The 144179-nt window shown below is 38.1% G+C and overlaps 2 protein-coding genes, 1 long non-coding RNA gene, 1 other non-coding gene and 1 pseudogene across 15 annotated transcripts; 4 read left to right on the top strand and 1 right to left on the bottom strand.

Annotated features, from left to right (window-relative positions):
- Positions 1-8041: 8041 nt before the first annotated feature.
- Positions 8042-8148, top strand: LOC140859571 (small nucleolar RNA R71). Its single transcript, XR_012143108.1, has one exon. It is a non-coding gene; the product is annotated as a small nucleolar RNA R71 (small nucleolar RNA).
- A 20619-nt stretch (positions 8149-28767) lies between these two features.
- Positions 28768-29181, top strand: LOC140859362 (uncharacterized). The gene has a single exon (XM_073261013.1). It carries the CDS (start codon positions 28768-28770, stop codon positions 29179-29181), a length of 414 nt encoding a protein of 137 aa, XP_073117114.1.
- Positions 29182-36913: 7732 nt separating this feature from the next.
- Positions 36914-107476, top strand: LOC105048533 (MADS-box transcription factor 23). Of its 8 annotated transcripts, none has more exons than XM_029265550.2 (10): positions 36915-37065; positions 37181-37419; positions 58838-58916; positions 64513-64644; positions 87174-87235; positions 106085-106184; positions 106267-106308; positions 106393-106476; positions 106967-107130; positions 107217-107476. In XM_029265550.2, exons 2-10 carry the CDS (start codon positions 37238-37240, stop codon positions 107230-107232), a joined length of 861 nt encoding a protein of 286 aa, XP_029121383.1. In that variant the 5' UTR covers positions 36915-37065; positions 37181-37237; the 3' UTR covers positions 107233-107476. The 8 variants fall into 8 exon arrangements, with proteins under 8 accessions (XP_029121385.1, XP_029121384.1, XP_029121383.1 ...); XM_029265549.2 differs by having other exon boundaries at positions 107214-107476; XM_019852001.3 differs by having other exon boundaries at positions 107205-107476.
- On the bottom strand, positions 59023-141195 carry LOC105048534 (uncharacterized). Of its 5 annotated transcripts, XR_012142455.1 has the most exons (9): positions 140398-140455; positions 109895-114356; positions 108403-108477; positions 99232-99762; positions 64823-64869; positions 64260-64661; positions 63800-63884; positions 61483-61788; positions 59023-59208 (listed from the first exon to the last, which is right to left on the bottom strand). It is a non-coding gene; the product is annotated as an uncharacterized lncRNA (long non-coding RNA). The 5 variants fall into 5 exon arrangements; XR_012142452.1 differs by lacking the exons at positions 109895-114356; positions 140398-140455 and adding an exon at positions 141058-141195; XR_012142453.1 differs by lacking the exons at positions 99232-99762; positions 109895-114356; positions 140398-140455 and adding an exon at positions 141058-141195 and having other exon boundaries at positions 64823-64896.
- On the top strand, positions 117858-118983 carry LOC140859136 (uncharacterized; annotated as a pseudogene).
- Positions 141196-144179: the final 2984 nt, after the last annotated feature.

Here is a 144179-nt window from a genome sequence, read left to right as displayed (position 1 = left end):
ACGGAAAGGTGGAAACCTATAAAGCCTGTCTGGTTGCCAAGGGATATCGTCAATGTTTATGGTATAGACTATGACGAGACATTTTCTCCTGTGACAATGCTCAAATCCATTCGGATTATGCTTGCGATAGCTGCCCATCTGGACTATGAAATCTGACAGATGGATGTGAAGACAGCTTTCCTAAACGGAGAGCTGGATGAAGAGGTGTATATGATACAACCTGAAGGATTCACATCCACAGATGAGTCTAGAGGTGTGCAGGCTACAGAGGTCCATTTATAGACTTAAGTAGGCATCCCAGAGTTGGAACATATATTTTGATAGGACGATCAAGATGTATGGCTTCTTGATGTGCAAATATTAAAATTTATAAATAAAATCGCAAGCGCACAGTGTGCAGAGTAGCACGACCAGCGAGTACGGGTCGATCCTACAGAGACTTGGTTTAAAAACGATTTTCAAATCTATGCTCAAGCGAGCTTTAACGACAATCGAAAATCGAAAGTTATTTGCTAAAGACAATAAGACTAAGGATCTAGAGTTTTGAATCCACTAGATCTAGATTAGGGAATTCTACCTAGAATTTTTCTTATTGATCCTAACGACTACTCCTCTTGTATTTTCCAAGCATAGATTATGAAGGGACTAAGGCCCAACGATAACCCATCAAGATTCTTTACAGGGAAGTAGTAACTAGGATCCCTTAGGGTTTTCTCCTCCTATGCACTGAATCAAGCATGAACTATGAAGGGACTCTGACCCAACTGTAGTTCATCAAAAATTCTTGGCAAAAGAGGAAGAAAAAGAAACCTAAGAAAAAGAAAGAACCCTATGTAAAATCCCTCCTCATGATCTAGCTTCATCGCAAACCCTAGAAGGGATGCTTAGCTAGACATGATCTAAATCTACTTGCAAAATTTAAATGCAGAAAAATAAACTACCCTAATTTCATAAATTAAACTATCCTAATTGCTTAAATTTAAACTGCATAATTTAAACTAACCTAATTGCATAAAATTAAATTGCATAAATTAAACTATCCTAATTGCAAGAAAAATAAATTGCATAATGTAAAGAGATAAAATTATATAAAAATAAGATTTTATATAAAAAAAATTTATTACAAAAATTTCAAAGCTCGAGGCTTGAGAAGAAAGCTAAAAATCCCATTATCTAGGGTTACAAGCTGATCGGAAGGCCCCCCCATCCTTAAAACAAGGGCCTTTGGGGCTTTTTATAGGCATTTGGGGTTATAAGGTTTTCAAAACTTTAGATGTGGGACTAAGAGATTTTAGAGGACTGTTAGGGGGTTTAGGAGCTCAAATCTCGCTCAAAAAGTACTTAAATCCATCAAGAAACCTTAGAAATTGTTTCAGCCATCCGATCTTCATCTAAAGGACCCAATTCATCTAATAAATCAAGCCGGAAGCGATTTTGGGCCGTCGGATCACGATCTGGTGAAGCGCCGCCGTTGGATCGCGCTGCAGAGATGGGATCAGGTCGGATGCGTCGCGAACCGTTCGATCAAGCGCTGGAAGATTTCGTCCATTGGATCGCGCTGCAGAAGGATCCTGTGTTGTCCTAGTGTTTATTGATTCTTGCAATTGCCTTGAGTACGGTTGGATCTTGACCGGTGCGATGGTGGCCGTCCGATGGCGCAAAAATTGGAGCGTTGGATCTTGATCAGAGAAGATCGGACCATCGAGTGATGTGAAGTTACCAGATTGCCCTTCGGACCTTCTTCTCTCTCCTCATGAGCCCTAGACCGTGCGCGTGGATCGGGCTCGTGATGCGTTGCGGTGAGCCGAGACTCACTGATTGGCTGGTTTATGGTGCGCCGATGGGTCCATGGTCCAGGCGCCTGTTGCTGTGGACCAGGCGGCTAACCAGATCATCAAATCAGTTGATTTTTGATCAATTTGACCTGATTTGACTCGGGTTTGACCCAATTGAGTCTTCTTTCTTCATTCTTCAATTCCTAGATCAATTTAACTCCATTTGCGTAAAATTTATGCCGTTGGAATCCTCTTTCCTTGTTCTTTCTAGTAATGACCTCTTCTTCTGTAAAATATAATAACAAGTATCAATTTCTTAATAAAGTTAGATAATTTAGATATTAATTGATACTTTTTATGTCAATTTGTGACATAAATCACACCCCCCAACTTAATCATTGCTAGTCCCTTAGCAATGTACCAAAATAAGATCATATTCCAAAAAGATCCTTCCTTTGCAAATTAATTTAAGATCGAAATTTAAGAAGTTTTCTAGTATTACTAAGTAATGAGCTTCGAATTAGAATTGGTAGTCAGTCTACTTAGGAGCTTTCTTAGAGTACACTTAAAGTTTTATAGCACTTGTGTGAGTGATAACTAACTTAGTATTTCAGTATTAACTTATACAGGCCAATGTATCATTTTTCATAACTTAGTTCGATTAATTTTCTATACACCCCAGATTAAACAAAGAACTAAGGTAGCTTTCACACTATTATTTTTTTTTTTTTTGCTGAGCATCCTGGCCTTCCCACCACCGTTTGACGGAATCTCAACACTTGACTTAGGTGAAGAGATCCGGTTACTAGGCTTAGGGCAATCCATATTTACTCTGTGTTTTGCATTTTATTTCAGGCAGGTAGCTCTTTCCTTAAATTCAAATTTCTTCAATTGGGGTGTAGAAAAAATTATCTAATTTAAATAATACTCAAATTCTTAATTGACCTTACAATTAACATCTACTTTACCTTGTTAGTGTGCATGTGTAATTGGAAGTGCTAATAGTCTTTAAATGACCTATGCCACCAAGAGTCTAACCAGCTAATCTTCTCCGTGACTCACTACATTTATTAGCAAATACTTTCTAACTTACTCTTATTTCTTTTCTAAATTAATTTATTTCAATTTTTTTTTTAATATATTAAATGTAAGAAATAACTCATAGTGGAAGGAAAAGGAAAATGATAACACCTGATTTTGTTCAAGCTCTAATTTGCGCCGTTGGAATCCTCTTTCCTTGTTCTTTCTATTGATGACCTCTTCTTCTGCAAAATATAATAACAAGTATCAATTTTCTAATAAAGTTAGATAATTTAGATATTAATTGATACTTTTTATGTCAATTTGTGACATAAATCACACCCCCCAACTTAACCGACATTGTCCCCAATGGAGTTTATCTAATTTATTTGTCTGAAAACAAAAAAAATATTAGAAATAAAATAAGCTGGGTTGCCTCCCAGAAGCGCTAAGTTTTATGTCTTCAGCCAGACCAAACCTCGAAGCAATTTAATCAGAATAAGTTGGTTCATAAAGAACCATGGCATCTTCAACAGTCTCGACCGGTAATTCCAAGAATGGTTTTAATCGTTGACCATTAACTTTAAAGATAACACCATTACTTGGTTTTCTATCTCAATAGCTCCGTGTGAAAAGACTTTCTTTACTAAAAATGGTCCTGTCCATCTAGACCTAAGCTTTCCTGGAAACAGATGTAATCTAGAGTTATATAAGAGCACCTTTTGTCCGATATTGAAAGTTTTTCTCATAATTGATTGATCATGAAATGTTTTGGTTCGTTCCTTGTATATCCTTGTATTTTTATAGGCTTCATTCTAAGTTCTTCTAATTCATTCAACTGAAGCTTCCTATGGTTTTCAGCGTCGTTCAAATTTGTATTTAGTTGTTTGATGGCCCACATGGCTTTGTGTTCTATCTCAATAGGCAAGTGACATGGTTTACCAAACACAATCCTATAAGGAGACATTCCTAGATTGGTCTTGAAAGCGGTTCGGTATGCCCAAAGTGCATCAATTAATTTCAAAGACCAATTCTTTCTATTGGCACTAACAGTTTTTTCCAGGATCTGTTTGATTTGTCGGTTTGACACTTCAACTTGCCCACTAGTTTGAGGATGATATGGTGTGGCCAATTTGTGGGTGACATTATACTTTTTCATCAATGTTGCAAAAGGTCGGTTACAAAAATGGGTTCTCCGATCACTAATGATTGCCCTAGGAATACCGAAACGGGAGAGAATATTTTCTTTAAGAAACTTAATGATCATTTTGCTATCGGGTGTTCTACATGCAATTGCTTCTACCCATTTTGAAACATAATCAACTGCTACTAGAATATATTCATTTCCAAAGAAATTTGAAAATGGTCCCATGAAATCGATCCCCCAAACATCAAAAACTTCAACTACCAAGATTGGGTTGAGTGGCATCATGTGTCGCTTGGTGATTCGACCCATTTTCTGACATTGAGCACAACTTTTACAATATTCATGAGCATCCTTAAACAAATTGAGCCAATAAAAACCACATTGGAGAACCTTAGCAGCAGTTTTCTTAGACGCGAAGTGACCCCCACATGCTTGATCATGACAAAAAGATAAAATATTCATGACTTCGTTATCTGGGATACACCTTCTAATAATTTGATCAGGACATTGTTTAAAAAGATAAGGATCATCCCAAATGAAATACTTCACTTGGGCAAAGAATTTATATTTATCGTGCTTAGTCCAATGAGAAGGTATCTTACCTATGGCTAAATAATTTACAATATCAGCAAACCAAGGTTCAGTAGACACAGACATGAGTTGCTCATCTGAGAAAGATTCATTGATGGGTGGTTCACTAGATGGTGCGACTGAAATTCGGGACAAATGATCTGCTACAACGTTCTCAGTGCCTTTCTTGTCCCTAATTTCTAGGTCAAATTCTTGAAGGAGCAAAATTCATCTGATTAAGCATGCCTTGGCATCCTTCTTTGCTAGGAGATGTCTAATGGCTGAGTGATCGGTGTAAACAATGGTGTGGGTCCCAACCAAATAAGATCTAAATTTCTCTAAAGCAAAGACAACGGCAAGGAACTCCTTCTCAGTTGTGGTGTAGCTAAGCTGCGCATCATTTAAGGTTTTACTTGCATAATATATCACTCTAGGCAGCTTATTTATCCGTTGACCTAAGATTGCATCCACAACATGATCGGACGTATCACACATTAATTCAAATGGTTCAGACTAGACAGGAGGATGAATGATTGGAGCTGATACAAGTGCTTTTTTTAGAAATTCAAAAGATTCTAAGCACTCATGAGTAAATTCAAATTTGGTATCCTTTGCCAAAAGATTAGTCAGTGGATGTGCTACTTTGCTAAAGTAGGCAATAAACCTTCTATAGAATCCAGCATGACCTAAAAATGAACGTATTTCTTTCACAGATTTAGGTGGTGGAAGACTTGCAATTAGATCTATTTTGGCCTTGTCTACTTCAATCCTCTTTTTAGAAATGACATGGCCAAGAACTATTCCCTGTTTGACCATAAACTGACATTTTTCCCAGTTGAGAACTAAGTGCTTCTCCTTACATCGTTCTAGAACTAATTGCAGGTGATTCAGACACTCGGAGAAGGTTAGGCCAAAAATAGAAAAATCATCCATAAAAATTTTTAGAAATCGTTCTATCATATCTGAAAATATGCTGATCATGCATCTCTGGAAGGTTGCCGGTGCATTACATAGTCCAAAGGGCATTCGTTTATAGGCAAAAGTATCAAATGGATAGGTGAATGTAGTCTTTTCTTGATCTTCAGTGGCTATGGGGATCTGGTTGTAACCGGAGTATCCATCAAGAAAACAGTAAAACTCTTGTCCGGCTAGTCTTTCCAATATTTGATCAATAAATGATAAAGGAAAGTGATCTTTCCTTGTCGTAGCATTCAACTTTCTATAGTCTATACAGACCCTCCATCCCGTTTGGGTCCTAGTTGGGATAAGTTCGTTTGCATCATTTTGGACCACTGTTATCCCAGATTTCTTGGGTACTACTTGAACTGGGCTTACCCAAGAGCTATCAGAAATAAGATAAATTATTCCACTATCTAGGAGTTTCAGAATCTCCTTTTTAACTACATCCTTCATAGCTGGATTAAGCCTTCTTTGGGCTTCTCTTATTGGTTTAGCCTCTTCCTCTAAGTATATTCTATGTTGAACTATAGAAGGGCTTATTCCTTTGATATCTGCTATGGTCCAACCTATTGCTTCTTGATTTGCTTTTAGAACTGACACTAACTCCTCCTCTTGCTTGGGATCTAGATCTGATGCAATAATTACAGGCAAAGTTTCTTTGGGTCCTAGATATGCATACTTGAGATGTTCTGGGAGGGGTTTTAGTTCTAAAATGGGTGCTTCCTCTATTGATGGTTTAGGTGATGATTTCACCATCTCAATGATTGGTTCAGTAGGAAGTGTCGATTCCTGATTAATTTGATTTTCTTTAAGTATTTCATTGACATCCTCAGACTCATGGATTAACCAAGGGTTAGACTCTAGGTCGACTTCATCATCACTAATGTCAATAGATTCATAAATACCATCTTGGACTACATTGACATCAGCATGAGAAGAGGATTCCTGTTCTAAGTTAAAAACATTAAGCTCAATGGTCATATTCCCAAAGGATAACTTCATTAGACCATTTCGACAATTGATTTCAGCATTGGCCGTAGCTAAGAATGGTCTTCCTAAAATGACAGGTATATGTCCTTTAGGATTTGTAACTGGCTCAGTCTCTAAAACAATAAAATCTACAGGAAAAATAAAATTTTCAACCTTTATCAGAACATCCTCGACCATTCTCTTAGGGATCCTGAGAGATCTATCGGCTAACTGTAATGTGATCCCAGTAGGTTGAAGTTTTTCTAATCCTAGTTGCTCATACACCGAATATGGAAGGATATTCACACTAGCTCCTAGATCTAGCAAGGCCTTTTTTATATTGGTTTCTCCAATAACACAAGAAATTGTTGGAGCTCCAGGGTCCTTATATTTAATTGGCACATGGCTAGATAGGTATGAACTGACACTTGCAGCCAAAAATGCTTTCTTTGGTACATTAGTGGTCCTTTTCCTAGTGCAAAGATCTTTTAAAAATTTGACATAAGTTGGAACCTGATGGATTATATCTAAAAGAGGAATATTAACTTGGACTTGTTTAAATACCTCTAAAATTTTGTCTAAATGTTCAGATTTATTGGATTTCAGTCTGTTTGAAAAAAGAGCTCTAGGACTTTTAAGTACTGGACTAGGTGAATTTTCAGTTTCTGGTGCTTGAGGTTGAAAGGTAGTAGTTTTAGAAGGTGACTCGGCAGATGAGTCCTCTATATCATCAAGTGTAACTACCTTATTGTCTATTTGTTTTCCCGATCTTAAGGTATGAATGACATTTACACCATTAACTTGGTTTCCTTGTTGGGGTCGTGGACCATTTTGGTTCCTAGGATTTAGCTCAGGTTGGCTAGGTAACCTACCATGTTCTCGTTCACTAATGGTCGAAGCCAGCTGACTTACTTGCATTTCCAGACGGACTATAGCTTGGGTGTTATTATTTATGAATTGACCCGTGGTTTGCATAAAGCTGGTATGTGTCTTCATCATAGCTTCTAGGCTTTTCTCTAAAGAGGTAATTTTCTTGTCATTATCATGGAAGCCTGGTGGGTTGTTCATCACTGGGTTGGACCTTAGATTTTGCTGATTGAAATTTGGATTGCCTACATTAGGATTCTGGGACCATGAGAAATTCGGATGATTCCTCCAACCTGGGTTATATGTGGGTGCATAAGGATTGTTCAATGGTCCTTGATAGGTGGCATTCACCTGTACACACTCATTCGAGTAGGAACATTCTTCTAAGACATGGTTTGGTGCATTGCACCCTTTACACATGGGTGCATATATTTGATTTACATTGGCTGGTCTCTGTAATTCTAAGGCTTCCAATCTACGTGTTAAGGTTGCAATCTTGGCCTCTGATGCTAGGGTTGGTTGAATTTGATGCATTCCTCCTCTTGAAGGTGTAGCTTTATCAGGTTCCCTAGTTGTTTCCCACTATAAATTTTTCTCGGCTAGGTCTTCTAAGAATTGCCAAGCTTCAGTAGTTTCTTTGTCCATAAATTGGCCTTGGCACATGGACTCTAGCATGGTTCTTGAGTTTGAATCTAACCCCTCATAGATGATCTGGCATAGTCTCCAAGTTTCTATTCCATGGTGTGGGCATTGGGTCAAAAGATTCTTGAAACGATCAAAGTACTTCCAAAATGATTCACCAGCTAGTTGGTAAATTTGATTTATTTCATTCCTAATCCTAGTTGTTTTATGATGGGGGAAATATTTTTTTAAAAATATTCTCACAAAGCCCTCCCAGGTAGTGACAGAATGGTTTGGCAGACTATAAAGCCACTTCTTAGCATTATCCTTAAGGGCAAAGTTGATTAATCTAAGTTTGACCTCATCCTCTATTAATTGCAGTTTCATGGTTGCACATACCTCCTCAAATTCTCTAATAAATATATAAGCATCCTCTAATCCTGTGAATTTTGGAAGCATATTTATGATTTGAGGTTTGATTTCAAAATTGTTAGCTGTGGGTTGTGGCAACATGATACAAGATGGTTGGATGGAGCCAACTGGATAACACAAATCCTTAAGGGTCATGGGTTGGATTGGTTCAGCCATTGGAACAACAGGAATTGACTCAATTCTAACTAGACGACCCGACACTCTTCTCCACACACGAGGTGTACGGTTCTCGATGTTTATACAATTTTTTTTTATAAAAATTTTTATGTATAAGAAAAAGAAAGAAAAGAGAAAAAGTTCTAAAGAAAAGATCCTAAGGAGTCCTAAATCTAAAGAAAAGTAACCAAATTAATTTAATTTTTTTAATTTTTTTTTTATTTTTCAAACAAGTGAAACAATAAATTAAACTCAATCTATCCTAGGATTAACCTAAATCTAGACAGCTCCTAACTGTTCCAAGATGACCCTTCAAGCCTTCCAAGTGGAGATTGATCAACTAGTTAGCCAGGTAAGTATAAGAGGTGGGAGGTTCACTCATCATTGCCTTTCTAGATACCAAATGAGTTGGTCAGGCCAGCAACTGAATCAATTTAACAAACCACCCTCAGGGACTTGCCTAGACACCAACTAATCAAACAACTCAAACTTGGTAGAACTCTTAGGGTTCCTTGTCCTATTGAGCTCGAATTCCTTAAGGTTGACGTCTAATTGATTTTAAGATTAAAGGTCTAGGTAATACAATATGATAGAGATGGTTTTTGGGCTAAGGAAGGGTAATGAAATCCCCACCTTATCTTGTTAATGGGTTGATGCCCTTAGATTAATTATGAAAATGTAAATGCAAATAAACAAGATGATCAAGAATGTAAAAGATTTTAATTTAGATTTTTTTTTTTATTTTGATATTTTACTTCACGATTATGAAATGTCTTTTGTTTTGTTTTTTTTTTTTGTGATTAAGTAAATTCAAATGATTAGGTCTAAAAGGAAAAATAATTAACTAAAAATAATAAAAGAGAAATTAAAAGTGTACCTGAGTTTTTCAGCAATCACCAACTAAATCTAGAAACCTAAAGGAAAAAAAAAGAGAGTTATAAAGCATGAAGAACAAATATTTGAAAATAATTTAAAACGTCAAATCCCCGACAACGGCGCCAAAAACTTGATGTGCAAATCTTAAAATTTATAAATAAAATCGCAAGAGCACAGTGTGCAGAGTAGCACGACCAGCGAGTACGGGTCGATCCCACAGAGACTTGGTTTAAAAATGATTTTCAAATCTATGCTCAAGCGAGCTTTAACGATAATCGAAAATCGAAAGTTGTTTGCTAAAGACAATAAGACTAAGGATCTAGAGTTTTTGAATCCACTAGATCTAGATTAGGAAATTCTACCTAGAATTTTTTTTATTGATCCTAACGACTACTCCTCTTGTCTTTCCCAAGCATAGATTATGAAGGGACTAAGGCCCAACGATAACCCATCAAGATTCTTTACAGGGGAGTAGTAACTAGGATCCCTTAGGGTTTTCTCCTCCTATGCACTGAATCAAGCATGAACTATGAAGGGACTCTGACCCAACTGTAGTTCATCAAAAATTCTTGGCAAAAGAGGAAGAAAAAGAAACCCTAAGAAAAAGAAAGAACCCTATGTAAAACCCCTCCTCATGATCTAGCTTCATCGCAAACCCTAGAAGGGATGCTTAGCTAGACATGATCTAAATCTACTTGCAAAATTTAAATACAGAAAAATAAACTACCCTAATTTTATAAATTAAACTATCCTAATTGCATAAATTTAAACTGCATAATTTAAACTAACCTAATTGCATAAAATTAAATTGCATAAATTAAACTATCCTAATTGCAAGAAAAATAAATTACATAATGTAAAGAGATAAAATTACATAAAAATAAGATTTTATATAAAAAAAAAATTATTACAAAAATCTCAAAGCTCGAGGCTTGAGAAGAAAGCTAAAAACCCCATTATCTAGGGTTACAAGCTTGATCGGAAGGCCCCCATCCTTAAAACAAGAGCCTTTGGGGGCTTTTTATAGGCATTTGGGGGTTATAAGATTTTCAAAACTTTAGATGTGGGACTAAGAGGTTTTAGAGGGCTGTTAGGGGGGTTTAGGGACTCAAATCTCGCTCAAAAAGTACTTAAATCCATCAAGAAATCCTAGAAATTGTTTCAGCCGTCCGATCTTCATCTAAAAGACCCAATTCATCTAATAAATCAAGCCAGAAGCGATTCTGGGCCGTCGGATCACGATCTGGGTGAAGTGCTGCCGTTGGATCGCGCTGCAGAGATGGGATCAGGTCGGATGCGTCGCGGACCGTCCGATCAAGGCGCTGGAAGATTTCGTCCGTTGGATCGCGCTGCAGAAGGATCCCGTGTTGTCCTAGTGTTTATTGATTCTTGCAATTGCCTTGATTACGGTTGGATCTTGACCGGCTGCGATGGTGGCCGTCCGATGGCGTAAAAATATGGAGCGTTGGATCTTGATCAGAGAAGATCGGACCATCGAGTGATGTGAAGTTACCAGATTGCCCTTCGGACCTTCTTCTCTCTCCTCATGAGCCCTGGACTGCGTGCGTGGATCGGGCTCGTGATGCGTTGCGGTGAGCCGAGACTCGCTGATTGGCTGGTTTATGGTGCGCCGATGGGTCCATGGTCCAGGCGCCTGTTGCTGTGGACCAGGCGGCTAACCAGATCACCAAATCAGTTGATTTTTGATCAATTTTGACCTGATTTGACTCGGGTTTGACCCAATTGAGTCTTTTTTCTTCATTCTTCAATTTCTAGGTCAATTTAACTTCATTTTGCGTAAAATTTACGCCGTTGGAATCCTCTTTCCTTGTTCTTTCTATTGATGACCTCTTCTTCTGCAAAATATAATAACAAGTACAATTTCCTAATAAAGTTAGATAATTTAGATATTAATTGATACTTTTTATGTCAATTTGTGACATAAATCACACCCTCCAACTTAACCGACATTGTCCCCAATGGAGTTTATCTAATTTATTTGTCTAAAAATAAAAAAAGCATTAGAAATAAAATAAACTGGGTTGCCTCCCAGAAGCGCTAATTGATACTTTTTATGTCAATTTGTGACATAAATCAGTTACTGTAGAAATCTCATCGTCGGAGAGGCTCGAATATTGACGAAGTCCGAAAAAAGTTCGGAGTAGGATCATCCGCGGTCGGAAGAAGTCTGGAAGGGATTCAAAAAATAGTTGATCACTATAAAAGGTCGGCTGATAGTGAAGCCCAAAGAGCTTTTGGAGCGGCCCGGTAGATGAATGGAGAAGCTCATTATCGGAGAAGTCCGAATAGAATTCTGAAAGCTCGGACGGTCGAGGGAGTTCAAAAAGACGCCACACAAGGTCGGACATCGGAAAAGCCCTGGAAGGGTCGGTCTTTTGCAAACTTCGGCTGGGGGTATTTTATACCCAACAAAAAGGAAAAGAAGGGAAAGAGAGATAGAGAGAGAAAAAATTTTTTCTCTCTCTTTCCTCTTCCCTCTCTCTTTTTCTCTCTGAAATTATTTCTCTCTCTATAGATTTTCTCTTTCTGAAATTATTTCTCTCTATAAAATTTCTCTCTCTAAGATTGATCGAGTAAAAGATTTTTTTCGATGATTTTAATCAAACTTAGTGAGGGGTTCTGATTTGCAATTGTCAGACAGAATGCCAGTATCCATCTTGATCGAATTTGGATACCATTAAATTTAATCTATTTGATTCAATTGTACCTTAATCTGATCTTGATTACATAAATTATTTAATTGAATTGACTTTTGATCATCGAGCATCATATTGACCTTCATCTTGATTTTTGTCAGGCACTGTTAATTTGATCATCCTCAATCTCTATTGAACAATTTGTATCTTAGTTTGATCATAATCAAATAAAATTACCATGAATAGATCGATTTGGACTATTAGATGCGACTATCCGTCAATCCCGTCTTTCTTAATTATCTGTATTTTTTATGATTATTGGACCTAATAATGTATAAGGGTATAGTTATCTCAACAAGAAGATATCCCGTAATGGAATACTATGATATGATATATGAATTCAAGATTTTGAAAAAAAAATTATGAAATTATATGAATTTATTGAAGTATATGTGAGACAAGTAATGCTGTATTTTTTTAGATTTATTAATAAATAATAAAATATTTTTATATTAGATTATACATGATTTATGAATTTGATGTATTTATTTATAAATTATTGAATATATCTTTTTTCAAAATATTAAATAATTTATTATCAAATATATTGAATTTGATATGAATCATATCGATTGATTTCGATATCACATGACTTTATAAATTATTCGATTTCAAATATGAAATATTTTTTTAAAAAAATATATTGATTTGAGATAAAATTTGACTCACAGTCTAACTATATATCGAATCTCACTAACGAGGATTAAATACTGATACTTTGATACCCCATCAGTGGAGTGATTAAATGCTGGTACTTTGATACATTGCTAGTGGGATGGTTAAACACTAGAACTTAATATCATGCTAGTAGGGATTGTGTACTGATATTTTAATATCTTACTAGTAAGATGGTTAAATACTAATAATTTGATATCCTGCTAGTGGTGGTTATGCGTTGATACTTTGATTTAGTTCATGACTGTCGAGATGAATGTGATGTTTTGAAAGAAATCGATTTATGAATGAAAATAAATTTGCATGGATTTTATTTAATTAATATTATATATTTTGAATTGATGCATCTTACATACTTATTTTTAGTATATTATCATTGTTGAATTTATCTAACTAAAGAGTATATTGCTTACTAGGTTGTCTAACTTATTATTTTATATTTTTATTATTTTTATAGATTCAGAAGACTAGTTTGACTTAGGTCGATTGAGTCAAAAAACTCTATATCTGAATCTGATCTATTTAAATAAATAGATTAGATTTTAAAAGTCGAACGCGATCTATTTAATAAACAGGTTACCTGATCCAACCTATTTACAACCTAATTATAATTCAGTTAAAAAAATAATAAAATCTAACCCATTTACAACCTATTTAAAAAAATAAAAAAAAAATAAAAACTTGCTGGCCTCCGCCCGACCGCCTTCGTTGCATCTCCGCCCGACCGGCCTCACCGCATCTCCATCCGACCGAAGCTCTCTTGGCCGCCTCCGACTTCGGTGCTCTATTCCGAACTCCACCGCGATCCCCTCCACCAAGCTCCTGGCCACCACCACATGGGCATAGTGGATCACAGCTGTGCCATCCAGTGGGTGCTAGTTGTTGGAGCAGGAGCAGGGGAAGCAGACGGCTTGCACGGCAGTGGAATGGGTGGAGAGGGGAAGGCCGTTGTTATCGAGAAGGGAGAGGAGAGAGTGAACTTGGAAGAGAGATTTGACGGTGGCATTAGGGAGCACCTCCAGTCGATGCCCCACCACCTCGTTCGCCTCCGATTCCTTCACCTCTGGCAAGCGACAAGCCCGATCGAAGTGTCAAACTCGACCCCGACAGTCCCTGGCACAATGGCAGTAGAGAAGAAAGAAAGGGAAGGGAAGAATACAGAAAACCCTAGCCACGGAACCTAGGGTATTGGCAAGATACAAGGGATAGCCGGAGGAGGTGGAGGCATGGATGGAAGAGATCGAATGGCGAAGCTGCACCTTACCACAGCGTGTTGGACGGTGTGGTGGGCCGTCGGAGAAGGCAGAGGTGCGTTATCGGAGGGATTTGGAAAGGAGGAGCATAGGGAGAGATTTTGGAGAGACGGGAGCAGGGGCGGCTCAACATATTTGGAGGTCTAAAGCTAAAAACTAAAATATAATTATTTAATTAAAATTTATATAAATTTTTTATTAAAAATTTATTTTTCTAACTTTTTGAGATGTAAAATTTTTAATTAAATTTTTATAATCAAGTTCTCCTAATATTTCTTTTTCAATTGATAATATAGCCAATCCATTTAATCTTTCTTGAGACATTGTTGATCTTAAGTAAGATTTTATTAATTTTAATTTTGAAAAATTTCTTTCTGTCGAAGCAACACTTATTGAAATTGTTAATATTATTCTAAAAGTAATATATATATTTTAAAAAGAGTCGAGTCATCTTATATGATTGAGTATATCCATTGGACTGTTATCTTTCACTTGTATATTTTTTTTTAAAAATTTTTAGCTCTAAACATAAATCTAAACCATCAATATCAGAGTAGTTATTATATTTTAAAGAATACTCAAGATTAAGATAATATTCTTTCAAACTATCATTATCTAATGACTTCAATTTTTTACCACCAAATAGAAAATCAAAAATATTTTCATATATCTTAAATTGTTTAAATCTATTTTGGAGTGAAAATTTTTTTTGATCTACTATATATAAGAAATAATCAATTCTAAATGATTCTTCAAGAGATTTTGTTATTTTATTATCAATATTCTCATCAAATTATTTCTTTCTACGAATGATACACTTATCATGAAATTTAGGTTCTATTTTCATTTCAGATACAATTTCTTTAGAAAAAATTATAGCGGATGCAAATCCATCTTCTCTATATTTTTCAAAAAAAAAAAGAAGACCTTTTAATTATTCTATAGCAACATCAATATGCATATCTGTTGATTGTAAATTTTTGCTAACTGAATTAACAGCAAATAATATATCATACCAAATAGTCATGCCCAATAAAAATTCAAAATTTTCAAGCTCATATGTTGCTAAGCAATTAGCTTCGCTTTTAGTTTTAGGATCTTCACTAACTTTTGCTAATTCCAATAAAGCATCTCTTATTTGTGGAGCTTGAAATCTTATTGCTTTAATACTTTCAATACGACTTTTCCAACATGTTTGTGATAATGATTTAAGAGTTAGACCAAAAATATTATCTTGCAAAATTTTTCATCATTTAGTAGAAGAAGAAAATAGTGAATAGATACGTTGTACCACTCCAAAAAATGATATAGCTTTAGTATAAGAACTAGCCATGTCACAAAGTATTAAATTTAAACTATGACAACCACATGGTGTATAAAAGGATCTAGGATTTATATCTAAAAGTCTTTTTTGCACTCCTTGCTGTTTGCCCTTCATATTAGATCTATTATCATATCCTTATCCTCTTAAATTATTAATATCAAGTTCAATATATTTTATTTCATCCATAATGACATCAAAAAGATCTTTTTCAGTTATATCATCTACTTTTAAGAATTCAAAAAGATATTCCATAATTTTGATTGGACTTGATGAAATATCTACACATCGCAATATAAAAGATATTTTCTCTTGATGACTTGTATCTGGAGTGCAATCAAGTATTATTGAAAAATATTTTGCTTCTAAAATTTTTTTAATAATTTTATTTTTAATTTCATTTGCTAACAAATTTATCAATTCATTTTGTACATTATGTCCAAGATAATGGGTATGAATTTTATCATCTTTAATACGTCGAATATGTTCTTGCATTATCGAATCGAATTCTGCAATCATTTCAATTAGACTTAAAAAATTTTTATTATTTGTTTGATAGATCTTTTCATTTTTTTCATGAAAAGCTAAATTATTTTTATCAAGAGTTTTTACTACAGCAAAAATTCTTAATAAGATTTTTTTTCAATGTTCTTCATCTTTATTTATTTATTCTTGAATACTTTTATCAATTATTTTATTTTTCAATAGTCTCATTTCTAAATCAATCCATGAACACATATTAATAACATGCTCATTACTCATCTCATGACTCTTAAGTTTAGCACTAAGATTTCTCCAATCTCTACTACCAACATTAGCTAGTTTACTTATACTAGAAGCAGAATTAAATAATTTACAACAAAAATAAAATACTCTGTCTAAGTCTTTTGAATAAACTAGCCATCTTCTTTCATGCTTCTCTCCGTTTGTCAATTTTTGAATATAGTATGTAGTAGAAAAATATCTTGAAAATTCATCTTTAGAAAAATCTATATCATCAATTCTAATTTGATCTTTTTCTACTAATAAATCTCTCAAATTTGTATCAATATTTGTCCATTGACTTGGATCATAAATATTTTTAAGAATACAATCATTTAAATTAATCGATTGATTTTCTTCACTATGACTTTGAAGATTATCTTGAATCTCTTTGTTGACTTTTTCTTGTTCTAATATTTCATTATCATTTAATTCTAAAAAATTATTAACTTGTTCATTTAAAGAATATTCATCAATATTTTTTAATTTATTATTTTTATTACTTGTAAAGAATTTATCGAGAGCTTCTTTTTGAAATTATATTAAACTTTTAATTTTTTTTTTTGAAGCTTTGAATAATCAGATTCATATTTTCGAGTTGACATATTTAAATTCTTATTATGAATTATCAAAAAGATATAACTATTATAATTATTTTATATTTCTTAAATAGCCAATACAAGATCAACAATCAAATTTTTTAATTCAATGAATCAAATATTAAATAAAATAAAGATAATATATAATAATATAATATAAATTTTAAATTAAATAAAAAATAGATAAAGATTAGAATAATAGTACCCGATTGTTCAAAGCTGATTGCAAATGAGAATAATAGCACCCGATTGTTGAATGCTGTGTAAAATATGGAGCATCCACTGCAACACTATTCCACAATATTTTTATCAATTATCTAAATATAACAATATATAAAAAAAAGAAGCAATTCAGGTTAATTCTATTAAAAAAAAATGATCGTTGAAAAAAATTTACCGTTGAAGTGGTTGAACCAGATTAATTACCGCTGTTAATCTGCAAGCCGCCTGCCGCCCTTTTTTTTTTTATTTTCTCCCATGCTCTCCCACCATCCCACGCTACCTGCCCATCACAATCTGCCACGTGTTTTGATTTTTGAAAAAAAAAAATCAATGCCACAGCGGCACAGCCCTTTCGTCTTCCACTGCTCTATGGCTATGATCGATCACCGGCTGATCGGTCGTCGGCGAGCCGCAACAGGTGACTTCTCACTCTCGGACCGAGCGGGAAGGGGGGACTTGGGGGCTGCGCAGGCCGCAGGATCCGACAGGGGCCGGGGAGGGGCCTTCTTCCGGGCTCCAGCTTTCAAGAAATGAAAAGAAATCGTTTCCGACGGACCGCCGGCCCACCGGCCCGGCGCACCAAGCGGGGCAGAGGGGGAGTGCCGAAAAATAAAAAAAAAATGAAGAAACTTATCGGTGGAGGCTGGGGGGGTGGACCGCTCTGCTCAGCGATGAAAGTGTGGTCCGTGTGGACTGTGGAGTGGAGCCAACGAGCCATGCTGCCGTGGTGGTCCTGGACGGCTGGACCTCCTCACCTCCTGGCTTCTGGTGGTCTTGCCTTACCGCCTTGCCGGCCGGGGAGGCCTTGCCGGGTCGGAGAGACCGGGACTGGTGGAGCCATGGAGCGTGGACTTGGAGGCGGGGCGGGACTGGGACGCCGGAGGCGGAGACATGGAGGCGGAGGCGGGATCGGGATGCTAGGATGCGTCAATCGGCGGTCACTGATGGAGCGTGGAGGCGGGACCGGGATGGCGGGACGTCGGACGGCCGGAGGTGGAGGCGTGGAGGCGGAGGCTGGACCGCGACTGGACTTGGAGGCGGGACCGGGACGCCGGAGGCGGTATCGAGATGTCGGGATGCGGTCAGCCGGTCAGCGGTCACTGATGGAGCGTGGAGGGCCTGGAGGTGGGACCGGAATGCTGGAGGCGGAGGCTGGACTGCGATGCCGGATGCGAGCGAGCAGGGGGCCTCCTGGGGGCGGGGGCCTAAGGCAAGGGCTTCGGTGGCCTTGCCCTTCAGCCGTCCCTGGATGGGAGGCAGCTTTTGGGACTCTTGGTGGCCGTGCTTAAAATTTGTGGAGCACCGTGGATCTGAATTCAAATGGATGGCTTAAATTTTATCACAGACCCATATCTTAAATATTTTAAATAAACATTATAAATAGGTTAAACAGGTTGGGTAGGTTAAAAAATTTAAATCCAAATTCGATCCGTTTAATAAATGGGTTAAATAGATCGCTTCGTTTACGACTTGAACCCGTTTAATTCAAACCCAAACCTGCTTATGGCGGGTTGAACGTAAGTCAGATTGGCAGGTCGGATCATATTTTGCCATCCTAGTTTGACTTAAGGATTCTATTTAGAAAAGTAAAATTAGAGACAGAATTTGATATCTTTATTTTAGATTAGGATTTATTGAAGTTGATGAAAAACTATAAAATTTTATTTTGTAAAATATTTGATTTAGTTATTTAAATTAAAATTAAATATTAATTATTTAAATTTTGATATCATGATGAAATATCTTGCATACTCGTAGTGAGAGTTTTCCATATACATATGGTGGTTGCCATGATTCCTAACTTGTAATCTCAAATCGGGAATAAGCTGTAACTAAATAGATGACAGATATTCAAAAACAGGTCCCATAGATAATGCTTGTCCAATAGCAAGGTGGTATGACCGTTGGCCTAAATCCTTACATAGATTCATGCTTGCTGAAACTGAGAAAATGATGTTCCCAGGACAGAATTGCCACAAAGCCCTCAGTTGGGTACGCACGAAAACTCCATGAACCTGAATTCTGAAACAGCTGCAAAACTTTATAAACAGGAGGGAAGAAGCATAGTCTCCAACATCTGGGAGCATCCATCAACCTAAGGCTCAAAAATTGACCAGCGAACTCTTAATAATGCAGATCAAGCTTGGCCAACAACTCTGAAGTTGAGACCTATGGAATAAAAAGTCGTGGACCTGTCAAATTTTGGACCACATACACGTCTAATCTTGAGACCCAGAGTTGGTCATCTTGGATCCCTATCAACCCGTAATCTAAACCTTAGCTAACCCTCTGGACACAGGTGACTAAGACCAAAAGTTGCGCCTTAACGTTCATCCAGGAGGTAGAGGAGGCCAATTGAACGTAAGCTAATAATTGAATGGTGAATGGTATTGTTGGGATAAATCGACCGACTCTCAATTTTGATCACTACGACTCCGACAATGCATCGATCGAATATATAGTATCGATTCTTCATTGACTGACCGAGCTAATTGCACCGACCTACTGTCGGCTAATCAACTAAAATCGGTTGACCGATTAATATTCGATTACTACCGATCAACAGTGGATGATTTAGACCGTCGGCATACGCCGACATGATAGAGCTAATAGCAGATGGTCACTCATAGATTCTGCCGATATAAAGTCGGTTATACCGACGTATGGTCGGCAATCTGCTCAACATACCATAACCGTCACGAACGGTTATCGACTATGTTGCGGTTATTAAGGGAAAGTAATGCCCCACTAATTCTATATTTATGGTCCAACAATTTAGCGCTATAAAAAGCGGGACCACATGCTCGATGGTTACACCAGAATCACCTATAAAAAGGGTAGGTAAGTAAATAGTACGGGTAAGCCAACGTTGGGCCAAAGCTCTGCTACTTCATACAATCAAAGTTACTGTTCATCAACTTCTTCTGACTTAAGCATCGGAGAGTCCCCACCGGACACCAATCCGGTCTATGTGGACGCTGTCTTGCAGGTGCTCGATATCAGCGACAGACGATGGAGAGTTGGCCACAATAGATTGGCGTGTCAGGAAGAGGTCAAAGATCATATACACCATGACGAAGATCAGAGCCCAACGCTTGACTGCAACCAGATCAGCGAGGCACTCTTCCCATTGGGAAGAGGTTCTCCCCCTCCTCCAGTTGCAGAGCCTAGTTCCTCATGTCCTATGGTCACCACGGACGTCCAGATCGCTACACTTGTGCAGCAGATGAATGTCTTGACGGAGGCAGTCAAGAGTCTCCAGCAGTAACAAACCTAGCAATAGCAGCAACCACCGGCGGAGTAGCCGGTGGCACAATCGGTGCCATCTAGGCACAGCCACTCCGTCGGTGGCACAGTCAGTGCCGTCCAGGCACAGCCGCCGCCACCCACGGTGATCACCTTCTCCCTCCTCGGAGCGACCATCTCGGCTCTCCCGTCGAGACGAGCAACGACATTCTCGATACTCTCAACGTGTCACTCATCGCTCGCGGCATTCCCCCTCTCCTTCTCATCACGACAGTATTAAAAAGGGGAAGCGGCCGCGAACACCTTCTGCTTCACCTTCAAATTCATCGAGAGGATCCACCCTCGGAGTTTCCCAACAACGGTGATTCGACGACTACGAATGCAAGTTTCAGAAAATCAATCGCCGACTTGCTCAGCTTCAAGTGAAAGGTCAGAAGTCTTTCAATGACTACGACTTTCATACCGCACAACCTCTTTCCCAACACATCTTGGACGAGCCGATTCCATCTCAGTTCAAGATGCCACAAGTGGAGCCATACGACGGCTCCACCGATCCGATCGACCACCTTGAGAGCTACAAGGCTCTCATGACGATTCAGGGGACAACCGACGTCCTCCTGTGCATCGACTTTCCGACGATTCTTCGGAAAGCTGCTCGAGCCTGATATTTCGAACTTCAATCGGAAAGCATCTATTCTTTCAGACAGCTCAAACATTCCTTCGTGGCTCACTCAATACCAATCGAAGGATGCCATGAACTTCCGACAGTCTCTTCTCGATCAAGTAGGGAGAGACTGAGTCGTTAAGAGATTTTGTGGCCCGCTTTAATGCAGCCACACTTGAGGTCAAAGACCTCAATGAAGACATGGCTATATCGGCCATGAAGAAAGATCTGAGAGAATCTCGATTTATATATTCTTTAGACAAGACTCTCCCCCAGATTTATATTGAACTTTTGGAACATGCATACAAGTATATGTGCGCAGACGAAGGAGCTTTTGACCGACGCCAAATAGAAGTTAAGGGTCAGAAGAAGAAGAAGAAACAGAAAAAAGAAGCCCCGACCAAATCAAGTTAGCCATCTTCTAATAAGCAAGCCTTGCCTCGAAGGAGTCCAAGGTCAAATTACGGCAGATATGACTCTTATACTTTTCTCTCTGCTCCTCGTGCGCAGATCTTCATGGAGATCGAAGGAGCGAAATACCTACGACACCCTCCACCAATGAAAGCACCACCAAAGAGCTGCGATTGAAAGAAGTACTGTCGGTTCCATCATGATCATGGTCATGATACCGAACAGTGCCTTCAACTCAGGGATAAGATAGAGGCCCTGATTCGATGAGGATACCTCAAAAAATTTTAGAGAGATCCGTCGGCTCAACCTCCTGTCGATCGACGACCTCAGTCGTAAACTGAGGAAGCTATAAATAGTCAACCGACTGCAGGGGTGATCAACATGATCTTCGAACGATTGAACTGAGGGAAACTCCCGAAGAAGAGTCAGCGAAGCGATAACAACTTAATGTAATAACTTTCTCGGAAGAGGATGTTCGGAGAATTCAAACTCCTCATGACGATGCTGTTATTGTTCCGACAATTAGCTAATAAAAGCACGATGGATGTTTTATTCTACTCGACTTTCTTTCGAATGCAACTACTCGGTGAATTCTATATATTGCATCGCCCATTAAGTTCAGCAGACTATTAAATGATGGACAATCAATTTCTATTGACATACAGATCATATTTCGGCTTTCACTGTAAAAGCCAGAAGATAGACTATCTCGACATCGAATATATTTTGACTTTTACTGTAAAAGCCAAAAAATCGACTATCTCGGTACATAATATATTTTGACTTTCACTATAAAAGCTAAAAAATCGACTCTCGGTGCAGAATATATTTCGACTTTCACTATAAAAGCCAAAAAATTGACTCTCGATACAGAATATATTTCAACTTTCACTGTAAAAGCTAAAAAAAAAAATTGACTTCATCTCGGTGCAGAATATATTTTGGCTTTTATTGTAAAAGCCAGAGAATCGACTCTATCTAAGCTTTCCACTATAAAAGCCAACTCTGGTCGAACGACTATTATGCCGACTTAGTTTTAACTAAGCGGAATGCTATGCCAATACGATCAAGATTGGATTGGAATTACACTGACTCAACTATAGTCGGTCGAAGGATATTGGGCTTGCCACCGATTATCAAATAACCTGACATACTAACTCAACTAAAAGTCGAACATGGGGTATTCGGCTTATTACCGTTTATCCTAATTCTTACAAGTACGTCAAATGAGTATACGGCGAACAAATAATTCTACAAGTACTATCGAATGTCTGGTTTATCAATCGATATTTGGTTATACGACTACAATTCTATGACAATGAAAACATACAGTCTACACTTAGCTAAAATTTTCTTTCATTCATCGAAAAGAAGCATTGATGATTTGAACAACTTCTGGTGCTATCAGTGCTGTCTACAGTCAGTGCGACTTCTTCTTCAATAGCTTTATAGAATAATATGCCGACTCGACTATGATCGATCGGAACAACATATTGATTCGACTATGATCGGACGAAACAGTATGCTGACTCGACTACAGTCGGATAGAAGAATATGCCAACTCAACTCGGATCCATCAGAAAATATTCAATAAATATTTATGACGAATAATGATCATATTCAAAAAGACAACACAAAAATTTCTTTCATTATGAATTGAAAGCTACAAAATCAGATTATGGTCCGATAACAAAAGAAAAATTTCTTTCATTATCAACTGAAATGACCATAGAATCGAGACTCGAAGTCATGGCAAAAGATACGCTGACTCCCGTCGTCCAATGCGTCAAGCCGTCTTGGACTTGAAAGTGGGGGGGGCAACTGTTGGGATAATCAGAGTTGCTCTCTCAGATTCTATGTCAGCTCCCGTATTCGAGGTCATCTTTTATTCCATACCTATATAAGAAGAGCTAAGAGATCCCAAAAGGAGAAGCTCTGGAGGAAAGAAACTTTCAGAACTCAGCTCTCACGAGAGTCATCTAACTGAAGCAGAGTTATTATGGCTAAACTAGAGTCATCTGACCAAAGCAGAGTCATCATGTCTGACTCACTATCTTCATGACCAACCGACCATCTTCATAGCCGACTCACCATCTCCTTGGCCGACCGACCGTCTTCATGGCCGAACGACCATCTTCATGGCCGACTCACCGTGGCCGACTTACCGTCTTCATGGCCGACTCACCATGGCCGGCCGACTGTCTTCATAGCTGACTCACCATAGCCAACTTACAGTCTTCATGGCCGACTCACCATCTTCATGGCCGATCGACCGTCTTCATGGCCGACTTACCATCTTCATGGCCGACTGTCAAACAGCCGACTGATACCAGAATGATACCTGACACTGACAACTGATACCGAATCGATCGGTCAGTGTGATAAATGACCGTACCTACCAACACAACAAAGTAGCCGATCACCCATATCTCGAAGAAACTGGCATCAAAATCGGAACTTGATGTGATAGAACTCTCTTCGTCCAACGTGATAAATCATGTGGTAATTCACACGTCGGCTCACCTTGGACTTGAGAGTGGGGGCAACTATTGGGGTAAATCAACCGACCCTCGACTTTGGTCACTATGACTCCAACAATGCATCGATCGAATAGATAGTATCGATTCTTCATTGACTGACCGAGCTAATTGCGCTGACCTACTGTCGATTAATCAATTAAGATCGATTGACCGATTAGTATTCGACTACCTCCGATCGACAGTGGACGACTTAGACTGTCGGCATGCGTCGGCATGACAGAGCTAATAGCCGACGGTCATTTATAGATTTTGCCGACATAAAGTCAGTTATATCGACATATGGTCGATAATCTGCTCAACACACCATAACCGTCACGAACGGTTATCGACTATATCACGGTTATTAAGGGAAAGTAATGCTCCACTAATTCTATATTTATGGTCCGATAATTTAGCGTCATAAAAAGTGGGATCACGTGCTCGACGATTACATTAGAATCACCTATAAAAATGAGAGATAAGTGAACAGTACGGGTAAGCCAACTTTAGGCAAAAGTCCTGCTACTTCATGCAATCAAAGTTACTGTTCACCAATTTCCTCTGACTTAAATATCGGAGAGTCTCCGTCGGACACCAATCCGATCTGTGTAGATGCTGTTTTGTAGATGCTCGATACCGACGACAGGCGATAGAGAGTTGGCCACAATAGATATCAATATGATAACTTTTTGATTTTTAGACTTAGACGTGACGATAGAGGATGAAGTTTCACTGTGACCCCCTCTCTAATCCCCGTCCTCGCACATGAAGACGACTTTGTTTCCATCGAATGCATGCAATCCAACGTGCCCGCAAGTGGAATGGTTATGCTTGGAGGATTCATCACGACACGAAGTCATGATCTCCTCTCGAAGCCCTGCTGTCCTCATGTTGAATGTATGCCCCGCTAGACTTCGAACCCAGTGATTACAAAGAGAAACTATGTGGATCCATTAATAGATACAGGTTAGAGGACCAAAAGATTTACCACTCATCGAAGGAATCCTACCATCTGCTATGCCTCTTGGCATAATGGAGAAACTCTACTTGATATTCCCAGTGGGAATAGCCATTCAATCATATCATACTTGCATCATCACCGACCAAACTGGGCCTAGAGATTCTAAACTCTTGCAATGAATTACGATTCACCAGTTTCGCTTAATACGGATAGAGATTCTATTGGACAATATCTCGCTAATTTTCAACCTAATTTATAATAAAAATATTTAAGTTTGATCATTGTTTTTTCAGTTATTTAACAATAAATTTTTAAACTTTTGTACCAAAAAAAAACGTCATAAATGTTTGTGTTTAATGGTCATTTTCAATTCATCACTAATTGTACCAGCTCCTTGGGACCAACAAAAATTCATTAGAAAATAAGATTTTTAGTAATGGTATTAAACTTTTATTAAAGTTCAATTTTGACCATTAATTTTTTATCAAATAATTATTTTTGAATATTTTAGTGATACTTTTTTTATTTTTAGCATAAATAAAATTATTCTTAATTTTTTTCTTTAATGATAATTTGTGTTTCATTCGTATATATAATAATTTTTTCTTACGACTAATATTTTAATAATTAAAAATTTCAATCATGGAGCCTTTCATGACATATAGCAATGAAATATTTTTTGTCACTAAAGCATCAATGGGTAATGAAAATAAAAAAAAGTTATGATCAAATTTTTTGTCACTAAAATTCTGAGTTTTTATAGTGCACATAGAAAGCTTAGTTGCCCTCTAACATAGTGAAACCATAGATAGAAATCCCTCATTCAATATGGTTATAGTAGATTACTTGGTAGTAGGTTGGCACTGGGTCATGAATAACCGAAACATGAAACCTTCCTTTCGACAGACTTCTCTCCTTCCCTTGTGCACAGGAGATGCTCATTCCCTATATTATTCTACTGTGGCATGTTCACGGCGGTGGTGACAGTATCAAGTTTATATTGGTCACATATATTGCGAGGTAATTCTCTATATGAATAATTGCGATTTCTATCCCTTGTTTTGCAAGTAGTACATGTATGTTTAAATGAAGTTTGTGTCAACCAAGGGGAATAGAATACATGTAGGTTTAAACGTACATGTTTCCTCAATTAAAAAAAATAAAAAAAAGGCATATACAGTGCACAGATTAGCCATCTATTGTTTAAATTTTGGGATGCTTGGAATGAAGGTACCATACATCCTTTATCTGATACAAATGCTGAAATAGTTGACTGAAAAAGATATTTGAAGATGAACAATGGGCTTTCGTTAGGCCTTAGATGGGTCTAAATTGGCCGAAAAAGGAGGCAAATGATCAGGCCTAAGAAACTCTCTTACTGCATATTCCACAGCTTTATATTTTACCCATTTATTGGACTTAATTTTCACTCTTCCAACTTACCAAAATTCCCCAAACCACAGTATAAGACTCCTCGCCAATCCGAGAACTTGCCCCATCAGCCTCTAACTGCATGCCAAGATCAGCAAATGAATATAAGCTCTGTCTAATATAAGCATATAAAAACTAGGGAAATTTTTGAAATGGCCGATGTTGTTTGATCGTGTCAAGTGGGCCGGACCACAGAGGTCAACCTAGAGGTCAACCTATTAACAGGTCAGTTCAGGAACAAGTCAAGCTGATGCTAGCTAGTGCAGGTTGCTGACCTGATCCAAACACAACCCCATATGGCCCTAGTCACAAACAATGTTATCAAGCTTCGCAAATAATTAATGCAACAAATGTGGTGCTATAGGAATCATTTCCCAGTGATTTGCTCTATTTTACAAGTGCGAGAAGGTGCAACCATTATCTATTGTAAGAACATAACACTATCATATGGTTATATCATAGCAAATGAAACAACTATAGCTTAATTACGGTACCTCGACCAAAATGCTCTGATCTGTAGGGAAAGAACAAGAAATGTATGGGTCTCACTAGAATCAAACTTTGGACAGACTCATATATACCTGGATGTGCGGCACAGGAATGTTCTCTCTCTTGAGAATGTATGGATGTTCCCTTTGGTCGTTGTATCCTGAAGCAATTGGCCAGAACTAGTGCATGCATGACCATCTGAAAAATAGTTTTAAAATGCTAATGACACGTTAAGACGTGAGTAGATCCCATTTTTTGGCCATAAAAACTAGAGTCATGAAAATGCTAGGGAGTCATCCATCATCAAACCATTTTGGTCTCATATATGAGAACACATGTAGGCATATATCCAATCGCACTTCAGCTATGCATCAGATAGATTTTAGATGCTTAAATAAGGCCAAGGATAGCAAGTTTTTTTGGGTAATGTTTCAAGTTGTTACAAATAGTATCAAAATAAATTCAGTCTATAAACTATATCGATCAAAGAATTCTGTAGAGCCTATTAAGTTGTCTATAGGTTGATCGTAGAGTTTGTAATTGAATTTGCAATGTTATAATTGGATTCAATGGATTTAGATTCTTAGTCAAGTGATGACTTATGCAACACCTATTAATTTGTAATTAGTTTCATATCGACTATGCAGCTAGATTGATTTTAAATACTCATCTATGAATAATAGCAAGGCACAAATAGGAAGGTAGGTATCCTAATAATGAGGGGAGTAGCAAAAGAATAAAATGAGATACAGGATCCCCTTGCAATAAGAATCATACTTGAGATTAGCAATGCAATCAAGCTAAGCCAAGCAGCTAGAGGCTTGAGCTCGGTTTAATTCGAAAATATTCACATTTAAAATTTGACTCGGGACCAATCAAGTTTTAATATCTAAGTTCAAATTTGACTCAATTAAAAGTAAAAAAAATTACGGATTGACTGGATTCAAATTATCAACCAAATCATATTTGAGGTTGAATTCGAGCTTTGACTGTAATTAAAAAAATTATTAAAAGTTAGATTAATAAATTAAAAAAATATAAATTTAAATATTAAATTAATAATTTATATTATAAAATATAATATATATTATTAAAAATTTGTATATTCAAATAAGCTTGCAAATCTTTGAACCGAGTATTTTGCCATCGGGCTTGACGCAAAAAATTTTTTTGTTTGAGTTATTTGAGCAAGAACTCAATGATAGCCGAGTCAGAGGTTGGATTTGAACCAAGCTGCTGTGGCTTATTTGCAGTCCTACTGAGATTCCCGCGGCCCTACTGCTACTGGTAGATCACTCCTACGGCAGCCCGACATGAGAAGATACAGTACTTTCAAAAAAAAAATTCGGAGAAATCCAAACGACGTCCGGCGGCCCTCTGTGTCTGGGTGACGCCATCCCCGCTTGCTCCACCGCCCATAGCAACGGAGGAGGAGGGAACGGAGGAGGTGGAGGACAACCTAGGCGAAGGCGGGCTCCACCAGATCCGCGGAGATCCGCGCCGCTCCGCCCATTCCCCGACCAGATCCGTGGCGACAGGCTACTACAACCTTCGCGGGACTCTGGCGTACGTCGTGCTGGAGATCCTCCCAAGAAGGCTACGACGGTACCACCTTCGCGGGACTCTGGCGTACGTCGCGCTGGAGATCCTCCCAAGAAGGCTACGACGGTACCAAGATCGATGTTTGCGGAAAGAAATCAAAGAGAAATCCAAACAGATCCGCAGCGACCCGCGCCGCTCCGCCCACTTCCCGACTAGGTCGATGGCGACGGGCTCCGGACTCGAGTACGTCCTTTTTTTTTTTTTTTTTGATGAAAATGGGAAGCAGAATTGCCACCCAGCTTTTATTAAAGATTGGAGATATTTACTGCATGGAAGAGGAAGTGGTTAAGCGATGCACTTCTCATTCCTCCAGGAAATCCAGAAAAGATTGCAGGCCTTATAGATCAAAAGGCTGCTGCCGACCCTGAAGGTACAAAATTAGGATTAGAAGAGGGGAACGGACTCAAGTACGTCGCGCTGGAGATTCTCGCCAAGAAGGGCTGCGACGGAGCCAAGATCAGAGGGAACGGAGGTTGGCGGCGAGGAGGTGAGACTTGTGCAAATGGTCGCCGGGGCTGCTGCTCTGCCGGGCGGACACGGCGTACCTTTGCAGCACGTGGAGCCGCCCGTGCATGGGGCCAACAAGCTGGTGTCGCGGCACGAGCGGGTGGGGATGTACGAGCCCTGTGAGCAGGCGCCGGCCATGGTCATGTGCGAGGTGGACGCTGCCGCGCTCTGCGTCACCTGCGACGCCGACGTGCACTCCGCCAACCCCCTCGTCTGCCGCCACGAGCGCGTCCCCGTCGTCCCCTTCCTCGAACCCGCCACCTCCGCCCTCAAGTCCGCCAGCGGTGGCGGCTGCGGCTTCCTGTTCAGAAGCGTCGACGACTGCGACGAGGTGGAGAACAAGGGGAATGAAGCGGAGGCCGCGTCGTGGCTCCTCAGCAGTCCTACTCCCCCGAACCCTAACCCATAGGGGAGATGCACTTAGAGGCGCCGGAACTGAAGACGGCCGACTACTTCTTCTTGGATGTGGATCCAGCGAATGTGTAGAGCAAGTAGACTTAAGAGATATGTAAATAAAAGCTTATAAATTGACCCGAAGTCATTCAAATAAAAGCTTTTCAATAGGCTGGTGACCCGAGGAGTGTTTGGAAAGTCCAGGCTTTCTCAATTGATCAATTATGGAGATGATGAAAGATTAAGGAGCCTATCATATTTAATTTTACACATATATGTGCAATAAATTAATGATTTTAAGGTGGAAAGAATCTTATGATTGTCAAAAAAAAAAAAAGAAAAAAGAAAATGTTGTCAAGCTGTGTGGATTCAACCAGAAAAATCAACAAGCAAGAAGATTCTTCATTATGGTTTCTCATAGGAGAGAAATCTCCGCTGCTAGCTCCACCATATGGCTGTTCCACTCGGTAATTATTGATCATCAAATGAGTCTTAATTAGAAATGGACAGATTTATTCAAACAAATGAGCCATGCATTAAAAATGTCTACTAGAAGATGGTCTATGTTACCGCATGCTGACAACGGTGGTAAGATAGCAGGCTGCTTGGCAATAACGTAAAAGCTACACCCTACGCCACCTCAACCCGTAGCGTGATTACTTTCTACCCCAACGAAGAGAAGTAGTGTCCCCAAATAAAAAATGTGGCTGCTTTGAGTTTAAGTTTGAGAAGAATATGGGACTCTAACCTCTCAAAGGAGTCCGCAGTTCTCGAGAGAGACAGATGTCAGATGATGAAACCACTTAGTTTGGGTCCTCAGCAATGGGTCCTTATCTTACCCGGATGGTTTCTTATTGGAAGATATCATCTAGTTAAGGCGTTATGCCTGGGCGTTTCTTTTGATCCTAGATAACCATGTAATTGGAACGTGAGTCATTATGCGATGTTATTAAATGCTATGAGATTTTTTTTAAAAAATAGATCATTGTAACAACGTTCTTCATCGGGCCTAGCCTTTGTCCAATAGAATGAAACTGTAGCAGAAATGAGAGATTTTGATGGGGCTTTAGGTGATCATTTGTCCTTGTTCTTGGAGTTTTTTAAAAAAAAAGGCCGTATATTTTGGTCCAAGGCCAGACTGCATAGAATAAGCAAACTAAATCTTTAGGAGGTCTTCAAGAAAGATCTTGTACAAAATTCTGTATACAGATATGCAGCAGAAGCTGCCTTCGAAAAACAACCCAAAGAAAAGTAGATTCCATAGTTAAGCACCAACTTCAAAACGCGCAGTAGCTTGTAACTAGATTGCTTGGACTCTCTGCCCTTGCTGTATGAAGCTTTTTGCCCGAGTTGATGGAATTGTGCAAGGCATCTTGGATTATCTACCTTCTCTCTTGGAAAAAAATAATAATAATAACAAACGGAAAATCTTGGGTTATCTATGGGTGAGGTTGGCATGGTTCTTTTAGTGATTAGATTTGGATCCACATTTGTTTTTTTTTTTTCGGAAGAAAAGGAATTTGGATCCGCATCTGACCCGAAGAGTTGGGGCTGCCTTGGCTGATCTCTAATATATAATATCTAAAAAAAGCGAGTTGATATTTTGAACTGTGACACTGACAAAAATGTCCATATTGAATGAGTACAATCTTATATTGATTATATCAAGGATGCAATCGGAATAACCTTAATGAAGAAAAATCCAGTGTCAGAATAAACAATTACCTCATTTCAGTTCAAAGAAATCAAATCTCTCTCGCTCTTTCTCTCTCTGAGTACAACTCTTACCGTCTCAACCTCTTTCTCGACACATGGATCTCTCCAAACCCATATGAAAATCTTCTCCAAGTGTGGCTTCTCATGTTTTCTCGATGAGATATAGTTGTCTTTCTCTCCCAAATTTTTCTTCCTCTTGAGATCTAAGATGTAAGATGGGAGTAGATATCTCTCTCCAAATAAGTGCATTGCATGCACCGTGCCTCAATCCAAAAATAAGCCGCCCGAACCGCCTGCGATTGGAGTGGTGACAAGAAATGAGACTTTATGTTCTTCCCTGAACCATAACTACTATATACACGAAACTAAAAAATAAAAAACGAGAAGGGGCGATGTGAATGGTCAAACTAAGGTCAGATGCATGGTGGGTGTGATGCTTAGGACCAAAATATCCCAGTTGTACTTGCAAAATATGTGTGTATATAGCTTCATTATTAATAATTCTTAGTTCATAAAATTTGTTTAGTCTTTTTTTTTTCTTGTGCCCTAGATGGGTTTTTTTTAACTATTTTGATAAATATTTAGTGCATCTATGCTGACCTTAAGCTTGTTTTTCAATGACAGATTCAAGATATTTTTTGACCTTTCTAGTAGTGTTACTAGATTAGCACTGAAGATCAATGCTGAAGTCCAATGTTCTTATTTATGTGTCCATAATATTTTTTTAGTTTTTATTAAAATATTTACATGTGCCTACACTTTTGCTAAGTTTGTGAGTCCATATTTTTACGTGTTCACATGTTTCTAAAACTGTATTCTAAATAATTATTAAAACACAACTCTTTTTTTTTTTTTTTTTTTGCATACTTTATGATTATATGTCACTCGATATTAGTTGTACAACATTGCTCAAAATATTCGATTTGTGTATGAGCTAGCATCTTGTTTTCATGGCTATGTCCACTTAAAGCATATATGAATATAATTAATATTCTTGTCTGGTTCGAGCAAATATGATAATAACTAACCTCTATTTCCTTATGTATTCATCTAGAGATGATATAAACATAAATTTTTGGTTTCTATCTGATGTTTTATATCACTATTTATATCCACTAAATCAAAACAGTTATGTTAATAATTGACCCATCTATCATCTTTTTTCAACCCTTCCCAGATGCTCCTCCTTCCGGTCATAGTTCAGCCGATGCTTACAAAGGAAGCCGCATCTCTCTATTTTGTTTTGGGTGTTTTAGGAATCGGAACTTGATATTACTTCCACTCGAATCTATAAAGAGCTAATGGAGTATCTAAAAATATTTTACTTTATTGGAAAGGAAGAAAAATCAACCCACTTAGTACCCTAAAATATGGAAAATATTTTAGAGCGGCACTTCTTACTCCATCTGGTAAGGCATCCATAGCACTTTGTGAATGGTCCAATCTCTTGAATAGATTAGAAAATGTTGGAGTGGCATAGAAATGCCACATAATAAAGTTAAATGGATGTCATGTAACTCTTACATCTTGTCAAGTTTTGATTATGTTGGTAGGAATATCTTCTACTATGGAGGGTACGTATGGCGTGGGCTTTCCCTTAGCAGATATCTGCATGTGCATTGGAATTTCAGCTGCATTAGATATAATCAAAAGAAAGATAACAAAAAGAGATAGTAGTGTGAGTTGTGGTGCTTTAGCTTTCAAAAAGAGATAATTGTGTGGCCTGATGCCTTAGCTTTCACTGTTGTCATATCATCTGATCGGAAGAGGATGAGGTAGGGCGTAATAAAGGCTACAAGTCTATACTATATATTGCTAAGGATAAGTTAGAGATCAACTAGATATTTTAATTTATTATTATTATTTTTAAAGGAGAATCCTAAGTTACCATTGTAGTATTTCTTATGGATCCAATTTACTCATGTAACTTTCGTCAATATCGTTTTGCCACGTATCAGCACCACTCATGTGCCACATCCTAAGTGGGGAAGGGAATGGCGCACGAAATCAATATACAGTACCAATTTACAGTACCGATTAAAGGGGCAAATAAAATACACCAAACCAGAGTGCAAGTCCTTGAGTGACTGGAAGCAGTTTTGTTTTAAAAAAAGAAAAAATCATTATAGAAATTAAACGTGAGTCACTTCCTCCTTGATCGCCCCGTCCGTGACCACGTGGTGGATGCCAATCCAAGATTCGCCGATCCTTTCATTTCGATGTCACCTCCTCCCTTTTTGTGGCTGGCCAGGGAAAAGCGAGGAGCCCATGATTATTCCCCTCCTTCCTTTGCTGCACCAATTTTCTAAAGAGAAGAAGTGGCCAATGACGACAGGCTTGTTCTCCTAGGAGAGTGGGTAGTGGCCTGCCCTTCGCAACCACGAAAAACCACCTTTCCACCAAGCGGAGATCAGCACATACCACCTTTCTTCTCGGAAGAGGAGTTGAATGATATGGCGATGATTGACACTTGGCCTACAACATAATTTTATTGGTAAACCCATTTAGAATAGTGATTCTCGCTCTTGGCTTTGCTTAAAGGGCCCGAGGATGGGGTCATTCAGCCAGCTAGCCAGCTTGCTAGTGACAGAGGGCATCGTGCCCACGTGAGATCGGACCAATCGAGAGAGATCCTTCAGCTCCTCACGGAGCCCGATATGTTATCCTGGATATAATATCTCTCTTTGTCTGAGGGATTTGGACAGCTCTCAAGCATTTCAAGTTCCGAGGGAACTTGATAGAATTGTTAGTACATCCGAATTAGCTTTCCTCCCAGTTCTTTATGTGCGATAATCTTTTGCTTATCTCTAGTGGTAGCCATTAGGCTCAGGGGACCATGTCATCCTCTGCTGCGTTCGATGTAGGCGTGCGAGGACTGCGATGGAATGCCGGCTGGAGGGGATATCCTTTCATGTCTTTCACGTGCATGTCGGTCTCTGGGTTTTCTGCACGTATGGTTTAGGGCTGAGACCAGAGAGGAAGGGCAAAATTTCGAATTTGCGTCTCCGGAGGTGGGGAAAATACCTGAATCTTTTTGGAGACAATAAAGATAATATATATATATATATATATATATATATATATGGTTCTATCGAAAAAGTAATATATATATATATATATATATATATATATATATATATATATATATATATATATATATATAAAAACTGTTTTCAGTTCCATTTGTGTTAAATATTTGGCCATGTAGGCGAAGTTTAGTACGAGAGAGGGGAAAAAAAAAATGAAAGACTTATCTCTCCTGCAGCTTCCTTGTATTCTAGGGTGTTTTGACTGCGGTGACTTGCAAGAACGAATCGAGCCAACATAGCTTTTTAGCTGTTGATGGGCAAATAGATCCCTTACCTTGGCTCTTCAATCTTTGTACTAAACAAGGAGTATCCGGTAGCGCCTGAACATGAATACAATGGAAGTCAGGAAAAATGCACTTTGCTAGAATTACATAAATGCGATCAAGTCATGTATATATCTTTGCAATTACCACTGTTTTTTTAATATATATTTCTTGAATGCAACAATCGGACCTTTTAAATTTGTTTGACAATTTCCATCGATTTTCTTGGGGGAAGGAAAAGGAGGAGAGAACTCCATCATTACGTGTGCTCGAATAAAGTTCCCGAGGCATCAACTTGGGCTAGGTACAATAAGGGATAAGGCTAATATCCCATCTAATCAACCTTTCCCATGAATGAAGCTCCACAACTGGCTAGAATGAAAGGTATTTATATTGAATAATTGTTGTTCAAAGATATGGTGGGGATGCTACCATCTGGGTCCAAACCTAGAATAAGGTGCAATTTGATCAAGTCCCATTGGCTACTTTTATTTTTAGCTGAAAGGATGGCTCTCTATTTTTCTTTTTGATACAGGATGCCTTTCTCTATTTAGAATAAGGTCCATACCGCTAGAACTAGGACGACTATCCTCTCTTAGATCTATAAAATTATCTGGATCTATCTTCTTGTATTTCCTTCAAATAATAGATTTATAATTTTTCTGAATTATTTTTGTATATAGCCAAGTAAAATTTTGAGATAATGTGGTGTCATACTGAGTTAAAGAAACTCCCCAAAAAAGTTTACATATTCTATTCTTTCATGTACATCTCTTTTCAATGATGCTGTGTGCAAATTTGAGGCATATATAATTGGAATATGTTCACGAAGTAAATTAATTGTACATGAATTCTTGAATACAAGATCCAAAGACCTAAAGTTTTGGGACTTGACCTTTGACATGACATCAAGGCAAAGTACACTAGAACTAATGAGTTATGATACGTGAATGGTTGAATAGTTTTTCAAGCAAAGTTTAGCCTCTCATGTGCATTTGTGGTCCATTCACCTTTGACAAAGGTTGTTATACCAAACAGTGTCCAGAAACACATGAAAACTACTATATGTGGAGGCACAAAAGGAGGAATCTAATGAAAAAGTTGTCATTGATCACAAAAATGAGAGGGATGAAGCTTTTCCGATATTGATTCTTGGTCTCTCAGAATCTCGATACCACTGCCGGTAATAAATAAGCCAACAAATTAAAGGTGAATAGATTGATGATAACTTTTTTGATTGAGAAAAAAAAAGTTATCTTCAATCCATTCACCTTTGATTTTGAATAGATTGAAGATAACCTACCAAAAGAGACAACTTGCCTAACGGAAAAACGAGAGACCTAGAGAGAGAAGGAAGCTTCCTTTCTATAGTTTTCTAGGAGCCAAATCCGACACGTCGTGGCATTAGGGCTACCATACTAAGCAACAATTAAAACATCATATGCACTAGAATACTAAAAATTGACGTGAAGAAAAGTTTATATCCAAAGTCAAAATCATTTAGAGACAGACTATAGCCCATACAAGGGTTTTTATGCCATAGCAATTGGCATACGTACAATGCTAGATCTCACCCAAAACGCCAACTATATTAGTCAATATCAAGTATGCAACTTGGCTTCATATTGAGATGGAACCAATGCCATAACTTGCTTCTCACGCTATTTCTGATCCTTATTCCCTCAAAAGTTAAAAACAAGTCCGGATGTTTTATTATTTAAATTAAAAAAAAAAAAAGGATATTAGCTCATAGATCATAGTCTCCTTCAACGCGTGCCGGATAAGAAAAGCATAACTTACTAGAGGCCATCACATTCCCATGGTTCACATCCGTGTCATAATGCATGCTGTCCATCCATTACAAGGTCAAGAGGATAGATTGTGTCCATCTGGTCAATCCCAAGTTTAAATTAAGCAGGACGACTATTCTTCTTTCCTCTTTATGGGTGTATTAGAAGAAAAGATATATTCAACCAACTTTAAGAAGAGCATGAGATCAGTTGTTGATGCCCATATTTTGGCGTATTTGGCTTAAGAGAACAAAAAAATCTTTCTTCGTCGGCAAGCATCCTTTTTTTGAGTTCTACAAAGGACCCTTCACTCTTTTTGTCCGAAACATCCAGATAAAATCATCAAATTTTGACTCATATATCCTTTTTAGTTTTAGATTTTTTTTATAAATTTTATTTTTTAAAAATTAATTAATTGTGTGGGAGGAGTACCTTGCTTCCTCCACATTCCATCAAAAAAGTATATATTTATCTTTTTTTTTCAAAAAAAAATGTTGGGACGACGGAAAGGAGGGCAAAATGGTGAACTTGGTAGGGGCTGAATCGGCATACCCCGCCTGACGGAAGCCGGATGGAGACCGTTGGACGTACGGAATCTCTCCGTCCAACCACGTGTTGGCGATCCATACGGCAGACGGCGCTATCAGCCAGTCTCGGAAGGGATTTTTGATTTGAGTAAACTAACGCCGTGTGGTTTATTTGACCTTGCCCCAATCCTCGTACGCCACAGACGCCAACAAATTGCTTCCAGAACCGGTAACATGTTGACCCAATGTTACACCCGCTCACCATTACGCTTTATCCGGATGACGTAGATCTGCGTGCACTGAAAGGCTGCAACGTTGGGTGTTTCTGAGGAGTGCATCAGAGAACTTTGCAGAAAATGGAAGGCCTCCAGCAACTCCAAACGGGAAGTCTCCTGCCCTAAAGTGGCTGACCTTGTCCTCTCTTATTGATGCATCCTCAAACAAAATGACTGTCCTTAAATAGGGGGGGAGAGAGGAAAAGGCAGCAGCAGCAGTCTATTTCCTTCCATTTTTTGGTAGGTAATCCACTCTTATCCCTTCCTTCCTCCCCAGATCTCTATCACCTCGGCTTCCTTGTTCTCCATCTGATGTTATTTCCCTTCACAAGTATTCTTTGCATTCTGTTATCAGATCTAAAGAGGATCGATCAAGTTATCGGCGGCTGCGAGCTAAGGGAGGAAGGGAGAGATGGGCAGAGGGAAGATCGTGATCCGAAGGATTGAGAACTCGACCAGCCGGCAGGTGACCTTCTCTAAGCGGCGCAAGGGTCTGTTGAAGAAGGCCAAGGAGCTCGCCATCCTTTGCGATGCCGAGGTCGGCTTTGTCATCTTCTCCAGCACTGGCAGGCTCTACGATTTTGCCAGCTCCAGGTCAGTCCTCTCTCTCTCTCTCCCCCCTCCCCCACCTTACTCTCTATATCCACATAAGTGGCTTTTTTTTTTTTTTGTCATAACCCATGCAAAGTTTTCTATTATTGCATGGTACATGTGGCATTTATGTGCAATCTTAGAGGCAAGTTTGGTAGTTTTAATGGTAGTCCTAGGTTTGGTATTTAAGATAGGGTTCGAAGAAGAATGAGACCGAAGAAGCTGTAATGGTAGTTCTAGGTTTGGTATTTAAGATAGGGGTCGAAGAAGAATGAGACCGAAAAAGCTGAAGAAGTCCTTAGAGGAGAAGTTCATTCTAAAGAACGAAATGAGATATTTTCATCCCCTTCTGGCTCAATCACCTTCTTTCTCCTCTCTCACTTAATTGGTCTCTTGGATTTTTCCTCCATCAAGTGCGGTGCTAAGTGATACAACTTCCCCTCACCAGGCACAGAAGTAGTTCTTTAATTGAGAAGAATTTTGAAACGATGACGAAATTAAAGGTTTGGAAGAGGTCCCCTTTTTTAGTTTGTTTTGTTTGGAATAGAAGAAATGGAGGGTTCTTCATAAAGATGTGGCGGTAAGTGATGTTGAGGGTCTTGTATTGTAGATTTTGATTTTAACTTGTGGTCTATTCATCGATATCATCCCCGCGAGGATAGAAAAACTAATGACGTGATTGATTTGTACTTTTCCAATAGTAAAAATCTTCAGTAGGTCTTTAGTGGGCTTGCAGATTTTTCTGAGCCTAGTGGTGGCTGAGCACTAGATGCTTTTGAGCCTAAAGATGATAGCAGATTCTGAGAACACAGTACGAGGGATGCGGTGAAGCTTATCTTGTCCATTAGAATCAAATCATGATGAGGAGCTATGACACTTAATTCAGCAGTCACCGTGATGAGAGCTCTGGTAATGCTGACAAGGCTTGGTTGACTCGTATAAAGCCTACGGGAACTTAAAAACGGTTTGTCTTCCATGAATTTGGACCAGCCGATGGGAATGTCATGATGTAGGGATGGTGATTTTGACAATAAACCAAACAAAAGAACCGAAGTTTCTAGAAGGATAACAAGAACTAGTGTCAATCAAATTCATGAATCAGAAAGAAAGTGATGCGAGGATACGCATGCCAGAAAACATAAAAGGCACGTAGTTAGTACTGCCTGGAGACGACATTGGTTAAAATCCATACGAGCATCACTGGAGCCAACATTGTTCAATAATTGATCCGGTTTGGCATTTCAAATGCTTCTGCACAGAACTACCGAATGGATGTTTTGATAAGGAGAAGTGGTATCATCATAATTTAACTGATATGAAATTCATTTTACAAGACGTAGGGGCATCTCGCACAGTACCATGGGAAGACACATACTACCATTATAAATAGCTGTGACATCCAGAAGTTTACTGAGAATAGTATCTCGTGCAACAAGATCTTTTCTCAACTCTGCAGTGAATTAATTAGTTTCTTTTGCTGAATTATTGATGCCTTGACCGAGTTACTTATCTACACTACATATATGGAGTTGAACAAGCAGTGGCCCTTCTCAGTGTACGTTGCAGGAATTTCCTACGGTTTAGAGTACATGATAACTTTTTAGTTGGTTGAAGTAAAGGCAATTGGCCGTAGTTAACTTCTTAAACCACCTATCTGTCACAAACCTTCACATACCTAAGATTCTACAACTAAGATGTGGAGGATCCAAACTAGGACAACGAGTTTGAGTTGATTATGCATATAATGGTAAAATTGCTTATAGTCTTTTCTTTTTTTGTTCCGTAATCACCTCTAAATTTGGATGTGATTAGCCAACTACAGGAAATCAAACTAAATTTTGAGTTTTGAATGATAGCATGCGAACTGCATTTTATGCATTAATGGAATTTATACGCTACATTGAAGTATAGAGCTTTCCCACCAAAAGAGTGTAAAGCTTATCTTGTTTCAATATAGCTGTGATTATTTCAATGTTTCTTAAGAGGAAAAATCGAGGAAGTTCAATTATCTCATATCTTCATCAACATTGGTGTAAGAAAACAATCACAGAAGATGCGTTGCATAGAGTCAAATGTTCCTATGTGGCATATATATGACTTCTCTTTCCTATTGGTGCATTTGACTCTTTAGTCTTTAAGTTCTCTTGCTCGTTTTTTACAACACAACCAGATTTATTATTTTAGATTCACGTTTCTTTTTTCATGTGATAATCCTTACTTATAGTTCTTGCATGCCCAGTATGCTGTAGTTAATTTCCAACCTTTTATGTGATTCATTTGATTTTTGTTCTCCAAGCCTTAAAAAGAATAGTATCTAAAGCATGCAAGAAGGAAAATGAATGATGGACAAGAACAACCGTGCAATTAATATTAGGTGGGAAAAGGATACTTTTAAGTAATCAAATTATCATGGAATAGTCTTATGATGGAGTTTATACCCTCAAAGAACTTCAGACTCCTGATTTGTAGAATATCTCCATCTTTGCAGTCGAAACTTTAATTTGAATAGGCTGACATATGAAAAATTTGCCGTCTAAAGACAAGATAAAAAGTTATGAAGAGGTAGCATAGATTGAGGTATTGAAGGAGTAAGATGGAATCAGCAATTTATAATCCCTAGCTACTGATTTCTTCAAGGTAATGAAGCACAAGATAAAAGTGAACAATTTGAGAATGAATCTTTCCTATGGATAATAAGCATAGTTATACGAAGGCTGGTGTGCTTAAAGGGTCGGATGGCTCAGATGATTGGGTTAACTCCGCTCCTGTGTATGTGAGGTATTGTCTGCTCTAGCTCATGATCATCTTTGAGCTTCAGTGGACCTTGGTCATTTGGAGCCTCACGGTTTTATCCTTTAAAAAATACCTCATGAGGAAGAAAATGTTCCAATCTATATGAGCTATACTTTCTTTTGACTAACAACTACTGATGTGGGACTAAAGATGCTCTTTCTATACTACAACATAGCCTCCCAGTCAAAAGAAAGTATGTGTGGATAGGAAATGTTCCCACTGACAGTGCTAATATTGCAGTCAAAGGGTTGGATGGTTTGGATGGTTGGATTAACTCCGCTCCCGCATACGTGAGATATTGTTCCCTTTGGCTCATAACCATTTTTGGACTTCAGTGGGCCTTGGTCATTTAGAGTCTCATATTTTGCCCTTTAAAAGATACCTCACTAGGAAAAGAAGGTTTCAATCTATATAAGCTATACTCCCTCTTGACTCACAACCGATGTAGAACTAAATAGCCCTCCAATTAAGAGGGAGTATGTGTGGGTAATACATTGCAGCAGGACTTCAAAAGAGGAATGATGAGGTTGGTGTTGAACCGATCGAGTTGGAGAGTTGCTAAGGGTCAAATCGATGTAGATTATGAGTGAATCTGTAGAAGAAGTCCTAAAATCGATAAGGTACTCTCTGGTTTAGGACCCTCCGGTCTTTAATTAAGTCAGCTGGGGCCTTAAAAATAGATAGTGAAAATAGAGAAAATAGAAGGCAAAGGGAGAGATTTTGAGTGGAAAGGTGAGTATTTTGAATTTCCTTCAGTCAGAGAACTGAAATGAATTCAGTAGAGTTCAGGCTCCATGAGTTCTGACTTATCTTGCGGAGAGTACTCTGCCTCTCTTTATATAGAGAGGATTTGCTTAGGCCATTAGGAGAGTTTATTAGACCATTAAGAATCTGTCAGGTCGTTAGTTTGTTATAACAAAATAGCTAGCTGTATGAAAATCATGGGTTATTCACCCACTTAGTGATTAGCTGTAGTATGGATGGAAAACAGTTATTGTAGAGCTAGACGACAGCTATAATGAAACTGTAAAGTAACTGTCTTTGTTTTAGGTCAAATTGGCTCTAGATCGATGTCTCATGTAGCAGGTCGAACAAAAGCTGAGCTGATCATAATACTCAATTAAGGATTAAATCGGATCAATTCAGGTCGGTGTATAACTAAACTGTGGGTTGACCAGATCGGCATTCCATTGACCTGACTAAAAAATTGACAATGGGATTTTCAAATGATTCTCTCTGATTTTGCTATATGGCCAGAGGTCGATTATCTGTACCAACAAAGGCAATAATTGGCACTTTAAGATTCTAGCTTTGGGTAATCCTTGATGTTTCATATAAAATCATCTAAAGAAATATTTTTGAACACTTATTTGAGTATGGTTTTCATTATCTACATTAAATTTTCATTATTTTAATGTTTTAAATAAGCAAAATATTATGGCCAAATTCTTATCTTCCAAGAAAATTGTGGATGCTTGATAGAAAGTTTCTTGGAAGTGTTCTACGTAATAATTGGAAGCATATTAAGTACACTTTAAATTAATGATTTTGTAGACAATTGTTGTTAGATATTAATTAGAATAGATGGCTCCTAACTTGTTTGCCATGTATATTAGTTGCTTTAATGTCATACTTGATGGATATTTCATGATTTGGTGTTTAGAGTAGATTATTGTTATATCATGAATTTAGAAGCTAAATTTTAAAAGGAAAGAAATAACCAAATGTTTCTTTCTTCTGGATTATGCAAGTGTTCTACATATTGTATGACCTCATAAAGCATTTCTTGCAAAGTCATATATGCAGTTTTACATATATATTCTTATACAAGGTTTCATTAAACTCATTACAAGTTTCATATGTGTTTCATATATAAAATCCAATATTCAAATCATATGTCATTGATAATTCAATTATGACATTCTTAAATATTAAACCAAACATTATGCAATTGAAATGACACCTATATTTTACATGAACTACAATTGTTGAAATGGTTATAATTACCATTATAAGCAAAGTCATCGTATATCGATCTCTCATGTGTAGTTGTTTTTTAAATTGATTACAATATCTGCTTCTGGAATTCAAGATCAAACACCTACTTGATGTTTGTCAATCCATATTTTATTTTGTATTAATCTCATCATCGTCCTTTCAAATTTGATGACAAATAAGAAACTTATCAGATCATATTTGGCGTTTACTACATATAATTAGAAATCCATTCACCTAAATTTCAAATTAACTCTACATGTCGCTGAATTATATAGTCTATTTCAGACATTTATATATACTTGTATATACTTCAGAACCTCATGACCAAGCTTTTTTTCTTCTTTTTTTTTTTTCTTTTGATGAGGGGTGAAGGGTGGGGAATCCTCTTAACATTGTGTTGACATGATTATGTGCTAAGTTTCAAGCTATGCACAAGGAAACCTGGAGTATCCCTTAACTTGAATACTATTCATAACTATGAGCGAGGCTGAACTTGGGCATCACAAAACCAAAGTCTATATAAGCGCAACGGAATGGTTATTTCTCAAAGCTATCTTTATTTTTTTTTTTTTCTCAGAAAAGGAAAAACTAGGTTCCACTTGCTTCATTGAGAATATAAAGATCAAAAGTACAAAGGTACATAGAGTACCAAGAAAAGTTATTTCTGCGACTATCAAAAAGGTACCACGCGCACATTGATTTGCTTTTTTCACAGTGAATGCCCCAAGCCGATGATCACAATCCATCACAACTAAAAACATTCTCTCCAAAAGAGATCTGAAAGAGGACTTGAATCCGTTCATTTGTTTTGAGGGCCTAACATTAATTGTCATTCTATTTAAGTAACTTTGGGGCCATGCTAACTATTGATTTTATAATGCAGTAACTAGCTTGGACTTACTTCAAGGGTAAGATTCCCAAAGAGAATCATACCTAAACTTTTCTTTTCAAAAATAAGTAAAATTTCTTCCTACATCTGAATAAGTAAAATTTCTTCCTGCATCTGGATAAGTATGTTGTTAGACTGAATGCTTGATCTTAATTTTCTAAATAATCCGTGAATTTCTAGGAATGTCAATATGTATTCTTGAAATAAAATGACTGACTAATTTTCTTTTATGATTCTATCCTTGTGGGATTTTCTTTTCATCTCTAATCCTAATTAATGATCTCTCTTGCTTATGGATTGAAGAACATTGCAATTCTATCATAAGGTTTATTTGAGCATTATATTTTAAATTGAAGGATTATTATATTAGAAGCAGTCATAAACAAGTACTCCGGGCTATTGTTAAAAGCATGAATATAATTGGGTCTACCCACAAAACATGCAAGGCCTAAAAAAAAAAACCCTTAGTGCCAGTGCAAGTAATCTAGGATACTTAAAACTTTTAACTTAATAAACAAATCCAACATTATTTTCAAACTCAATCCATGTTCATTACATAATATTTATTTTTAAAGAAAAAAAAAACTTCTAGGTTCTAATCCTTCCGCTCAAGGCCTATTAATCCAATCTACACTGGATATAGGCATCTGAAAAAGGGTAAGAAAATGAAAGAGAGCTAAAAGCCCAGTAAGTCATCCTTATTATTATTCGATCAAGCATAATATAACAAAACTCAAGATTGTAATACAAGTTTTCTATATTTATAATTTAAGACATGTTGAGCAATATAAAATATAAAATGATCAACACATCTGAATAAAAAAAGTGAAATTTATGATCATTGTATTTAATTGTTCACACTTTTTCTCCTAGCCTTTTGACTATAGCCAGGGCCTGCCCATGGCAAGCCCCAAAAAATTTTTGATTTTAACTATAAGATACACACATCAGCATGCACCAATAATCATCCTACTAGAGATCCAAAAAAAACTAGCTCTGAAATCATACAAAAAAATATACCCATAATAGTATGTACAAGTGATCGTCCTACTGGTGCCGCTCAAAAGAAAACTAGATCCTGATTTCAATATGTCGTTAACCAGCATGTGCTAATGATCACCTAACTGGAGGCCTAAAAAAAGACTAAATCCTAAATCATATGATTGCAGTTAGACTAAAAATGATACATCACAATCAATAAAATCAACAATCAAAGTGGTAGAAAATAATGTAGTTCATACTCATGAAATTTATTTTATGGTTAATCTAGTTGTTCAAGGTCTACTTATACAGAGCATACATAATATAATTTTAAATATATATAAATATTACTCATTGTAAAATTTCAATACTTAAGTTAACTTCTATATGTCAAGTTATGCGAAGTGAACCAATTCATATATATAATCGAATACTAGATAGATGTATCTTTGGCTTGTAAGATATAGAAATATTTCCAAGGTACTGCACATGACCTAAATAAATCAATGATTAACATTACATCTAAGGTAAGCACATATTGTTTTTCAAAACTCAAGCATCTAAAGGGATTCTAGATCAATGAAGCCCACTAGAAGTTTCATCTTTCAAAAAATGTCTACATCAAGGATGGAACTCCAGATCAGCTTGACCAATAGTCCGAATCCCAGTACATATCTCAAACCTAACTTAGTTCTTCTAATATCACATATTCCTAATCTAGGAATCATGAAAGGTGCAGGAGTCATAATCACCTCAGTAGTGGGATCGGTCCCTAGAACCTATGTACGTTTTAGATCTAGTGCTCTGGGCTTATCTTGATCTATAAGATAATAAACCTGATTAGACCGAAAAAGAGAGGTGAAGAGGCAGAGAGAGAAAGCTAGAGGGACGTGGACGAAGATAAAGAGAACAAGAAAATGGTGATTGGCCCTATGCGGATACCCCAAGTGCTAAAGGACCTGAGAGAGAGAAAAATGTAGCCAGAAAGAGGAGAAAGGGAAGGGGCGGAGAGAGAGTGATGCAGAGGAAAGTGATAGAGAGAAAATTGGAAAAGAGTGAAGGTGGTCTGGTGGAGCTTGACAAGCATGGCTAACAACTCGACTATGGATGGAGACAAAGGTGGCTACTGAAGGTGGTCCAAAACGGAGAAGAAGAATGGGGAAACGAATCATCTTAGAGAAGAAACGAGGGTGATGGAGAGGCTCAACAATGTTGTAGCTCACCAGGCGTGCGCGTGTAATGTGATGGTGCTCTTATCCATGATTTGAGGAAGGAGAAGAAGAAAAAGGGAATAAGGTGATGAGGGAGATGCGAAGAAGAGGACAAAGAGCTCGATTTTTAAAGATATCATGGGCATCCATCTCACCCACCCGTGGAGGAAAAAGGGGAGAGGAGGGCGCAATTTTCTTTCTCTCGGTTGGCAACGATAAGCATGGAAGGGAGGCAGTGACCTTGGGTCATCCTTCTTTGTCTGGGCTAGGCCAGGAAAGAAAGAGGAGGCTGACTTTGGGAAGGCAGCCAAGCCTCCCAAGATAGGCACGATCCTTTCTCTTGCTGCCTGCCAAGGATGGCAAGGCAGTGGGGGGACCCTGCATCATAGATTCTAGCTTCAAATCTATAAGTTTCATCCCAAACATTTGGGACCTGGATGGTTACAGGTAAGTCTTCCCTTTCAAAAAAAAAAATGGTTATTGTTAGAAGCAAATATTCTTAATGAATCTAGAAAATGTTGATAATTATAATAATTTCATTATAATTAGTCCACATCTTTATGCTTTGCTTAATGCTTATGGATTGTGTCAACTGCTGAATTAACTTTCCAGGTGTAGATTCCTCTTCTTCAGCCTTTTGTTAATTGATCAAGTTTTTGATTCATCTATGCATCTTCTGTTTTCCTCCCTTATGTTGATCCCTTTTCTGCTGTTAATTTGACTCTAGTTGGACTCCTAAACATATTGGACTCTATCACCTACTCTATTGTCTGACTTCTATCTCTCCTCAAATGTGTGTTGCATGTGCCCAGTTGCTAATGAAGTATAATGTTTGAATATAACTAGTATACCATCTAGGTGGCAAAGGATTGAGTTTGAGTCGGATCAAATATGGGTTGGGTCAAAGAATCTTCAACGACCACTCCATCAATGTACAATTATAAACTTATACCTATTTCCTTTATTTCATATGCACACCTAGTTAACCTCCAAATCAAATTATTACTTATTAGTCATAAATCTTGATAAATAAAAACAAAATGGCTGGAGAAAGATATAACCTGGAGTTGGGCACAATTTTTGATGCACCATCCATATTTGAACCTAAAACCTTAAGTTGTTAAGCAAAGGTCTATAACTACCAGGATAATACACGACCAGATTATTAAAAGCCTTTATACAAACTCATACCTTTTCGGGGCTGTGCACAATTTGTTTTTGACTGGTTTGGGGTCAATTTTCAAACTAAGCTGATTTGAACCAGTTTTCTAAAACTAAAACTAATTGAACTAACCATATAAAATATCAGTTCAAACCAAACTAAAAAAATTGGTTTGGTTTGGTTTGGTTAATCGAATTGTAGGCTATTAGACAAGGTATGGGATGGGCTAAACAGGCTGCTATCCATTTTAATTTTTTTCTAACCATACAAAATGGGCAGCTTATGCAATGAGCTAAATGAATAGCTTATGAGATGGACTAAATGGGCTAAATATAGAAGCAACAAACCGATAGGGCTAAGGCAAAAGAAAAAATCTTTATGCACCGCAGGCGGTGTAGAAAATCCAATATGGAGTGCACTGTTTTATGTGATTAGTCTACGTAGCTATCGCTTTTTCACGCATATTTAATACCTGCAGTTTCACTTTTTTATTTAAAAATTTTGAATGATGAAAATATCCCTGCTCTTTGAAAAAAATTATAGTATTTATGTTTATATTATGACATTCTGTATGCAGCAAGTCATAATTTTGACGCAGGATGTCATAATATACCACAAGATATCATAATTTTTTTCAAAAAGTAAAGATATTTTTATCATTCAAAATTTTTAAATAAAAAAGTGAAACTGCAGCCATTAAATACGTATTGAAAAGTGATTGAATAAAATTATCCCTACTATATTATGATATCCTAAACCATATTATGACATCCTGAGCCATATTATGATATCTTGCATGTAAGAAGTCATAATTTGACATAGGATATTATAATATGCCATAAGATGTCATAATTTTTTGAATCATATTATAACATTATGCATGTAGAAAGTCATAATATATCACAGGATGTGATAATTTTTTCTAAAGAATAGAGATATTTTTATCATGCAAAATTTTTAAACGAAAAAAAAAAACTACGGATATTAAATGTGCATTGAAAAGCAATAGCTACGTAGACCAATCATATAAAACAGTGCGCTATACGTCAGATTTTTTCTACACCACCCATGGTGCACAAAGAATTTCTCTAAGGCAAATATAAGTAAATCGGTGGATGGCAGCCCGTTTAGCCCACAAGTGAAAGAAAAAATCTAATTCAGATCAAATTGCTAGGAAACAATTGAATAGATATATTCTTAAAATTCTCATAACCATTATGACTTACCTTGATGCGCAGCGGAGATTTGATCAAGATTGTTTGAATCAGTTGCTTCACGAGATCTGGATGCGCAAGTTCTCTACTTCACATGCACGTCAGGCATTGCAGGAAAAATGGATGAACACCTTGGGCATCGCTCCTTTAGAAGGGAAGCAAGAGGAGGCCGTCAAGATCTAATCTCATGGCTGGAGGCTAGGGAGGGATTCTTCACGCCAAGAGAGAAGGATGCCAAAAACTCCACACCAATATTAGCGCCCTCCCTTTTTTTTGTCACACAAAATTACTCTTCTTCATGGTGATTTCAAATCTATTCTTCTTTTTACGTGAAGAAACACCCCTCCTTAAATAATTCATGCTCAAAATCAAATCATAGCCCTAAGAAATTAGGTCTTTGATTCAAATCAAATTTGAATTAGATAAGGCTTTATCTTATCCACTAAGAGACCCAAGGGAGAATTGACGCCAACATGTGCATCTTTTATCTTTCACGCACGCAAGGGATGGGATGCAATTTTCAATGCCCCCTCTTCCTTCTTGGTCAGTCAGATAAGATGAGAGAGCCCTAGATAATTAAGACTCTGTGGACCTATTCCAAGTTGGTTCAATTTGAATTCATTTCGAACCTGATTCGAATCAATTTTGAAGAGACTGTTTATCCTAATCTAATTAGAATTTAGATCCAAATCTAACTTAGATAATTAACCCAATTAGCCTTAATCAAGTTCAATTAAATCAGATCTAATCTAAAATAATTAAGATTTGAATCCAATCTCTCAAAATTTCTTAGATCACAGATCATATCAAATTCATCTCTGAAATTAAACCTGCACCTCATGTCCAGTGCTAACTAAACATAGTCAATGTTTAATTTCGTATAACCTATAATTTAATTCTTAATTAAGTAAATCTATTTGTTCAATCAAGTCACATACTTTCAAATTAAACACATAAATGTTAGGTCAATTATTTTCTATGTTGCTTGACTTTGTACGTGACTCTATAGGTTCGAACACTAAGTCGATAGTGTAGAAACTATTTTTTATACTAATCGAAGTGATCATCTAGTACTGATATGATCTGACGTCAGGATGGGTTAAATAATTACAAAATAATATTCAAGAACCTTGATATATTGTTACCACATAATTCATCTCTTTAACCCTCAATGCTCAGGATGACCTTAGAGTAAACTGTCAAATCCTAGATCAGCCATCCATATTGTATTTCAACATTTTAAATCCTGTGACAAATCATATGGATTACCCTGGTCAAAATTTTATTGAATTGAAATACAGTGAAACATTATCTCCTGTAATCCGAAGAGATCAATCCCATCTTGACTCATACACAGACTTCGCAAGTATTTGACTGTGACCAATAGTCTTCTATCACTATATTAAAAATATAGATAATCCAGCATCAAAGTACAGTGAGTTGCTTGCAAGTCACTATAGTGATCTCAGATCGAAGGGATATTTATTCCCATACCCTTCGTGAGCTGCTCTTGATAGTAGAGTGCTTCACAGCTGAGTCACTATTCAGTAATGATCTACTTCTACATCTCACCTGCATGCCATACCAGTATCTCCACACTCTTTGATTACAAGGACAACCAATTCATATGGCATACAATGATCTAAACTCGATAAACATTATTATCTTATTAATAATGTATTATTTGATCACGAACATAATTTAAAAACTATTCGATAAGTTTTCATCATTTTTATCGATTGTTTTATAGTTCTAAGGACTTCATTATATAATTAAGAGTTCTATAAGGAAGATGTTAAAATATGATGAATTGCCAAAATAATTTTTATTTATTCATTTATAATTCATATACAAGAGCATAATTATTTACAATTAGACAATTGACTTTAGGACACAATTTTCAATAATGGATCATTCGGTTTAAATTAGGTTTCTTAAAATCGAAAATGAGATCGAACCAATTTTTTTGATTTTTGAAATTTTCAAACTAAAATCTAAATAGAATCTTAAAAAAATCAATCCAAACCCAATCAAAATTAGTGGTTCAAATTAATTTTATGGTTTAATCAATTTTCTTGCGCACCCGTATTTCTTTTAGAAAGATTTAAAAAGTTGGATGGCCTGTGCTAAAAATTTTTATCTCTAATTATTGAACTACTAACGACACAGGCACATCCAATGCATATTTAGAAAAACATAAACTAGACATATTACAAAAAATAACTATTACATAGTATAAATATTATAATTTTAAAGTGCAAAATTGAAAATTAGGGAGTATTGTTAATGATTTAAATCTGAAGTTAATGGAGGACCAATTATTTTGAAGAGAATAAATAGAGATATAAAAAGTTAAAATATATCATTTTAGTTATTTGATGAAAATGAATTAATTAATGATCCATGCAGGTCTCAAACTTGCAACTTTTGCATTATTATTTAGCAAAAATATTATCAATAATATATTTTTAAAAATATTTTTAAAAATGAAGAATATTTTTTGATAGTGGATTTTATTAATAGAATCTATTTGATATATTTCTCTTTTATTTTGCAATATGGTATAGATAAAGATAAGACCTTTTTCTTAAGGCAACATAGAGGCAAGACTTTCGGCTCAAGTCTCCTCCAATGGATGGAGGATGCTGATAACTTGTGGGGATAAACCTCCCATCATCAACTTTACAATGCTTTTGCACTAGGATAAGTATATACAAAGGTAAAAAAAAAAAAGAAAACTTCTAGCTCTCATTTGCCGTTGTAAAGAAAGAGTCATGGGTACATCGGTGGTAGTTAAGGCTACAAATGGGTCAAATGACCCATGACCCAACCTGACTTGCTTAAACTCGAAATAGATCTGATTTAAGGACCCATGGGATGGGTTGTATTGTGGTGTAGAAGGGAGGGTTTCATTAGTCCTACATTGATTGTAAGTCAAGGAAGAATCTGATATACATTGATTGTAAGTCAAGAAAGAATCCGGTGTATATAAGAAGGGACCATCTTCCCATATGAGATATTTTTTGAAGGGCAAAATCGTAAAGCCTATGAACCAAAATGGGCCATACGTCACAAGTCGAGCCATAAATCCTTGGCCGCAACAGTAGTGCACCAGAAAGAGGACCACCCCTACAATTATAGAGCTCATTCTGTCTATACACCAGTCTACAATAAAAATAAGGAGGGCACCTCTCATTCTACTCAAATTCTCTCTTGACTGGGAGGCTATATTGTAATATAGAAGAGAGGGCTTCATTAGCCCCATATTGGTTGAGTGAAGGAGGACTCTAGTTTATATAGAAAAGGACCATCCTTCCTATATAAGATGTCTTTTGAAGAGCAAAACTATGAAACCCATAGGCTAGAGCAGACAATACCTCAGGTGTCGAGCCATGAGCCATTGGTTGCAACTAGTTGCTTTCCAAATTTGAACTCATTCTATATTTCAGGTCGGGCCTAAGTTTATTGAGTTTTTATCCAACCTCGACCGATTATTGTATGGGTCTAATTTGAGTTTTCTAAGATATTACCTAACTTAACCTAACCCAACCCAAACCCAATATACCTATTAACCCAAGGTGAGTGGGGTGGTATTAAGCCGGTTTACTGTGGACCATCTACTCTTCTAAAGTCCTAATTAGAAATTAATCCTATATAATGATTGCGTCCATCACCAATGAATTTTTGAAATAAATAATATAATTATCCCACCAATCCAAGCTTCTTGATCAGATTTTATTCACATGACATAGGGATGTCGAGAAAAACTACATAGTTGAGTGATATTCTTGGATTAGAAGTTTGACTTCTAGATTATAGATTGCTACTCTAACTGATTTAGCATTATTCATACTCTATTTTAGTCTATTAGATATCTTTAAACATAATAACTCATATTATCTATATGGAATACATAACTTTTAGAGCTCTTTTTAATTATTTTTTGAGTCATATTGGAAAAAATTATCATGCTAAATATATCGTAGTATGCTTCCAAAGAGATATTTATATCTTATGATGAAGCTATGATTTTTTCTTTTGTCTAAATTTAACTCTTTCACTTTAAAAATCCATATGTATGACTAAATTTTTTTAGTTTGAGACCAGCTTATTCATAGATCCAACTTGACCTAAATGATGCGATCCAAATTCGAATTTATCAGGTTGGGAATGAGTTATAAAATGATCTGACTCAACCTAAATGACCCATTAAGTCAAATATTTTAGCCATGGATCCGACCCAACTTGAACTAATTTGGGTTGGATGTAGATCCAATATTAATTAGGATCCGAACAAGGAATTGGGCTAAATCGAGGTTACTCGTGACCTGGTCTAATCAGACCCTTTTGCACCCCTATTGGCAATGACTATCATGGCAACAAAGAAGAGTGCTTGCACAGATGCATCTGTTCCAATGATGTAAATTATCTGAAATTATTGGACGATGCTATAGAAACCACTAGAATTTGGCATAAGAGGATTGCTCCTACAACACCTCTGCTCTTACAACACCTTGGCATAATGGTGAGGTCCACGTGCCCCAAATTAGCTGTGCCATTTCATGAGGTTCAAAGTTGCCAAACCTACTCTTAACATGATTATCAATGCATCATTTCCCATTCGGTTCCTAAAAAAAAATTGGAGTTCCAAATGAAAAAAGAACAAGAGTTTGGATGAGGAAAAATGCCTCAAACAAACATTTCCTAAGATTTGGCATGAAAGCATTGCTCCTAGAACACTATAGCATCATCACAAAATGAAAGAATGTCTCATGCAACATTAAATAATGTTAGATCGATGTATAATGTTACAAAAGTCACCATTATTATCTCTAGGTGGAGCAAGGAATTTTTTTTTTTTTGGACTTAATGATTAATCTCCTTCAATTTGGATAATGGAGTTTTAGTAAAAACTTGAAAGAAAAATATCTCCTAAAAGCACTTAAGTGTGTGCAAATGTAAAGTATATGTCCATGTAGACAAAAATGAGCAATCCAAGCTTCATACGAACCTGAAAAATGAGTCCGCCAATGTTGCCGCATATGAAGTCTTTGGTTATAAGCTATGCATTGTTCCTCTTTTATGTGAAGTCTTTGATCATAACATTTCTTTTTCCATTTCTTTTAGACAATATGATGCTAATATGCTACTTGTTGAGGAATAGCCCCATGTTAGATAGGTTAGGGACTCCGGTCGGTCTTGTATATCCATGGGTCCTTCCACCTATCAGCTTAAGATTTTGAGTTGTCTTTCTTCCTTATTGATGATCATTGGCATCTCCAAATCCATGATAACCTCTGTCTACATCATTTATTGCAGATTGTCAAGGAATTCAATCCACCAACAATAAGAAGAAAATTAACGAGAAAACTTCCATTAACCTGTATGTGGAAAAAATAAGTAGACGACAAAAAAAAAAAAAAAAGGACTAGAAATGAAGTATAAAATTTGGTCCAAATTTATCATTGATAGAACAACATTGCAAAATGATAAATTTTTAATTTTCTGCTTTTTTTTGGTAAAATGGCTATATCTAATTTGCTCAATCTCGGAACCACGTATTCTTGATTTGTTAGATTGCCTGATTAGATATCCAATGACTCTGGTTTTGGCAGTTCAATTCATCATGAAATATGTTGGTGATACATATCTTTTAGCTGTTGCATCCTTGACAAGTCAAACTACTAAATTCGCTAAAGCTTTCAATTAAATCCACAAATTAGAATTCTGACATTTTTTTTTGGTAGAGAGAATTCTAATATTAGAAGGACTAATAATGACTAGTCGCAAATAGGAAACTAGTAACCAAGAAATTCCATGTGAACTAGCGACCGGCAATTGAATGTGTTGTGGGTAGGCTGTGGGAGGACCTCTCTTAATAGTCCCACATCGGACAAACTCTGAAGTGTCATGTGCTTAAAAGGGATACGAGCACACCTTCCCTCGTGAGGCGTCTTTTGCCCATAAGACGAAGGACAAAACTGTGAGGCCGTCTGCATGACGCTGGGCCGGGGAGGTACAACCCCCGGTGGAGCCCGATCAGGGGCTCCAGGGACAACCCCCGGTGGGGACTACGGGGCACACTCCTTGTCTGGACCTAGCCAAAGCGGGCAATACTTCGTGGGGCGGAGCGTGGTTGACTCCGACGACCTGCTTGACACATGGACACATCAGTGGCGCGTCAGGTAAGGGGCACCCGCCCCCTGTCCGCACATGACCCCTACAGAGTGGGGGGCATGTTGTGGGTAGGCTGTGGGGGGACCTCCCTTAATAGTCCCACATCGGGCAAACTCTGAAGTGTCATGTGCTTAAGAGGGATACGAGCACACCTTCCCTCACGAAGCGCCTTTTGCCCATAGAGCGAAGGACAAAACCGTGAGGCCGTCTGCGTGACGCTGGACCGGGGAGGTACAACCCCCGGTGGGACCCGATCAGGGACTCCAGGGACAACCTCCGGTGGGAACCACGAGAGCTGATGTGTCCATGTGTCAAGCAGGTCGTTGGAGTCAACCACGCTCCGCCCCACGAAGTATTGCCCGCTTTGGCTAGGTTCAGACAGGGAGCGTGCCCCGTGGTTCCCACCGGGGGTTGTCCCTGGAGCTCCTGATCGGACCCCACCGGGGGTTGTACCTCTCCGGCCCAGCATTACGCAGACGGCCTCACGGTTTTGTCCTTCGCCCTATGGGCAAAAGGCGCCTCATGAGGGAAGGTGTGCTCGTATCCCTCTTAAGCACATGACACTTCAGAGTTTGTCCGATGTGGGACTATTAAGGGAGGTCCCCCCACAGCCTACCCACAACATGCCCCCCACTCTGGAGGGGTCATGTGCGGACAGGGGGCAGGTGCCCCCTACCTGGCGCGCCACTGATGTGTCCATGTGTCAAGCAGGTCGTCGGAGTCAACCACGCCCCGCCCCACGAAGTATTGTCTGCTTTGGCTAGGTCCAGACAGGGAGCGTGTCTCGTGGTCCCCACCGGGGGTTGTCCCTGAAGCCCCTGATCGGGCCCCACCGGGGATTGTACCTCTCCGGCCCAGCGTCACGCAGACGGCCTCATGATTTTGTCCTTCGCCCTATGGGCAAAAGGCGCCTCGTGAAGGAAGGTGTGCTCGTATCCCTCTTAAGCACATGATACTTCAGAGTTTGTCCGATGTGGAACTATTAAGGGAGGTCCCCCCACAGCCTACCCACAACAGAATGATTCTTGTATTTACCGGTAAAAGCCAATTCTTATCAGGAAGTCCAATTTCCACTCCAGCAGGAGCTTCCCGTAAAAGCAATTTAGGAAACCAGTCTGATTCCTTTTGGAAACTTCCTTGGGAGCCCAAATTTAGAAAGAAAGAGGACTTCTATGGGTTAGGTTATCGAGCTATGAAGAGGACTGGTCGAGGAGGGTGGAGAGGTTTGGAAGTGAAGGAGAAAAATCATCGCCTGATAAATCATTGGTTTTATTTGTTCAAGGAGAGTAAATCTGGTGCAAGAGACATCTTCATCAGTATTTGTGAATTAATTTGTAGCTACTTATGAAATGGATTCCAACCGGAGTAACCGATTGAAATTTATTTGTTTTCCTATAATTTTTGTCTATTTTTACCTACATATTTAATAATATTTTTTCTTTATTTATGATCATTTTTCTTGTCTCCCGCATGGGAGTTTTTTCTTCGCCCACATTTCACGTTTCTTGCATTTGTATTTCAGTATTGGTTTCCCTGATGACAACCGTGCATTGGCAAATATTCATGAGTCATATATGATCTGACAAGTAGTCATTTTTCCATGGGCATGGGACAGCAAAATTTGGCGGAAGCACCTCTATTTAGAAGGTGTTTTGCTCACAATTAGAATCGAAAGAGATAGGAATCAGAATGGTCAAATCTTCTGAAGCATTTGGTTCATGATTGGAATCGAAATCAGAATCGAAATAAAAATTTAAATCTTTAAAAGAAAGTAGAGATTGAGTTTTATGTATATTAAACTAATTTCATTTCATCCCGAAATTAAAATTAGAATGGGATTCCTTTCAACCAAACAGTTGAAATGAAAGTTACCCATTTTTATTTCCATTTGAAACCCCAACTCTCCCCACCCAGATCCCCTTAGTATAGATAACACAGCATCGAGCCATCAACTATATAGGAAATACTCTCCTAGGGAGAATGTTTTGCTTATAAATGGAGTGTACCAAAGAGCTATTAACTAGATTTACCAAAAAAAAAGGGGAGCTATTAATTAGCACAAGCAAGCAATTGGAAAGAAGATTATTTAAAGCCACTCAAAAGGGGATGGAATCCTAGCACATAAAGCATGCTTGGACACTAAAATGCCTGCCTTCCATGATAACTTAGAGGGAATCATTAGGTTTCAAAGTCAACAACAAAGTGATCACTGTTATTTCACTCTTATGGCGGCTTGACCATAAGGCTCCCAATCCCACTACAGAATGTTCAATTCGAAGGATAATTTTAGAAAGAGACCCTCCCCACTATATGGGCAAATCCAATAAGTGAGTACGTCATCCCAGCACCTTCGAGACCTGGCAAACTAGAAACTATTTTTAATACCTGCACCCAGGCCGTCAGGATCAACTCTCTTCCGATCATTCGCATCCTACTATTTAATTGAAGTCCCGATGTCCATCGTGACTCGAATCTGGATCACTTGCATGGAAGCCAAGGCCCGTTTCGCCAGGCCACTCCCTCGATGGCAAAAAGTTTTTCTCTTTATGGTGGACCATGGATATCAAAGATCTACCTCAGACCATTATTATCTGTCAGCAAGTATCATGATGGCATACTTCGTTGATTTATGTCAATAATACATTGTCGGTCAAAATGCTAACAAAATTGAGAATCAAGGTTAACGACTTCTCTATATAAAAGTTTAAAGATAAGAAATCAAATTTAAATATAAAATCTTTCATAGCACAAAGTCTAAGAGGCCTCAATTATCAAATCGATTCCTAAAATTATTTTTTGGATCTTTCTCAATGTTCCGACTTTTTTTTTTTTCTGATAAGGTGGGGTAATCATACAAGTCTATTATGAATATAACCAAAAAAGTCAATAAATAAAACATCACAAAAAGATAAAGGGGTGCTCTCCCCACTTGGGTGCTCCATGACAAAAAAGGTGACCCAGTCAGCCATACTGTTCACTTCCGATAAACATGCCGGATGTCCAGGAAAGAGCACCCCTTATCACTCTCCAGACATCACATAACAATTGGTGCACATGAGCTACCTCGACCCGCCCTTGCAACCAGCCCACAACAATGGATGAGTCCCCTTCAATATCGATATGATCTACCCCTAGGGTCCGCCTCACGCACATGCCAACCCAAGCCGTGCGAAGCTCCGCATAAGGGACAGTGACATCTACTAGATGACTTTCCCCTACAGCAATGAACATTAAGTCCAGGCCTCAAATTACAAACCCAATTTCTCTTCTACTGTTATACATGCTGCCATCAAAATTAACCCTAATAAAGCTCATATGTAGGAGCTCGCAAGTAATGAACACCGAATGAGTCACTACAAGAATAGAAAAAGAGTCCCAGGTGTCCCAGATTATCAAGATCAAGCTAGTAGATAGCTGAAGAATCTCTGCAGTCTAAGCTAGTGCCCTCTCTAACATAAATCTCGCATGCTGCCTTCTTAACTCAAACAATAGACTATTCTTAGCCAACCAAATATGGTACATGATATAAACTGCACTAATGCCAAAAAAGCCTGGAAGTCTCGCTTGAATATTCCTTCCTAATGCCTCAAGAAAGAACTGAACCGATGTCGCTGAGTGGACAAAAGTCGGAAAAAAACTGATCCTCCGACACACCTGCACGGTGCTCGGATATTGAAAAGAGGACATGGCCCACAGTCTCACCGTCCATCTCACAACTGAGGTAGGTGATGGGGGGTCTATGCCTCTGTCTCTCGAAACCATCCTGATGGAGAGAGGGCCTCGAGCCATATTCCAAACAAAAAGGCACACTTGGGAGTGAGTGCCCCGCCTTCGGATCCAATCTCCATCCATAATGTCTTGGCCATTCACAGTAAGTCACAAGCAAACGGACAATCATTTACTTTCCAAAAAATTGAAAATCATTACGAATCCTACAAATTCAACTTGTTCTTTTCCCTCTAACTGATGATTGGAACTTCATCTAGGCATGAATCTTACTGAAAAGTTGACCACAATTGACGCTCTCCCTGCACTAAACCCATGAGCATGATATAGGATTCATAACAACTTTTCCTATAGGACACTTACCTAGACAATACTTAAATCCTACCCAGACTGATGTCGTGACGCTCCTTTAGTGTGCATTTTTTGAATGACAGATCATGATTCAGTTTCTCCAAAATGTATGCTATTACTAGCAAGAGAATTAGCAGTAAAAGTTGTAGAAAAGCAGCAAGCTGTTAACATTCTGAGAAACTGTTGTTTTACCTTTTAATATGTTTACTGCATGGCATTTTATAAACCTATTGCTGGTAGCAGCATTGCAAGCTGAGCTAGAGAGAGGCCTTGACATCCTTCGAGATTTGAATGAGTTACTAGTATCTTTACTATAAGATATGCTCATCCACTGATCATTTTTTGGAATTTTATTTAGACTAATCTAGCTTAAAATATGTCTGAGCAAAGGTAGTATGCTAATTTCTGAACCCCATCATCTTCGGAACAAATAAATGAAACACAAACTGTCAAATTAACTAATTGAAGATGCTACCAATTTGGAACAAAGTGACGAGAGAATTTCAAGAAATTTGCACTAAGAAAGAAAACTAATGGACAAGGAATCACAAAGTAACCCCAAATAGTTGGGAGAAAGATGGTTAATTCTAGTTCATATTCTAGATATACAATGGAAAAAATTCAATAAATTAGATGTTGTAGAAGAGCAATGGATGGACAACTACTACATAACACATGGAGACCATCTGTGTGGCTCGTTTGGTATTTAGGAAAGAAACTCACAGAGGTTAGAAGATACAAGGAACTCAAGCGGTGTAATACTTATTAGAAAAAGCAGCACTCTTATATTTAATTATTTATTCACGTTCATTATCTCATTCGATTATCAATTGCTACTCTGATATGGCATAGAATGTATCAGCATCCAGTCTGATAGCATAATAAAGAAAAACTAACAGAAGATCCCTTATCATTTCAGCATGAAATCAATAATTGACCGCTACAGCAGGACAAAGGAGGAGAATCATCAAGTGCTAAATGCAACTTCAGAAGTGATGGTATGTCCAATTCTTACGCAACATTATCAACAACTGATAAATGAGCTTCTTCTTTGGCAGTGTACAAATGCGCAAATTAGTATGTTTATATTAGTTTTGCCATCTCTTCTTGGATAAAGTTGATCTTTTTACTGCAAGTAATCTGGTATCTATTAAATCACCGAGTATGAAAAATAGCACTCTTCTTTTTGCTATAGAAATTGCCAAGACGCTGCATGATGTAGTCTGGTGTTACGGTTATGTACCATCACATGCATATTATTTGCAACACTTGTTTCGCATCATATATGTCCTGCACCAGAAAAGTAGGGGAAAAATTTAGAAATTACATGTGTACATCAGCCATATACGTTTATCATAGTTCGATTGAAGAAGCTTAATTATGAAAACTTTAAAATGTATAGTTGAAGATAGTTGTTAAAAATGCATTACCACTGCACAATGGAATATAAATACGAGACAAAATGCATAAACTATATAAAACTTATGATTATCCATGTCAGACATCTGCAAAAATATATCATTGAAGTTCTGGAGAAAAGTTAGTCAATAAAATAACGTCCATGGGAATAGGTTCTAAATATGGTTTATGTTGACATTGAAAATGCTTATGCTAAAGTACTAAAAGTCATATAAAACAATGAATAGCAAAGGCACGATAGTTTTTGATAAAGGTATTCATGATGGAGTTGAGAGTGGTAATAAGGGGAAGATGCCATATCGTGGCAGGCCAACAATACGGGTGGTCCTAAAGTCTGTCATCATAAATAGGTGCTACAATTACTGATTATTGCCACTTAGGAGAAGAATCAACCATGTAGTTCATCTGTAAACAAAAACATTATCGTTATGGTGAGATAAAAACAAGGATAAATTCGTATGGAAGAAACTTGGCATTTTGATAAAAATATTTATATAGAGCTGAGAGTGGTGATAAGGGGCAGATGCTATATTGTGGCAGACCAACAATCAGGGTGGTCCTAAAGTCTGTCATCATAAACATGTGCTAGCACTCTAGCAGATACTATGCTTTGGCAGGCCCCCGATAAGGATCATCCTAAAGCCTGTCATCATAAACAGGTGCTAGAAGTACTGATTGTTGCTACTTAGCTGAAGAATCAACTCTCTAGGTCATTTGTAAACAAAAACAATATAATTGTTGTGAGAAGATGAAAACAAGGAGAAATGCTATATGGGAGTTATGAAAGAATCCTCTACAAAGTCATATTTATAAGCTTAGTTACTAGAAACAGGTGTGAAAGCTAATTCAGGTGTGGGTTTGGGGAAAGGGATCTCTTAATTCTTTTTTTTTTTTTTAAATAATAAAGGGGTGCAGAAACAAGTTCCCATTGGATATTGCAAAGCAGGTGTGGCACCCTATGCAGAAGTCTCCTGCTACTCAGGTAGTGAGTGCAAACAGCAGATCTAACGAAAACAGATGACACAATGCAACTGTTGTGGGCTGAATAATGAAAATTTATGCTTTGGCAATTGATGGAAAAAAAGATACTTCCAAAAGATTATTACAGTTCAGTTCTATTATGTTGAACAAACATAAAGAAAGTATTAGACATTTTCATTATATTTCAAGCATGGAGAACTATGTAAAGATGTGTTTCTGATGTGCTGCATCATTGTAATATATTATGGAAGAGACATAATATAAATTCTATCAAAAGAAAAGCCCACACGCTAGGCTGAGAAGTGGTAAAACTGAGATGGTCAGAATTGAGCATAACTACAGGAAGCTAAATACCACTGCAATCAGTAAGATAGCAAGGCCATGTCACAACTAAAGAGGGGCAATACACAATTAGAAGTACTCAGACTTACATTAATGGGTTGAAGAGAGGATGGGAAGGCCTAGAGAAACACAGATCGAAGTTGAAAGAATTAAATTAATATACTCAAGAAGTGGAAGCAGCCATTCATATTTATAAGAATCAATGCTGAGTACTAATTCATAAATCTATTACAAGACAAGACTTGGCAATCATAGTTATGTTGCAAAAATTCATATCCAAGCAGAATACAGGATTCCACAACAGATAATGACCTTTATGTGCTATTTTTCATTTTCCCCGCTCAAGAAAAATGCAATCACAGGGATAGACACTGAAACAGTCAAAAGTTCAAAACAATTTATAAATAGGCCCAGAGGAAGTAGACTGTCCATGAACTGCTCAACTTGGCCAGCTAATAGGCTCTGTTGAGCTTGTTCAACTAAACTAGCTAAGCTTTAACATCAAGTAAACCCCAACTCAATAAAAGAGCTGAGCCTCAACACTTCAGGCCTTGAATCTTAAGCCTGGCTCAATAACAAGCTTGTCAGGTTAACAAATAAGGAATCTAGAACATTAATTGTTTGGGCTCCTGTATTTTTTCATGCAATAAACTGCATCTGAGCAGGTCAGCAATTGGCTTGTTTGTATCCCTATTTATAAAAATTTATGCCAAAGCATGACCATCAGGTTCTGCAGAATAGGTAGTAAACATGTCATGCAGTGTGCTCATTGTGAATAGATTGACTGCAAAAACTGAGGAATTAAGCATCAAATGAGCTCACCACTGAAAAGTCCTGAAAGCTGGCCCCAGCATATGGAAGACAATAAAGCCTTAACTGTTCGTTTGCATGATTCATGTCATGCTTGGTTTGTATTGCTATGAAAATTGGTGTTGATTGATGGCCAGTTCTTTGTTAGACTGCCATTTTACAATCTCTTCCTGTTGACCAGCAATTTTACTCTACCCCTTAACTTCAATGGCCATTTACTGTTTAGTCCCGGTCCTGTCCATGCTTAAGCATAAAGGTGTGCAAAACAGATGTAACTATGTGCAGCACATAGTGATGTCTGCCACAATAGATGAGGACCTAGAGCAAGAAATCAAAAAGAGTAAACAATGAGAAAATATTCAGAAACTTATAATGCTAAAAGTGAGAAAGGTGCAGGATGTTTTTTTTGGTTCTTTCTTTTTATTCATTCTGAGCAATTGTGGGGATCCCAGCACCATTTCATTGAATAGGTGAAGTGATGAAACAGAGGGGAGCATCGACAAAACAGTGACTCAAGCCGCTAAAACATAAAAATGAGAACCAGCAGAAAAATCCACCCAAGTGCATCAGTTACAATGTTTCGTACATGAAATATAGGTCACTGCATAAGCTTCCTCACTTTCAATTATTCATGGTACGCACTCAAAATTGGGACCTTCCCAAAAAAGGTTCAGACCTGGTATGGTAAGAGGTAAAGCATAGGCAGCACAAATAGGATTTAGGTCCTATTTGGCTAAGCTTTTAGAGTGTCAAAAAGTACTTTTTCATCATTCAAAAGTACTTTTGGATGGTACAATGATGTTTGGTAAAAAAATCAAGAAGCTATTTTGGCTTTGCCAGAAAGCTAAAAAGGTTTACTTGGAAAAAGCTCTATTTTGAAGCTTTCTCCAAAAGTATTCTCTGACTAATATCAGAAAGCTGTTTAAAGTAAATAAAATTTTTTTAATGATCAAAATGCCCACTAACAAATCTTATAATTACATTTTATATCATATCATATCATATTATTATATTATGAATATAATATAATATAATAATAAATTAATATTATGATATATTATAAACATATAACATAATCTATTATAGTATTATTGTGTTACAAATATAATTTGATATAACAATATTTAATAATAATATAATATATTATATTATATTACATCATAATTATAATAATATTATATTATAGTATAATATAATATTATATTACATTATATAATAATAATATTATATAATCCAATGATATTTTAATATTTAATAATATATAATATTATATTATATTATTATTCACTATGTAATACATGCTATATCTTTTATTATCATTTTATCATACCGAAAGTACTTTTTTATTTTAGTTACCAAACATATATTAAGATTTCAAAGTATTTTATAAATGTGGTTACCAAACAGTAAATAACTTTTTATAATGACTCTACTTCCAAAAGCTCTATTTCTTAAAAGCTCTATTTCCAAAAGCTCTACTGCTAACAGCAATCCTAAAAAGAGCCTTAGAGCATTTGAGATAGATTCAACTTATAGTCAATATAGATATTTTAAATCCCATGGGATGAGGCTGTCCCGATTTTTTTATAAAATGGGATGCACCACTGTTCCACCCCATCCTGACATTTGGGACAGGGGATATCCCAAAACGTCCCGATCGAGATGCCAGAATGCTAGCAGGATGACCATATCTTGACACATGGGATGGTACCCCATCCCGGTATCCCACGGGATATCCTGCTGGGACCTGAATCATCATAAGGCATTTTACTTTAATGTCTGAGGCTCTGAGCCTTAGTTGTTCTAGCAATTCTAATTATTCAAGCACACCATTTTCATATAACCAAGATGAGCCTACTAATCGGTTCCAGTGGCCGACCAAACCCTATCAAGCATTTGACTTCTCTCTCTACATCCTTGTTAGGAGGATGGTTAACAATGTTTGTTCCCCATAAAAAACACAAGTTTAGGAGGATGGTTAACAATGTTCAGCTCTAGTGGTGTTCCAATATCAACTGTACATTTTAGCAACAAATATTTTAATAAACTACTCAAAAAAGAAAAAGATGGTGCAAATGGCTTCCATTCTGGGTTCTTTCAAAATTTCCAAATCAATATTATTATTCTTTTCCTGGAAAGATCCTCAGGATAATTCATGGACACGAAGAGGCAGTCAGCTGGTCAAATTTCTAGAATCATGCCAGGCCCTTTATGTATAAAAGATTGGAACATACAGAAGTAAAAGTTAGTACTAACTGTCAACAGGTCACTAAAATCCTAGATAATGATGCAAGGTAACATAATGTAACAGCAAGCATATGATTTTTACCTTGATCCTCCCAATTACTTGTTCTGAATCTCTGAGTACACTGTCTGATTTCCACTCAATCTCAGGGTTCTAATGATGTAGGTCCCTGAATTCAGCACAACTAGCAGTGTCAAAAGTGCCTACAAGAATCTGCTACCCAAACAAGCAATAACAGTTAAATTTGACATGAGAATTACACGGTTACAGAGAGGACATGACTGTATATAATGCAGAAGGGTATTGGACAAGATTTGCCATACCAATTGGTACCAATGCATACCAATATACCATAGTGTACCGATACTAAATCAGTATGTGGTATGAAGGGCGTACCAACACTTGGTATGCCAAAGCAAGTACCATAACGGATGAACCAACACTATAATAGGATGGTATCGAGACAGGATTTGATATTGAGATGGTGAACCTTTATTAGAAATGTCAATTGAATTAGGAAGAAAAGTCGACAACTATGATGTACCTGGGAATTATCGTTGCTTTATCATCATTGTTTAGCTCAAATGCTTGAGTGTCATTTACTAAAGAATTTTAGGTCAGGGATCCATGAACTCTGCAGGAATTTTGTTTACATCTAAGTTGGACGTGCAATTGCTAAGACTTGAGCTCAAATGCTCAAGGGTATGTTTTTAGCTGCTTGTCAACTTCCATATCCACCAAGCAAAACAGTTTCTGCAACTTTCATTTACAAAATCACTGTGGACTCTCTTACGCAGGCCTTCTCTACAAGCAGATGTCTACGTCTCACTCGTTTGATTGAAGAGAGCCTTTGTAGTGTCAGAGTGTCCCAACTGCAGCTTCCTGTCTGCCCCTCTCAACTCAACCATCAATCCAGTTCCATCATTTCGGTTGGTGTCCTTTGCCTCTTTATCATCATATAAGCATTTGTTTTTCTCAATCAACTCATTCCAACAATAGCAGACCATCATAGCATGGCATTTTAATAGCAAAAAACAAAATAACAATTAAAGAAATAATATACATAATACGAAAAGTATGGATAAGACAGTGCAAAGATTTCCTTACAGATCATACAACAATCTTCTTTGTTGAGAGTCTTGAGACAGGATCTCCTGCAAGATAATTTTAGTCATCTCAACCTATACAGGGAAGTTGTCAGAACTTGGGAGAAACATGTTCTGCTGGTAATATAAAAGATGAGTTCTAGATTCTTAGATCTTGAATAATCAATAGATCAGGAGTTCATTGATCACAATTTTTTAGAATTTTTCTACAGCCTAGCAATAGGATGCATATGCAATATGCATTTTAGACTTTTTATTTATCTAGAATAGATTCAAATTGCCGGGCTCCAAGTATCAATCAATTTGCAGCTTTTTGTACACATAACAATAGCCACCCTTGATTCAAAAAATTTTCGACAAATGAGATCAAGATAAAAACATATGTGAATGTTGAACTTTATCAACTTTCTGAATGTTTGAAAAGTATGTAGTAGTGAAAAATAAACAAGCAGCCTGTGATGAAAGCAATAAAATAGAACATTTAGCTGCTATATGTCAAGTTAATAAGAGAAGAGAAGATTAAAGAGTCCTACTTGTTCAAACATTAGCATATAGAGATATCACATACAGTCGAGACCTTGCTAGTATTCATATGAATATAGAAATTTGAAAACACATGTTTGAATGGTGCTAATGAATGAAAAATTTCAACAAACTATGATGCTTCTGGTGCCCATAAGCAAGGAGAGAGTTGAGGGGGGATCCTAGGTCAACATAGAAAACTATCTCTACGAAGGAACTAAAGTCTACCAACATACAAGTCACAAAATAATAAAGATGACCTTATTGAAAAAGGATATTTTGCTAAGGAAAACCACCTTGTAAATAGAAGTTCAGTAATAATCCATTTCATGCACATAACTTCCTTACAACTTACTCGCACATAAGGAGTAAAAGCTAGCTATGGCAACATGCACATTTCATGGGCTAGCACATGTTGTGCTATGCTTGGACTTAGGGTTCGACATCTCGGTACCAAGCTCCACACCTGTGCTAACATGTTACTATGTCAGTGCAGAGCCAGTCTAACATACGGAGTGTCAGTACGCCCCCCCATATCGCATGCTAGTACCAAACCAATATGGTACGTCCTGTACCTCTAGTTAGATATAGTACAACAAGCCTTGCTTGGACTGATCTAATAAAAAAGCGGAAACAATTCCTTCAATTAGCTTAACTCGGACCTCTCAAAGAAAATACTAATAAAATAATGGAGTAGCTATACTAAAGACCACAAAAACCATTCCGAACTGAGCGATTCGAGGTATACCAAACCTATCAGCTAGTAATCAGGGATGATTTGGCCGATCAATCTAGTCTCAAAACAAATTGATTCCATTTAACTAAAAAGAGAATCACCTTGCCTAGTGTTTGTCATACCGCCCCATATCACTTGGTATGGGACATAACATACCATATCGATATGGCGTACTATGTTGAACCATGTATTGATATTGTAATAGAATTATGCTGGCATGGGGTCCCATATCGAGACGGCAAACCTTGACATTGCCTCTTTCTTATGTCATGATCTCTCCTAAATTCTCTCCCCTCTCTCTCTCCCTCTCTCCCAATCCATCTCTTCCTCTCCCCTCTCTCTCGATCTTCCTCTCCTTTCTTCCTTCTCTCCTAATCCACCAAACCAGCTATGATCACATCGATGTCGATGTGACGATGACTACGACTAAGGGTTTTGCATTAGTGTAAGAACACCATGGCCATCGCCACCTCCTCTTATTGTGATGAAGATCCTCCTTCGCCACCTCAACCATCTCATCTCCGCTACCTCCGGCCCCATTCCTTGTCTAGATTGGCACCTCCATCAGACTGGGTGAGGGCCCCTCTTTCCTCCCTCTCCCTCCCTCTAGTTTCAATATGTATTGGATCCGTATGGTATGCACCAATACCATACCGAACCATTCTCTGACTAGTACATCCACCAATACCAGTTCAGTAAACCTTAGGCTAGACTCTTTGTGCTTTCATTAATTGAAAAATAAAACTGATTACAATGCATCTTATTTATATCAGTGACATCTGAGTTTCCAAATCTGATTCAAATTTCTTTTCTACTTAAAAGAGGTTAGAAACAAGGTTTTATGTCCCGACGGGACAGGGGCGTCCCATCCTATTCTTATGAGAAAATGGGACCTGGGACTTCGAAACCCATCCTTGCAGTGAGAGAAAAAAAAAGAGGAAAAAAGGAAATGAAGGAAAGATAAAGAAAAGGGAAAAATAAAAGGAAAGAAGAAGAAAAATGAAAAAAAAAAGAAAGGAAGGGAGAAGAAAAAGAAAAAAAGGAAAGAAAAGTAGAGAAAAAGAAAGAAAAGAAAGAAAGGAAAGAAGAAGGAGAGAAAGATGGAGGATATCTACTGAAATACATGATCGGGACTGCTATCAGAATGGAATCGAACGATGGGGCATACCGTTCCATGGAAAAACCGGAATACCTTTGTCCCATGGGATTTAAAATCTTGGTTAGAAATTTTCTAAGGTAGCAAGGAATCCATGCTAAGATGAAATTCGTCCAAGAGCTCTCTCTCAATTCCTGCATCAACTTTATCATCTGTTACATAGCCTAATTCCTCCCAGATTGGAAGATAAGCCATCCATTTCACCCGAAGAGGATGCTTTTGCATTGGTCGGCCCATCTCAAGGCTCAAACATCATAGTTCCCCAACATTAGTAGGGCACAATGAACCCTTGAGCTTGTCACATCCGTGTAAAACTCAAAAAGTTACCCAATATCCAAAAAAAAGGATCATTATAATAGGATGTTTTATGGGTAAGTTATGGTCTCTAAAAGTTGAGCTTCATGATCTAGACTTAGATATGGCGGATCTTGCTCCCAAACCCTATCCAAACTTACCTGAAGTGATCAAATTGGTCCACAATGGGTCCAATGATCCTCTTGGATCATGGACCAATATGCGGTACATCTATATGCCAATGCATGGGTCTCAATGCATGCCAAGCATCAAAATAGCACAATATGTGCCATGTCGGTGCCAAATCAACACTGTACCAACACATGACACTTAAACCAAACATCCATTGCTGCTAGAATGGGGAACTCTTTGATAGAATTTTTGACTCCACACTAGAATCTTCACTTAAATGAAGTCACCTAGCCTCTTATGGAGTGCCTATCAAAACTAAACATAGCCTCTCCCCTATAGCCTCACACCATAAGAAGGTCCAGGAAAAGTCTCTTACACCTAGCTCCTTGTCTAATTCATATAGTACTGAATTACAATAAGGAAAACAAATGAAATAATTAAAAACAACTTTTCTAAGCCAAATAGCTTTTTCTAGCTTGATAAAGACATTCCTGAATAGAGAAAACTATGGAAAATAGAACAAAAGGTTGTTAAAATTCATTTCTAATTCAAAATAGCCAAGGAAAGGCAAAGTCATAACTATGTACAACCATGTCAACAAATTTCAACAAAGTAGCCTTTCACCAAGATGACCATATCTCTCTCATTCAAGCTCTAATTAATATGATTCAAAATTGCATTGGAAAGTTGTTTTGGTGCTAAATAAGATAGAAGTACTTTGATTTTATAATTCTGCTAGCTTTAGTAAGCATTCTTTTGGACTATGGTTTACGAAGTTGATCTTTGAAAGGCAGCTAATCTATGGTATGTTTTTCTCAACTAAAATAACAATACTTTGACATTGGTGAGCTAAGGGTCTAACAAGCAATGCCTCACAACTATGTGATCCAATCGGAGAGAAGGAAGATTTCCTTCAACCCGCTCAACTCATATCTCTCAAAAGAAAAAGGTAGAAGAAGAGGAGAATTTTTGAAAGCAAGAATCAAGTCGCTTTTCTTTCTCTTTTTTTCATTCGCATTGATTAAAAATAAGATACATATCCTCTATTTATAATAACGAGGTCCATCCTTACACAAATTGAGTTGGATTCTTCTTTAGTTCTAATGAGACTCTTTTACCTAAAATAGATATGTTGAGTAGAAATAATCTGAAAAAAGCTAAAACTCTTCAAAAGGTAGATCTCGACTTCTACATCAACTCTACCTTCTATCATCCTATTGGATTCTTCTCGGATTGGAAGCTACGCTCGATCAAAGTCTATCTGAAAAAAAATTCCAAATTAATCAACCCATTTTGGAGCCCACACGAAGGAATTTTGTCCTCATTGTTGGGGGCACCGGCCCCTTTAGAGGATGGCATCACATCATAAATCTCAAAAAACTATCCAATTTCAAAAAAAAAATATCATTGAAATCGGACTCGTATTACCAAGTTTGGTTTTCATAAGTTTAGCTTGCAAATTAGCTTCCTAATGTGGCGAATCTTGCTCTTGGACCCCATCCAGCCCGATCTGTAGTGGCCAAAATAGTCCGCATCGAGTTCATAGATCCTGTTGGATCACTATGGCAACTGATAGATTCAATGTAGTCTCAAACCCATTATGAAACAAAGTATGTTGTTTTGGACCTCTTTTTGGACTCTGGAGCCCTCTTCGGGTCAAGCTTCATGTCTAGCATGGATCAGTAGCATGTAGAGGACCCTTCACTCACATCAAACCCCCTTGGCTTCAAAATTTGTCTTTTGATGAATTATAGTGGAATAGGATATGATGGTTTTTGAGGGCGAGCCTTGGTGATATAATAAGATTGCTCTATTATGACCTAGGTGTCACAAATTCGAAACATGGAAATAGCCGCTCCACATGCAATAGGAAAGTTGGGTAAATCTAACCCTTCGCAAACTCCATTGGCGGGAACCTCATGCATTAGGGCATCCTTTTTGGATATGATGGTCTTCAAACATGCTTGTATCAAACACTTCACTATCATAAACTTTCATGTTCCATCACTATCTTGTCCTTCTCCCATGATACTTTTGGATCTGTGGCTTCTCTATCACAAGCTTTCAACATAATTTTATTAATATATGGATTTTGTTTAGATTCTAGGGTAGTTCTATACACTTTGATAGGATGATTTTGATGTAAATCATTACTCAACTATGGAGTTGTGCTGTCCTCTCTTATGGATTGTTATTCATGTTGCCTCAACCCTAACCTTTTTCTTTAAATTCTAGGATAGTATATACCCTTTGATAGGAATATTTTGATGTAAATCATCACTCAACTATAGAGTTAGCTTCTTGCCATCCTCTCTTATGGATTGTTATTCTTGTTGCCTCCACCCTCACCCTTATTCTTATACATTGATACTATAGTTGTAATACCCAGGCCGAACAACTTGGGCCTTTTCTAGCCATAAAAAAATCAATCCAAAAAGAACTGCACAATTTTTAAAACAGGACCAAAATAAAAAAATTAAAATAAGCCAGTACGTGCGTTGCATGTGTTGGGAGCTGGGAAAATACATGAGAACTCCCGAAGGAGTTCTTCTCCGATTGAAATCCTAAATCCACTTAGAAATTGAGTGGAAATTAAACTCTAGTTCCATCCCTTTGATATCTATTTGAAGGCCTCAACCCTCTTGATTCTCCCTCACCAAAGATTGGTCGTCGTTTGCCACCCTTTTCCCCTCCTTTTCCTTTTGATTGCCAGCGGTTTAGTCTTGATTTGGCTGCCAGAAATTAGATCAATACTAATCAAAAATCAAGTAAGAACTAGCATTATTTAACTTGCCCTCCTCTCCTTTTGCAGTCCCTAAATCCCAGATTCTGGCCGATCTATTGTTGGATTTCTTCTTGAAAGTCGAACCATGCTTTTCCCTATTTTTCCATTACTTTCCTTTGATTTTTCGATGCCTTTAGTCACCACTAATCACCAACAAGAGGACCACCGACTGCACCACCATGGGCCCAACCACGGCTAGTGACAGCCATCGTCAGTCTTGAGCCTATTGTCTCGAGAGGTAAAGGGGAAGTAAATCCCCTATTCGGTTAAAGAAGAAGGAATGAAGAAGATGGAAAAAAAAGGAAAAAGGAAAAAGGAAAAAAGAAAATAGAAAAGAAAAGAAAAAGAGAGAGAGAAAGAGCTTATCTCTCTTCCCTCTTCCATCTCTCTTCCTACTTTCTCTTTCCACCTTCTCTCTACTTTCTGTCTTTAGAAAATTTTACTTTCTCTCTCTATGAATTTCTCTCTCAAGAATTATTTCTCTCTTTATAAAATTTATCTCTCTAAGATTGATCAAGTAAAAGGCTTTCTTTTGATGATTTTGATCGACTTTAGTGAAGGATCCTAATCCGTGGTCATCAGACAGCATGCCGGCACCCATCTTGATTGGATCCGGATACCATCACATTTGATCTATTTGATTTTTATGGAGCCAATTGTATCTTAAATCTCATCTTGATTAAATGAAGTTATTTGATTAAACTGATCTTTGATCATCGAGCACTGTGTTGGCCTCCATCTTGACTTTTGTTGCACACTATTGATTTGATCATCCTTGATCTCTGTTGAACTATCTAGATCTTAGTATGATCCTCATTAGATAAAGTTAGATGACTGACTGACTCAGACTGTTGGATGCGACTATCGTTCATCATATCTCTCATGATTATTTGTATCCTTTCTGATTATTGGATTTAATTATGCATAAGGTTATAGTTGTCTGGATAAAAAGATGTCTAGCAATGGGATACTACGATGTGATCTATGAATTGAAGATTATAAAAAAAAATTATAGAATTATGTGGATTTGTTGGAGTACGTGTGAGATAAGTAATGATTCACTTTTTATAGATTTATCAATAAATTATAAAATATTTTTGTATTGAATTATTTATGATTTATAAGTTCAATGTATAGTAATTTTGGATTGCCAAATATGCCTTCTTTTTATATCTTGAATGATTTATGATCGATTGTATTAAAATTGCTATGGATTATATCGATTGATTTCGATATCGTCTGGTTTATGACTTTTTAAATTTGAATATAAAATAGTATTTTCAATCGAGATGGATTTTGACTCATAGCCTGATCATGTATGGAATCCTACTCGTGGGGATTAAAAATTGGTACTTCGATATCCTGCCAGTAGGGGTTATGCACAGGTATTTTGATACCCTACAGGTGGGAGTTATGCATTGATATTTTGAAACCCTGCCAGTAGAGGTTGTGTGCTGGTATTTCGATATCCTGCTAGTGGAGATTGTGCGCTAGTATTTCAATACCCTGCCAGTGAGGGTGTGCACTAGTATTTCGATACGTCGTCATTGGGGGTTATGTAGTGGCATTTTGATTTAGTGCATGGCTATCGAGGTGAATTGGATGTTTTGAAAGAAATTAATTTATGAATGAAAATAAATTTTGAAAAGACTAAATTTGCATGGTTCTTATTTTAATTATTGTTATATATTTTGAGTTGATGCACTTTGCATGCTTATTTTCAGTACATCATTATTACTAAATTTATCTAGCTAAAGTGTACATTATTTATTGAGCTGTCTAGCTCATTACTATATATTTTACTATTTTTATAGATTCAAAGGACTAGCTTGATTTAGGAATTCTATATAGGAGTGTGAATTAGAAGCAAAATTTGATAATCTTTATTTTAGACTAAGATTTATTGAAGTTGATGGAAAACTATGGAATATTATTTTATAAGACATTTAATTTAGTTATTTGAATAAAGTTGAACATTAATTTCACCGTTGCTTTACGATATCATCATAAGATGCCTTGCATGCTTGTGGGAAAGTTCTCCATAAGAACGTGGCGATTGCCATGACCTATGGCTCATGATCTAGGATCGAAGGCATGACAATAGTGCTCCTCCAATTGTCAAGTATTTTCTTAGTGTTTAAAATTTTATTAAACAAATTAGTCAACCTCTCAAATCTCCATAGAGATTTCATCAGGCCCATCCTCTTTTCCTATTTGCATCTTTTCCGTAGCCTTTTTTACCTTAGATACTCTAGTTCTACATTGATAGTTAATATTTCTAACCTCAATGGACCTCCCAAATTATCTACATGTCTTTCATTGAATAGCATATGAAAATAGTTTCTCCATCTTTCTTTGGTCTCATCTTTCTCAACTAAAACTTCTTGATGTTTATCCTTGATGCATTAACCTAAGTCTCTAGTTTTTTTCCTCCTAATCTTGCAGTCTTTTAGATATTTTTCACCCCATCCTTAGTTTCTCACATGTGATATCTCTCCAGGTGCCTTGAATATAGCCTCTCGTATCACCATCTTAATTCCTTCTTGACCACCTTATAGTTTTCATACACTTCCTCATTCCTATATTTAGGTAGTCTCCTAATAGCACTATGTTTGAGCCTTAACTGCTCATTGAACTTTCTTATTCCACCACCAAGTGTCCTCACTAGATGGTTTTTCTTTGATTCTCCTCAAACCTCTATATTCACATTCTTAATGACAATATTATATGGAGTGTATAAGATGGAACATGCGGTTGCACCCAAAGTATTAAGCCTCAATAAGATGGAGCATATCTCGGCTGTCCCATCCTATTCTCATGAGAAAATAGGATTACAATGGGGTTAAGACTCTGAAACCCATCCATGCAAGGAGATAAGAAAAAAAGGAAAGATCAAGAAAAGGGAAAATGAAAGGAAAGAAGAAGAAGAAAATAAAGGAAGGGATAAGGAAAAGAAAGAAAGAAGGAAAGATGGAAGAAAGAAAAAGAAAGAAGGAAAATAGAAACAATGGAAGGGATAAGAAAAGAAAGAAAAACGAAAGGAAAGAAAGAAAGATAGAAAAAAGAAAGGATGGAAAGAAGAACAAGAAAGAAAGGAAAGGAAAGGAAGAGAAGGGATGAGAAATGGGGGATATCTACCAGATGCATGATTAGGACTATCATCGAGATGGGGTGGGATAGCGGGACATTCAATTCCATAGAGAAATCAGGACAATTCTGTCCCGCAAGATTTAAAACCTTAGTTACACCATCAATATATGAGTTTCTTATAGTATCAACAATATGAATACAACATGACACATTGTTAATGCATGAAAAAGTTGTCCTACCATAATAATCACCATGAATTGTGATCGTATTTGTGCTTTAATGTGCAAATATATCTTTAAGCTTCTAATACTAGCTTGCATGATAAATTGACTGGAAAAATGTAAACCATAAGTATATTCAGCACAAATTTATCGAATGATTATATAAGTATCATGTAGGGCTTTCAAAACCACGTCGAACCACCCAGTACACCCTGTATCGAGCCGGACAGATAGGAAACTGAGATGGTTCCAGCATCCAAATCGGTTCTCGGAGGGACAAAGAAGAAAGAGAGGAAGAGAGAGAGAAAGGGGGAGAGAAGGAGAGGGAGAGGAAGAAAGAGCCTCCGACGGTCGTCGAAGGTCGTCCGACATCTTGCCAAGGTGGGTACACACAGAGGGAGGGAAGGAGAGAGAGTGGGAGGTCCTTACCAGACCTCCGGAGGCCGTCGAGGCCTTTGGACAGATGATGCCTCCGTTGCGAGATCTTCGATGGATAGTGAGCCCATGCTGACGGGCCTGAAGGCGGTCGAGCCGGAGGAGGGCCTCCGTGGCTTCACCCCCTTCTTCATTTTTGAAACAGGGGTTCGCCCCTATTTCAGATTTTTTTTTTGATTTTAACATTTGAAGGTTGCCTACTTCACAATTTTTTTTTAAAAAAAAAATAAGGAGTCGGCATATCATTTGCCAACTTCGTCCGTTTAAAAGAACAAAAATACTGAATAGGGATGAATCCCTATTCCGCATGGGAGGGCGGAGGCCGTCCTCGATGTGCTTGGCATCGACCGCCCTTGACACTCGCTCGCCGGCCTGTCACAGGCTTATCCACAGGCATGTCACAGGGGGTGCCGACGTGGGTGTGGCACGGTGTTGCGAAGGATTTGGCATGGCCAAAATTTGCAATGCTACCTGATCATTTGGAACCCCCTGGGTGAGATTTAGGGGGATGCCTTGCTGGGGTAGTGAGGGAGCAATGGTTCGCCAAGGAGCGGCATAGCCGTGGCATGATATCGGGGGGCTCGGGATGCGTGATATTTGGAATGATGGTGGTCCGCCAAGATATATGTGGATGCTCAAAGATTCCTCTTGGTTTGAGGAGGGGCGCAGAGCTTTAGTCGCGTACCCGACTCCTCCAGACCCGTAAGAGATGGGTCCGTCATGGCACAGTTGTGTGGGCAATGGTGGTGCCACACCCGAATGGTCTCATATGGAGGTATTCGGGGCAATGCTGGTTGGACGAGCTAGCCACACTGTGCAGGGAGGGGATATCTCAAGATTTTATCCTTGAAGGGTTTGTCCAGACTACTCTATGCGTTCTTGATCTCTGTAGTAGAGCGAAGAAATGATAGAGGACTAATCGGGCAAGGGTGCGGCCTACCCAAACAGGCAAGAGTCTAGTGAGCATCACAAGGTGATGTCTTGTGAGGATCCACGGGAATCGATCGGTCGTGGAGAACAAGGCTTATGGTATATCGATCAGATTATGTGCCTTGGAGCTGGGCCAAGGATCATGGATGGCCAAGAGGGTCATGCCAAGGAGAGGACAGCTTGATGCATTTATCAACCAGTCGAAGATATGTACTTGATGAGGCAGACTTGGATGCCGATATAGTGGCAGTGCTCAATATACGAGTAGGCTGTGGACCTAGGATGTTGGGTGGTATGATCATGTATCCCCAAAATCGTGGTAATGCACAGTGATGGGCGAGCAGGCCATGAATATTGTCAAGCGATATGGCCATGGATGGAAAGGCATATCAAGGATGCAAGACCGAGATCGTGGCACAAGAGCTTGTGGGGAAAGCTTGGATAGTAGAACCTCGGAGGACTCGGATGTGTACAATCAACTGTAGCTTTGAGAAGCTATAGGGCATGTCAACTTGGTAGTTTAGCTGGGCGGCACTAGAGGTGGGTTTGCCCAAGCCTCATGCATAGTAATGGCATTGCATGGTCGTGTTGTGTAGATTTGGTATGTGTAGTATTGAAGGGCAGCTTGGTGGGTTGCGGATCAGTGGCCCAGTGGTTATGTCATGGCATGAGGGTATGTCGAGGATCAAGATATTTGGGATGAGCAGTGCTTGGCTTGAGGGGCAAAACCTTAGAGTGGACATAGAGGTGTTGAGCTGCGGAGCACTCTTGGAAAGAGTATGTTATGACATGGAGGTGCGCATGAGCATTGCAGTTGATCCGAGGGGTCGAATTGCTTACGAGCACTTGATGGTGTCATCTGGGTTCAGTACAACAGTGTTGCTAGGCAGAGGCATAGAGGCGCATGCTTGGCTATATGGTTGGACTGCTGCGTGCTTATTGGTATGTCCAAGGAAAGGACTCAAGAGGGCTGGCCTTGATGTGTAGCATGCTGAGGCACCGCACAGGTGTTTGAGTAAGAAAACACTCACCCCGTGACAGACCGTCGGAGAAATCGCATCGATGTCGGCGTCCGATGATTCGATGAGTGTCTCCCTCTCTCTTCCTCTCCTTCTCCCCCCTCTCTCTCTCTCTTTTTTTCTCCCTCTGGGCCCTTCTCTGTCGTGTTGGTTTGCACCATTCCGATCGGTACAGACCCATATCGACTCATACCGTTGGTCGGCCGGCACGAATCCTGGTTTTGGCTCTGGGAACCTTGGTATCATGTTTAGTTGAACACTAATATGTTGAAGTTGGTTTAGTGTAAAAGAATTTTAAAAAATGCTTTAGTATGTTATTTCGGATCTTTCGATGGGTACTATCAAGGGTTCGCTAAATCGAGAAAGCATGCCAAACCATGCCAATAGCCTACAGGTATGGTTCTAATGTAAAATTCGGAACACGGGCAAGAGGGAGAAGGAAAGAGAGGAAAAGAGAGAGAGGGAGGAAAGGAGAGGGAAAGAGACCCTCTAGAGGCTGGCTGAGGCTGCTAGAGAGCCATTATGCCCATTAGAGGGCTGGCGAGGAGGGGGGAGGGAGAAAGAAGAGAAGAAAGAGAGAGAGAGAGATGGGGTAGGAAGGAGAGCGGAGAGGGAGATAAAGCCTTCGAAGGCCCGTCGAGGCTCTGGAGGCCGAAGTTGGCTAATCAAAACAATGTCTTCTAACTTTAGTTAACTTTTTTTATTTTACTAGCTTCACTGTGAGTTGACAAAAAAATTTAAAATCATGATCAAAAAAGGGCAATCGCCCCTATATTCGTCGGTATAAGGCAATGAGGAGGATTCAAGCCTTTGTGTCCCTCCAATGGCCACCACCAGCCTCTGCTCCCTCTCCTCCTTCCATCCCTCTCCCTTCCAGTGATCTCTCTCTCTCCTCCCTTTCCTCTCTCAGTTCAGAGTTCCTTACTCCGTCGATCATCTAAGGGCCGCTACGGCTCTTCAATGGCCACCACTGGTGTCTCCGCAGTCTCCCTCTCCCTCCCTCCCCCGCATCTCTTCCTTTTTTCGGTTTCCCTCTCCCCTGCTTTCTTTGCCATGTTGGTTCAAGCATAGTACGGAATGGTATGGTGGTGTACCGAACCATACCATCGGCCGATCGACACGGCAAACCTTCGATACTACACCTTTTCATGCCGATTTGAGACAAGCGTGGTATCATGATAGCCCCTCGATGACCCAAGCATAATACATGATGCTTTAATATATGAAATCTAATTAAGCAATGCAACATATTAAGAATTAGCATTTGACAACTGATATAATAGATATATGCACCTAATTCAAAAGGAGCGAGTACCTTAAAATGCTTATGTTACGAGATTCATCGGTCATCTATTGCATATGACTAATTCAAAAGGATGTAGTGATGCCTTCCCATATAATGTACAACACCAATTAAGTGGTAGGACTATTTGATGAACCAATCAAGAGGATGTAGTATACCTTCCCATATAATGTACAATAATAATTCAAGTGGTAGGACTATTTGATGAACCAATTGAATCAGTAATTTATGTGAGGTTAAGTTTTGTTTACATAGCTTTATTTAATGCATTAGCTCGTGTTGGAAATTCCCTAAAATATCTCATCTAATTATAGGACATTTATATAGTTCCCTATTTTTCCTCTCTTTTCTTATTCATTGTAATCAGATTTTTTGGGATTTACACAGGATTTGATCTTATCCCTTATTTCATGGGATTTATATGGGATTTGATCTTATCCCTTATTTCATGGGATTTATACCAGATTTGATCTCTTAAGAAGATCATCTTTTTGTATATTTATATGGGATTGATTGCCAACATGAAAAATAAAAGAAATTCACCCTTTTTCTCATGGTATCAGAGCCCTTTCCATAGGGCCTATTTTTTTTGCCATTGCTTCTTTTCTATCTGTCTTCATCACTAAAGTCCACAGCCTTCATCGCTGTTGGTCCCATTACCATCAACCTTTTTTGCTTTTATTGCAGAAGTCGTCATTGTTCATAACTTTTCTCTGTCAACCGAATCTGACTGCACTCCCATTGTCAATCAGTCTTTCTATTGTTGCTGTTATTTGATCCCTTCTCCTAGTCAACATGTTTGAAGCTTCTAAGGCCACAGTGTCCAGCCCTTCCAGACCCGTCTTTAGGATAACTCAATCCATTTTAAATGGTGAACTGCGGGCCATGAACCCTTCCTATCATCTTGATAGGAAGAATTATCTTCAATGGTCACAATAGGTGAAAACATTTCTCAAGAGACGTGGTAAGCTAAATCATTTAATTGCTCTTGGTCTGAGTCCCTCAGATCCAAAATTTTCTGCATGGGACAAAGCTGATTCCGTGATCATGTCATGGCTCCGGAACTCAATGCAACCCGAAGTCAACCGCAATTGCATGTTTCTCTCATCTGCTAAAGAAATATAGGACACTAATTGACAGACGTATTCCAAAGTCCAAGACGTAGCCGTCATTTATGAACTCAAAAACAAAATCTCTGTTGAGAAAAATACCTCGAGATTCGATCTATAATAAGCCTAGAATAAAGTCCGCGATGAAAAATGAAATCCAATGAGCCCAAGATCAGCCCAAATGGAGTCCAGACGGAGAAACTATGCGCGAAAGAAGATTAGGAGGACGAGTATGGCATATAGGATGGCGACAAGCCCACAGGCTGTGCGGGCCCGTAGACGCACGGGCTAGGCCCAGCGAGCATGCGGCCCAGTGCGCGGGTGCGTGCAAGCCAGCTGCGGACGTGCGTTAGCGCACACAGGTCGGCCCAGTGGGTGTGCGAGCACGCAGCCCATGGCGTATCACGGTCTACGGTGGACCGAAGGTCCATGCGAGAATGCATGGAGCCATGGACCAAGAGCCCATTTCCCCTGAGTTTCTTGCAGTCCACGATGGATCGGAGTCATTTTCCAGGGGATTTCTTATGGTTCATGGGATTTTTTGTGGATCGGGCGATGCAGATGCGCAATCAGACAGACGAGAGATGATCCGAGAGGTGATCCGACGGCTCTAGGAGGCCTCAATCTTGATTTGATGGTTGGGAAGCTTGATCATGCGCAATCAAGTGACTGAGAGGGCTTGCAGTGCTGGTCAGATGGTCCAGACGCAGCTGGAGTCTGACCAAGAGTCTTTCTTTGATGCAGGTTGGGTTTTAGGGCCCTTAAACAGGCCTGTGGGTGAACAAAGCCGAAAGGGAGCCGAGAGAGGCTCTGGAAGCAGCTGAGAAAAGTTTAGCAAGCACCGAGCACGAGCAGCTGGCAGAGCAAACCAAAGCAAAGCGTCAGGCAGAGCAGCTCAAAGGCATGATGTAGTGGTTTGTTCCATAGGAAACGTCCAGGGGCGTCGAGGATCCTAATACTAGCAGGCCTGTAAGAGGGTCTCCTTGAGAGATTTTGTGAGAGCTTTTGTGAGGATAGCTTCTAGTTGAGAGAGATCTTTGTACAAGGGTTGAGTGGTGAGTTTCTCTTGTATTTGTTTGATTTTTTTCTCTTTCATAATGAAGCTTGCATGCCCCATGGAAGTAGCACTGGGATTATTCCATGTACTTGATTGTGTGTTTCTGTTTTTATTCCTTTCTGATGCAACGGATGGTACCGGATCCACAACAAGTGGTATCAAAGCAAGTGATATCACAACAATTGGTATCAGAGCTGGGTCGATATCAGAGTGCAGGTGCGGTGGTAGTGATCAAGATTGAAGATGGAGAAGACAGGTGCAATCAAGGTGGAGATCTATCGCGAAGGGATGATCGATGCTCTCTTATACAAGGAGCCGTCTACATCGAGGATGCCAGTGGGAGCCCAGTGCGAGGTGGAGCTCTAGGTGGAGATGGATTAGGCACAAGATGGGAGACTCGGGAGGACGATCAGTGACGTCAACAGGAGGCTATCCCGAGTAGATCTCAGGTCATGCAAGATGGAGATGGGATCGAGCAGTCTGGCTCGACTCCCATGTTTGCCCATCTATGAGTAGTAGGCGTTTGCCCCAGGGCATGGGGGCGAGAAGATCCAAAAGCTCTCAAAGTCAGATGGAGGCCGAATATTGAGTCGAGGTGGAGATTGTTGAAAAAAATATCTCGAGATTCGATCCACAATAAACCTAGAAAAAAGTCTGTGATAAAAAATAAAATCCAACGAGCCCAAGATCAGTCCAAACGGAGTTCAGACGGAGAAACTACATGCAAAAGAAAATCAGAAGGTGGATGGGTACGGCACGCAAGATAGCAGACGAGCCCACAAGCTGTGCGGGCTTGCAGACGCATGGGCAGGCCGACTGCGGGTGCACGACCTATGGCATACTATGGTCCATAGTAGATCGGAGGTCCGTGCGAGAGTGCATGGACCAAGAGCCCGTTTCTCCTGGGTTTCTCACGGTCCAAGGTGGATCGAAGTCATTTCCCAAGGGTTTTTTGGTGGTTTATGGGATTTTTTATGGATCGAGTGGTGCGGATGCATGATCGGATGGATGAGAGATGATCCGAGAGGTGATCCGATGGCTTTAGGAGGCTCCAATCTTGATCTGTTGGCTGGAAAGCTTGATCAGGTGTGATCAAACGGTTGAGAGGGTTTACGGTGCTAATCAGACGGTCCAGATGCATCTGGAGTCCGATCAAGAGTCTTTCTTCGATGCAATTTGGGTTTTAAGGCCTTTAAACAGGCTTATGGGTGAACAGAATCGAGAGGGAGCCGAGAGAGGCTCTGGTAGCAATCAAGAGGAGTTCAGTGAGTGCCGAGTGTGAGTAGCCGACAGAGCAGAGCGTCAGACAGAGCAGCTGCAAAGGCATGATGTAGCGGTTTGCTCCACAGGAAGCTTCTAAGAGCATCGAGGACCTTGGTACTGGCAGACCTATGAGAAGATCTCCTTGGGGGATTTTGTAAGAGCTTATATGAGGATAGCTTTTAGTTGAGAGAGATCTTTATACAAGGGTTGAGTGGTGAGTTCTTCTTGTATTTGTTTGATTTTTTTCTCTTTCATAGTGAAGCTCGCATGCCCCGTAGTAGCACTTGGGCTATTCCACGTACTTGATTGTATGTTGCTATTTTTATTCCTTCTTTCTTCCTACCGCAACAGATGGTACCGGATCTGTAACGAGTGGTATTAGAGCAAGTGATATCACAACATGTTCCACACCAAATAAGGTTCTCTTTCTATCACTGAATATTATAATCTTATGAATGGCTTGTGGCTTAAGTTAGATCACTACCAAGCCATCAAGATGTCTTGCCATGAAGATACTAATATCCTTCTAAGTCTTGTGGAATGAGATCGTCTCTTCGAGTTTCTTGCAGGATTGAATGTCGAATATGATCAAGTTCATGTTTAGATTCTACGAAGGGAGTGACTTCCACAATTAAAGGAGGTCTTCTCTATCATCCGAGCTGAGGAAAGCCTTCGAAGTGTAATGCTCTAACCCCTCTCTTCAAAAGGATCCACCTTGGTATCCATCAAGGATCTGGATGGTGGTCCCAAGCCAAATACTTTTGGAACAAAATCAGATGATCGTGCTTCAGATAATCCTTCCAAGCAATCCAACCGTGATGGTCTTTGGTGTACTTACTGCAAAAAGCCTCGCCACACAAGGGATAATTGTTTTAAAGTTCATGGCAAAGCACAAATCTTGAGTAGAACCAGAGGATTCAAAGGGCAATAGCGGAATCAAGCAAATTTCACCAACAATAAGGGACCTATATCTAAAAAATTTCAAGGGCTGAATCTTGAGAATTCAACAAAGAGGAGGTTCAAAAATTATGAGGTTTTCTAACCTCTCTGTCTACTTTCTCTGGTTCATGTTCATTGACTCAATCTGGTAAGTGCCTTGTTTCTAATTCTCTTAATGCCGATACATTGCCTCGTTCCTCCTCTTGGATGCTTGACTCAGGAGCAACAGATCATATGACCCACAGCTCATCTCGATTTGAGATCTACAAACCATGCCCCAAAAATCAAACAATTACCATGGCTGATGCTTTCCCTATTACCATAGCTGGCAAAGGCCAAATTTCCTTAGCCCCTTCCTTTTATTTAAAAAATATGTTACATGTTCCAAAATTATCCACTAATCTAATCTCCATTCATCAGCTTACCAAAGATTTAAATTGTTATATCACATTTTTTGATACCTATTGCATCTTTCAAGACAAAGTCATGGGGAGGACGATTGGATCTGCTAAGGAACGGAATGGCATTTACTACCTTGATGCTGCCAGTAGTTCTTCCACTCCTGCAAATCAGTTCACTCTCTCGTGCACATCGTCCAATTCTGCTCATCCTTTCTCTTCCAATGAATCTGAAATCTAGATCCAACATCTTCGTCTTGGCCATCCACCCTTCCTTTTGCTGAAAAATGTTTTCTTTATTGTTCGATAATGTTGATGTCCAAAGCTTTCATTGTGATACTTATGAATTTGCTAAACATCATCATGTGTCATTTCCTTTTGAGTATTAATAAATCTTCCAAACCTTTTTTTCTTATACATATAGATATTTGGGGTCCATCTACAATTCCTACTCGTACTGGGGCAAAATGGATTGTGTCATTCATTGATGACTGTACTAGGACCACATGGATATATCTTATGAAGAAAAAATCTGAGGTCAGCCATATAATTCCATCTTTCCACCAAATGATAAAGACACAATTCGAGATATCCATACAAAGGATTCATTCTAATAATGCTCGAGATTATTTTAATTTCACCCTTGCTTCCTTTCATAAAGAAGGAATCATTCATGAATCCTCCTGTGTTGACACACCTTAACAAAATAAGATAGAAAAGAGAAAAAACCGACATCTACTAAATGTCACTCGTGGCCTTCTTTTCCTTTCTAACGCCCCAAAATTTTTTTGGGGAGAGGCTGTCCTTACAGCAACTTTCCTGATTAATAGTCCCTTCACGTGTCCTTGGTAATCAATCTCCCATTCACCTATTGTCTATCTTTCATTTTGAGCTTCATTACCTGAGTAATCTCCCTCTTCGCATCTTTGGGTGTGTCCCCTATGTTCATATTCATAAACAATGCCAAGGAAAGCTTGATCGTAGAGCTCTAAAATGCATTTTCATGGGCTATTCGAATACACAAAAAGGGTATAAGTGTTATCATCCTCCTATCCGAAAAATATTTATCTCCATGAATGTCACCTTTAATAAGAATCAATTTTATTTTTCCAAACCCCATTCTTCTCTTTAGGGGGAAAAGCCCGAAGAAGATTCGAAATGGGTTGTCCTTGATAATCTCTAAAGTCTACAGCCCATGCCTCCTCCATATGAACCATCCTCATATGACCCAAGATGAGACACTGAAAATCAGCAACAAAAGCAGTCTGAATTACTGCAATATTCAAGGAGAAAAAAGATGATTTTCAAATCAATACAGACCCAAGACTCCAATCCAAAAGAACAAAAGTCAAGTAAACCAATTTCTCTCACTAATTCTATTCTTAATGAATCTGTTTCTGAAGAGCCTACTTCTCAAGACCTAGATCTCCCAATTGCCTTAAGAAAGGCCACCAGAAAGTGCACTCAACATCCACTCTATCCAATTTCACAGTTTGTCTCCCTTCATCACCTTTCTTCATAACATAAAAATTTCCTCACTACCCTAAACTCAATTGATATCCCTAAAACCATACAAGAGGCATTAAAAGACAAAAATTTGGTACAAGCCATGGAAGAAGAAATGACTGCACTAGAGAAGAATAAGACTTGGGAGGTTGTGACTAGGCCAAAAAGGAAACAACCATTCGATGCAAATGGGTTTACACTTTAAAATATAAAGCAGATGGGTCTCTTGAGAGATACAAGGCAAGACTAGTTGCAAAGGGGTATACACAAACCTATGGGATAGACTATCAAAAAACTTTTGCACCAGTAGCAAAGATGAATACTGTAAGCATTCTATTATCTCTTGCTACTATGTTTGATTGGGATTTGTAGCAATTTAATGTGAAGAATGCATTTCTATATGGAGATTTGGAAGAAGAGATCTTTGTGGAGCCATCATCCGGATTTGATGAAGATTTTGGAGCTGATAAAATCTACCGTTTAAAAAAAGCTTTATACGGCCTAAAATAATTTCCTGGAGCATGGTTTGGGAGGTTTACAAAGGCAATGCTAAGAATAGGATACAAACAAAGCCAGGGAGACCACACATTATTTATAAAACACTCAAATATAGGTGAAGTTACAGCCTTACTAGTGTATGTGGATGATATTATTATAACAAAAAATGATGTAGGTGAAAGAGAATCTCTTAGACAAAGATTAGCTCAAGAATTTGAGATCAAAGAACTCGAAAAACTGAAGTATTTCCTAGGCATTGAAGTGGCTTACTCAAAAAAGGGTATATTTATCTCTCAACGAACATATGAACTAGACCTTCTTAAAGAAACTAGAAATCTTTGCAGCAAAACAGCAAGTACGCCTATTGATTCTAATCACAGGATAGGAAGAACTAAAGAGAGGATAGCTCGGTTGATATGGGGAGATATCAGAGACTTGTAAGAAAATTAATTTATCTCTCGCATACAAGGCCAGACATAGCCTACTTTGTGAGTGTAGTCAGCTAGTTTATGCATGACCCAAAAGAAGAACACTTGCAAGCAAGCAATTTATAAAATCCTCCACTATCTTAAAGCTACATTAGGTAAGAGAATCTTGTTTCAGAAAAGAGCAGAGCTTACTCTTGAGTCCTATACTGACGCTAATTATGCTGGATCATAAGTTGATAGAAGGTAACATCTAGACACTGCACATTCCTAAAAGGTAATCTGGTGACTTGAAGGAGTAAAAAAATAGAATGTGGTAGCAAGATCTAGTGCTGAGGCTGAGTTTAGAGCCATAGCTCAAGGGATTTGTGAACTACTATGGGTAAAAATAATCTTAGATGACTTAAAGATCAAGAGAAAGGGAATGATGAAGCTATACTGTGACAACAAATCTACCATTAATATTGCGCATAATCCGATTTAGTATGATCAAACCAAGCACATTGAGATAGACACTTTATAAAGGAGAAGTTGGACAGTGGCTTAATTAGTATCCCATATATGCCATCAGAGAATCAATTAGCTGATGTTCTAATAAAGGACCTACCTACAACAAAATTTTAAGAAATTATTAGCAAGCTGGGAATGGAAGATATCCACTCACCACCTTGAGGAGTGTTGGAAATTTTCTAAAATCTCTAATCTAATTGTAGGATATTTATATAGTTCCCTATTTTTTCTCTCTTTCCTAATTCACTGTAACCAGATTTTTTGGGATTTACACAGGATTTGATCTTATCCCTTATTTCATGGGATTTATACGGGATTTGATCTTTTCCCTTATTTCATGGGATTTACATGGGATTTGATCTTATCCCTTATTTCATGGGATTTATACCAGATTTGATCTCTTAAGAAGATTATCCTTTTGTATATTTATATGAGATTGCCCATATGAAAAATAGAAGAAAATCACTCTTTTTCTCAGCTCGAATTTACCACCGTTCACCTCTTAGACAAGTGGTGGTGGTTCAATTCTATGCAGTGGCTATCCTTAGTGACTATCCTTATTTTGGCTCGCATTTAAAAATCCTAGTTCTGCAAGCACAATTTCAATTGCCTAGGAGCCTAAGTTCCAACCTAGGTGGGGTGCCTTGGGTTAGGGATGTAATTAGGAGGGAGTATTTGATGGATGGTGGTTGTTCCATCATCTAATAAATGTTTTAATTTAGACATTCCATGATCACCATCTTTTATTTGTGAATGTTGATAAATATTTTCCACAATTTTTATGTCTCTTGAAAGCATTAGATAAAAAGAGAGATAGAATCAAGAGCTTATTTGCTGAAAATGGGGTAAATTTAAGTGGCATTGTAGTCGTGTGACAACTTCATGAATGTTCTCAAGCTCTTGTGTCAGACAGTACAGCAGTAAAGATTGCTGGCTTTTGTTGCTTTTAAAACTTTGCTCCTTATGCGAATAAAATTAGCAATATCTTATTTATACACAAAGTAGTCACAAGCATCTTTCTTCTTTTCTAATTCATAAACATGCTAAATGGATGAAGTTGCGATAATGTTGCACCTTCTTAACAAACATAGATGGCCGAATTTAAGAAGTGGATGCATGTTTGTGAAGATAGTTCTTAATTGAGATCTGCATTCCTGTCCATAATGAAGCTGATCTTTTTGTGTCAAAAAACAGAAGCTGATCTTTCAGTTATTTCTGAAAAGGATTATAGATGTCTCATTACTTGATTCAACACTTCATGTTTACAGAGTCCAAACTCATGAACAAATGGCTTCATTCATGAGATTAAACCTTTTTTCCTAAATAATCATGTATCAATGGATTATGCAGTCATTGAAATCAAATGATGATTCTTGTAAAATAATTATTGGTGATTTCACATGTGGCTTTGCAATCAACTTTATTGTTCAATGCCCCAGAAAATACATATGATAGCTAAAAATAAACTTAGACAGTAGAAGTAGAATACAGCATCAAACCTAAATTATATTTTTCAAGGTTTTTAGTCTTGGAGATCAGCTTGAGATTTTGCACCCCTGTACCAGCACATGGTACACTACCGGAGGCAAGATAACAGTTGCACCATGTGTAGGGACACTACCATATTGAGGCCCTCTAATGTACCAATATGTTATTGGGTTAGTATGATGCCCAGTACCAGTGGGTGCAATACACTTATTTTTTATCAATAAATAGTTATTTGATGCACATATATATGTAAAGACAAGAGAGACTTTCTATAGGTAAAGAATACGAATGATGCATGGTCATAGACATACTGAATATTCAGAAGAAAATTTGAGAAAGCATATTTCTCATAGAATGTCAATACTCTAATATATTGATATGAGATTTTATTCAACTATTTATGAACTGCTGATACTACACTTTGATGCAGGCTTTAAGGAATATTTCTTGTAGACTTTAACTTTTTCCATTTTTATATTGTTACTAACTTACTTACTAGTACCTAAAGAACTACATGGGGGTTTTGTTTTTTCTAGTTTTGGCAAAGGGAGGCAGCAAGCTTAAGGGAGCAACTGCAGAACTTACAAGAAAATCATCGGTACCATTTCTTAACCTTGTTTACATTCAAAGATTGTTCCTATGCCTGACTAGTCATTGGCAATATTCCTCTAGACATCGTACCATAAGGAAAATATTTAAATAAATAACCATCTATTTTGCTTTTAAAAAAATAGAATTACTCAACATGACTCAGACTTTCAAGCTTGTTTAAGCATAACTAGTTTCCTCAATGAAAAATTTAACAAGTATTCATCAATTACCAGGATCTAGATTCTAGAGTGTCAAGATCATCAGGAAAATAATATATAAACTAGTAAAAACATCAAATTTTGTGAATGAGTAGAGATGAAGTATAGAATCACTAGTTCTCTAGTTGCCCATTCATCCTAAGAGTAAAATGTATTTCTTAAGACTAATCGCATGAAGCAACATTTTCATGCTGATATGTCACCTTGTCTTCTTGTTTACCATATTGCATGCATTGACTAAATCATCAATTACACCATTGGTTATGACAAAACAGCAGGTTACTGAAATTCCAATAGTATGTCAAGATTTAGACAACATAAAACTGATGGTACATCTAAGGACTTCACTTCTCCCTTGAATACCCATAGACAGAATTGGTCCACAGGCCCACAGTTCACAAAAACAGTGACAAACTGACAACTGTCTGCACCATGGCTAATAACCTGTAACTATCAACTTCATATAAAATTATTATTTGCTTCAATTATCAAATTGAACCTCAGCATATTTTATCCAATCATATAGTTTGGACACGAGCAAATGGCCTGTGGCTTGAGTGCTTGAGAAAACAGTAAATGTGCTAAAAACAACCTAGTAATAAAATGCTCTGACATTGAAAATTTTCCAATTATTCTCAATTAAGGTTTTCCCTAAATTTTTACTGACTTAATGAAACCTGCGTTTAATGAATTTATAACGCCTTCTTTGAATAACTTTTTTGCAAATATTTCATAAAACATTTCATTCATTTTTCTAAAGTTCTCCATTTTTTTTATGTTTCTTTTTATTATCATTCAATCTTCATTTTTATTCATTCACTTTTCAATCCTCAACATATTCCAAAGTTCTTCCAAAATGTATAATAGCTTACAATTTTTTTCCTTGATAACACATTCTTGAATAACCATGCTTAAAAAGTATCCAGAAAGCAACATGCTGATAAGGTACATACTAAAACATATTAGAAATCATGATCAAATGAACTTTTCCTCCTGCTAGTATACTATGTAATGTAGACTGAATAATCAACAAGCTACATGTACTATTTGATTTGACTTATGGATCCTTCTTTTCAAAACATCCTCTTTATTTTAGCGTTGGTTGTTATTGATATGTGATAACAGTTACAGTCTTCTGATATACCAGATTTTAAAATCTACGACATTACATATTCATAGAATGGGATTATCACACTGATCTTGTAGCTTTATTACTATTCCTGGAGTTATGTCTCAGCCTCCAGACACCACACTAATATATAAATAAAAAAGAAGGCAGTTCTGACTGGTCTTTTCTGTTATCTAATTTTTACGAGTTGAGAATTAGACTCTATGACATCATGAACTGCTCCAATTTCAATGTCTAAAATTGCAAACCACAGAATGCTCTAGAATAGATGATCATGTGAAACACTGCTTGGATAGAGCAAATTACTGTGAAGATTTCTTAGAGTTCCACCAAGGGTAGACTGCCAAGACTGCAATTAGAAATCAATATTATCTTGCCTATAGGATCTCAATATCTGTTCTGGCGGAAAGTGAAGGCAACAGTCAGAGGACTGCTCCAGTACTTCACTTCCAGTGTCTCAGCCTCACAGCATATATTGCTAATAGCAGCAGCTGTAACAATCTTTTAGATAGGAGCATTGAGATCCTGAATACATTTTTTTTTCATCTCAGGCATTTCAATTTAGGATTTTGTCCCAATTTACTTTGGTGGTAGCTTAGATATTAAAAGAGTACAAGCTTTAATAGATAATTTCTGGTTGTATACTTCATGCAGAGAATAAAGATGATATGTTAGAGAATTCTTCTATCATGAGTTTCCTACAAAGAAGTCTATGTGATGTTTTTGCCATGGAACATAGGGGTGCTGTGGTGTCAATTTTGAATGCCATAGCCCAATTTACTTAAGAATCTAGAAGGATCACCAGTTCTATTGTGGACTAATTTGGCCACCTGTGGTAGGTCTAGACAGGGTCTGAGAGCAAAATCCACCGTATCTAGGACCTGATCATGAAGAGTAACTTCTGAAGGCCATAATTTTCTCATATATTGTCCAGTTTCAACATGCCATGCACCAAAATGAAGCCCTTGACAAGGACTATGAGGATGCAACAAGGTTGTCACACCCGCATGAATATTGGGGTCTCAAAACAAGCTGATCACAGTAAAACATTTCTTTTAGATAATACTTTGACCAAACACATCTTCTAATGAAGGACACAAGGCAAAGTTGATGTTGAAGTTAAGATTTAACTCCTAGACAAGTTTTATCTTTATATAATTATCACAACCTTGAACCTCACCAAAGAAAACTAGCTAAAAGATATTATTTGGGTTCATCAGCCCTGTATAAGCATCCAAGATCTACCCAGCATCCCAGCTAGGTAAATCACCTCCACCCCACCCATGTTTTGGAAAAAAAATCTAATAATAACTTAACGTTAGGTTGAAAAAAAACTTGGGGGTCTATGAGGGGCCTAATAATCTTTGATCACCAGGTTCATGCTCTATGGCATGAATGATCGAAAACAAGAAAAATTGGATTTTTGGCTTGAACCCCAAAACTCAAAGGATAAAAAAAAAGGTTATAGAGGTTTCTCTAATTCTAGATTATTCTATGAACAACATGCAACGTTAAAACTTCAGGATGCATTAAAAACCATGGCTAGAGGACTTAAGTCAACATTGTTACCAATTTACCATACTTTTTGAAAAAGACATAGCATTGAGACAACAAAACATAAGAAAAACACAAAAAAGAATAGTTTCGGAGCATAAATAGGTCATACCATCTGACCATGCAAAGTATATTAGTGGCTTGCTAGCAAGTCAGCTTTCGGCATACATATCAAATAGATCATAGTAATTGAAATGTCCAAAATCAAGAATAATACAATCACTAGTAAGATAGTGCTTGACAATAAACAAACACCGTATGCATCTTCTATAAAAAAAGACTATCTTTTAAAGTTCTACTCTTGTTGCCCTATACCCGTCTATTTATTGTCTAACACCATTTTACTAAGGTCTTGCCTACTGAAGCTAGAGCAATAGTTCCATCAGTTCCTCTAGGGATCTCACTAGGGGGGCAAGGGTGTGCATCTCCTATCTTGGGAGGTGCTTTGTCAGCCGGTTGACGAGGGCAGTCTTGGCATTTAGTCCTTGATGGTGAGGCGAGAGGCCCTTTTGGTGAGGCATGCAACCAGGCTGCTGGTGTGTCTGGAGAGCCCCTGGAGTATGCTGACGGCGGCCAAGTATGGCCCATGCACTTCTAGTGCTGGCATTCAGACGAATAGGGCCAACTCCTTTATGTGGAAGGAGATCTCCTCCCATGCCTATGTGGTGGGGACTCAGATCGGATGGATGCTGGGCGATGGCCACGCAGCGAGCTTTCATCATGACTCTCCGCTAGCTGACCTTCCCCTAAGTAGGTGGCCGACCTTCGTTAGTGTTGAGGTGGGGAAATCTACGAGGATCTGTTACCTATTTCAACTTGGGGGTGGGGGCTGGAGCCCTGGGGCAGTGGCTCAGATTTTTGGGGCTGACTTGGTGGATAAAGTGCTATTGATCGCTGTCCCTTCCATCCTAGTCCAGATTTGCGGGTGTGGAGATCTGCATGTAGACCGAGGGTTGCAATAAGGGATTTATACAAGATGTTTTGAAGGGAGCCTGTCCAACATATAGATAGTGCTTGGATCTAGAGGATAGCTATTCACCTGAGAGTTTGTTTGTTCATCTGGAAGGTGGTCTAGGGCCGTCTCCTATTGAGAGCGGTCTTGAGGGACAGGGGTCTGGCTCCTTCCGCTTGCCCCTATTGTGATGCGGAGGAGGAGAGACGATGGAGCATGTGTTGTTCCAGTGCCCGAGAGCTGTCCAGATCTGGCGACAGATAGGTCCACTTGCAACTACTATTTTGACTGCAACATTGACCCAGTCCTTTGTGGAATTTCTCCAACAAAGTTCAGCTTCAGATTTGGTTATGCTTGATGGGATCCGTGTGGCCTATTTCGCATATCACATTTGGATATCTAGGAATAGTTAGATGTTAGAGTTGAGACGATCATCAGTGGCTGTAGTGGTGGAGAGAGCTTTAGCCCAAGCAATGGAGTTTGTTCACTTGTTGCTGCCTGATTTTGTTTGGAGGATGGTGGACTATTGGGACTCTCGCTAGGCTCGTCGAGCAACCCATCGGGTGTTCACCTCTTAGGAACCCCCACCCCCAACATTCCTCAAGTTCAATTTCGATGGCAGTGTATTTGGCTCGAGAGGAGGTGCAGGATTCGTGGCCCAGACTCGAGACTGCTGGCAGCGGGTGAGAGTTGCCTAGTGGACACTATGGTCCCGAGGGCAGAGCTGTGGGCAGTGTGGGCTGGTATTGCCTATGCGAGGCTGGCTCTTACAGTAGACCGACTCATCATTGAGGGTGACTCAGGCACTATGGTTAAATGGATTCAAATGCGGGATACAGAGGATGCTGCTCACCCACTTCTGAGGGATATCGCGATGCTGCTGAGGGGGGCCACCATCGTATGTGTCCAGCATGTCTACAGGAAGGCCAACACCAAAGCAAACTAGGTTGCCTCCTTTATGGCGAAGCACCCGAGGGATGTGATTTGGACTGACATGTCCACTATGTCATGTGGTTTCTGTGATGTTTTATTTTTAGATATTTTTGGTTGCGTTCGTACCAAAATAGTATGAATATACCGTCACATCAAAAAAAAAGTTCTACTCTGCAGCATGAGAATAATTAATAGTATAATTTAGTTAAAATCAAGTGTTTAAATATGATCGGAATGTTATGGGATCAATACCAATTTGGAACATCGGTTCACATTTGAATTGGTACATACCAACGATACCAATCTGCATCAACAATTCATATATACTGGAAGTTGGTACATATCGGTTCCTTTTTATTTTGATTAATATAAACCATTCGATCCATACCAATCAGAGCGGTATCACATAGCCCAAGTTCAAAACTGGAATAAGCAAAGTTCGCTGTGCCAAAACCAGATCCTGTGCCGGTGGTATGATTTGGCATGCCCCAAACCATTCTGTACCAAGCTCGAACCAACATGGTGAAGAAGCAGAGGAAGGAAGAATCGAAGAAAGATACAGAGAGAGGGAGAGAGAGGAACAAAGAGAGTGGTCAAGGATGCCGATGGTGGCTGCCACCTAGAGGGCAGGTAGTTGGGTCGAAACAAGGGTAACCACCTCTATTTCGATCGCTTAAGTATTTTTTATGCTCATCCTTCTCTCTCTCTGTCTCTCTCCATTCTCCTCTCTATGGTGGAGGGTGGAGCTCCGAGGCCTCGGCACCCCTCTGGTGGCCTCGACGAGCCTCCGATGGCCTCCGACCCTTCCCTCCCCCCTCCCTCTTTTCCTCTCTTTTTTTCTCCCTCATTGGTGTACCATTTTTTAGCTGAAATTATGCCGACTGACTGCTGGTATGGTTCAGCACATGTCGAACCAGTCGGTTTGCGATGGTTCGGCAAGTGCTAGGTATAAGGCTTGGTATTGGTCTTTTAAACCTTGGTTAAAATTCTCTCTTCCCATATCCCTTATATATTTTTATTACCTCTTCCTGAATCCTACAATTAAATATGCATCAAAATCAGATTCTTATGTCCTTGTCCACATAGAATGTACCACTGATGTCATTAACACTTTCCACGATGGATGCTACTCTCAAATATTATCCTTGTTTCAAACTAATTTTTAATACATCATAAGATGCTTCAAGTCTACTACATGATCCAAAAGTTTGTGATAAAAATAGGTCTCAACATTATCCATGTACTATAGACATTAGATATAACAAAAGATATATATAGTCATTATATTTATAAATGATTTGTTGTAGCCATAGTTTGCCATACCGATCTATACTTGTTGCCCAGAAGGTTAGCAACCCAAGAGGAGGGTGAATTAGGTTCTTTAAAAACTTCTATCAAATCTAAATTTAAACAATTATGTGCTTCAAATTAAGCTAATTTGAGTAATTGTGAGGTGTATGCAATGTGCTACAGTGGAATTAGGATATAAGAAACATGCAAGAATTAAAAATAATGCAAAGCAAGTAAGAAAGCAAAGCACAACACAAACACAATAACTTTATAGTAGTTCGGTACAACCCCACATCTACATCCACTCCCCAAGCTTTTCTTAGGAATTCCACTATAATCAGTTTGATTACAATTCGATTGTTTTATCCGAACACACAATCAGTTGATTTTTTGGGATCACTAACTAAAATCTTGACACCGATTATTTTTTGAATTCACAATCAATCTACTTAGTTTTGTGAGATTACCAACCACAATCTTACAAGTCCAATTTCGGGCTTGGATGAGCCTAACCCAAGTTTCTTTCATCCTAAAGAAACTTAAAAAGAAAAATCCAAAATACAAGATAAAGAAATTTCAGCACAAATGAAAATAGAAAAATAGAACTTCTGTATGTGGAGAAGAAGCTGAAGGTTGCTCTTTTGAAGCTTGACTTCTCTTCTTTGATGCTTGAGAGGATGCTATTGATGATGGAGAAGATCACTCTTGAAGACTCACTGAATTCTATGTACAAATTTCCTTCCTTTTTCCCTTTTCCAAAGATATTCAATGATGCTCACACAAAATAATGTGTTCCACTCTTTTAATTCTCTTTCTCTTACTTTTCAAGTGATTCTTTAGCCTTTTGTAAGCTTGACAGTGGCTGGAGAGTGAGTTTTGACCGTTAGAAGGCTTGGACTAGCTGTTGGAGTAGAGAAATGGCCGTTGGAGAAGTACAAAAAAATTAGTTATTACAGCTTCCTCATGTCAAGAGTCGACTCGAGCTGTCCACGAGTTGACTCGAACTCTTCAAGAGTCGACTCGTCCTCAAGATCCAAAAATTCTACATTCTATCATTCCTAAGAGAGTCGGCTCGCCATCTTCATGAGTCGACTTGACCTATCCAGAGACCGACTCGACCATTTCATGGGTCAACTTGAGCAGGGATCCCAAAAATCCAGTCTTTTATCTTCACTAAGAGAGTCGGTTCTTGCTTCTCAGTAGTTGACTCACCGTTCGTGTCAGTGCATTCCAATGTGCCAGAGTCAACTCGCCACTCCCAAGGGTCAACTCCTAACCTTTTTTATCTTTATTTTTCTTTTGTTTTCAACCTGTTTTTGTTTAAGGGTCGGCTCCAATGCTTCTAGGGTCGACTCCACTAAGTCAAAAACTGAGAATTTCATCTTTGAATTATTTTGACTTAGCTTCTTTGAGGGGATTTGTCTCATGGATAAATTCTTCATTTTAAGAACTTAGAAAATCCTATATCCATCCTTGAAGCACATGATTAGTAACATAATTACTCAAAATTTTATGATCATCAAAACCAATCATACGGTCAACAATCTCTTCCTTTTTTATGATGACAAAACTTTGAGTATATGCACAAATAAACATAATGTGTTTCAATTAATTTGCTAATATGAATCATAAAGTAATTAACTAAGCACTTGTAAGCATATACTTCATCAATGTTTCAAGTTATCTTAAATTCAGATTTCAAAAGTCAATGCACATTTCAAGAGTATTCAATATATACTTATTTTATATGATTGTCTCAATGCAAACAAATGAGCATTTCAAGCATCTTAAGTATGTGATCAACTCAAGCAATTCAAGCATACACTCAACATTACTTCTTTCCCTTTTTGACAGTATCAAAAAGTGCAAAAAAAAAAAAAAGATGCCATCAAAATCAACTCAAATCAAATTCCATTTTTATAACTTCTCCCCCTTTTTGAAAGTTTGTAGCAAATTCAAATGGAATTTCTTCCCTTTTGGAATTCAATTTTTGAATAATATAGATTCAATAACTTTTCTCCTCCTTTTTAAATAATATAGATGAAACAAATAAGTTCTTAAATTCAGTTGATTGATCTTTAGAAATCCAGGAGAGATAGATCTTTCCAAAACCAAGGATATTCACAAGATATGTTTAGTTTTTCAAAATTCATTCTTTCTTTTCTTGAAAAGTATCGATCAATTAAGTTCAAAAAAGGTATCATTTTTCTTAGTTTCTCTCAAATGATATCATATTAAAAATGTATCAAAGCAAAATGAACTTGAGACCAAGCATTCTTTTCTTTTTGACAAGAGATAAAGCAATGGAGTATAACACAAAGATAAGCTGTTTGATACATGTGAAAATTTTCTTAAAGATAATCTACTTGATACCATTGTTCTGAAGTTCTAACCAAATAGCAATTTTCTTGAAATTTTTTTTGATACCAAGTAGAGATTTAAAAAGAACATTTATCAAATTCATTTCTCGATAATAATGAATCTAATAAAATATTTTCAAATTCAGTTTAGTACCAATTAATTATCAAAAATGATAACAAGATCAAACAATGCAAAGTATGAATAAACAAATCAAAAACACATGAATGGTCAAACCAAGATAAACAAGAATAAATGTTTATCAATGATCTTTCTTATTAAGTTCCAAATTCATTTCCCCCCCTATTTTTGATAGTTAATGCCAAAAAATTTATTTTTCTTAATTCTCCCCCTTTTTCTTCCAAATTATGCACATTTATTTAATAGTAATTACAAAAGCATATTTTTCTCTCCCTTAATTTTATAAGCAAAGCAAATTTCAATAAATCAAACAAATAATCACATCAAACACACTGAATTTTCATGAAAGATCAAATTTTCATTGACCGCCAAAATGTGATGACAAAAAGTGATGACAAAGATAGTAAATATCAAAACATCCAAAATGTGTAATTTATATCTATCAAAAGGTAGACTGCTAGGGGCACTAATGCTTTAAGTAAGAAATCCTAGCATTCCATGAGAAAGCAGGTCAGCATAGCCCTATGGAGAAGGTCTAGGCTGGCTAGATGGACAGGGAGGTCTAGTGTCTCCAAATGACTGTCCCCGATCAACCCTCACTAATCACATAATCCTTATAGTCACCTCTCTCAGCAATGATATAGCCTATGAAGTGTACCTCTGTATCTCAAAATAGACTGCAGTCACAATCCGGATGGAAAATCTCTCAATAAGAGCATCCTCGTTCAGTCTAACAAATGGTCGATCTGAGCTCTCTGGACTAGTCTGTGGAGGTAGTGCTGTCTCTGTCTACTTGGGCTATATTGCTAGCTTCTCAGATCTGATGTCTATAATAGGCACTACTGCAGGAGCCTCATCATCATTAGTGTCCTTATCTTTATGCATCTCCTTTGCGAAGCCAACGACCGTCAATCTTTTGAAATCCCATCTTGCATAGTGAACCGTCATTGTAAGTATCTGTGTGCATCAAAACTCTGGTGGTCTCCCCCGAAAAATCATTCCCATGCTCCTGGAAGACCAAAGTGAGAACCATGCCGTAAGGTAAGGATACCTTTGACCGGTTCACTGCATCATGCATTTGTCCAATCATAAATGATGGTAGACTAGAAATCTCCTGAACAATGTGATACACAAGGGTGATGTCACACTCAGACAATCAAATCTCCCCATCTTGAGGAAGAAAATCCGGCTGATCATATGATGCAGTAATCTCATCTCCACGCTCAGCTGGTTTGCACTGATGTCTCTGATACCCCTAACATCATCTCATTCCAATATAACTTTCAATCCAATGTCTCTCTATATAAGATCATCTGAAATGCTCCCATCAGTTGGCATATGAAGTGTGCATCCAAGGCTATCCACATCAATCTCAATTTACATGCCTTTTACTTTGGAGACAACACTTCCCACACCCACTTTCATATTACTGTAGAATTCCCTTACTAGTCCCGGGTAAGTGGGCACATCCAAACAACAAAGCTACTCCCAACCCCTCCTTTTAATCTTCTGTCTGATAGAAAAACCTTCACGCTCTAAGGAAATCAATTTTCCTACCAATTATGACAATGCATGAAGATAAGGGTGCCAAAGACGGAATTGGCTGAGGAGCTAATGGTGGTTGTGAAGGCACTAAAGCTCCTTGAGATGGCTGCCCTGGGTCATTCGGCTGTTTGGATCTTCATTCACACATAGGAGAAGGGCTTGGTGAAACTCTAGGGTTTGATGTTTCTGCACGGATCCTCTTCCTTATTTGGGCTAGTTGCTTGTGTAAGAGACCAAACCACCAAAAATCGGGTTAAAATTGGAGGTGGAAGCTTTGATTTAGGAGGGAGAGGGGTTTGAATGAAGTTCCAACTCGAAAGAAAAGAGAAGAAATGAGCAGAGCCTTGGGTTGCCTTGGGTTAAAAATCCCATCTCTGACACAAGGGTCGACTCCAGTTAGACACGAGTCGACTCCTGATAAGAGGTCGACTCTAGTAAAGCTGGGGGTCGACTCCTCACAGAACTACTTTTCTTCTTAAAAATATAAGTCAACTTCTTGAGTCTAAGAGTCGACTCCTCAATACAGAAAATAATTCAAGAAGTTTATATCAAAAAAAGTTGGCTCAAATAGCGTGTGGATTAATGGCAAATCAAATCAATGATCAAAAAACGATATTTGAATCAGAATAAGTGAATCAATTTGGGGGATCAAAAAATTAACCAATTTAGATATGATCAAATCAAGGAGAATCCAGATACAGGCTCTAAGGGTGTGGTTCAACTAAAGAATTTTCAAAGCCCTAAAGATCAATTTAAGATGCAATGATTTATCATGCAAATCATTGATATCTTGTACACAATCTTTTACGAATAAATGTCTTATCTTCAAGTTCTTAGGTCATGCAATTTTTGACAAATTTTGATAATTAGATATCTTATGAGGATGTCAAAATTTAGTTTGTAAGATTTTCACACAAATAATTTTGTATGCAATCAAGCTTATTATGATTCAGCTTTCTTATATAACTAATAATCAAAATAACATGATATAAACAATTAAGAGAGCATGCTGACTTTAAAATAAAACATATACTTGTTATGAACAATACATCAAAACATTCAAAGCAAAGAATAAAGTCATCACAATATATATTCTAGTATCATGCATGCATATGAAGCATCAAAATCAATCAATTAAGCAAAATAATTGCAGCAATCAATGATGGTATGATGTCAAAGGTTTAGCTTTTATCAAACATCATCATCCATCCATTTTGAGTCCAAAGCATCCATTCTTCAAGAATTTACTCCTTTCAAAGCATTGGATGCTTGGCATACTTACAAAATTATCATTTTTTAGATTTTGGTATCTAAAATTTCTTGGATCCATTGAAGTTAGTGCACATAGTTTCTTTTAAAATTCAAATTTGTTTAACCAAAGTATGACCAATTCTTTTAGTATTGCATTCAAAAATTTTGTAGCCTATTTTATTACATTTAAAGCAAGTAATAGAATGATTTTCATGTGAAGCTTTAGTAAACATATTTTTAACAAATTTTTATTTTCTTGAAGAATTAAAACCAATTCCAGCTTTATTAGAAACAATGTTTTGATTGTTTAACATTAATGGAAGCTTTTGAGAACTGAATGTGAACTTTTCAACTATAGGCTCCAATATTTCAATCTCTTTTCTTAATTTTATATTTTCTTCCACTAGAAATTTTTTAAATTTTAAAAGATTTTCTCTTTCTTCAGCCAAAGAATTCTTTTCTTTCAAAAGTTCTTTTTCTATTAAAATCTTTTTTTTTTCTTCAGCTAAAAACAAGTTTGACTTTTTAAGCTCTTTATTTTTCAAGCTTTTCTTTTTGAAATCATCCATTAGTTCATGAAAGGCTTCAAATAGTTCTTCAAAAGTAAATTCGAAAGAGTTTTCGATGTTTACCTCATCGTTGTGAGCCATGAGGCAAAGATTAGCTATATCTCCTTCCTCTTTTTCTTTATCCGAACTAAAAATGTCACTTTCTCCCCAAATAGCCATCATAGTCTTTTTGCTTCTTTTAGGATTTCTTTTGAGTAGGGGCAGTCCGACTTCTAGTGTTCCTACTTGTTGTATTTATAGCATATGACATCTCTTTCTTCATCCTCCCTATCTTCCTTTTCCTTTAGTCATTTTTTCTTGAGGAACTTTTTGAACTTCCTAGTGAGCAGCCCTATGTTCTCATCTCCATCTTCACTTTCTTCTTCATTTTTATCTTTCGACCCATTGCTTTCTTCTAATTTGATGGTTGATTTGAATGCGATCTTCTTTCTTTTCTTTGACTCTTCTTCTTCCTCATTTTGGCACATGTTCAACTCATATGTCATGAGTGAACCAATTATCAATTAATTCTTCCATGGATAGCTTGCTAAGATCTCTTGCTTCCTGTATTGCTGTTAATTTAGCTTCTCATGTCTTTGGCAAACACCTAAGAACCTTGTAAATAAGCTCATTGTTAGTATAGGTTTTGCCAAGACCACTCAAAGCATTAATAATATTAGTAAATCTGGAAAACATACCAGAAATTGACTTATGTTGTTCCATTTTAAACAATTCATACTTGTGAATAAGCAAATTAATTTTGGACTCTTTAACTTGGCTTGTTCCTTCTAAGTAATTCTAATCTGTGCCAAATCTCTTTTGTGGTAGAACAAGTAGATATTCTATTAAATTCATTAATGTCTAAGGAGCAATATAGAATATTTATGGCTTTAGCATTCAGCTGAGCATATTTTTATCATGCTCGGCTCAATCTTTTTTCGATTTGGAAGAGGACACTCTAACTAGCATTGTGGGTGTTTGTGGTCCGTTAGTTATGACTCCCCACATGTCATAGTCCAAAGCTTGCATGAAAATTTTTATGCGTGCTTTACAAAATATGTAATTCATGCCATTAAAAAGTGATGGTCTAGAAGTAGAGTGGCCTTCAGCAAATGAGGAACCAACTAGGATTGCCATGATCTTTAGCTTAAGAATGCTAGGTCAATAACAAATATAAAAGCACCTACTCTGATACCAATTATTGTCCAGAAGATTAGCAACCCAAGAGGGGAGGGTGAATTGGGTTCTTTAAAACTTCTACCAAATCTAAATTTAAATAATTATGTGCTTCAAATTAAGCTAACTTGAGTGATTATGAGGTGTATACAATGTGCTGCAATGGAATTAAGATACAAAAAAAAAAAAAGTAATACAAAGCAGGTAAAGCAAGAAAGCAAAGCACAACATAAATACAATAAATTTATTGTGGTTTAGTGCAATGCCGCACCTACATCCACTTCTCAAGCTTCTTTGAAAATTTCATTATAATCAGCCCAATTACAGTATGATTATTTTATCCAAGCGCACAATCAAACCCATTTGATTTTTTGGAATCACCAATAAAAATAAAAAAATATTTACATCAATTATTTTTCGGATTCACAATTAACCTAGTTGATTTTATGGGATCACCAACCATAACCCTACAAGTCCAATTTCAGGCTTCAACAAGCCTAACCCAAGTTTCTTTCACTCCAAAGAAACTTGAAAAGAAAAATCCAAGAATACAAGATAAAGAAATTTTAGTACTAATTAAAATAGAAAAAAGAACTCTTTTGTGTGCGGAGAAGCTGAAGGATTGCTCGTTTGAAGCTTGACTTCTCTTCTTTGATGCTTGAGAGGATGTTGTTGATGATGGAGAAGATCACTCTTGAAGGCTCACTAAATTCTATGCATAAATTTCCTCTCTTTTTCTCTTTTTCAAAGATATTCACTGATGCTCACATAAAATAATGTGTTCCACTCTTTTAATTCCCTTCCTCTTGCTTCCTAAGTGATTCTCTAGCCTTTTGTAAGCTTTCCACTCTTTTAATTCCCTTCCTCTTGCTTCCTAAGTGATTCTCTAGCCTTTTGTAAGCTTGAAAGTGGCTGGAGAGTGAGTTTTGACCATTGGAAGGCTAGGAATAGCTGTTGGAGTAGAGAAATGGTCATTGGAGAAGTACAAAAAAACTAACTATGACAACTTCCCCATGTCAGGAGTCGATTCGACCTCTTTAGGAGTCGACTCGGCCTCAGGATCCAAAAATTCTGTGTTCTATCATTCTTGAGAGAGTCGACTCGATCATTTCATGGGTCAACTCAAGTAGGGGTGCCAAAAATTCAGTCTTCTATCTTCACTGAGAGAGTCAGCTCTTGCATCTCAAGAGTCGACTCGCCATTCGTGCCAGTGTGTTCCAATGTGCCAGAGTTGACTTGCCGCTCCCAGGGATCGACTCCTGAACTTCCTATTCTTCATTTTTCTTCTATTTTCAACCTATTTCTATTCATGGGTCGGCTCTAATGCTTCGGGGATCGACTCCACTAAATCAAAAACTTGGAGTTTCATCTTTGAATTACTTTGCTTAGCTCCTTTAAGAGGATTTATCCCATGGATAAATTCTTCATTTTGAGTACCTGAAAAATCCTACATCCATCCTTGAAACATATGATTAGTATCATAATTACTCAATATTTTATGATCATCAAAATCAATCATAGGATCAACAATACTGTTAGAAGCATATTGAAATATTTGGTAAGGTATCGGCATGGTTATCAAGATTCAATATAGCATAGGGGCCAAATAGGCCTGGTTGGAGTGGTTGCTTCCACCAGTTTCCAATTTTGGGTGGCACCATTCTTGGGCATGAGAAAAAACACTTCCAACCCTATGTCAGTATAAAGGGTGTAGCCATACCATACTGGGAACACTTCTCAGAGCTATAAGATATAATTGATGATAATGCATATAGTATCATGTGTAGTCCAAACCAGAATTTACTCCATCTCTTTTAAGACAATTAATTTGAGAACCGAATCCATTGGTTTGTTGGCACCAACCAGATGGCACATATAACATTATCTCCTCAAGTCTCTCGAAGTCAATTAATTGGGGCTACGTCAGCTGGTGGATCCCAAGGACTCTTACCAAAGCAAAATTCACTCCATCTCTTTTAAGGCAATTAATTTGAGAATTGAGTCCATTGGTTTGTTGGAACTGACGAGATGGCATGTATCATGCTATCTCTTCAAGTCTCTTGAAGTCAATTAATTGGGGTTACATCAGCTGGTGGATCTCGAGGACTCCTACCAAACCAGAATTCACTCCATCTCTTTTAAGGCAATTAATTCTCATAAATCCCCCAAAGAGGCCCTAATTATGCCACTTTTATTTATCAACAAACCAATTGATTCTCAAAATCTCAACCATGGTTTAGGGATGTTAATTAGCCACCACCCGTTTGATCTTGTGAAATCAATTTTTACAACTCATGGAATTAGAAATAAAATGCATCCTATACATTAAATGGCAACCCAAAGAGTTCCCGAATGCGATGCATTTTTGTTCCTCAAAGGGCAATCTAGAGGGTTTCCAAGTGCAATGCATGTTCGTTGCTCATGCCGATTCCAATATGTCCATAAAAGTGCATAATTAGGTGGAAATTTTCTCAGAGATGCTATCAAAAATTGTAGGCATTCATCATCCTATATAGCTCCAACATGCTTCATGTTTTATTGTTTAAAAGATGATAAATAAATTTGAATATATATAAATAATCATATCTTTGATTAAAAAAATTGTAGATAAATTTTAGTGTCATTGCACCTTGTTTTGGTGGCCAATTATACTCATCAATTCAACAAGTCAATCCACTGAACCAAACATCCTTTCTCAATTCTCCAAATCCTCCTTAATTTTGTTCTTCCTTAGATTCATAATGCCCACTATAATGATACACTCTATCCTATAATTCCTCATCAAAAGTTGACCCAAAAGCAGCTTACCACAAATTTAGCATGAGGAACACCCTTCTAACCCCACCATCTCAACCCACTTCTCATTCTCCTTGCCATGATTAATGAGGGGAACATGAAAAATAGATCATAAAACAGCAGAGATTTAGTGCAGGTGATCTCAAAACCTTATATGAATGTCCAAACAACAACAGCAATGATGATCATGAAGGAGTTTAAGCGAAGGTGTGGAGTAATGGAGGTGATGGTGAGACTATAGTCCAACCTAATGGTCACAACCCTTGGAATCAGATAAATGCTTTAACTCTTACTAGACCCTGTATCGGTACCTTATTGGCATGAGTCAAATCAATATGGTTCATCCATGCAACAAGACACAATATGCTGTAGGAGTTAGCATAGCAATCGTACCATATCTCAGAATGGGCCTATGGGTGGCATATTGAGCCTTCATCCATCCATACTAAGCTGATGTGATGTGCCCTATACTAGCCAATACTGTTGGTACTTAAAATTGTTACAAACTAGGACAAATAAAAGGAAGGGAGAAGAAAACAAAGAGATGGAGAGGATGATGACAAGACTGGTAAGGTAGCACAAAATAGTTACAAAAGAGATGGAATAAGAGAAGCATGATAGAAAGAAGCAATAGTTGAAGTCATAGCTTAAGGCTTTTGTCTCCTGATATTGTGGGTTTCATGCCTAACCATCGGATTAGATTAATTTTAACAACTCAGATGGTTGATTCTCCTAAGTTAACAACTCAAAATGTCATTTAGGAAATCCAGGTCCTATCAAGATGTCACAAATTTAGCCACAAGCTCGTCACAAGAGTTGCTGACATGCGTATGGTGCAATGCTGCAAAGGATTTGGCATGGGCCAAAAGTCTACAATGCTCCTCAATCATTTAGAACCCACAGGGTGGTTGTTGGGTGGATGTCTAGTTGGGGTATTGAGGGGAGCAATAGTTAACCAAGGCATAGCATAGCCATGGTATGATATTGAGGGCTCGGAATGCATGATATTTGGCATGGCGACGGACCACCAGGATCATGGTTTGCTATACCGCCTTGTACCACTCCATACAAGACATACTGTACCATACTAATACCACACCAGTACAGTCTCTAACCATACCGACACTCAGTACGTTGTCTTGTAATGTACTGAACTACATACTGCTATTGTAATAGGATGATACTAGTATGAGATCCGGTATAGAGATAGTGAACGTTGGCTAAAATATAAATGGATCCTCAAGAATTCCTCTTGGTTGAGTGTAGAACTTTGGTGATGTTCCCAACTCCTCTAGGCCTGTAGAATATAGGTCCAAAATTGGCATGATTGAGGGGAAAGGCAGTGCCACACCAGATGGTCTCACATGGAGGCATCATGGTAATACTGGTCAAGTGAGCTAGCCACATTGTGTGAAGGAAAGTTTTGAGAGATTGGTTCTCAAGGAATTGTCCAACCTACCCTATGCATTTTTTATCTCTATGGAGTAAAGAGGCAATAGGGACCCGTTGGGCAAAGGGTGTAGCCTACCGAGATAGGCAAGCCTTATGAGCATAATAGGGTGATGTCTCATGGGGATCCACTGAAGCTAGTTGATTGTGGAGTACAAATGTGGCTTATGGAATATCAATTGTATTATGTGCCTTGGAGCTAGGCCTTAAGGACAACCAAAAGGGTCATGCCAAGGAGAGGATAGCTCGATGCAAGGATTGGCTAGTTAAATATATTTACTTGATAGGCAAACTTAGATGCCATTATCGTAGCAGTGCACAATGTGCAAGTGGGCTATGAACATTGTTGAGTAGTATGGCCATATGGATGAGAAGGGATGTTGTGGATGCAAGACCAGGACCATGGCAGAAGAGCTTACAGGTTAGCTTGGATAGCAAAACCCTGAAGGGCTCCAACATACACGATCAATTGTTGCTTCGAGGGATTATGGGGCATATGTCAGTTTGGCAGTTCGACTGGGCAACACGAGATAGGTTTGCCAGAGCCTCATGCATAGAAGCGGCATTACATGGGTTGCTTGCAAGCACTTGAGGGTGTCGCATGTGTTCAGTTCGACAGAGTTATCGAGTAGGGGCATAGTGTTGCTACTTGGCAATATGGCTAGACTACTGTGTTTTTACATATATGCCCAAAGGAAGGACTCAGGAGGGCTGGCATTGGTGTGTGGTATGCTAGTGCATTGCACAAGTATTTGGGTCAGGAAAACACTTGACCTATGATAATAAGCCAACCCACATATATCATGGTCTACCATACCACCTAGTACAGGGCATACCATACCATATGGGGAGCAAACCAATATGAAACCCCACTTCAAGTCGTTATAACCCATGTACCACCCATACCGAGATAAGTACCGCTCCATACCAAGGCATGTACCATCCCATATTGAAGCGTACTGACCTATACCAAGGTGTACCAAGATAAAAATTGAAAAAAATGATTTAGGAGCTATTTTGGCATATGATGCATACCATACCATACCGACTATATGGAACCGAACCGATAAGGTACCAATATGATATCTGATACCAAGATAGCAGACCTTACTGCATATGTTAATAGGTGATAAGATGAACATGTCAAGTTGCATGGATCGAACATGTTTTAAAACAATATTTTCATATATCACCTCTCCCATGAAACCATTAAACTCCACCTTAGGTCAATACAAGCAAAAGCGATGTACATAATTATAGTCACTTTAAATCATAAACTAGTCAATCCCATAGACATATTAATAAAACCTTTAGCCTACATTTGTTTCATGCCATCGAACTACCTCTTATGCTACTCAATCATGAAATCCATTTGAAAGCCCACAAAAACCATGACAAATCTTATAGGTGAATAGGGGTCGCTAGTTGATATCACATTATGTGAAACAATGTTGATTATTACATTATTGAATAAGTCGATGATATAGCATATTCAAAATTACGCCGATGCTTGCAGGAAATTGATGGGCGAACAGTTGTCTGGCTTAAATGTCAAAGAACTGCAAAATCTAGAGATCCAACTTGAAAGGAGTCTTCATTGTGTCCAAAAGAAGAAGGTTTTACCCGCATCAAATCTTGCTCATTAATCTTTCTTATCCATATCTTCTCTACTTAATTTGTTTGTTTGCTCTGTTTTAGGAACAAATTCTAACCGATCAAATTCAAGAATTGGACCGAAAGGTTTATCAATGAGTAATAGTTAAATCATTTTTAATGTTGAAAGTATTGCATTTTAAGTGCCTAAATTTCTAGAATTTGTTACAGGGGTACCTTCTTCACAATGAAAATATTGAACTCTACAAGAAGGTAAACCTTATACGTCAAGAAAACATGGAGTTGCGTAAGAAGGTATTGAGTTTGAGAAAGAGATATATATTTTGCTCTATGATCCAAACTTCAAAGTGGACCATTCATGAAGCTCTGGTCTTCATGTTTCCATGACCACATGCAGCACATCATGCTCTATGTAAAATATGTATGGATTTGGTCTAAATCTAGGTTCAATCAACCCCAAGGTTTTAAGTGCTACCAATGCTGCTTTGGCTACCATGTCAACGGATGTCAACACTAACACTAGGTCAAGTCAAGACTCATCAAATCCTTTTTTTGACATTTTTTTTGTTTCGACAAAGTCAAAAAAAGGTTTTTGATTTTTAAATCCTCTAATATTTTTTTGTTTAGGGCCTTTGGGCACACAAGTGCATCAACATGGCATGGCACGTACAGTGCTAGTCACTAGTTACCATGCCTCATGCCAACAATATTTAAAACCTTGTTCAATCCTTGAGAAAATAATAGTTATTTTTGTAACATGCTAAGCATGGAATTTGCATTGCAGATGTACGCAACAAATGAGTTAAATGGAGGAGCTAGTAAGGATACACTTAATCCATATGCTTTTTCTGTGATTGAGAATTCACATGTAGATGTACCTATTCATCTCGAGCTATGCCAACCTCAACAGCAAACACATGGAACACAAGCAACAGCTCCAAAGCTAGGGTAATTATTTTTGAAATATCAAACCTTTATATATTTTCAATATTTATTAGTTTTACTTGAATATACTTAATTAGTCCTTGCAGCAGACTTCAACTGCATTAAGAAGATGACCAGTGATCAAAGTGTATCATCTATGGTGCGCATCAGCCCAACTGTCAAGACTTCTATAGTTTGTTATCAGCTATAACATGCAATGTATCGGTTATCAAATGCAATGTATGAACTATGCTCAGCAATCATTTATATGTGGTGTGACATGATCTCAAAAAAATATCATTACTCTGTAAAGCAATCTTCCAACTAGGACTATTAATAATATGACAAGTATTTCTATTTAAAAACATTACTTGTATATGAGGACATGGCCTATCATAGCATCCGAGTGGTTGTTGGTAATGCTACTGGAAAACTCACTTGCTAGATTGAAGGTACAGGGGATTAGCACCAGTTAAAGTGCAACATGTTTTACACAAAGGATGACTCACTATATTCTGCTTAGTAACTAGTAACAAGAGGCATATGAAATGTGATAGATTTATTCTCCACAATAGTCACCACTAAATGGTGATGACAGCATTGTATATTAAGCTAGCTTGCTAAACAAAAACAAAACAACTAGTACTGGAACCGGCACTGATGATGGTAGGCCAGCAGTACAATATAGTCCGATACTGTGCCATTCCGGCACGTACCGATGGAAAACCAGCAAGGGAGGGGAATAGGGAGAAAGAAAGAGAGGAAAAGAGAGAAAGAGAGAAAGTGAGGAAGAGAGGGAGAGTGGAAGAGAGGGAGAGAGCAAGAGGGCGGCAAAGATAGAGGGAGGTTGAGGGAGAGGGAGAAGAGGAAAAGGGAGAAAGAAACAAAGGCTCCGCCCGTGTGTGGATTCTCTCCCCCTCCCTCAGGCTCTCTCTCTCCGCTGCCCTCTCCCTCTCCCTCCCTCCCTCCCTCTTTCGCTCTTTTCTTCTCTCTCCTCCCTCTCCCTCTCTCTATCTCTCCACCTTCCTCTTCCTCTCTTTCTCCCTCCCCCTCTCCCTCCCTCCCACTTTCTTTTCCTCTCTCCCCTTCTCTCTATCCCCTGTCCTTCGGTTTTTTCAGATTGGGGGCGGAACCATTCCAGTTCACCCCTGATACAGCTCCATATGTCCCACACTAGGTGGTTCAGAATAGTACTATTGTACATAGAACACGTGCAACACTATAATTTTTTTGTGCAATCATACAATTTAGCAAGGCAAGTTTTCCATTGACTAAATATCAGATAAAAATTCAGACCTGATCTTCCAAACAACACCAAAGTTTCTGTCATGCATTCAGATCCATTCAGCCACTCCAGTATCCATCATGATTCTGTTTCGATATGTAAAGGAAAAGTAAAAAAAAAAAAATTGGAATCGAAAATCACTTTTGCAAAGAAAAATTTAAGGAAATCTAAATAACTGTCAAACTATATGATTCATAAGAACAAGACAGGACATACTTTAAACCCGAAGAGCTACTTGTTTATCTTAAAAAGACATGGTCTTTCATATAACATAGTCCACATAGATGCAAGGGATATAATAAAAAAGCAGCAATTAGAAAAAAAAAAAAAAATCTATAAGCAATTCTCTGTATATGCAAACAGTTACAATAGCCACCATAAACAGCTAAAACAGTATGTTGAATAATGTATTTATTATAATGTTATATAGTGACCAGATGAAGATAAAAAATTATGAATTTTAACTACAAACTTGGATTATAGTGAAGCAAAAATATAAAATCAAAAAAAAAAAATGCTTACAGCAGATTCAAAGTGGTGTGGTGACATCTTTAGAATGTGGCAGCCCAAGGAAGAAATAAGTGTAAAATGTTGAACAGTTGGGAACCTCATATTCCTAAAGGTGACAGAATCATAACTTGAAGAGTTGAAGGTGAAAACCAAGTCCTCTAAACATTAGTAAGGATGTTTGAACAGCAGACCGCTATTATGATAAAATAATGTCTCCTTTTCTTCACCAAGAAGTATAAAGATTTCATGATATACAAAGTTGTTCCAAACAACACATCAGGGAGATTGAGGTTGTTAAACATTGATATTATTCTTATACATGATACCTTAAACCATTTCTTGTACTTCTTTGAACATAAAGAATTAAGATTCAATCTCAAACCATTCATAGAGCATGATATTTAAAATGCCTTAAGGTTATCAAATTAGATCGAAGAATAATCCAAGCCACACCCAGTATGGTTTAGAAAAGAAAAGGAGATTTTTTTTTTAAACTCAAATACGATTTGTATTCATATTGCAAAGTGTAACACATGGTGCATTCAAGGTTCTTAGATTGAAAGGTTCAAATTTAACATATGTCATCAAAGGGTTCAAAATTTAAAAATACCACCGACCTGGAGAGGCTTTTCTTGAAAATAAATACCCAAACATCAGGTTTTGTTCTCTTTCTCATCAGGCATGTTACTTTTAAACTTCTATTATCTAAAAACCCTTTTAGTAGATTTACAATTCATATAAAGGAGCATCGAGGTTTTATTAATATAAGAAGAGAGAATATGTAGTTCCGCTTTGTACTGCAGCAAATATTCATTAGTAGAATTTTATTTCCAAAAACCATCATGAGATGTCGAAAATTTACTAGAAAGCATATTGCATCGAACACTATATAAAGCAACTCTCTTTTGCTGGATCAAAGCAAATGTTGGCCACATTATCAAGAAAAAGCAAGTGATAAAGAGAAATACTTTGTACAAAGCAACAGGAGGAAACCTTGCTGATATTTTTGTGCGCTACGATAAGTAATGCCAACCTCAGCAATTATCCTATGGATTGAGTTGAATAATTTATAACATCTGCATCAAAGCTGAAAATCTGGACATGCAAAAATGTATTTCTACAGCAGTATGCAATCTAATTCCAATCATAAAAATTGGTAAATGTAGATATGAATTTTTGCATAAATTAGATGTGGCATGATCTATCACTCAAGAAGCATGACAACTCAGTGGTGATATGTGATATCTGCATCCACTAAACTGGAAACAACCTGTGATGACAAACATAATAAGTGTGATCATAAGAGAGTCTGGAATTTACCAAACCAAAAAAAACCAAAAGAAGGCAAAGAAAATATGAGTGCACTGATGCTAAGGCTGAAACATAAACAAGCATAAAAAATTTAACAGGAAATACATAAACCTCAGAAAGGGGAACCAAAACATTTTGCTGATGCATGTAACAACCGCAGGAAATAATCGCTACTGGACTAAACAAAATAGAGTTACACCAAAAACTGAGAAACGAGGCACTTCTTTATTCATCAAGCGATGAACAGACATGTCAGATAGTTAGCAAAACATCAAAAATCCTATCAGATCTCTGAATGTGAGACCAGCACATAGCATGCACTATATTTAAAAACAAATCTCATGAAACCACATGCAGGGAAGCACCAACATAATACACAAATAAATTGAGAGTTTTAAATAAACAACAGCCTCGCAATATACTCAGTCGCACTGACAAAGCATAGAGTCATGTCTGCAGAAGACTCCTATTCAGTTAGAATGCAAACACCAACAATGCAAAACTATCAGAAAAATATGATAAGACTATATAAGTATATATTGCATAAAGGATCTTTGTACATCGCAGAACATGTTAAACAACAGCACAATACTTAATTCCTCTCACATCTACTTAAGGAAGCTCTTTTTATTGTATTGCTACAAATGTTATGATGGGTTTAGCAGCTCAAAATGTAAAATTGTTGCAGTGAGACATAGATAAAAATAATGAACATTGCAAGATATCATGGCATATCATATTATAATAAATAAATGAATAGTAAAATTTTATTTCTAATTTAAGTTCTAACAATTCATCTAACTTCAAAAATTTTCTTTTTCTCCTTCCATATTTTCTAAAACTTTATTTAGATTTGGGCTTGCTCTAGCATCACATGGCTTACTTGAGCATCATGCTTACATAGTGGTGGAGGCACATCCAACTCACTTAATTTGTTGAATGCACCTGTCATTGATCATCATATTTGCCTAAGCATTATCTCATAGAAGTATAGGAAGTAGACTACTACTGTAATAAAAATAAGAGCATCATGTCAATATTTCCCTATTAACACAACCAAAATCAACATTTACTATTGGACAAAGCAGCATATCAAGTATCAGGAAATTGTTCATAAAAACAGGAGTGATAGGAAGCTACTCCTTCAAATATTTTAACAACTAAATAATGTTACTTTTTTTAAGTAGGGCACCTTAAAGCACAAGGCTCCCACAACCGTAGGGTTCAGGGAGGATCAGATGTATGTCACACCTTACCCTCAGGCTCAGAGAAGCTATTTTCATTTTCGAACCCATGACACTCAGGTTCATAATGGAGCAACCTTCCCATTGCACCAAGGCCTGCCATCTATATAGGTGATAATAAATATCACTTGTTGCATAAATTATTCTATGCTGTAATATTTATTTTGTACAATTTATTGCGTGCTTTTGTTTGGCATCCATAGTAGAAACCCATCCTGCAGGGACAAACCAAAAGCATGATAACACATGACTTTCAATACCTCGGTTTATAGCTTGGTGATAAGATTTTCCTTGTAGTGCAGTCTAATTTTCTCTTTCTTTCACCATAGTAAAATGACTATTTAAAGATATAAATCTGAAGGAAAATGTCAAAAAGATGTAATATCTTTATGCTAGTGATGAATGGTTAGAGTATTATCTGCTGTACAAAGTGGATAATAATTGTATGCGTGTAGCTTTTAGGTGGTCCAGTTATATGAACCTGATTATTGGAATCACCATGTACATATGAACCTTTCTTAATATAATAACAAATAAGGTAGCTTGGCTAATCCTTAACATTGTATTAGAACTAAATAGCTCTAATCCTTATGACTCCTGGTTGTGATCCAATTTGAAATATTTGTTGCAAGGTTTCAAGAACCGGTACCGAGACCTGTACCGGTTCCTGATCGGTATGGTACTGTACCGTACCGATGATAAAAAATCAAAAAAAATCCTACCTAGCAGCATTTAAAAAAAAAAAAAAAGAAGAAAAAATTGGGCCGAACCGGACCGAACTAGCCCTGAACCATACCAAACCGACCCAAACCGTCCGATTTCGGGTGGTTCGGCCTTGAACCATACCAAACCGACCAGTACAGTGCAGTTCCAGTTGTATTCCAAAAAACCGGCCTAAATCGGATCAGTTCTCCACCGGTATGGTATGGGGTGTACCGGCCGGTTCGGGTCGATATGGAATACCATGATTTGTTGCATATTGATTTGATCATGAGAACATATTTACTCATCATTCTCTTTGCCTTCCAACTCCAGCTCCAAGTCTTTGTCACCTGAGGGTAGACATTCATGTGAAGAAACAAGCTGCTTGTGTGCTAAAGCTGAAGCTTGAACTCACTGCTTCTCTTACCATCATGGACCAAACCCAAATTTGGTGACTGAATCTTTTCGATGCATTAAGTATTTGCTGCCCACCACCTACTCAGTTGTTTTCTTATTTGAAGTATTTGTTTGGCAGTCATTTCTACCCACAGCTCAGATAAGAGACCACAATGTAGCCATGGCACTTAGCTAGGCACTAGGCTCTTGAGCCTAGCAAGCTGCTAGCACCTCCTAGCACAAGCCAAGTTAACCATGGGAAGAAGGTTGGCACCAGCTACAGTACACAAATTTCATATCAGTACCAACAAAAATTTCAATTAATTTCAGCTCTCGTTGATCAAATGAATGTCTAGAAGTCTATCCAAGCCAGCAATAATGCATTTCATAGACCAATATGAGTCACTGCAGACTATTTGCTTAACAATTTGCCACAAAGTACAGCAATCCTAAAAAAACAAAAAAGGTTCAGTCTTTTAAACCCGATGACTTGAACCACTATAACACCCAGGTTTGCCCAGTTCAACCACAGTCAGTCACATTTCAACTGACCCACATCCATCCACTCAATCTGTCCATCATGAGATGAGGCTGTACTATCTCCATGTGAGATCTGGCCACACTGCCTCAAATCTGCCATTGCTGCCCTCATTTCCCTCAGATCCAACATCACCTCCTTCAATCCCATGAGATCCAGCCACTGCCCTTGATCCTCATGAGACCCATTCCTTGCTGTCTCAAATCTTCCATTCACAGACCAAATCTTCCATTTTGATGCTTCTTCATCATTATTCCAACAATGCAATACATACCATAAGATAACCTTGCAGCCATGGCAATGATTTGCCTACAATGGGAGGCCAAAGGATTTCTTCCCTTCTTTTTCAATCAACTCCGGATGGGCCAAATCCAGTTCGACGGATGGTTTGAACAGTTGAACAGTTCGAGTCATCAAGTTGAAAGAGCTTTTGGATTTTGCAGGTTTCGATCCAACCCAATGCAAAGGCTGACAGGTTGATTGGGTTTCAAAACACTGCACATATAGTTGCATACAAATTACTAGAGGCCAACATATTGCTATTAAGAGCATGCTTCCAGCCACCTAACTCCAGGAACAACCACTCCATAAGCTGCTGCAACCTATTCATTAGGAACATACATATGGGTGGCAACAACCTTCCTATCATCAATCAGCAGCCAATATCACCGGCTCCTTTGAGCAGTTCCTTCAAGCTCTTCTTCGAGAGTTTTAGGAGCCCCTTTTGAACATTTCTACAGCAGCAACATCTTAATCCAATCCCATCATCAATGTGGACATTAAATTGGATGTCATGCCACCTACAAGCAACATCCATGATTCCATTCAGCTTCAATTGTTTACCTATCAATTATGGGGCCATATTGATAGAACCAGAACTTGTCCTTCAGATGGCTCTGACTAGCCTTTTGCTTGCTTGTTGCTCATCATCACATCGGTCGTGCAATTTCTTAAACAATCATGCCTGCCATCAGGTTTCAAATTCTACATCTAACAGAGCATCAAAACATCACAGTTAAGGATTTGCAGAACTATGTGGTCAATATGAGCAGAAAAAAGGTTCTAAGACTTCCTTGAGTACAAGCAGCCCGTGCAATCAGCTAGCAGATGCTCATTCAGCTCTCTATATTGGTTAGAACTACATACTATTATAATGAATCTCCTAATATGGCATTATCAAAATATTACACTTGAAGAAGTTTCAAAACTTATAGCAAAGAAGAGCTGATAGGAAAGCAAGAGAGACCAGCATCCTCCAAAATCTCTGCAGGTACATCGAAATTACCACTAATCAGATCAAACAAAAGAATTAGATATACTACACCACCCAAACAGCCAGGAGAGAAAAATATACATCCAACATCCCCCATATTCTTCTAGAAACCAAAAATAACCATGCATAAAACCCCAGATCCATCTTGAATTAAAGTACTTGAACAAGACCCTGCTAAAAGATTGCTTCAACAGATCAGTTATTAAAGAAGATAAGGTAGTCAAAATTCAGTTAGCATGAAGACATCAAAAAACAGGAAACTTCCTCTCAAGAACAGCCAATTGCAACTCTACATAGGCAAAAAGCATTTCAATGTCGCTGAAAACATGAAATATAGATCAAGATGATAGTAAAAAGGACTCAAATATCAAACGAATATCTCAAGTGGATACACCCTACAAAAATAACAAAAAACATGCAAGCAAGTAGTGATGGCAACCATCTCATAGCTTAAACAGCCTCTATCCAGTTTAGAAATCCCTACAGAAAGAAATTTAAATGCTCTTTATGATCTAATCAAGTTAACAATGGCAGAAAAAACTAGAGTTCTTAATGTAAAGTATCGTCGAACCATCCCAAACCGAGTGGTTCGGGCTGTATCAAAGTGAACCAGCCCCTGTTTAGTCGCTTTCCATCACCGGAAAGCCCCTCACTGCAACAAACCAGAGCTCGCTCCCCACACAACTGCTGCTCTCCCTCCCTCCCATCTCTCTCCCCTTCCTTTCCTTCCTCTCTCCCTTTCCCTCTCCCCTCCCTCTCTCTCTCCCCTATGGTTCCAATCTCTACCCCTCGCTAGTGCATTGTCTCTTGATCTCTCGATGAAGGCCATCTGATCCCCCTTCTATTCACCTTTCACCACTGGAAAGGTCCTTGCTGCAAAGAATCGGAGCTCACTCCCTCTGCAACCACCGCCTCTCCTTTAACCATGACAATACCGACCACTGTACCTCCCTCTCTACCCCCTATCCTTCCTCTCTCTCCTTCTCCCTCTCCCCCTTCCTCTCCTTATTTTGGTACGCCCCAAAGGTACGGACCCTTGTCGTGTTGAACCAATTGTTGGCCGGTATGACCTAGGTACAAGTTTAGCAAACTTTGCTATATCCCTTTAAGTCATTAACCATCCAAAAATTACATGTATACCCTTGCAAATTTGCTATTTACATTTATACCCTTATAATTGTTTCTTTTTGCGTGTACCCCTACAAATTATTGCTTTTTCCATGTATACCCTCAGAAATTTATTATTGTATATATATCCCTATAAATGATTTCATTTTTGCACATCTTTCTTTATTAAGGATATACATGCAAAAAGAAACAATGTATAAAGGGTATACAAGCAAAAAAAATAATTTATAAAGATATGCACGTAAATAGTAAATCTATAAGGGTATGCACGCAATTCAGATATTTATAAGGGTGGAAATGCAAAAAATAATTAAAAGGGTATACATGTAATTATAAGGGTACACATGCAATTTCAGATATTTATAACATTATACATACAAAAAAAAAAACTGAAAAAGAATGACTAGTTAATTCTTATAGGATAAAGAAAAACATCTGTCAGTCTCAAATACATTTTAAAGAACCTAATATGAAATTATCAAAAATGGTTCAGCAAAATAATTTCTTCAACATAATATATACTTACCAGCAGGATTTTGAAAACCGGACCGAACTGCCCGATTCAGGGCATACTGAGCCGGATCGATGCAGAACCGGATCAGTTCGACCCTAGTTTTCGCCACCCGACATGAAAAAATAAAAAAAAAAAAGAATCGCCCGATTTCATTTCGAACCGTGCGGTATGTAGGTTTACCAGTTCAGCTTCTTTCTTATTTTCTGAGACAGAGAAGTCGAAAGACTTCTTCTATGTTTCTCAATCTCTCTCCCTCCCTTTCTCACTCCCTAACATCGAGAGCAACAGAAAGACTCTACGAATATATAGATTAAAGCCCTTTAAGGTATGTTTCTCCTTTCTATCTCTCTTTCCTCTCTGTCTCTTTTTTTTTTGAAAAATTCATGAAAAATAAAAAAATAAGGGGAAACCATGTCAAAATTTTTTTGTTTGACATGATTTTAATATATGTCATAGATCTATAGGATGATCTACACAATGACACTAAAATCATTAATTTTCGTTAAGTATATAATTTTTTAAATTAAAAATATATCTTTAAAATAAAAAAATTTTAAAAAATAACTGTTAAATCAGATTATTGTTTAGGGACTTGCAAGCTATTTTTGACATAAATTTGATGCCTATTTATTAATGTTTCAATGCATCTTGCACATAGTAGCCTAGGCATAAATTTGGAAAAAAAAATAGTATTTCATGCATGTCTATTGTCTAAAAAAATTATATGTAGTATCCATGATAAGATTCTACATGGCTCTAAGATCAAATTATTTTTTATAATTTTTTAAATTTTTAATATATTTTATTTTAAAAATAATAAATAAATAAATAAATTTAAAAATATAAAAAATTTAGATAAATAAAATATATCATTTTTACATAATTATTGAAGTAATGTGTTTATCAATTTTTAGAAATAGATCCATCAAGGAAGAAAAAGGATCCAGAACGTGATATTGATTGGGAGCATGCGGAGATGCTCTCAGATCGGCATCATTGAAGATATAAATGGTGTAGCATAGAATTCAAGGGAGGATGAGTTACACGGTTGAAGCAACATTTGACTGGCGACTATCCGGATGTAGCTATGCACCGTAAGTATCCACAAAAGGCCCATCGGTTAATAAAGAAATACTTTGCTGATTTTAAAGCAATACAGAAAAGAAATTTGATAAAGAAGACAGAGGTGGACCGTTGAGCAATAGAGCCACCTTCTTATCACTCCAAGAAGTTAGAGAAAGGATCTATTCCAGATGATGAGCAGGCACAGATTGAGGCTGTTATTCAAACGAGCTTGGATGATCAATAATAGCTAGAGGAGGTAGTGAGCCGTTAGCTTATAAGGGCAAGTCAGGCTTAGGAAGCACTGCAGCAGAGTATAAGTCATGATTTAGGAGGATATTCTCACTTAGAGAGCCCGCCAGTAGAGGCACCAGCCGTCTTGCATCCATGCTGGGAGCATGTGGCAATAGAAAGAAATCCTCTAGAGAGATTCCAACAGGAGCCACTATCCAAGATTTGGATCCACATGCATTTCCTAACAGAGATTCCAAGCAACAAAGAATTGATACTATGTTGAGAAAAAATAAGAAGAAAGATATATGGCGAGCTATTGGATCTTGATTTCACTTCAATCACATCCCAGCGAACGTAGCAGACAACCCATATTATCGCTTTGCCATTTCATCTATACAGGCTCCACGTGTAGATCCTCCAGGATCAAGAGATATTCATGGTGAGCTTCTTGACCAGAATAAGAAAGATCTTGAAAAATGGATTGCCTCATATCAAAGCAAGTAGCGTGTATATGCATTGACTATGATGTGTGATGGTTGGACTGATCCTACTAGATGAAGCATCATCAACTTCTCGACATATGTGATGGAAGAACATTTTTTCACAAGCCTGTTGATGCTTCAACTGGGATGCACAATGCCAGCTACATCCTCAGATTAATGGAGGAGGTGATTGATGAGCGGAATGTCATGCAGATTATCACAAATAATAGACCACAGTATAAGACTGCAGGGGAGATATTGATAAAGCAGCGACTGCATATTTTCTAGATCCTGTGCTGCACATTGTATCAATCTGATGTTGATGGATATTGAAAAGATTCGTAGGATGCAGAAGGTAGTAGAGTCAGTACAGAGCATCACCAAATTCATCTACAACTATACATGGGTCCTATCATTGATGCGGCAGTTTGCTGGGGGTGATATATTGAGATCAGATATCTCACGGTTTGCTATTAATTATATAGCATTTGATAGCCTGATTGATAAGAAAGTACATCTACATCAGATGTTTGTCAATTCTGAGTGGCAACAGAGCAGATATGCCAGGAAGGCACAGAAGAGAGCAATATAGAGAGTTTAGTGATGAGACAGTCATTCTAGCAGCAGGCCGAGAAGATAGTGGCGGCTATCAAACCTCTATATGAAGTGCTTTGGACTGTGGATGGTGACAGATGGGCTTCTTATATATGATGGAGAGAGCAAAGAAATAAATCAAGGTGGCAGATCCACAGCATGTCGATAAGTACATCAGGATTATCGACCATCAATGGGGCTATCAAATGGATAAGGAGTTGCATTTAGTAGGTAAGCAGCAAATCAAAAACTTTCAAAATTTGTATAAATAAACTAATCAATTATGAAAATCTATATACAGCTTATTATTTGAATCCAAGGTTCCAGTACTTCATACTTGAGATTGGCATGGATGAAGAGTTTTTATTTGCCTTACGAAATGCAATAGACAAGATGGAGCCCGATCCAGACATCGCGGCTTTGTCTTGAACAAGTTTAATAATGTTTATTAACTTAGTTGTATCTTCAACAAATATGATATTATAAATTTATAACAAATACCTTTTTACAAACAAAAATATTTAGGGAGGGCACAAAATTATTTGGAAGTAATGTAACAATCAGAAGCAAATCAAATATGAATCCAGATATATATATATATTAATAAATCTATTATCATATTGATATATTCAATCTTCTTTTTGATTTTGCTAAATTTCAATTATTTTGTAGCTGAATGGTGGATGCATTTTGGTGGATCTGCATGAAATCTGAAGGATCTTGCCATTAAGATCCTCTTCTAGATAGTTTCATCGATTGGATGTGAGTGCAACTGATCGACCTTCGTTCTTATCCACAACAAGCAAAGGACTGTCTAAAACAGAAATGCCTCAATAATCTTATATATGTGCACTATTATTTGAGACTGAAGCTCAAATGAATTGAAAAGGAAGTTCAGCTGAAGTATTCAGATCCAACTATGAGTGATTTTGTTAATGAAGATGAAGATCCGATAATCGGATGGGTTATGAGCCAGTAGCAGGAGCTAGAGCTTGATGAGCCAAGATCACCTCCACGACCTGCTAATTTTGTTGCTAGCAAGGCTATAGTGGATGCCTCTCAATAGGCAAGTAGCAACATTCCATATAGGCCTCCAGCCAATACGCCACAGCATCCACCCTCGCAGTCTAGACAGTCAAAGCAAGGCATGGCGAGAGGGCAAACAGCTGCTATGCATAGAGATAAAAGAAAAGAAAAGACGGTTGCAGCCCCAGTAAAGAGAGCATTCGGTTCACTCATATTCAAACATCAGGCAGAGCAGTGATGATAGTTCTTCAGCTACTCATGGATCTGGTGATCATGGAGGGATCGGAGGATAGGAGACACAACCGGTTGGTGGTCTTCAATTCACTAGTGAGTCTATTGGTAGTCTTCAATTCACTGGTGAGTCTCAGTTTACACGCATTGTTGGCAGTAATTTCGTACTAGCCGAAGACTCATGCATACAAGGACATAAAGGTATCTCAGGCTCGGCTTGAGATCTGGTACGAGCTTGATTGCCAACCTCCTTTCCAAAATCCGACCTGCACTCGGCTACCGACCTAACAAGGCACATGAAGGTATCTCAGGTTCCATCATATTGTCCTATTAAAATATGAGAATAGCTAGGAGTAAAAGAAGGGCCATCCATTCTCAAACCTCTAGTGTCAACCCATGCCATTAATGGGTGCGGCCCTTATATGCCATTAATGGATGTGGCCCTCACGTACCATGAGGTGACATTATTCACCCAACTTAAGAAGGTCAAAAGATCAGGCACAATCTTCGAGGATATTCAATGAAGGCAAAAAGGTCTTTGACAATTTCTCTCTATCCCTCTTCTGACTTCGAAAAGTCACCTAAAAGATTAACATCGGCCATTAGAAGATCCAACCCTACACAAAACTTCAAATCTCGTGATCACAAGAAAACAGATAAGGAATAAAAAACAAACAAATCCTATTGGATTAGAGAAGAATAACAGAAATATCTCACCTAACAAGGCAAGGCTAACTGCCTGATCCTCCTTCCTCTCACGACTCTTCAGCCTCCATCCATAAATAAAGGGCCAAGAAGGACCCTCCAGGTATGAAATCTCCTCTCCCAACATGCTCACTCCTCTTCTGTTGCCAAATTTTTAACTTGAACGTCGAAGGGTCCCCGCCAGAGCCACCTCTGGTTAGAAACTTTTCTTACAAGTCCTACTACCATCGTTTGATCGTCGCCGACCTGCCGTCGCTGCCCAACTCCAATTGATCCGACCTCGAGATAAAAATTTGTATCAACACATGCCACACAGGATAGGGACCATGATGTGCGAGCTAGTAGAGCCCGTGATGATACGATTTCATACAAACGATGGGCTCTGCGAGATCGTTCAGGATATGATATAGCTACAGATGACCTCATATGTGGAGTAGGATCCATAGATGTATCAGGTTCGTCCTCGTATTCTGGATCCTCTTACTCGCAGCCACAGGCACGTTATGATCGTTATGGATATGGATATGAATATGGTGCAGCAGAGACATCGTCTTCTTGTGGCTACTGTCTTGTGCAGTCCGAAGCATCTTATGGATCAAAATTTGATGCTGATATATTTGAATGGGCCCCTTCACAACCAGATTATCAGCCCAACGATACCTCTCAAAGTCAGGACCTTAGTGAGAGATTGAGGATGAGTTATGATCCAGCACGCTTACCTTATGGAATGAGCACAGAGGATTATAATGCTATGTGGCTAGAAAGATGGACTGATGTTCCTTCTGACTATGTAAATGATCCAGATATTTATAAACATTGATAGCTGATCAGATTCTGATGATCAATACGTATTGAATATTTTTAGATTTTTTTAATTGATTTAAGAATTTTAGGATCCAATGATATCTAGTCCATATATTGATTATTTAGGATGCTAAATAACATAATATCATACTTAGATTGTGTCACACGCGATTAAAAGTGTATCAGAGGGATATAAACATTAATGAATACTACTAAATATCAATTTGGATTTTAAAATATTAAATAATCCATAAAAATTTGATTGGATACCCCCTCCCAAAAAAAAAAAAAAAGACTAGATATCAGCACACCCGCATATCGAACCGGCCGATGATCGAAACGGTCACCGATATTGGTTTTCAAAACCTTGCTTACCAGATTGTAGATTTAGTTCTCATTAGCCTGTTTTGGAGTTTCCTCCAGTGGTTTCCGATTCAAGCCTCCGATAGTGCATCTCCAAGAATTTGTACTTGGATAATTATAGCATAAGTAGGTCTCTATCCCTTTTCAAATAATAATTTCGATTACCTCTGTTCATCAATGTTAGCTACTTGGTTAAAGTTATTAGTACTCTCTCTCTCTCAAATAAATGTGATGCCTTTATTAAGGGTAAAAAGGACTTAAGCACCACAAAGTTCAGAATGGTGAGTAGCAATCTTGTAGTTTCTTATCAGCTCAAGGGAAAAAATGGTTTTCATGAGGTATGGAAGCTAAATATGAAACCTACATAGGAAGTGGTTGTTGGAGAATTGTTGACATCTTCAAAGATTTTTTAATGTAATTCTCCTATTTCATAAAAGTATACAAAAGTGGGAAATGAAAAGAAATAAATTGAATGATCAAAGAAAAAATAAAACTGAATCCATAAAAATTAAAATAAATTAGCGTCCCATACAGATAGGCAAAATGAATATATAAAAACAGGTCACAAACCAGATAATGGAAAAATCAAAATAAGCTAAAAATCTAAAATATATATAAACAAATAATAAAAATGAGAAGAAAAAACTACAAAAAGAAACTAACGAAAAACTGAAAATGTCAAAGTGAGGATAAGCAAAAGAAAAGAAAAAAAAAAGAGAAGGAAAACTATATAACATAATTGAAAAAAATAAAATAAACCTTCAAAAGATAGAAAAACTAAATGTGTAAAAAAAGATAAAACTGAATTATACTAGAAAAAAAAACTAATTATGCAAAAAGGATAATGAAAGATACTAAAGGTAAATGAAACCAGATCACAAAAAGAAAATAGAAAATTGAACTTATAAAGACAGAAAGTAAACACAAAATAAAAACTAAATAGAATAAAAAAGAAAATATCGATCTGAGTTTGTAAAGTTTCAAAATAAATGTATATTGCAAACAAACATACAGAACAAAACATTTACAAATTATTTACCAGGTAGATAATAATGATGAATTAAATAAACTCAAAACATGAAAACTTAAAAAGAGAATATATAAATTAAAGTGCAAATATGAATTCGAAAAAGTGTAAAATAAAGATAGAAACAAACAGAAATAAAAAATATTATAGTATACAGAAGAAAAAAAACTAATTTTTTAAAATAAAAATAAATTTCAAGCAAAATAAAAACTGAATAGAATAACAAAAAAATATAAGTATGAGTCTGTAAAATATTAAAGGAAACATATATTGCAAACAAATATACAAAACAAAACATTTAAAAAGCTTAGAAAGTAAATAATAAAGATGAATTAAAATAAACTTCAAACATGAAAATTTAAAAAGAGAACATATGAACATTAAAGTACAAATCTGAATTTGCAAAAGTGTAAAACAAAGATGAATGCAGAAGGAAACAAAATAATTTTTTAAAAATAAAAATAAATTTCCACCAAATAGCATATGAAAAACAAGATTACAAAATAGATATCAGAAAATGAATAAAATAAACTGAAAATTGATTGTCAAACAAACAAAAAACTCTGTTAATTTAAAACAGGAAAAAAAAAAGTGAAGTTAGAAAAGTGAATATACAAGGTTGTCAGGTAATCAAGGCAACTAGGCTGCTCCTAGTCAATAGGGACCCTAACTCCCTGGGCACTGCCCAAGCACCTAGGCAGACTGCTTAGTGACTCAGGCAACTCATCGTTAAAAAGGGAAAAAAGATATCAAGATATACAATAATATAACTAAACTCATTATGTCAACCAAACAAGTCAAATATAAGATGTGATAAGTAATAACAAAAATAAATTCTCAAAAATTAAATTAAAATATACCAAACTGACGAGTCTAAGAAAAAAAATCTAAAGCTCATAAATTATAATTAATATCCCATATTTGCATTCCATGGAAAAAACATTAAAACAAGAAGGAAAATGAAGCACAAATAGCAAAAAATGAAGAAAATGTGGAACATGAACAAAAAAGGATTGAAAAGGAGAAGAACAGAAAGTGAAGAAGAGGAAGGGGAGGAGGAGAGGAAGGATCTTTTAATGAAAAAGGGAAGAAGAAGAGGAATAGCATGAGAAGAGAAAAGGAACAAAAAAAGGAAAAGGGTAACTATTGGCAAAAAGCTTTTGGGAGACTTTGGGCAATTGAATGACGATAAACAGTCTAGTGAAGGGTTGTGGGCATGGGGTATAGGATGATGACTGGAAAATAGCTAGTTTATGAGGCATTAGGTTGGAAGAGCTGGGAAAATAATCAAAGTTAATCATTTCTCGGTGACGTTATTTCCATTTTTAATTTACTTAAGATTATTTCGGTGATAATTGTAATAAGATTATTTCCGTGATAAAAAAATGAAGTGATAAAATACCAAAAATAAAAGAGAGTACACTCAACCACTGCCTAAGCAATTGAGCCTCTCTAAGCACTTGTGCAGCTCTTTTGACAAGACCAAAAACCAATAAATGTGGTTCCATATTGTCGCTGAAAACCCATTTCCTCTCCCTTTCTCTCCTAAGTTAACCTACAAGTCCTAATCACACTTCTCCTCTTAGAGGTGGCTTAGTTACAATTATGACTTTGGCCCATCCCCTGTGATTTAAATATTTAAAACTTGATCCTCATTCTTGCTAATAGCATTGAATTAGGATGACAAATATCATTTTTGTTCAAAGCTAAAATAAACACCTTAATAAGATCCAATCTAGGGTTGGCAAAGAACCAACCATGGCAGTGTTAATTTCACTTTGTTGCCTCCAATATTGAGCACAAAGAAGCATCATTGTCTTTGAAATGGATATAGGGATGCAATGCAAAGGAAGTTGAAGAGAGAAGAGAATGGGTGCTGCATGGATATACACACACATATACACAAACACATATAAATATAAATATATATCTTTTTTAACATTTTTACAATATCTATCTCCTTTTCTGTATTTATTTAAAAGCATAGTGTAGTAAAGTACTAGATAACATTTAGAAATGCAGTTCCATACTGTCGCTGAAAACCCATTTCCTCTCCCTTTCTCTCCTAAGTTAACCTACAAGTCCTAATCACACTTCTCCTTTTAGAGGTGGCTTAATTACAATTATGACTTTGGCCCATCCCCTATGATTTAAATATTTAAAATTTGATCCCCATTCTTGCTAATATCATTGAATTAGGACAACAGGTATCATTTTTGTTCAAAGCTAACATAAACACCTTAATAAGATCCAATCTAGGGTTGGCAAAAAACCAACCAAGGCAGTGATGTTAATTTCACTTTGTTGCCTCTAATATTAAGCAGCACAAAGAAGCATCTTTGAAATGGATATAGGGATGCAACGCAAAGGAAGTTGAAGAGAGAAGAGAATGGGTGATGTTGATGCGAGAAATCGCTCGACGTCGGGGCACTGGAATTGATGATAAGGTGGACCTCCTAAGCGCGCGACATGCAAAAAAGTTCAAACCGGAGGTGGCTCCGATAAGGACCCTCTGATGCTCAAGTCAAAATCTCGTTCAATAGGAGGAGCGTGAGAGGGAGAGCTCTTGTGTACCTTCTTTAGGGGTCCTCTTTTATGGCAGACAATTGAGGCTTCAGTTGGCAAGTTAGTAGGCACGATCCCGCACGATTAGGACGTGATTCGTTGGGTATGAGATTGTCACTCGATATTTTCAAGATGTGGCACTTGCGGTTGCCTTATCAGTCTAGCAATAGTTGTTGCCTGGTGGGTGCTACGTTTTAAGTAAAATCGCCAATCTGAGTACTGTAGAGGCAAGGGCTAGTCGATGACAACTAGTGGTCGGTCGCTTTATGCCGCAGATAGGATGGGTTCAATGATGCCTGAGTGATTAGCTCCAGTCAGATGGTTGCGGAGGATTGTTTGGCAAAGACAACAACTGACCTTAGATCAATAGGAAAAGCAGTGGCCGATCTTGAGTCAGCGAAGTCTCCAGTTGATAAGCCAGCTGGATGCAATCATTTTGAGCTCTGAGCCTTTTCATAAATTCAGTCCGTATAAAATTTTTTCCAATACATGTCTCCTTACTTTCGAGTCTTCTTTCAGTCAGGAGAAAGGAGTACACCTGTCGTCCTAAGGTCAATGATGTGAAAAGGACTCTGTGACTAATGACACGTGCATGACTGTTCGGGGCAAGCTTGAGACGGCACGACTTGAGTCATTATGACATAATTAAATGGCCGTCACCTCGCCATCTACTTTTGCATTATCACGCCTATTTGCATAACCGACAGCAGTGGCTAGTCGAATGGGGGAATGGCACGTGTGCCACGTTCTTCGATTTATAATGGAAAGAAATGATTCAATATCTGAACGTTATCTTCTCCTGGCTATAAATTAGACTTGGGCATTGGGCCGTGCCTGTCCTGGCCCGACCAGACCCATCGGGCCAAGTACTGTAGTGGGCCATGCCAGGCATGGCCCATCTGGTAAATGGGCCGTGCCGGCACGACACGAAAGGCCTAAACCCTCCACCTAGCACGGCCCGTCTGACCCAGCCTACCTTTTTTTCAATCCAAATGGGCCGTGCCAGGCACAGCCCACCATTATAGGCCTTGCTTGGCACAGCCCGTAATGGCTCCAAACGGGTCATATCAGGCACGACCCATAACGGCCTCAAATAGGCCATGCCTGGCACAGCCCATAACGAGTCCAAACGAGTCAGGCATGGTCCATAACAGTTAATTTTAATTTTTTTTATTTTTTAAGGGGTCTTAACTGCTAATTTTTTTTGTTTTTACCATTTTGACCCCTCCAACAGCTAAAAAATGACTAGATAGAGGGGTATTTTAGAAAAATAAAAGTTTTAAAATTTTTATAAATAGGGCCCTCTTTCATTCTCACCACATCAATTCATCAAACCAATTATCTCTCTAATATTTCTAGTTCTCTACTCTTATTTATTCTCTCTTCTAGTAATTTTTTTCTCTTCCATTCAATATTTAGTAAGTAGCAATTATAGTTTAGCAATTTAAGAGTTATACAAGAGAAGGAAGCATCCCCCTTTTGGAGGTCGGAGTTCAAGAGATAGCTTTTCGGTTACTCCGCTCTATTCTCTTTAGCTCTACTCCGATCTACCTGTTCGGCTCTACAAATCCAGCTCTCTAGCTATCTGACTCTCCGACGGCTCGACGCTCCTCTTCCGGCTCTCCAACTCTCCGCTCTACGTCTTTGACTCTACTCTATTTTCTTTTGCTGGTTACAGGTTAGTTTTTATTTTTTTTGTATTTACTCAGTTTAGATGGTAACTTATGATGATGAGAGTATTGCCGCCGTACATATTGGCATTTCTCCTATTTCTGAGGAAGAAGAAATTCTTTCTACTCCCTCTGAAGCCCCTTCTGTTGAAGCTGGATCCTCTTTCCGTAAGAGGACTAGTGCTGTATGGAATGATTTTGATAGAGTTTTAGTTGATGGAGTCTATAAAGCAAAATATAAAAAAATATCAAATTGTATAATCATACCAGTACTGGAGGAACTGACTATTTGAAGAGACATCAAGAGTCTCATAAGGTAAGTAATTCTCGTCTTTAAAGCACCCTTAATACACAAAGAGATGCCCTTGTAGGAACTTTTGCTTTATAATCATGAAAATCAAAGAAAAGTACTTGTAAAATGGATAGTTAGGGATGAATTACCTTTTACCTCATGTGAATCTTTTAATTTTAAAGAATTTGTTCAATTAGCCTTACAACATGCTTACAGAAGAACCGGTAGGTGTACATATAGAAGAGTAGCTATGACTAATTACTTAGCAATGAAGGACAATTTGATTGAAACTCTTTCTGCCTTAAATGCAAAAGTATCATTAACTTCTGATATATGGACTGTATCTGTATGTAATATATCTTTTATTTCTGTCACTGCTTATTATATAGAAAATAATTAGCAATTAAATAAATGTATTCTTGCTTTTCATTCTTTTGATTATCTCCATTTGGCCAATAAATTTTCAATACTATTTATCAAACTGTAACTACATATGGTATTGGTAATATAGCTGTCCAATTATTGAAGGACCCTTTTCATCCCATTCTTAATGAGAAATTATTTCATATTGGATGTGCATATTATATTTTGAATCTTTCTGTTCAAGTTGGAAGAGACATGGTTCAAAATATAATTGCAAAAATTAGAAATGCAGTATCTTTTATTCATGCTTTAAGAGCACGATTACAAGAATTTAAACAATTATGTCTAGATCACGATAAATGTTTTAAAAATTTAAACTTGATGTAGTTATCCGTTGGAACTCTACATATACAATGATTCATAATGCATATCTATATAAAAATTTATTAAATGCATATATAAATGATCGTGTATTAGACTTTATTTTGACTGAAAATGATTGGAAAAAAGAAAAAATTTTAAAAGATTTTTTAATTAATTTTTATAATGCTATAAATACTCTTTCTGGTGTTTATTTTTCAACCTCGTGCATTTTTACAACAAGCATATATAATTTGTGGTCAATTTGCACAATATAGATATGATGATGTTTTAATGCCTATTATTTATGAAATAAAAAATAATTAAAATCAATATTGGGACATGGTATGTCCCATGCATAACTTAGCTGCTATATTCGATCCACGAATCAAATTAAGTAGCGTACATATTTTACTTGATGAAATTGGTAAATATATGAATCATGATTCTGAAGCATCTAAAGCTAAGGTAACTCAACTACTTTATGATATTTTTGTATTATATAATAAAAAGATTCGTGGATCTAGATAGTCCACATCATCTTCATAACCCACTTCTAGTACCTCTCGTTCATCATTTATTTTCTCATTCTTTGCACATAGGAGACATTCACATGCATCTTCTTCATCTGCATCTTCTTCATCTTTAAGCAATGAATTTGAATTTTATATACAAAATGAAATCTCTTCTGCATTAGATGAAAATCAAATAGAAAATCTTGATGTGTTGGCCTGATGGAAGAGTATGAAAAATCAATATCCTATTATGTTTGCAATTGCACGTGATATTTTAGCGTGCCGATGTCTACAGTAGCATCGATATCAGCCTTTAGTGTAGGTCAGCACGTTCTGGATGAAAAGAAGAGCAGGATGATGGGCGAGATAATTGAGATGCTGCTCTGCTTCAAAGATTGACTGAATACGGAGGGGAGACTTCAGGACAAAGGTTGTAATGATGCTCTATTTTTACTTTTATCTCCTATCATTACAATCTTTATCCTGAAGTCTCGCCTCCGCATCCAGTCAATCTTTGAAGCAGAGCAGCATCTCAATTATCTCGCCCGTCATCCTGCTCTTTTTTTCATCCAGAATGCACCAACCTACACTAAAAGCTGATTTCGATGCTACTATAGACATCAGCATAGCTAAAATATCACGTACAATTACAGACATAATAGGGTATTCATTTTTCACACTTTTTCATCAGGCCAACACATCAAGATTTTCTATTCAATTTTCATCTAATACAGAAGAGATTTTATTTCGTAAATAAAATTCTAATTCGTTGTTTAAAGATAAAGAAGATACCGATGAAAAAGATGCATATGAATGTCTTCTATGTGCAAAGAATGAAAAAACAAATGATGAATGAGAGGTACTAGAAGTGGGTTGTGAAGATGATGTGGATTGTCTAGATCCACGAATCTTTTCATCATATAATGCAAAAAAATCATAAAGTAGCTGAGTTACTAGCTTTAGATGCTTTGAAATCATGATTCATATATTTATCAATTTCATCAAGTAAAATATATACGTCATTTAATTAGATCTGTGGATCAAATATAGCAGCTAAGTTATGCATGGGACATACCATATCCCAATACTGATTCTATTTATTTTTTATTTTTTAAATAATAGGCATTAAAATATCATCATATCTATATTATGTAAATTGATCACAAATTATATATGCTTGTTGTAAAAATACACAAGAGGTTGAAAAATAAACACCAAAAAAGTATTTATAGCATTATAAAAACTAACTAAAAAATCTTCTAAAATTTTTTCTTTTTCTCAATCATTTTCAGTCAAAATAAAGCCTAATCCACGATCATTTATATATGCATTTAGAAAATTTTTGAATGGATATGTATCCTAAATCATTATATATGTAGAGTTCCAATGGATAACTATATCAAGTTTAAATTTTTTAAAACATTTACTGTTATCTAGACACAATTATTTAAATTCTTGTAATCATGCTTTTGAAGGATGAATAAAAAATACTACATTCCTAATTTTTGCAATTATATCTTGAATCATGCCCATTCCAGTTTGAACGAAAAGATTCAAAATATGACATACACATCTAATATGAAATAATTTCTCATTAAGAATGGGATGAAAAGAGTCCTTCAATAATTGGACAACTACATTATTATTAGATGCATTATCAAGTGTAATAGACATAATTTTGTTACTAATACCATATGCACTGTAATTTAATAAATAGCATTGAAAATTTATTGGCTAGAATGAGGATAATCAAAAGAACGAAAAGCAAGAATATGCTTATTTAATTGCCAATCATTGTCTATATAATAAGCAGTGACAGAAATAAAAGATATACTACTTACAGATGCAGTCCATATATTAGAAGTTAACGATACTTTTGCATTTAAGGCAGAAAGAACTTCAATCAAATTATCCTTCATTACTAAGTAATTAGTCTTAGCTACTCTTCTAAATGTACGTCTACTGATTCTTCTGTAAGCAGATTATAAGGTTAATTGAACATACTCTTCAAAATTAAAAGATTCACATAAGCTAAAAGATAATTCATCCCTAACTATCCATTGTACAAATGCTTTTCTTTAATTTTCATAATTATAAGCAAAAGTTCCTACAAAGGCACCCCCTTGTGTATGAAAGGTGCTTTGAAGACGAGAATCACTTAACCTATAAGCAAGCCGGCAAAACCCATGCCGACTTCACTTTGTAAAGGCTTTTTTAAAAAAAAGCCCCAAGAAACAGGGGCGGATCGCCCCTATTCCCCACGCAGAGCCGTGGGAGCACTTTCCGCCGCCCGACGGCCACGACTGCCCTCCTGTCACGGACTTCGCCTCTTTGGACGAGCAAACCCGTGCGGCGCCCCGATGTCACCTGCACAAAGGAGCCAGCCAAAATGCACCCAGCAAGATGCACAGAAAAATACAAGAAAAAGGCACGGCAACACGCTCAGATATGGCACTGTAAGAACAGTATTTTCATTAATGAAATCAGAGGAATACAAGCCTATACAACCGCTACTCAGACTACAATTAGGGGCTCAGGAGGCAGGGGAGGCAACAATGGACACCGCAAGAATCTGCAAGGAAACCGGCCCACTGGATTGTTCTCGCCCACCCTCCCAACACTATACAAGCAGGGCATCCACCCAAATCCCACCCCGGGGGTTCCAAATGATCGAGCGGCATTGCGTTTTCATGGCTCGCCTTCGGAAGCCCCGACATGATGAAAACACCCCAAAACCCACCCAAAACAAGGAAAAATGGTGTGGCGGCGGTTGTTCATGCCATCTAGTTACAAGGTATGTACAAGATTGTGTCAGAGGCCATTGCCAAACAAAAATGCAAGGAAAAAGGCCCTGACAGACTCCCCCACTTGATCAGATCGACGTCCTCGTTGATGTGCTCCTTCTGTATGCTTCGACCCGATCCTCCTCGTGCCGTAGCGAATCCTCCGGTTCCCAGCTGGCTTCTGACTCGGGAAGTCCTCTCCACTTCACCAAGTATTGGATTTCTTTTGCACCACTGGGTAAAACTTGAACTCTATCCGCCAGAATGATGTCGACCCGTCTCTCCAAGGAGGTAGAAGTAGGGGTTGGACGGCTTGACATGTTCCTCGTGGGATCCACTTGGTCGGCATGGTACGGCTTGAGGCAACTTCCATGGAATACAGGATGCACCTTGAACCATACGGGAAGTTGCAACTGGTAGGATACATTTCCTACCCTTCTAATGATAGGGAATAGACCTTCATACTTGCGAACCAGTCCTTTATGCACTTTGCGAAAGAACCGAAGTTGAGCTGGTTGGAGCCTGACCAGCACCATGTCGCCTTGCTTGAAGTCCAAAGGTCTCCTTCCCCTATCAGCCCACTTCTTCATCTTCTTAGCAGCCTTCTCAAGGTATGCCCGTGCAATCTCTGTATTGCGATGCCACTCCTTGGCCAAATGATATGCAGACGGGCTATTTCCTGTATACCCCACAACCACTGTATGCAGAGTGGAGGGTTGCTGACCAGTGATGATTTCGAAGGGGCTCTTGCCCGATGCAGAGCTCCGTTGCAAGTTGTAAGAGAATTGGGCTATATCGAGCAACTTCACCCAATCCTTTTGATTGGCACTCACAAAGTGCCGCAAGTATTGCTCAAGAAGAGCATTTATTCTTTCAGACTGGCCATCAGTCTGGGGGTGAAGGCTAGTGGAAAAGTATAGTTTGGAACCAAGGAGTTTGAAGAGCTCGGTCCAAAATCATCCCAAGAACCTGGAATCTCTATCACTGATTATGTTCTGAGGGATGCCCCAATACTTCACCACATCTTCAAGAAAAGTCGAGCCGCCTCCTCTACAGAGCAATGTAGGGGTGCAGGAATAAAGATGCCATATTTGGATAACCGATCTACCACCACAAGGATCGATCCAAAATCCCCTACTCTTGGCAAACTCGAGATGAAATCCATTGAGACGCTCTCCCAAGGCCGTTCAGGTATAGGTAGGGGTTCAAGGAGGCCACGAGGTTTGCACCGCTCTACCTTATCCTGCTGGCAAATGAGACACGTCCGAACATATTCTACCACATCCTCCCCCATTTTTGGCCATTTTTGGCCTGCCCAAAGAGTGTCATGACATTCTTGCAAGAGCTCTCTTTTAAGGTTGCCCACCTGAGGAACATACATCCGACATCCTTTTGTGAAGATGAGTCCATCCTCGATCCAGAATCGCCGCGTCTTCCCTTCTTCGATGAGCTGCTTCAAGATCACAGCTGCAGGGTCCTTCAGTAGCCCCTCTCGAATCTTTGGCAGAAGGGTTGCTTGAACTTGGCTGATTTGACTTTGCTCATCCACCATCAGAGCCGCGAGCTCAGCCTTACGACTTAAAGCATCAGCCATTTGATTCATGCGCCCTGGCCTATATTCCAAGACCATGTCAAACTCTGCCAGAAAATCTTGCCAACGGGCTTGTTTGGGAGATAGCTTCTTTTGTGTTTGGAAGTAGCTAAGGGCCACATTGTCTGTCCGAACAACAAATCGTGACCCAAGGAGATAATGCCTCCATACTCTCAGACAGTGGACCACCGCTGTCATCTCCTTCTCGTGGACAGTGTATCGTCTCTCAATGTCATTTAACTTCCGACTTTCAAAAGCCACCGGATGGCCCTCCTGAATTAGGACCCCTCCAATAGCATAATCGGAAGCATCAGTGTGGACTTCGAATGGCAGTGTATGATCTGACAGCCGCAGCACTGGCTCCTCCATCACTACCGCTTTCAAGTCCTCAAAGGCTTGCTGACACCTTGAGGACCAATCCCACGATCGGTCCTTCCGCAATAACTCCGTCAAGGGTGCAGCACGACGGGAATAACCCATAATAAACCGCCTATAGTAGTTGACAAGCCCGAGGAAGGATCGTAGCTCCGTCACCTTGGTAGGGGTCTGCCACTCCTGGATGGCACGAACCTTCTCCTGGTCCATGCGTATCAGACCGCCCCCAACACGATGGCCCAAGAATAGAATTTCTTCCTGGGCAAAGTAACATTTCTCCTTCTTTACATAAAGGGAGTTCTCCCGTAGGATCTCGAGAATAGTCCGCAAGTGTTCCACATGTTCCTCCAATGTTCGACTATACACGACAATATCATCCAAGTATACCACCACGAACTTGTCGAGATAGTCATGGAATAATTGGTTCATCAATGTGCAGAATGTGGCTGGGGCATTCGTTAATCCGAAAAGCATCACCAGGAACTCGAATGCTCCATACCTTGTCACACAAGTGGTCTTGCCTTCATCTCCTCCTGCAATCCGGACTTGCCAGTATCCAGATCGAAGATCCAACTTGGAAAAATATCGAGCTCCACCCAACTGATCGAACAAGTCCGCAATTAAGGGGATTGGATACTTGTTCTTCACAGTCACCTTGTTCAAAGCCTGATAATCGACACACAATCGAAGACTCCCATCTTGCTTCTTCTGGAAGAGAACTGGGGCTCCAAAAGGAGCTTTTGAGCTACGGATAAGCCCTCCTTTCAATAGCTCATCAAGTTGATTTCGAAGTTCCGCAAGCTCCGGTGGGGCCATTCGATAGGGCGGACGAGCTGGACATTTTGCTCCAGGCTCTAATTCAATCTTATGGTCCACCGCCCGCCTGGGCGGTAAAGTCTTAGGCAACTCGGGGGGCATCACATCCTCAAACTCCTGTAGGACTCTCAAGACCCCAGGAGGAAAGGGACCCATATCCTTTGGCTCCATTTCCAGCTTCAAGGCAGCCACATATGTTAGTTCTCCCTTCTTTATTCCCCTCTTCAATTGGAGAGAAGAGATTTGATGTATCCTTTCTTGAGTTTGCCGAGCAACAGGAACAACATAGGGAGACTCATCTCCCATCATGCATAAAGCATCTAGAAAGGGCATTGGCACCACCCTAGCAGCTTGAAGAAAATCCATACCCAAGATAACTTGAAAGTCATCTAAGGGTACGGCCATGAAATTGGCCTTCCCACTCCAAGTTTCGACCCGAATAGGCACATCCCTTGCAAGCCAAGCAATGGGTTGTGCTTCCGAGTTCACCGCCTTCATTCGACTAGAGTCCCTCTCCAGCTTCAACCCAAGACGGATAGCTTCACGATCGGCAACGAAGTTGTGGGTTGCCCCTGTGTCCACCATCGCTCGAGTCACATGACCGTTGAGCTCCACTTGCACATACATGAGTTCACTGATCCGTCGGTTGGATTGCTGGTGAGTCTGCTGTGGCTTGAGTTGTTGTTGATGGTGTGGCTTCTGCTGTTGTTGCTGCTTGAATGGCTTGGACTGCTCCCCCACTTGACCTTTGATGGCATTCAGCAACCTAAGGGCACCCATGCGAGGGCCCTCAGCTTGCTCCTCCTCATCACTGCTGTTTTCATCAGGGTTGGTCGGACTCTTCTGCACAGTAGCCTGTAGTGCATTTAGAGCTTGTTTTTGGGGACAATTCTTCACCATGTGTGGCCCTCCACATAGAAAACACCCCGACTTTGGGGCCCTTACTATTTCTTGATCTTTCATCTTGAAGTCTCTCTTCTTCTCATTGATCACAGCCTTACCCTTGGATAGCTTGTGATTCTTAAAGGTATTCAGAGTGGGTTTCCTCCTCTGGTGGTCAGAGAGGAGGTAATCTGTTAGACGCTCGGCTGCGGCCTGGGCAGATGCCAAGTCTGCGACACCCCTCCTCTGTAACTCCTGCTGGGCCCATGGTTTCAAGCCCTCCAAAAAGTGAAACAACTTATCTTTCTCAGACATGTCTCGAATGTCCAACATCAATGCCGAGAACTGCTTGACATACTCTCGAACAGTCCCAGTTTGTTTGAGATGCCTTAAGTTTCGTCGGGCAATGAATTCCACATTCTCTGGTAAAAACTGTGCCTTAATCTCCCTCTTTAAGTCCTCCCAGCTGGTAATGGTACACCGCCCGGCTTGGATGTCTTCATACCGAGTCCGCCACCATAATTTGGCATCCCCGGTTAAGTACATTGTAGCCAAGATAATTTTGGTGTCTTCAGAGTCAGGCCGCACCACTCGAAAGTACTACTCGATGTCGAACAAGAAGTTCTCTAACTCCTTTGCATCACGAGCTCCACCATAACTTCGAGGCTCTAGTGCTCGCATTCGGCCTTGCCCACCATCACCAGCAGTTGGAGTTGGTATGGTACTGACTGCTCGGGTCAGGACTGCGACTCTAGCGGCTAGATCATTGAATTGCTCCTGCAGGTGCTGGATAGACTCCTGCGTGTTGTCGCTAAGGTTGTCCACCGTCTCGATGAGCTGCTCTTGATTCAACTCCAGGCTAGTCAGACGATCTCTCAGGGAGAACAAGGGCACCAAGCCCTCCTCAAGCTGGGCCAAATGGGTTTCCACCGTAGAGATCCGCTCTCGATGGCTTCGCGGTTTCTCAATGTCGGCTTGTCCTTCCATAGGGGCTGAGGCGGCAACCATTGCCTCCTTCTCTTGCATCATCCCACTTGTCTCACCACTGTTCTTGCGTCCCATCTGTGTTGCACAGGTTCCTTCGATCGTGCCTGCTCTGATACCACTTTGTCACGGACTTCGCCTCTTTGGACGAGCAAACCCGTGCGGCGCCCCGATGTCACCTGCACAAAGGAGCCAGCCAAAATGCACCCAGCAAGATGCACAGAAAAATACAAGAAAAAGGCACGGCAACACGCTCAGATATGGCACTGTAAGAACAGTATTTTCATTAATAAAATCAGAGGAATACAAGCCTATACAACCGCTACTCAGACTACAATTAGGGGCTCAGGAGGCAGGGGAGGCAACAATGGACACCGCAAGAATCCGCAAGGAAACCGGCCCACTGGATTGTTCTCGCCCACCCTCCCAACACTATACAAGCAGGGCATCCACCCAAATCCCACCCCAGGGGTTCCAAATGATCGAGCGGCATTGCGTTTTCATGGCTCGCCTTCGGAAGCCCCGACATGATGAAAACACCCCAAAACCCACCCAAAACAAGGAAAAATGGTGTGGCGGCGGTTGTTCATGCCATCTAGTTACAAGGTATGTACAAGATTGTGTCAGAGGCCATTGCCAAACAAAAATGCAAGGAAAAAGGCCCTGACACTCCGACGGCCCCTCCGGTGGATTCCCCTCCCTCTTTTTCTTCCTCCCTCCCTCTCTCTCTCTATTTCTCTCTTTTTTTCTCTTTTTCTTCTCCGACACCGGCATGTGCCGTTTTGCATGCCGGAACCATCTTGGTTCTCCGCCGGGATGGTTCGGCATGCCCCGTACCGGGCGGTTCAACCTGATACGGCAATCCTTGCCTATAAGACTCTTGATGTCTCTTCAAATGTCCAGTTCCTCTAGTACTAGCACAACTATATAATTTGGCATATTTTTTATATTTTGCCTTATAGACTTTATCAACCAAAACTCTATCAAAATCATTCCATACAGCGCTAGTCCTCTTACGAAAAGAGGATCCAGCTTCAACAGAAGGGGCTTCAAAGGGAGTAGGAAGAGTTTCTTCCTCCTTAAAAATAAAAAAAATGCCGACATGCATGGCGGCAATACTCTTATCATCATAAGTTGCCATCTAAACTAGGTAAATGCAAAAAAATAAAAACTAACCCGTAACCAGCAAAAAAAATTGAGTAGAGCCGATAGGAAGAAGAGGTAAAGCGCAGAGTTGGAGAGCCAAAAGAGGAGGGCCGGACTGTCGAAGAGCCAGATAATCGGAGAGCCGGATTTGTAGAGCCGAAGAGGTCGATCGGAGTAGAGCCGAAGAGGTAAATCGGAGTAGAGCCGGAGAGTTGCCTCTTGAACTCCGACCTCCAAAAGAGAGATGCTTCCTCCTCTTGTATAACTCTTGAATTGTTAAATTATAATTGCTACTTGCTAAATATTAAATGGAAGAGAAAAGAATTGCTAGAACAGAGAATAAATAGAAGTAAAGAGATTAGAGAGGGAGAGAATTGGTTTAATGAATTGGTGTGGTGAGAATGAAAGAGGAGGGCCCTATTTATAGAAGTCCCTAAATTTTTATTTTTTCAAAATATCCCTCAATCTAGCCGTTTTTTAGCAATTAGAGGGGTGAAATAATAAAAACAAAAAAAATAGCCGTTAGGACCCATAAAAAATAAAAAAAATCTAAATTAATCGTTATGGACCGTGCCTGGCCCATTTGGACCCATTACAAGCCGTACCAGGCACGGCCCATTTGAGGTCATTACGGGTCATGCCAGCACGGCCTGTTTGGGCTAAAAAAAGAGGTCAGGCCAGACAGGTCAACGAGCTGTGCCTGGCACAGTCCGTCAATCCTCAGGCCTAGGGCCATGTCGGGTAGAGGTTTAGGCCTTTTGTGCCATGCCGGCACGGCTCGTTTACTAGATGGGCCACGCCTGGCATTGTCTGCTACAGTACTTGGCCCGATGGGCCTAGATCGGACCAAGCACGACCCGATGCCCAAGTCTAATTTATAGTCAGAAGAAGATAACATCCAGATATCGAATCATTTCTTCCCCAATAAGTCGAAGAATGTAGCACACGTGCCATTCCCCTATTCGGCCAGCCACTATCGTCGGTTATGCAAATCGATGCCATAATTCAAAAGCAGACGATGAGCTGACGACCATTTAATTCCATCATAATGACTCAAGTCATGCCACCTCAAGCCTGCCTTGGAAAATCGTGCATGTCCCATCAGTCACAGAGCCCTTTTCATATCATCGGCCTTAAGATGACAGGTGTACTCCCTTTCTCCGATTGAAGTCGGACTCGAGAGTAGGAAGCATGTGTTGGAGAAAATTTCGTACGGATCGAATTCATGAAAAGACCCAGAGCTCAAAATGACTATGTCCAGCAGGCTTATCAACTGGAGCCTTCACTGATTCAAAGTCGGCCATTGCTTTCTCCATCAATCTAAGATCGATTGTTGTCTTCGCCAAACAGTCCTCCGTAACCATCCGACTAGAGTCCTGCTCATCGTCGGCAGCTCAGTGACCCTTGCACACCATCACCGACGACTCCTCGCCAATCAATCACTTAGACGTCATTGAACCTATCCTATCTACGGCATAAGATGACCGACTCCTAATCATCGCCGACCAATCCTCACCTTTATAGTACTCAGATTGACGATTTTACTTAAAATGTGACACCCATCAGACAACAGCTGTTGCTAGACTGATAAGGCAATCGCAAGTGCCACATCTTGAAAATATCGAGCGACAATCTCGTGCCCAATGAATCACATCCTGATCATGTGGGATCGTGCCCACTAACTTGTCAACTGAAGCCCCAACTCTTCGCCATAAAAGAGGACCTCCAAAGAAGGTACGTGAGAGCTCTGCCTCTCACACTCCTTTTATTGAACGAGATTTTGACTTAAGCATCGAAGGATCCCCGTAAGAGCCACCCTTCGGTTTGGACTTTTTTGCAGGTCACGCATCCAGGAGGCCCACCTTATCATCAACTCTAGTGCGCCGATGCTGAGTGATTTCTTGCATCAACAAGTGATGCATGGATGTGATTGGTGGGAACTAAGAAGTAAGGTTAGTTTGGCAAAAAATAAGTAAATAAAGACTAAGCTGGCTGAATTTCAGAGATTGATTTAAGTCAGAAAGGAACGCAAGAGGAGAACAAGAAATAGATACAATATGAATTCTATTTTTTTTCCTTTTTATGCATTATTTCATTAGTTTTCCTCTCCAATCATAGAGCATAGCATGGGGGTTTACAAAGTAAGACATGGCTACCTAGAATCCCTCATACTATTCATTATAATTTGTATTTTTAAATATATTCACATACACATATGAAGAGACCACTGCTTGGTCTTGGGTAATAGCTTTTATCCATTTATTTATTAATACATATACATATACACATATGCATACACATACACATATAAATATATCTTTTTTAACATTTTTACAATATCTATCTCCTTTTCTGTATTTATTTAAAAGCATAGTGTAGTAAACATTCCTATTAAGTACTAGATAACATTTAGAAATAACATAGAAGCAACAGATACCCATAGGTACCGCAAATATGATGAACAACCTTATCACCAAATGATATATTAATAATAAATATTTCAATCGTATAATTTGATCACATAGTCTAAATTACTAAAGCAATACTATAAGATATCGAAGCCCGCTTAAAATGTGCTCTAAAGAAAATATAGATTCTGCAACATCAAGAACTTTGGGAGCAAATAAAAATAGTGTTCATCCTTCAGCTTCAATAAATCAACATGTCGCTGCTCAAGAGCAACATAGAAAGAGATTCCTATAGCCATGACTCATCAAAATTCTCTGCAGAAGCCCTATTTTGCAATCTGCAGAGAGATATAGATATCAAGAACAAATATTGATGCAAAATGGATAGATCTATTGGAATTGTTTTAAACACGGATCATATCAGGTTTGGAGGATTATAAGTAGAATATAATGGAGGAACATGCCCAAAAAGAAATTACCACCCACCCAAAAGTCCAACATAAACATCCAATGCCTGCATTAAACAAGGTTAATCAAAAAGGCAGATCCCATGTAATGATTACTTATCTCTGCCTTAGACACTGACTAAAAGTACCAAATTAAACTATCCTTAAGTCTGCACATGTATATCAGCCAAAAAATATAGCCGACCAGAAATCGCAATTAACAGCTGCACTTGCATGCAAGTTGAGGGAGGCCTATGGAGGAATCATTATGCACCATAATAGACAAGGATGGTCACAATGATGAAGCTGTGAATTATAAATATTTGCTTCAATCACTGTCGCCGACAGAAATACCAAATTAAACTATCACGAGATATTTCAAAAAGCATCGGCAAATAGATCAATGTAGAGAACGAATATTCAACATGGTTACATATTCTTGAACTCCATATCCAACTCAAACTGAAATAACTAATGGAAGCCATATTAAAAATTCATCACAATGACCAATGAAAAGGAAAGAAAAGATTGTCAAAATCCAGATGTGTTACAAGATCAGAAAGAAACAACATTTCACATGCATCAACTGTAACTCAAGGAAAAACCAGGATTCTTACATCATTGAGCATAGGAAAGACAGATAGCAAGGGAAAAAAAAAAAAATACCTCAACCACCAAAATATATATCTGAAAGAGGCTAGATACTTTTCCAACTCTGATCCCTAGAAAACACGTCACTAGCGGTAAGAAAATTATAAAGAAGTTCAATCTGTACAAGAATTCAAACACCATTCGACATGGGAAGAATTCAATCAAACACAATGGTACAAGATCACAGTAACAGTAACCTCAATCAACCATAGAGGTTGAGGTTACCTTAGATAATGAAAGCAAAAAAACTCAAAGCCATTATAGCCAAATCTCCAGAAATTAACACAAAACGAAATCTGGAGACGAAAATAAATCGCCAAAGCTCCAAGAATTTTAACGATTCACATAGAACAAGATCTAGATCTAGATGAGCATCAGAAAACTAGGACCCGACAGATTGCACTAGGGTATAGAATTACAGGATAATCACCACAAGAAATCAAGAACCAATCAAATCCGAACTAGAAAACAAGAACCCTCTTTGGAAAACCGAATAAAGAAAGAGAACAGGAACAAGGGAAGATACTATCTAACACCGATTCCGAACTAGAATCAAGAACCGTAAGAATGGTGAAATCGCCAGAAGTAACGCCAAAATCGAAAAGAACATCAGGAACCACATAAGAATGCAAAGACAATGCAAGAAGATAGGAAGGGGGATGATGGATGGCTTGCCTTCCTTCTTGTAGTCTCCAGCGAGGGACGCCTCCGTGCCTCCTCGTCGTTCTCGTCCTCTGGCGGTGCCGAGGTTCGTCCCTGCCCAACTCGCCAACCATTAAGGACTCTCGCAACGAAAGAAAGTATTCTGAAGGAGCTCTTTGAATAGGCAAGTGATAACGGCACCGGCGCCCAGCTTGGTATTCACGCAATAAAAAAATAAATTAAAAAAAATAAATAAATTAAAATCTTATCAAAAATAAATAAATTAATTAAAAAATGGAGTGGCATTCAGAACGTTTACAATAGCAACCGCTATAGCGTCATAAAGCTGTTACAGTGAACGTTATGTTTCCCGTTTCTGTAAAATAACAATCAAAAATGAAAAATTAATAGCAAGGATTTAAACATATAATGATCCTATTTATCTATTATTATCCATTCATACTATAGCATCCATAGTTAATTTGCAAATAATCTTGGTCAAGAAGGACCGAAGTGGTGAGGAAAATTGTTATTTCTATAATTCTAGTATAGTAATGAATAACAATAATAAAGGAGTCTATTATATAATGATAGTGTATTATTGAAAGTTGAAATATATTTGATTGGGGGAGTTGGATTGTTGGATGGGTATGAAAATGAATGTCTATCATTTCAACCATTTGGTTGGTAGTTTTATTTTCATCTTAATTACAGAAGAAAATAAAAAATATCACAATCTTTCGAAGTCTAATCCTAACTCTTCTAATATTTAAATCTTATTTCAGTTTCAATTTTAGTCACTACTCAAAGATATCAAAAACTATAATTATTTCGATTCTCAATCCAATTTATTTTGATCTCAAATTTGATCATCAATCGAATGTATCCCTGGAGTCCATCAATTTTCCCTGCTAATGTTGAAATGCAAGTGTTTCGTAGACACTAATTATGCGCCACCATACAACAAGGCAAACATGATTGGTATTTGCATTGGCATATATTGAAGATTATTGGACTTAGTTGGCTCTACCACGTGTTTCATCTCATGGGATAGTTTATTTCCTTCGTTAAGCAGGCCAACAATAGAACCCTACTTATGGGAAGAATTTCTTGTTTGCTTTTTCTACAAGGTTTCAAATGAGGATAGTTTCAGCTCTAGTAGGAGCAGAATTCTTTAAAAACTAAAATATGTTTATAACACGACTAAAAGATAAGCTGCTCGATAAATTTATATCCTTGCAACAACACTAGCGGTAGTAGACGTGCATGGATAATTGTATAGCTTGACATTCATCTATTGGTTACCCTCAAAAAAAGACGTTCACTTATTGGGTGCCCTTAGGGCGAGCCAGGCTGATAATTCTAAGCCCAGTCAAGTTTTGGGTCGCACCTGAAATTACTCAAGTTACTTAATGGGGCCAAACGTACAAAAAAAAAAAAAATTATAATTATATAAATTAGTGAACTAAATTATTATTATAATAAAAAAAAGAAAAAACCCCAACTGCCAACTCGTAGTTTTGCAACCTTCCCTCTACCTTTTGACAAATCCCATTCATTTTTCTTTGTTTAAAAAACAAACAAGCAAATTGGTTGGACACAATACTCCCAAGATCCTATGATTGGATCGGTTCTTCCTGAATCGGATCAACTTTACTTTCAACGGTGCAACGGACAGTGGATTGTGATTTTTGCTTAGCCCTGTGATCACTTGGAAACCGCAGTGCAGTTCATCCATTTACTCAAGTGCTTGAGAATACAATTGATGGACATTTAGAATAAGGAATTGATTTCAGAGAAGGCATTGAAAAAATAGCATTATAAAATATTAGAGAACTGACCTCCTCCTTAAATCTTTTAGTGGCTAAATTATAATAATTATTTACCAAATAATCATACTGGACCTCATTCTCGCGTAAACGCCAAATCACTTCTTGAAATATAGCCGTAGTATGCTTTATAAATCTATTGCTCAAGACACTGCTACTGATGCCAAAAAATGTTTTCATATTTTTAACTTTTTTCAGTATGATCAATTGGGATTAATTTTCCAAATGATTAAATATGAAAAGTTAAAAATGCATTAAAATATGAACAAGATGAAAAGAAAGGGATGAAATTAACCTTATTTAATCTAAATTCATATAATATTAATATATTTAATACATATGATTAAGAAAACCAAGATAAAATAAGGTGGGTATCAAAGAGAAAAATTAAACAGAAAGAGAAAAAAGCTCGACCATTATTTAATATGATTTTAAACATCTTTGATACATCAATACCATGATGAACTTTAAAATAAGTCAAACCTCTACTTCTAAGAAGAATCTAAATCTTGGATAAAGGTCTAAAATAGTCTATGATGAGAAGATGCAAGAGGGGCAAAATAAAGTCTTCTTGCTGCCTTAAAGAAGGAAGTTATTTCCAAGAAAATGTTTCTTTGGGCATTTAGTTTTTTGCAAATCCTTTAATAATTGCACGTGTTTTCTACTTACAAACTAATATCTATTAGCAAATGTTCAAATTATAAATTTTTGTAAAAAAAATCTGTTTGACTTGTTACTCATGCGTAATTTGCCAAATTTTTACAATCATGATAATCCGTGAAGACATTCAATCATGAATGCAGTATTCCTAAAATTCTTGGGTTATTTTTCTTTGTTTGAAGAGAGGGAGAAAAATAACACTCAAAATTGGATTGCGATCAAAATAATGCTAAATAGCTTTATTTTTTTCAGCTTATCTTATCTATTTTATCTTTTTGTACTCTCTATCAATCCACCTATTTCATGTTGGAATTTTTCATAAAAATAGGCTTCCATTAATTATAAACTGGTTTTATTATTTTCCATTATATGAGCTAATTAGTTGTTGTTTGAATGAATATTTAAAGAGCTCAAAATTAATTTATGATCATATTGTTAATCTGGGTCATATTGTAGATCGGTTATTGTAATGAGTAGATTCATTAATATTATATTATTTGAGCTAGGTCCCCATTTTGCTTGTATATATCCGTTTAATATAAAATCCTAAAGCATTATGAATACTATGTTTTTAGGGGGAACTTATCCCATTGGAAAAACAAACATCAAAAAGGAGAAAGAGAGGAAGATCTATCTATTCTTACATTTTCTTCTTCCCAAATGATC

The sequence above is a fragment of the Elaeis guineensis genome, chromosome 7, assembly GCF_000442705.2.
Source record: "Elaeis guineensis isolate ETL-2024a chromosome 7, EG11, whole genome shotgun sequence".
Taxonomy (NCBI): Eukaryota; Viridiplantae; Streptophyta; class Magnoliopsida; order Arecales; family Arecaceae; genus Elaeis; species Elaeis guineensis.
Note: the sequence above shows the minus strand (reverse complement) of the source record. Positions and strands in the feature narration are given on the sequence as shown.

Coding starts and splice junctions, on each gene's coding strand:
- LOC105048533 (XM_019852001.3), top strand. CDS start 37,238: ATGGGCAGAGGGAAGATCGTGATCCGAAGGATTGAGAACTCGACCAGC. Junction 58,917..64,512: donor ATGCAACTTCAGAAGTGATG/GTATGTCCAATT, acceptor TCTCTTACGCAG/GCCTTCTCTACAAGCAGATG. Junction 106,185..106,266: donor ATTGTGTCCAAAAGAAGAAG/GTTTTACCCGCA, acceptor GCTCTGTTTTAG/GAACAAATTCTAACCGATCA.
- LOC140859362 (XM_073261013.1), top strand. CDS start 28,768: ATGGTCGCCGGGGCTGCTGCTCTGCCGGGCGGACACGGCGTACCTTTG.